Source organism: Phasianus colchicus, chromosome 14, assembly GCF_987193195.1.
Source record: "Phasianus colchicus chromosome 14, bPhaCol1.hap1.1, whole genome shotgun sequence".
In the NCBI taxonomy this organism is placed as follows: Eukaryota; Metazoa; Chordata; class Aves; order Galliformes; family Phasianidae; genus Phasianus; species Phasianus colchicus.
Window position 1 is genome coordinate 16308459 of NC_143449.1, and position 124581 is coordinate 16433039.

The 124581-nt window shown below is 47.0% G+C and overlaps 2 protein-coding genes across 6 annotated transcripts; one reads left to right on the forward strand and one right to left on the reverse strand.

Moving 5' to 3' along the window:
• Nucleotides 1-1105: 1105 nt before the first annotated feature.
• On the forward strand, nt 1106-121180 carry GPC3 (glypican 3). Of its 5 annotated transcripts, XR_016471146.1 has the most exons (9): nt 1107-1334; nt 7857-8018; nt 51604-52298; nt 69164-69297; nt 70766-70891; nt 78180-78300; nt 95478-95634; nt 117836-119124; nt 120542-121180. XR_016471146.1 is itself a non-coding variant. In XM_090150342.1 (8 exons), the coding sequence occupies exons 1-8, from the start codon at nt 1169-1171 to the stop codon at nt 107872-107874; spliced, it is 1581 nt and encodes a 526-aa protein (XP_090006468.1). In that variant the 5' UTR covers nt 1106-1168; the 3' UTR covers nt 107875-108189. The 5 variants fall into 5 exon arrangements, 4 of the variants coding, with proteins under 4 accessions (XP_090006468.1, XP_090006467.1, XP_031450089.2 ...); XM_090150342.1 differs by lacking the exons at nt 117836-119124; nt 120542-121180 and adding an exon at nt 107855-108189 and having other exon boundaries at nt 1106-1334; XM_090150341.1 differs by lacking the exons at nt 117836-119124; nt 120542-121180 and adding an exon at nt 97832-99136 and having other exon boundaries at nt 1106-1334.
• On the reverse strand, nt 23047-24395 carry LOC149916043 (uncharacterized). Its single transcript, XM_090150343.1, has one exon. The coding sequence runs from the start codon at nt 24210-24212 to the stop codon at nt 23136-23138; it is 1077 nt and encodes a 358-aa protein (XP_090006469.1). The 5' UTR covers nt 24213-24395; the 3' UTR covers nt 23047-23135.
• Nucleotides 121181-124581: the final 3401 nt, after the last annotated feature.

A 124581-nucleotide genomic window follows, 5' to 3' on the forward strand; every position in this document is an offset into this window, starting at 1 on the left:
CCAGATCCAGGAAAGAGCAGTAATGCTGTTCTCTAATTTGGCTCAAAATCCTCAAGCACTCCACGGTCTGAACAGATCCCTGAATGCCGCCTGTTTGGCACCGCACATAATTCTCTGTGCTAATGGCATGCCTGACAATATCTGTGTGCTACCTGGAGCAGCAAAAGCTGCCATGCTGCAATGAAATATGCACAGCAGCTTTGGAGATGAATGCAAGATACGCTCGAGTACTTTTTAGACAACTGTTAGTTGGACCATAAACATAATATAGATTGCAACAGTGAGGAGATAGGGGGGGCTTCAAATGCTGGCCTCAGTGTTTTGCATTTCAGTCTCATTGATTCCTAAAGCAACACTATACCAGAAACCCAAATTGTTGCAGAAACATTGCAAATCCATCAGGGAGCTGCAAACTGGTGCAGCAACTCGCAGAGCCACGCAGCTCGTGTGGCCGTGTGTCATTTAAGGAACACAGAGTGATGCGAGCAGCGACAGGATGGGTCACGGCGTGCTCTGCTCTGCTGGGGTGGGGCAGCGGGGAGCACAGAGGCATTTTTGGGTTCCTCCAAGTTCCCGTAGATCGGGATGTTTTGCTAATGGGAACATTGCCAGCCGCGCTGCTGAAGCACATCCAACCCGTACCAAACAGCACAGCGTGCTGGCAGACAGCCCTTAAGCACCGATGCACACCGCGCATCGCAGCTCCTTCGCCTCATCTCCATACGGCGCTCGAACAAGGCTCCTTTCCAACAAGCACACAGCAAATCTCGGCGTTTTTCATCCCTCTTCAAAAACTCCGAGTGAAACAGAGCTGCCAGCGCGTTATCGCTGCTCATCTGAGCCTGCTTTTTACACCTGGAAAAGAACAGAGGAGGTTTTTTTCATCCCCTCCTGGTCGCTCCGCACCTCAGCACAACCGGCTGCACGCCGGGCCGGGTCGCGCAGGTGGGAGCGCTCCGTGCAAAGAGCCAATGGGCTCCGGGGCGGTGCCGCGCGCGGGGGAAGTTTTGCCGGTACGGGGCGGGAGCCAATCAGCGCGGGGCGCGGTTCGGAGGGGACCAATGGGAGCGCGGCGGGGCCGCTCCCGGTGCTCGGGGCCGGGCTCCGGTCCGCGCTGCCCCGCTGCCGGGCGGCGGCGCGTAGGGCAGCGCCTGGGCGCCCCGGGAGGATGTCGGGGAGCGGCGGTGCGTCGCCGCCGTTGGCGCTGTTTCTGTTGCTCCTGGCGGCCCCGGGCTTTGCCCAACCGGCGGGGGAGGCCGCCTGCCGCCCGGTCAGAGCCGCTTTCCAGGTGCTGCAACCCGGAGCCAAGTGGGTGCCCGAGAGCCCCGTGCCAGGTGAGGCAGCCTGGTGTTTCCGCGACAGCCGCGCGGTGGGCGGGTGGGAAACCGGGTAACGCCGTCGGGTTTCGGCTCCCGAGGTGCGCCGTGGGCACCGCGCGCGTGGTTCGGTCGCTCCGCAGCGAGAAGTTCGGGGGCGGCCGTGGGAGCGTTGCGGTCCTGTCGAGGGCAGCGGCTCTGCTCCTGTTTGAAAGCATCGGTGGGAGAACGGAGCTCCCTGCCTTCAACGAGCTTTTCTCAGCTTTTTGGGGACTGGAAAGCGTCGCTTCCCCAGCTGTGCGGAGATGGGCGGGCTGAGGGAGCTCCGCGCGCAGCTGCCCGGTGCCGCGGTGTTGCGGTGCTGCCCTGCCCGGCTTGGGGCGACGTGAAAGCGGGGGGAGAGGAGAGCAGAGGCAGACAGACGGGCGCGGAGCTGCGGGAAGGAGCTGCTCCCAGAGCCCTGAGGGATGCTCCGTGAGCGGTGCCGCACCGCCGGCACACTGAGCGGTTCCGCTGCGGCGCACGGGAACGGGAGAAGCGGAGGGACGGGGTGGCATTGAGCCCGCTGTGTTTGCGAGCGCCCATCCGCAATGCTTGTGGCTGTAGAAATGTTGCCAGTGCTGAGAAATGAGAGCTTCCCTTCGCCCGTTCCTGTTCTTAAAGCCCCTTCTTACGGTTCCGGTCTCTTTCCCCAACGCTCCTAAATCAACATCCCTCGGTCCCTGGTAGCAGGGAGAGAGGAGCGCTGGGAACAGCTCGGGGCGAGGTGTTTGCATGGAGAGCTGCGGGGAGGGAGCTGCCCTTATCACCATTAAAACGCTGCGTTCTGCTGTCTGTAATCAAATATTTTCCCCTGCTGCTGTGGAATGTCTGCTTTGATTCCCGGGTAATCTCAGAGCTCGTTTTTACGGGGAATGTGCGGGGTGGGGTCCGGCTTCTGGAATGCTGCGGTGCTCCCAGGGAGCTTCGCTGCCGGTCAGGTTTTTGGGGAGCAAGGAGTCCACGTCCATCTTCACAGCCCTGGGCAGTGTGGCCGTGCCTGCTTCCAGAGTGCTGCCAGCTTGTTGCAGTGATAAACTTCTCCCATATCAAAGTGAAAGCGGGTTTTACATTTGCTGAAGTACATAAACTTGATCATAATTAAAGCAATGACTGCTCGCTGATACCTTGGGTCTGGCCCATCTTGCACGAGTCTGTGCAGTAATTACACTTCAGAGCGCTCGCTTCTCCTGCAAGCAGCTGCATCAATCTCAGTAATGGGGGAACATCACTCAAGCACTATTTCCAGGCTTCTGTTTATTGCTTTATTCCTTTCGTACATCTGTCAATTAAAAAAGAAGTTTTGGAGTTCCCACTTGCAAATCACTGTGGAATCAGTTCTGAGATCCTTTGCCCGCAGATGACTGAGGGTTTATACAGTGTATTTAAAATGTGGGTTTGGTTTAGTTTTTTGATATGTCAGGAAAATCATGACTTCGAGGAGCCCTGTCTTGCGTTGTGAGCAGCTGAGGTGGGAGCAGAGGAAATGTTGCAGAGTTGCAGTGCAGACAGGAGAAATGCCATTGGGATGTGTTATAGGATCAGTGTGTGTGGGTGAGGGATGTCGGCACAGCACTCCCATTGGGCAGCCCGGTCCTGCCAGCTCGATGCTTCTAATTAAAATAATAAAATATAATAAAAAAAACCCAAACAACGAAAAACCTGAGCACCTCTGATAAATGCAAGGGAAGTGTCGTGCTGTTTCACGACTGGTACCAATGCAGTGGGAATAATTCCAGCTGAAGGCAGCGAGCTCTGCTCCGGCTCTGCAGCTGCTGGCCTGGGTTCTGCAGCTCAGGGCTGTGCTCTCCTCTTGGCCATTTGCATTGCTCTGCATTCCCGGTGATGCTCTGGCTGTGGAGCTGCTGCCCGTGGGCTCCCTCAGCCCGTGGCTGGGTAACTTTCTGTGCGTGCTGTGTGTCCCTGCTCCAAAGCTGATGTTTTTTGGTCTCCCTCCCAGTAGTCCCTTGGCTTTGGGGTCTGGGCTGGTGATTGCCCTGCGTGGAATAGCTGGGGCTGCCACCAGGAATGTGTCTCAGCAGAAATGCCTGTGGGTGGGCTTGTTTCCTCCTCCCAGGGTGCAGTTCAGTTCCCTGCTTTTTGGCTGTTCTCTTTAAAGGAATCAAGTGTAGATCCCCCCTGTGAAAATAGAGGTGATGAACCTTTTGCTTCTGCACTGGGATGTGATGCTGTACCATGGGCTGACCCAAAGTTGGGCTCTCTTCTCTTTTTCCTCTTCCTAACTCTGGAAGCTGCTGTGTGCCAGGGCCCAGCTTAAGGAGCACAGATCCCAATGGTTCCCTTTAGATGCAGGGCTCCCATTGTGCCCCCCCTGCTTTCATTCCACTCCTCCTGATTGGAACTAATGGTCCCCTCCCCATGCAGCCTTCCCATACAGCTTTAACATCTTAGCTTACCAGATAATTGAGTTTTCTGTTCTTAATTATTTCAGGCCTGCAAGTTGCTCTCTTGATAGTTAAGAGCAGGAGCAGAACCCTAAAATTTAGTAAACTCCTCAGGCAGTGCTTTTATAGTGAAATCATTAATTTTTTTTTTTTTTTTCCAAGGGTTAATTTTAACAACATCCTGAATAGAATGTCTTTGGGATGACTGTAGGGCTTGTGCATATGACTGTTACAAATGTGTATGGTACCCATGAATTAATTCCATATTGTTGATGGTGACATGCTTGCTGCATTTTCCTTCCAGAGGGAGGAAGCTCTCGCATGGCATCACCTCTCTGTTCTCTCCATAACCTCTCATTTTAAAAGAAGTGATGCTGTGGAGTGGTTACACTGGTGTGGAGCTCATCTGGCCGTCCACAAGACTTCAGGAAGAACCCATTTCACAGGCCTTGTGGAAGATGGAGCAGAACAATTAAGCACAAATAAACATCTCCCTGTTGTACCCATGCTGTTCCAACTGTGATCACCTATCGAATGGGGTTGGCTTATAATTTGTCTCTCTTTAATTGGGTTCTGAGCAGCCACATCTCTTTTTCTCCCCAATGCTGGGCATTAAAAACAGGTGACAGGTGCTTGATTGGTCGTGTCAGTTAAAAACAGAAGGCATCAACGTTTGTATGAGTGTGTTATGGGGCAGCCCCAATGCTCCCAGCACAGAGTGGGGCATTCACCAGGGACCTGGCGTTCACCAGGGACTGGTTCTTGTTTTGGCAGTACTGGGGGGAATGTTAACCTGATGCAAGCTGTTGGATCTGGCAGGGAAGCACACGGCTTGGCTCTACCTGGTGGCAGGGCTGGAGCTGTCTGAAATGCACTGAAAATCTGCTTGGACTCCTTCAGCATCCCTAAGACATTCACAGCTGCCCGCAGATCATCACTGGGCTTTTTTTTTTTTTTTCTTCTTTCTTTTTTTTTTTTTTTCCCTGACATTTAATCTGCTGAAATGATTTCTACTGCTGCTCTGCTAACCACCTATCTGCGGGAATAATTGTACATCAAAGTCAAATGTAATGCTTTAAATTCACCCCGGTACAAATCTCCTGTGTTTGGAAGGAGGAGGAAGAGTCAAGGTACTCCTGAAATTGATTCTGTCAGCCAAGAGTGCTTCCAGAATCAGTGGAGCATTTACACTGCTGCTCCCCAAGATGGCATAAATGGCCCAGGTCTGGCATGGGGCACAGGGGATAAAACCTGTTGGAGTTATGTGTGGGGTCTTTTCTTTCCAAAAATGAAACTGTAATGATCTATAGCAAATGGAAGAGGTCATTTGCAAGGGCTGACAGCGGTATTAGGAGGTGTAATGGCTTGAAACTTTAAGAAAAAGGGGTGTGTGTAGGTTGGGAGATAAAAGCAATCTTGAGGGCAAGGGCCATTAAGCAGCGGAATGGGCTCCGCTATCCTACAGCACAGCCATCACAGAGGTGTTTGGGTTGGATGCAGCACTGGAGGGGTGGGCTGCAAGGCAGGGGCTGAATTTGGTGGCTCACGGGCCCGTGGGCACTGTGCCATGGGGTTTGTGCAGCCTGCATCCCAGCAGGCTGTCCCTTATAGCTGATAGGGACCCATCCTGCCTGCCCTGACCTGCTGTGGTCACTGAGATGCTTCTGCTCACTGGTGTCAGTTGCCCGTCTCTGTAAAAGCGTTTTAAGCTGTCAGAGTTAATTCCCAGGCTCTCTCCTCCTCCTCCACGATTGCCCTGCTGCTGCGTGTCTGTCTTTTTACTTACTTCACAAAAATAAAAATCCATTTAAGGGGCGAAATTGGCTTAATTGCCAACAAGAAGGATGGGAGGTGAGCGGTGACCTTGGTGCTTCCCATCCCCGGCTCTCGCTTGCACAGATCTCTTAATTGCCAACTCTCTGATTTCCTATATTGGTATTTCCATTAATCATAGAAAGCTTTTTCTTTTAATTTGAAGCATGTCCTAATATAATAAATGTAGGAGGAAATAAGCCTTGTATTAACAAGAAATTCATGGCCTTATTGTAGTATTAAAGGGACCACGCAAAGTCTTTTTGCGGTGTAAATGGACTCAAATACCTCTTTAACTCACTGTTCTATAACCACTTCTTTCATTAAGGCAGAGCCTTGCTGCAAAGTGATTTGATGGGTTCTTATTTGTCCAACGTGGGAAATGCCTGTCACCCCCCAACTGCTGAGTTTCACTCTTTGGCTGCCAGTGGGGCTGGCTCTTTCCTAAAGCTCTACCATGAAATCTGTGCTGTGTGCCCCATTCTGCAGAAGGGGAAACTGAGGCTGTGGTCAGGATGGTGTTGTGCCTCCCAGTGTGGGTCCAGAGCCCCTTCTGCTCCTTTACTACGCACTGCTTTGCTGCAGGATTGGTATAAGCTCCTCTCCACGTTGCAGACAAAGAGTTTTGTGTCTTTTTCTCCTCCTCCCCAAAAGGCTGTGCTATGGGGAAGGATGGGGTTCTGCTGCCAGCCCTGACAGCTGCTGCTTCTCCTGACACTATGCATGACTCTTCTTCAGCAGGTACACGATTGAACTGACATTAATATTAATCCTCTTCTTCTGAAGTACATCGGAAAAGTGACTTTTGACACTTTCTAGTAATTAGTTAGAGAGAATGTGGTAAAAGACTTAAGGAAGGAAAAAGAAGCCTGGAAGGATGCATAATCCTCATGGAGCAAAGATGAAAATTACCCAACTTGCTCAGCTCCTTTTAGTAAGGCAAATCTCTAGTGAAGGGGAGGACAGTGAGAGCTGAGGGGCTCTGGGGGCACTCAGCCCTACCTGGGCTGTCTGTCACATAGGACAGACACCTAATGCTGTTTTTGGGCAGTGTGAGCCTCGTGGGGAGCTCTGGCATGCCTGCAGTGCTGCGATTGGGATGGCAGTGGCTGAGATGTGAAAGCATCCTGCTTCCATCTGGCCCCAGGTAGCTGTGCCTTGGTGGTGTTTGCATGGAGGTGTTGCTTGCTGTTGGAGTTTCTAATAGTTGCATTGAATTGGTTTTGCGTGCCGAGGGCTTTTATTTTTCTCTGATACGAGCTTGTTATCCTATTTGTGTCTGCTACTGAAAATTGATTGAGAATGGGGCTTCTTATTACTGCTGCTTCCAGCTCATTGGCTCTACCTCCTCCTGTTGTCTGAACAACAAATGATTTTCTTTCCTCTGGATTGTATTGATGATGTTTTCTAAAATATAAACAGACGTTGCCTCCCACCTCCAGGCTTTTGAGAATTCCAAACCATGCATGGTGCATCGCTGCCCAGTGCTTTGAGTGCAGCCTGGAGTGCTGGAGCAAGCCATGTTCCCTCTGCTGCTGTGTTTTGTTCAGTGCTGGTGTTCCCATGGCATGTGGTTGCACATCAGCCTTTGGCAGCACTCAGTGTGCCATAGGGGCTGTCCTGTGCAGTGGGATAGGTGCGAGTGAAGCAATGAGCCATGGCTTTGCCTTTTGCCATGGAGAAAGGATTGGGTGGGGAAATGGCTGAGAGGTCTCAGGAGGAGTGTATGGCTCAGAAGTTTGCATTAAAAAAAACAACACAACAAAACAAATGATTATTTTGGTTTCCTATTGTTGCTGCTGTTGCTGTGGATGCAAAAGGATGGAGGTTACAGACAAGTAACTGTTGCCTTAAGCTAGTTGTTTAAATCTATGCAAATGATGAGCACAGCCCATGTGTTGCTCTATTCGTTGTAAACCCACAGCTTCAAGCCCTGGCTCTTTTGTCCACCTACCCCTCCATTTCTGCCCCTTCCTGAAGCTCTCTCAGCACTCGGGAGGCAGCAGGGCACTGCTGTGTGCCGCTCAGCACCACGCTCCTAGGGATGCAGTGCACGGGAGCTGCAGCAATCACTGTGTTGGCATGTGAGGACAGCAAGCTCTCAGGGCTATTGCTCAGCAGTCCTTATCGCTCTTCTCCTTTGGCTAAGCTGCTTGCTCAGGACAAATTCCAGAAACACCATCAAACAATAACTGCAGCAATTCAAATGCATGCAGTTGGTTTCCTTTCTGCTTGCAGCAATCTCACCTCCTAACACGAGTTCCCTGCCCTTGTCTGTCTGCAGGGTTGGACCTGCAGGTATGCATCCCCAAGGGCTCCACGTGCTGCTCGAGGAAGATGGAGGAGAAGTACCAGGTGGTGGCCCGGCAGAACATGGAGCAGCTCCTGCAATCTGCCAGCATGGAGCTGAAGTTCCTCGTCATCCAGAACGCTGCTGTCTTCCAAGGTGAGCACTGGGGTGTTCTGGGTGATGTATTGTATTGTCTTTGAGGCAGAACTGACCTCTGACAGATATGTTCTATTCTAGATGCATTCTAGTTTGCAATACCGAGATCTGCAGTAATTATTTAAGGGCCTTTATGCAAGCAAAACTTACTCTATTTGTGGTTAATGTGCAGTGAAATGTTTGCTTTTTTGTTGAGTGCTTTCCTATGGGGGTTCCATTCTTCTACATTAACAGCATTTTTGCGTGTATTTAAGCCAAAAAAGTCACGAGCAATGAAGCATTTCCTCCTTCCCAATACTTTTGTATAGTAATCAGACTTTTTTGTTCATGCCTCACAAACAGCAAGATCCAAAGCCTTCTGAAGTCTGTGGGGTCATGGCAAAGCAAGGAGGAGTGGCACCCTCTGTTATACAGGTCACACTGCTGCTTCTTGAGAGGGCTGACTCTTCTGATCTGAGTTTTATTATTATTTTTACAGTGATTTCCATCCTGGCCATGGTAGCCCCTTCCCTGTGCAGGGACTGTTCTGAAAAGCCTTGTATGGCTGCATTGCCATTCTTCTCGGTGGAAGTGGGAAAGACAATTTAATTGCAGAATTCCTGCTAAAAGTGGGTGATTTGCTGCTTGTTTGTGTTCTGACAGCTGTGCCAGAGCCTTAGGAATGGTCTGACCTCAAGAGGTGGCAGTTGGATGCTAAGCTTGTTGGCACTGCTCATGGTATGGGGCAGGTCTCTGCTGTGGGCTGCAGGATCTGAGGCTGTGAGAACAGTGGGGCTCAGAGCAGTGCCAGCCCTCAGCAGGGAGAGTTCTCTCAGCTTCCCTGTGGGGATCCTCCTGCTCTGGGGATGAGTAATTGCACCGCTGTCAGGAGCGGGGTGATGTGTTGGTATGGAAACGTATCCCAACCGCTCCTATTAAACACAAACATAAAACCTGTCAGAGTTCATTTAAATATTTTCAGCCCGGCATCCAAGGGGACCGCTGGTCTGACAAGCAAAATCTCACCCAGATGTTATTATTTTGCACTAAATTTAATTTCTTCTTGCTGAAGCCAGAGCTACATCTCCGCTGATAAAGATCAAGGGAAATTGCCTGGCATTTACTGAAGACCTCATCCAGGCCTATCTGTTACAGTGTTCACTTAGCAAAGATTATTAGATTATTAGTTTTAGGCCCTTGGGCTTTCTCGTTATTGCAGTTAGAAGGAAAGATCCCAACAAAGAACCCTTTCCTTCACAAAATGTAAATGGTACGATTAGTGCCTGCCTTCATCTTAGAGGCACTTTGAGTTATGAAGATGATTTAAGTAATGATTTAATCCTTTGGAAACTTGCTGAGTTTGACAGTGTTACAATTGATTGTAGCTGCCTCCACCGCAGTTAAATCTCACTCCAGATGTCTCTGCAGGCAGTTTCCCTTCGCTGCTGTGCAGTGTAACCATGCTGCTATCTGCCCATGCACACCTCACGGCTCAGATTCTCAGCCCTTGGCAGCTCCAGCTGAGCTCCTGCAGTCCCAAACTTGCTCTCTTGTCTTCCTGAAGTGACATTTAATGTTGCTCCGGGCTTCTCATCCCAACTAAGTAGTGAATCAGTGCAACTCGCTTGCAAGCAGCAAGAGCCATTTCTGTCCTGTCGTCACTCCCAATTCTTTCTCTTGACTTTAGATCCTGGCTTTTTACTTGGGTCCACTCCCACTCTGCATTTTTTTCTATTAAAATGACAAAAAAGCCCTCAACAAACACCACTAATTTTCTAACTATTCAGTCTGTATCTGTGACTATTCTGGTTTTGCGTAAGGAAAACACAAAACAAAATGAGTTTTGTTCTTGCTCTCTTCCTCCCCACGCACACTCAGGAGCTCTGCCCACAAGTGGGGAGCAGTGGGCTGTGTGCATGTTCCTCTGTTGTCTGCTTCCCAGGTTCAGGAGGAAGAGCTCACTTGTTGTCAGCATGCAGGGTGAGAATCTGTTATGCTGTGGGTAGCAAAGTGAAAGCTGTAGCAGCTGTGCAGTGCAACTTTCATGATGCGTTCCTCCTGGTTCTTCCTCCATGGAGAAAAGTACTCTTTTAAAGAAGGTAAAGAGTGTGGCACTGTTGAGCACAGAAGGACCTCCCAGGGAATAGGACATCTGCACCCACTGCAGTGTGTAGGACTAATGGTGATGTCCCCATCCAGCAAGTGTGACAGCTCCCTTGGGAACCCAGTGGGAGCTTGCAGGGGGTACAGATATTGCAGGAGCTTTTGGGATGCTTGTCTCAGAGCAGTTCCTAGGAAGTCAATGTGGCCAAACCTTCTGGCATCTCCGTGGTTGTCTCTTATTCATGGATTCTCAGTTGTCCTGACAGAGCAGTGGCGCGAGGAGGACTTCAGCTCCTCTCCCTTCTCGTTCTGCAGGAAGAGAAAGGCAGAGCTGTAATTCTTGGTCCTACCAGACAGCTCTGCAGGCTGTAAATCCTCCGTTAGGCATAAATGCAGCCATTCTGGTTATTTATAGTTATTTACGCTATCCATTCATATCTGTCAGGAACGAAGGCAGTTTTGACGTTGCAAGCTTCTATCAGGTTATCTTTAATCAGTTTAGAGGCACCTAAGCCACAAATATATCAAATAGCCAATCCTAATGTTGGAGTCCTCGAACGCATGACTGAATTATTTATTTTGTTATGATGAAAATGTCTGGGCTTTATTGAGTTTTCTTTGAAGAACTTGATTCTGCTTGAAGTCTGGAAGATAAAAGATCAGCGATTGTCTCTCCAAGTTTCTTATTCTGAATCCTTCAAGGCTTTTCATTTTTCACGAGCTGCTGTTACTACTTTAGAGTCAAGGTGAGGAACTGAGGTTTCTTTTCTTCTCTTAAAGAGGTATAAGTATATAAGAAAACCTTTTTATCTTTACTAATTATGCCTTGTGTGTGTAAATCCAGAATGCGTGCAGCATCGATTAGGTGTGTGGTGGAAGGTATTGCACGCTGATTGTGAAGAAGGGTTCTCTGCTAGCAGTGCCCCTGAGCAGAGCTCTTGTTGTATCACGTACAATAGAACCATAGAATTGTTAAGATTGGAAAAGACTGCTAAGATCACCAGCCCCAACCCATCCCCACATCCCTCAGTGCCGCATCCCGCCAGCTCTGGAGCACCTCCAGGGATGGTGACCCCTAGGCAGCTGTGCCACTGCAGCACCACCCTTTCTGAGAAGTTTTTTTTCCTAATATCCAACCTGAACCTACCCTGAATAGTTTAATATGTGTTTTAAACCTATAAAATCTAACAGTCTTTGAGGTGTTGGCTGTAGGGAGAGCCTTGAATGGGCTTTTAGCATCATGATAAATAGGGAGGGGGAACAAGCTAGGGGAACAAGCCTCTATCCTGATGAATTATCAACTTCTGAATGTATAAGCAGCAGAGGGGTGGTGGGAGCTGGGAAGTCCTGGAGCTGAACCAGCCCTGCACAGGGAGGGTCTGCAATGGGGACAGAATGGTCCAAGCATGCTGCAGTTGTGGTGTGTGCGTGGGATCTGATGTCCTTCTGAGAAGAAGCATGTAGATGTGATACTGGGGGACATGGATTCACTAATTGGTGGTAGGTGAATGGTTGATCCTGTGATTTTTGTGAAGTAGGTTTGTGCCATTGGCCAGGCCTTGTGTGCTGCTTCTCTAGTGCAGGAGAAAAGGGGTGATGGTAAATGGAATCAATGTAAAAAGATTCTCAGTGGTAGACCCGTGTGACACGTGTGGTGGGTCAGCTCGGTGGCTTGAGGTGAGCTGTGTAATGCTGGCTCTTGCTTGTGGGCCTGTAAAATGTTCCTCTGATGTTCTAGAGGGGACTCAGAATGGATTCATTTTTGGGAGAGAATATTAAAATTACTATTGGACTTTACAAGTGAATAAGGGTCACAAACAGATCTCAGTACCATCTGATAATTCCTATTTAGTTCTTTGCTCACTGATACCCCGATGCATCCCTCTTTGCATCTCTGCAGTAACGTTTCTTCTCTTTGGAAACTTCTTGCTTTATTGTGCTTTTAAAAATATATATGTTTTTATTTTCATTACAGTGTATTTAAAATAGCAATTGTCTGGCTGGGTCGTCTCAGGCCAGTTTTCTGCCTTTGGCAGTAGTTCCTGTGATTCCTGCCAGATGCTTTGGAAGCCCAAAGTTTCTCGTGGCAAATGATGATGATATGTTTCCCAGGCTGATACCAGCGTTATAAACTAATGATTACAGGTAGGTAGGAAGAGCTGCATAATGGGAAATCTCCAGTTGTCAGTATTGGTCTATGGAGGTAATGTTTCCTTTCAAATAACCAGAACTTACTGTTCATAAATCACAGTTAATCTGTTTACTATGGTAGTGCATGAGGCTGGGAGTCTGAAGTGTGCCATAATGCTTAGCTTTAGGAGCACAGCGGTAATAGGAACAGCCATTTCAAACGATTTGAAATTGGGGGATCAGCAAAACGCAGAAGTTGTGGAGGCTCTGGGCATTAAAAATGACTGCTGAGGATTGATGAGTTTCTTTAACAAATTGTAAAATCCATCATGCAGGAGTTAGGGCATGAAACTACCCTCCTGAGCCACATAAACCACGGGTTTGGAAGTACTGTGTGACAGTGCACGCTGCTGGGAAGGGAGGTTTGAAAAGCTGCTTGGTCTTGCTTTTGTTTTTCCCTCCAGCTGCCTGGATTTCAGATGCCAGCACGGCACCAGTGCGTGGCTTGCAAAGGTCTGGGTGTGATGGGTAAGGGTTGCTCCCACAAGGAGCTGGTGGTGCTGGGGGGGAGCAGCCCAGGGGGTGGTGATGTGTGGTGTGGCACTTCCCGTGTCCTGTCTCTCTTTAGTTCCCCTGCAATTAAATACTGCTGATGCCCTTCCCCTTGGTGGTGAAATGAGGCCTGGAGCTTAATGGGGGCTTTTCACAGTTGCTTAAATGCTGCTTTAGCAGATTTTAAACACGATATTGGGTGTCTGGGCTGGGGGGTCACCAACTAGGGGGATGTGGGGGCATTCATGCTATCTGTGAGCCTTTCTTCTGCTATGGGACACCGTCCCCTGCCAGCTCTATGCATGCTTTCCACATCTTTTGCCTGCAGAAGAGATGTGGCCCTCTTGCAAAGCATGAAATGACAGAGTTTGAGGTGTCTGCTTCTGCAGGTCTGTCTGCTGCACTTACACTCAGAGCTGGGAGTCTCCATTTCCAGATAGTTCAAGTGTTAGCATTCTCTAAGGGCCTCCTAATGATACGAAGTTGTCAAATTACATCTTCCCTTTGTCATGGGCACACCAGTATCTTCCATCTCTTGGCCTGTAAGGATAAATAGAGGCATTCTTATTGCACAAAGTACTCAGAATGCAAACGAACCGGTTTGTAAGCTCTGGAAAGGGAATGGAGGAAGAAGCCTGCACCCCACAGCGAAGACAGGGGCCTGTCTCTAAAGAAAACCTTTTGCTAGATTGTCATCTGCTTTACTTCTAAAGGAGCAGTAAGACACAATGATAAGGCAGCCAATGGTGCATTTCATCTGGGGGCAATGAGCTCATGCTGAGCCAATTAAACTATTGATATGCTATGGCTTCACATTCCCTCCAGTGACGTTGGCCACCTCAGGTGTGTTACTCACGTTGACTTCACCACTGATGTGAAATCAATTTTAGTGATTTATAATCTTTTGTTTTACTACAGAAGTATGTTAATCTGTGTATTTTTCTTTTTTTTTTTTTCTTTTTTTTTTAAGACAACACATTGCTCAGATAGTGAGGGCAGATGAGAGCTTTCTATGTGAGTGGTCCATAGAAATCTGTAAGTTCTGAACTCACTTAAGGCACTGAGAATCCAGTTTTGAAAGTTTGGGCTTTATCCTTCAGAAGGTCTGAATGTGTGGTCTGGTCTTTCACTGCTCAATAGCTTGGCATTGTTCCTTTGGCACAGAAGAGGCACACGTCTCTACTATTCCCAGTATCAAAGGGCAGCAAAGAAGTGTGTATGTCACTCTAAGGACATTTTGCTCCTTAGAAACAAAGCAGATACCTCTCATATGAGCAGCAGGGAGACACCTGAGGGCTTGCACCGAGTTCAGAACAGTGCATCTGTGGCTGATGCTACCTGGAGAGCCCATAACCCTGGGTTATCAGCTGTAGCTGATGTTGGTCTGAAGGGTCTTGGGAACTTACAGGCTCATACAGCATGGGTGAGTGTTTATGTAGAGCTTGAGATATGAGTCTGAGCAGTGTGATTGCCTGATGTGTGGCCAGCCAAGCTGTGTTCAAAACATCTCTTCCTCTTAAAATTAAATCTCAACTGCAGCTCTGTGGGTAGTGGAGGATGTGTGCTGAGTTGTGTGTGGGCATCTCTGTGTGCAGCAGGGCAGAGGCTGTGTCCTGTTTCCCTCTAACAGTGCTGAGTTTTGGTGCTGATGGAAGAATCTCCAGCCCCATTTTCATAAATTGCCACATGCTCAAAATGTTTTTAGCTCTATTTCATGCTGTAGACCAGATGGATGGCCAGTATGGTGAAATGAGTTTTTCCTCCCTTCCCTTTCTTGTCTTTACTCTTCTCCCAGATGTAGCACGTGGAAGTTGTGTTGGTGCTGGGGACAACTGACAACTGGCACATGGAAGTAAGTGCATGCATTTATACATCAGTGCATCTTCTCTGCTGGATGAAATGTAGGGAGTGCTGCATATTTAATTTAATACTTAGGCAAACAATCTGAATTGGACAACAAATGATCTGAATTTGCACTTGGAAAAAACGAGTCACGTAAGTCTGTTGGTTAGAAAGTGAGGTTTAAGAAACCCAACCCTCTGAGACAAGGCAAAACAAACAGCAGTGTAGATCAATGGTAAAAGAATTCTGTTGCTGATCAGCTCTTCCCAAATTTGTCATCTTCACGTCAGAAAATCTATGACGGAGTGTCATAAAGAAGCAATTTTAAAAGCTGTAGAGATCAGTAAGGCTGCGTTTAGGATTACAGTTCATGGCTTTGGAATTCACTTTTTGAAGAAAACTGATGAGTAACAGATCCTAGTGGTGCAGCCTATTTGTATTGGTCAAATTCCTGTTATGATTGCAGTGAAAAACGATGTTCATTTCTTAGGGAAAGGAAATTAAATAGGCCTAGTAATCCATGTGAGGAGATGAGCTTTCACATTCTTTCCTCTTCCTTTAGTGTAAGCCTATCAGATCGACACGTTCCCTTGAATCTACCTCATAAAAAAATGAAATCAAATTGCTACTGAATTTCCAAGGAATTATATCAAAATGACACATGTATTTTACTGCCTTTTAATTATGAAATTATTTCAGTCTGCTTCAGCCTCCCATGCAAGTGGAGACAGACTAGCAACTGTTCTTAAATATTGGCTCATAAATTCCAAATATTTCTTCAAATGGAAGAAAATAGCATCCCACGGCAGGGTAACAATTACCACTTGTGCCATTAAAATCTTTACTGGCTAATTTTGATGCTCAGCTTCTGTCTGGATGAGAGTTTTAGGAGTGTTATTTATGCCACTGCTTGTCAGGGGAGTGCTTGGTCCCTGATGTCAGACAGCACAGCTGGGCTCAACCTCCTTGTGAAACCTTTGGGAGTTGCTGGGTACTTAGCAAGGACTAGATGGAGGTCTTTGAGATGGCCTGAGATCTTTTGCTCATGTTGTGATGCATTGCATCCCTCTGCTTTGTAGAAGAGGGCTGGGATATACAGCTTGCCTTGTCATTAGGCTGTTTAGATAATGGCCTGGAAATGATATCAGTAGCCCTGTATGTTGTGTTCTGCTGCCAGCAAGGAGCAGGCAGTTTGACATTTCAGAAAGAAGATTCATTTTCTATGGGATGTGGTTCAGAATCTACTTCTAGAACTAATAGGCAGTATGAGATTATTTTGACTAGGTTGCATGGGCTTTTACCCCAAAGGTGTAAAGCATGCTGAATTACTGGTATTAAATGAAAGCAAACACTTCACATCAAATGAGAAGGCAGTCTTTGAACTGGAGAGAGGTTGAAAACCATCCATTTCTCTGCCTTGTGATGCTTAGCTGTGACATAAGCATGAAAAATAATTAGACTCACCGGTAAGTAAATATTGGAAAATGAACCACATCTTGTAGTTCCAGAGCCAATGGAAGGTCACCTCTTCAGATCCCATTGATCCTCTTGGCTTTGGCTCAGCCAACAGCGAGATCACAGAACTGCTCTCAAGGAGATATTTCTAAATGTTATTGAGGTTGAAAAGCCTATGAAGGCTGTGAGCAACCCAGGCAATTTGTGTCCGTTTGATTTCTTCTGTCCTGAGCATTAGAATACAGCCTTTAATTATAAGGCTGTGTGTGTTTTCCCACAAGCTTTCTTCCTTGTGTAAGGGCATGGAACAAACGCTGCCCCTTAATGAGCCACCTCCTTTCTCCTCATTGCTTCAGGTCTTTTTCTTAAAATATTTTGAATTTTTCCCTTTAATTTTGTGGTGTTTCATGATGTACAGCAGTGACTAAGTGTATGTTTGTTCCACAGATGGAAAACTTGAAATTCTCAAAAAAGAGCACATTTTTGACCTTTTTTGACTGCACTCACCACAGTGTAGCATTATGTATTCAAGATGTAGCCTTGACTTGGGGTCTATTGCTGGCTCTGTGCAGTTTGCACCTTGCAACTCCTGGAGCTGTCAAGGCTCTGGAGATGATGTGTCCAACTTCCAAGCACTTGAACTACACTTCTCTGTAAGTTAGCAAAAAGGAGCAGCAATGCACCAAAATCCAGGCACTCTTTTAAAATGCAGGAGATTTCAAGGCTGGAAGCAACAACAACAACATATTTCAACTCTGACTACTCCCTTCTCTCCTCCAAACACAGGTGCATTGGATCTGGGTTCTTCTCCACAGATACAGCAAAAACCCAACCCAATCTCATCCCCTAAACCGTGACAGAAGAGTTCATGTTTGTGGGCTCTCACATGCTGGCAGAACTCAAGTTCCTTTTCTAAGCTTGGGAAATACTTCAGCTAATTAAAGAAAAGGTCAGCAGGATTTTGTACTGCCTTGTTCTCAGAAGCAGCTGAACCATTTAGGCTGAAATGAAAATTTGCCCTAAGGCAGACGAGAAGCATGCAAAGTTGCAATCCAGATGGTCGGAGCTCGGAAAAAAGAAATAGGTAAGCAGGAATAGGTTTTAAAGATCAGAAGTGTTAGGCAGCTGTAATATGCAGGGCTACCAGCTCTGCCTGCAGTCAGTTCTAATGCTTTCTGCAATGGACATGTAGATGAAGCTGTTGCACTGCTCTGTAGTGTGATCATGCATTCAGAGGTTTGGAGGAGACTCAAAAGCTGCATCTCCGAGTGACTTTGCAGAATGTTGGGTGGCTTTTTATCCTCTGTACGTATAGTCTTAGGAACGTGCTGCTTCCTGACAGCTAGATCTGTGTGAGCAGAACTGCTCTGTCCATTCAGACTTTTCAAGTGCCTGTGTAGCTGTAAGACACAAACAGATTACAGGATGAATAATAGATGGCCATAACAGATCTTGCTAATCAACAAATCTTTAATAAGTCTTAATTTAGGACTATTTGTTGCTGTATCTACAATGTCAATTTCTGTTCTGGTCCTGTAACTTGCTGTGCCTTTTTGTTTATGATAGCAAAGTGAGCATATTAAGTGCAAGTGAGTGTGAGCATATTAAAATGTGCAGATTTTCTTGCACGGAAGGCATTTTGATACCAGCATTTGAAGTCTATGGAGACTAATCCAGCAAGCTAACTTAGTTGAGAGATGTCATTCATGCAAGGACTTGAATCAAACTGCTATGAGTGTACCAAAAATATTTTATTTAGTGTGCTTGGGAGAAATGGAGCAAGAAAAGAAGGAAAATGGATGCTTTCTTTTTATTTATTTATTTAACAAGAGCCTATGTCAGGTCTCAGGAGCTGCAGAGGATGCTGCAGTAGCCCAGGTTGAGCCCAGCATCACCATCTTGTCAATGATGTGTTGCTCAAATCTGCAGTAACACAGATGCTCGTGGCTCAGTGGGTGATAGTGGAACAGCCACTGCAGGGATGGGGCAAAGCTTCATAGAAGTTGTACCAAACTGTGCTTTCGAGATACTCATGGTTGGAATGGGGAGACTGAGTATCAGGTTGCTGCATTACTGCCAGACTTTTGCATACAACCAGCTGTTAACTACACCAAGTGATGAAAGCGGGCAGTGACCTGAGCCCCTTGATCTGAAGTGCTGTATAACTCCATTGGAAGTGGCAGCAATGCTTCTTGAGGCCAATGGCTGCTGTTCCTGAGCCTTTCTGCAAGGGCTGTCCTGGCAAGGCAGAGATATATCTCCTCTTCCCTGCACATAAGTGTTTTTGTAGAGGTCTGAAAGTGCACATAACTCACTGTGATGTATTGGAAGGCTCCAAGTGCAGGGCTTGTGCTGGGCTGCAGTAAAGCAGCAGCAACTAAACTGAAGGATAAAGGGACGGCAGCAGGACCCTCTGTGTTATCCCTGAAGGTGCCTTGTGCCTTGTTATGGGCAATGTGCTGTAAGCAGGTCCCAAAGGGTCCCTCAGTTGGACAGGTAGTGGTGAAGGACAGCACCGGACTGCTACTTTGGGCTGTCCCCACTGCATGCATCAGTATGCAAAGAAGGGATTTGAGACTGGGGACTGAGAGTCTAATCTTGCTTCCCTGCTGACCTCCAGGCTGCGTGCCCTTTTTTCCCCATAGAGCTGTTCAGCCAGCTCCCAAAGCAGGAGGACTCGGTTCCCTGCTCTCTGTGTTTTTAAATATCCCCTTTATGACCCACTGGTGCCAGCCCCATGGCTGCCTCCTGCTTTCTGTGCAGCACCCGGCTTCCCCCTCCCAGGGTGAGATGGCTGAAGAGGTCATGCAGCATTAATAGGGAAGCAGATCTCTGATTTTGTTCCTGCTTATGTACTCTGACATCTCTGACGTTTTGTGAAGTGTGAAACGTTCTGGAGAAAACAACTTGGCTTTTACTGAAAAATTAATTACCTTGGCACTTTCCCCCTTAGCAGTGGGCTTTTGTCAGAGGACAAAGGCACTAATGATGGGGGAACAGATGAGATAGTAAAAGGACAACAGTAACATTAAAGAGAGAAAATCTGCATTAAGATAAAAAGAGCTAATTAAGCGTTGATTATCAGGGAGCAATGTAAACTCTTCAGAAAGCATTACCTTCTGTGCACTTGCTCTATAGAGCCAATTTATATACCTGAGTTTATCTGCTTCATAAATTAGTCTTTCCTGTAATTACAGCTAACGGACTATGACTTGCTATCCTCTTCAGTAGTATTCTTCTCCTCTCCTTAATGCTCAGATGAACCCAGTACAGCAACGCACGCAGGAGTTACAAAGAGAAGGAAAGCGGATGGGCTTTGTGCATTTCTTAAAAGCTTTTGGAGCTCTCATTTAGCAAAAAGGAGAAGGGGAGGTAAAATACCACAGCGCTGTACTCCTGGCTCTTTCTGACCTTGTAAACGGTGGTTTTCTTTCTGTCCTCTCAGAGGTTCAATGATAAGGAGATGATGTTGTAGGTTCTTTGTGAAGTTAGGGGCTGTTGTCCACCTGGATGATGGCGGTGGAGCATTGTGTTACAAATACACACGCAGCCAGAGCATCATGATGAGCTTATGGAGAGCTGTGCTTTGGTGTTCTGGTGCAAAAAAGATAGGAAGGAAGAACTGGAAATAAGAAATAAGTAGCTTTGCACGTGTTCCTGGTAGCCCTTCAGACATAATAAAGCATGAGAGACATAGTAGATAGTGGAGCATAAGCACAGATATTAGTACGTGTGTAGTCAGCCACCATATTCAGATTTCTACCTTTTCTTCAGTCTTCAAGAAGAAATGGAACAAGAACATGGGCTGTTATCATGGAGAAAGAGAATGCTTATTGTAACTTGAAGCTTGCTTGGCCATTAGTATTGTATTAATGTTCCCCTGCTTCTAACGATTTGAAGAATACAGGATGCACTTAAAAGAATGCATGTCATTAAAATGGTATCTGACAACAGTTCTCTCTCTGCCTGTGATGCGTTTGATTGTTAATATAGATATAATGTAAACGATCAGAAGATAAAAACTCCCTTTCTGTCTTTCTAATGTCTTCATCTGCCTGTTAAACGGATTATATGGGAAAGTGAGTGATCCGTTTCTTAGTACAGAATCACAGAATCACAGAATCACAGAATCACTAAGGTTGGAAACGACCTATAAGATCATCCAGTCCAACCATCCACCTGTCACCAATGGTTCTCATTAAACCATATCCCTCAACACAACATCCAAACGTTCTTTGAACACCTCCAGGGTCGGTGACTCCACCACCTCCCTGGGCAGCCCATTCCAGTGCCTGACCACCCTTTCAGAGAAGTAGTATTTCCTAATATCCAGCCTGAATCTTCCCTGGCGAAGCTTGAAACCATTCCCTCTAGTCCTATCACCAGTTACACGAGAGAAGAGGCCGACCCCCAGCTCGCTACAACCTCCCTTCAGGTAGTTATAGAGAGCAATAAGGTCTCCCCTGAGCCTCCTCTTCTCCAGACTGAACAATCCCAGCTCCCTCAGCCGCTCCTCATAAGGCCTGTGCTCCAGACCCCTCACCAGCTTTGTTGCCCTTCTTTGAACACGCTCCAGGGCCTCAATGTCTTTCTTGCAGTGAGGGGCCCAGAACTGGACACAATACTCAAGGTGCGGCCTCACCAGAGCTGAGTACAGGGGAACAATTACTTCCCTACTCCTGCTGGTCACACTGCTTCTGATACAAGCCAGAATGCCATTGGCCTTCTTGGCCACCCGGGCACACTGCTGGCTCATGTTTAGCCGAGCGTCAACCAACACCCCCAGGTCCATTTCCTCTACACAGTCTTCAAGCCATTCCACCCCAAGCCTGTAGCGTTGCTTGGGGTTGCTGTGGCCAAAGTGTAGGACCCGGCATTTGGTCTTATTAAACCTCATCCCATTGGCTTCAGCCCAGCTCTCCAGCCTGTCCAGATCTCTCTGTAGGGCCTCGCTACCCCCAGGCAGATCGACACTTCCAGCCAACTTGGTGTCATCTGCAAACTTACTGAGGGTGCACTCAATGCCCTCATCCAGGTCATCAATAAAAATATTGAAAAGGACAGGCCCCAGCACCGACCCCTGGGGAACACCACTCGTGACCGGTCGCCAGCTGGATTTAGCTCCATTGACCACCACTCTCTGGGCTCGACCCTCCAGCCAGTTCCTTACCCAGCCAAGAGTGTACCTGTCCAAGCCACGGGCTGCCAGCTTCTGCAGGAGAATACTGTGGGAGACAGTGTCAAAGGCCTTGCTGAAGTCTAGGTAGACTACATCAACAGCCTTTCCCTCATCCACCAGGCGGGTCACTAGATCATAGAAGGAGATCAGGTTGGTCAAGCAGGACCTACCCTTCGTGAACCCATGCTGGCTAGACCTGATGCTCCAGTTGTCCCGCACTTGCCGCGTGATCTCCCTCAAGACAATCTGCTCCATAACCTTCCCTGGCACCGAGGTCAGGCTAACAGGCCTGTAGTTCCCCGGGTCCTCCTTACAGCCCTTCTTGTAGATGGGAGTCACATTGGCAAGCCTCCAGTCTTCTGGTACCTCACCAGTCAACAAGGAGCACTGATAGATGATGGAAAGCGGCTCGGCTATCACCTCCGCCAGTTCCCTCAGCACTCTCGGGTGAATCTCATCCGGCCCCATGGACTTGTGACAGTCCAGTTGGAGTAGAAGGTCTCTGACCGTTTCCTTCTGAATCATGGGTGGTTTAGTCTGGTCTCCAGCCGAGACCACCTGGTCGAAAAGTGGAATATCCTGAGGATAACTGGTCTGACCTTTAAAGACAGACGTAAAGAAGGCATTCAGGACCTCTGCCTTTTCTTTATCCTCAGTAGTCACATTCCCGGCTTCATCCAGTAAAGAATGGAGATTCTCCTTAGTCCTCCTCTTACTGTTGATATATTTGTAAAAGGATTTCTTGTTTCTTTTTATTCCAGTGGCCAGGTCGAGCTCGAGCTGGGCTTTCGCCTTTCTGATTTTCTCCCTGCATATCTTAACAACTTCTCTGTATTCTTTCTGAGTTGCCCGTCCCTTCTTCCACAGGAGGTAGATTCTCTTTTTCTCCCGGAGCTTCAAGAATAGTTGCTTATTCATCCACGCCGGTCTCCTTCCCCGCCGGCTCATTTTGCAGCTCAGGGGGACAGCCCGCTCCTGCGCCTGTAAGACTACCTTCTTGAAGAGCAACCAGTTGTCTTGGACCCCTTTACCCTCTAAGACTGAATCCCAGGGGACTCCCCCTACTAGTCTTCTAAACAGTTCAAAGTCCGCCCTCCGGAAGTCCAAGGTAACAGTTTTGCTGTTCTTCCTCCTGGCTCCACCAAGAATCGAGAACTCTACCATCTCATGGTCACTCTGTCCAAGACAGCCCCCAACCTCCACATCTTCCACCAGACCTTCTCTGTTTGTGAACAGCAGGTCTAGCGGGGCAGCTCCTCTCGTAGGCTCTCTCACCAGCTGCATCAGAAAGTTATCCTCTATACACTCCAGAAACCTCCTAGACTGCTTCTTCTGCGCTGCGTTGAATTCCCAGCATATGTCAGGGAAGTTGAAGTCCCCCATGAGGACAAGGGCTGGCGACCTCGCAGCTTCTGCCAGCTGCTCATAGAACACCTCATCTGTCTCCTCATCCTGGTTCGGCGGTCTATAGCAGACACCCACCAATACATCTGCCTTGTCAGCCCTTCCCCTGATCTTTACCCATAGGGATTCAACCTTATCATCCCCAGCCACAAGCTCAGTAACATCAAAACACTCCCTAACATACAGAGCCACACCACCACCCCTTCTTTCTTGCCTATCCTTCCTGAAGAGCTTGTAGCCATCCATTGCAGCACTCCAGTCATGGGAGCAGTCCCACCATGTTTCCGTAATGGCAACTAGGTCATAGTTTGCCTGCCGCACCATGGCTTCCAACTCTTCTTGTTTGTTGCCCATGCTGCGTGCATTGGTGTAGATGCACTTCAGCCGAGCCCCTCGCCTCATCCCTAATCCCATTGCCGCTCCCCCAGGCTCATCTCTAGCAGGCCTGGTTTTATCCCCTACCCCCTTCATATCTAGTTTAAAGCCCTCTCTACAAGTCCTGCCAGCTCTTGGGCAAGGATCCGTTTCCCCCTTCGAGACAGGTGAGACCCATCAGCAGACCCCAGGCCAGGAGCCGAGTAGACCGCCCCATGATCAAAGAACCCAAAATTCTTACTTTTGCACCATCCTTTCAGCCATGTGTTTATAAGGTGTGTTCTTCTGGTCGTCTCAGCGTCCTTCCCTGCCACTGTAGGAATACAGGCAAATACTACCTGTACGCCTGTTCCTTCAACTAACCTCCCCAGTCTCCTGAAGTCATTTTTCATAGTTCTCAGGCTTCCGTCAGTGACCTCATCACTGCCAGCCTGGACTATCAATAAGGGATAATAATCGGAGTTGCGAATCAAACTAGGAAGTTTCCTGGAAATATCCCTGACTCGGGCCCCAGGGAGGCAGCACACTTCCCTGCGGGTGGGGGCAGGCCGACATATTGGGCCTTCTGTTCCTTCTAGAAGGGAGTCTCCTATGACTATTACCCTCCTTTCTTTTCTGGAGGAGGCAGTCATTAAGCGTGGAGCTGGATGCCTCTTCTTGGGAACACTTGGAGGCAGTTCTCCCACTTCACCCTCAACCACCGCACCCTCCAGTTTCAGGGCTTCAAACCTATTACATAGAGGCACCTGGGGAACCGAGGTAGGTCGGGATGGGGGTCGCCCGCATCGCCGAGCTGGGACCTGATGCCATTCCTCCTCTGCCCTCAAATTAGCTCTCTCATTTCGATCATGGCAAGGGAGAGGGTCCACTGCTGTTTGGGGGGTGCAATCTCTCTGTCTTTCACGCAGAGAGTCACACCACCAGTCTATCTCCCGCTCGCACTCTCTGATGGCTCTTAATCTCCCTACCTCCTCCCTAAGCTCCACCACCAGGCTGAGAAGCTCGTCCACCTGCTCGCACCTTGCACAAGTGGCATCCTTCCCATTCTCCCCTGGCAGCAGCAGGCTCAGGCACTCCCTACAGCCAGAGACCTGAACTGCTACATTTCTTGGCAGGCCCTCTGTCTGGGTCGCCACAGTCCTCTTGGGGGAAGCCCGCCGCCTGGTAGAGACCATGTTTGAACCTGCGGTCTCGAGGTCTGTCAGTAGGAGAGCTGATCACCTGAACAAAGACAAGGACAAAGCACTGATGTGTCCTGCCACAAGTCACAACTCCCACACCAGCTACTGCAGTAATGTATGAGCAGTGTGGGCTGCGTTCACACTCTGACCACCCTCTCCGGTGTCAAAGGCGGGTAACACCTCGTTCTCACCTGGAGCGATATGGAGCCGGCTCCTGCCCTCCCAAGAGCTGCTTTTAAATTCCCAATGAGCAGTCAAGGTCAGGTACAAGAGATAAGGGCCAGCTGTTTAAATTATACCGCGATTTGGGCCAGCTCCACCCCTGCTGCCTCAGCAGCCCGCCCACAAGCTGCCAGCTCCCGGCGCCGACCACGTGCTTTTTGCTGCCTTCAAAACCAGCCCTAAAAAGAGCTTTTTCGTCGGCTTCTTTGCTATAGATCCCTTCCCCAGCGCAGTCTTACCTGCTCTGAAGCTGGTCTCCTCAGCAATGACCGGTGCTGTGTCACCCACATACTTTGAAAAGCTTAACAGCGTAAAACGAAGTGTTCATGGTTTGTTTATTTTCCTACTAACAATGACATTTTAGGCTGAACCGTAGTTGCTTCTTTACAATGCAGCTGCATTGTCCTTACTGCTTAAATGGACTTCTCATACGTTACTGTTTTGTAGAGCACTATGTTAGGATTTTAATAAAGGTTTTGAACCTCTGTGGCAGAAGGATGATTGCTCTATAGGGCTGAATTCTCCCTTACAGGAAATAGTGGTTGACTTTGCAAAACGATGTAGCTGCAGTACTTGAAGGGAGTTGACAAGAAGGAGGGGGACCGACACATTCTGATAGTGGTAGGACAAGAGGGAATGACTTTAAACTCAAAGAGGGGGCACTTACGTTAGATGTTAAGAGGAAATTTTTCACTTGGAGGCCCTGTACTGCTGCCCAGAGAGCTGTGTGTGCCCCTTCATCCCTGGAAGTGTTCAAGGACGGGTTGGATGGGGCCCTGGGCAGCCTGAGCTGGTGGGGGACAACCCTGCCCATGGATTGGAACTAACGATCTTCAAGGTCCTCCTCTCCCCCCCAACCCCTCCCCATGATTCTGTGTGCCCCATCCTGCTGTGTCTTCCTGTGTGCCATCTAACTTCACAAATTCGTACGTAATTAGCGGGCCTCTATTAATAACGTTATTTAAAACCCGAGGTTAATGAATGATTACGATAAGGCTTATGTGATATGATTGCAAGGGCTGAATAATGAAGATTTCAGAAAGCAGTTAGCATGTGTTTGACACGCTGCCTGGGGAGGAGGCAAGGATCTTGTTTTAATCACTTAATAGAGCTTTAATAAGCGAGGCAGCGCGGTAGATGGGGGGATGTTAGGAAGTGCAGGACGAGTGGTGAGTAGCATGGTGTGGTGCATAGCAAGCAGCTGTTAGGAGGTTTCCTAGCACATAAAATGTCAGATTTTTCAAACTTGAAAATGCTGACTTGAAAGGCAGCCCCCTGTTTCTCCCAGTGCTGGATTTGCCCTTCTTGTTACAGTATTTTTGCATGCAGTTCCCTGAAGCGTAGCCCTTTTCTTTTAGGAAAGAAATGCCATCTATTCTTGCAACACAGAGTCTTGGGCAGATATAATTGGTAGCTGTAAGGCCGGATGCCAACACTTCCTTTTGCTTTCATTTCGGTTGCCACTTTGAGGAAAAACTGCAGAGATGTCCCTGGGTGCATGGGGCAGCTTTTGGGTTTTCTGTTTCCATTTTAATTAGGATCACATCCAAACGGAGCAAAGCGTTTGCCATTCACCCTCTGCAGGCATTAACAATTCCCATTCTCAGGCAGGAATCTTCCTCTGAGAGCTGACACTGAGTGCTGGCCCGGATAAATGGTCATGGAGAGAGCTCTCTCTCCTTTGACACTCATGGAGTATGGGGTCTGTGGGACACAGCACAGTGTTGCCCCAAGTCGGTGTGGATGCTCAGAGGTAAAGGCTGATTGTCAGCTGTAGGGCTGCACTGATGGCTTTCTGCAGTGATAGAAAGTCTTGGTGTCTTTGCAAGTCTTATTTTAAATGTTTTATTCCCCCCCCCTTGCAAAATGAGTTGAGCAATTGTTTCTGTATTGGCAGCTGACTTGTAAGTCAGCCACTTGGTTGCCAGGCCAGGAGGACATGGAAATGCTTTATAAGCACTTTTATGCTTTGTGATCGTTTTAATTCACCAATATTTAGAGCCCCTTTGCATTGGCGCAAAGCAAAATAAAACATGGTCTCTGGCAGGTGTCAAGACAGGCTCAGGAGGAATTGCTTCAGTCAGGGTCTGAGAAAGGTCTGGGGTTTTTTCCTCTTTTTTTTTTCTTTTCAAAAAAGGCTTCTGGGTGTTAATTTCATTGTTTAAGGTCAGATGATGTTGACTGAAATCATGCAACTAATTCTCTCAACAAGCAAAGTTATTTACATACCAGATGGAATTTAATTTGGGCACTGCTTCTCCTGCATCTCTCCCTGGTTTGGTATTTGGGTTGCACCTGAAAAAATACACTGATGTCCATGTTAGGGCTGAGTTTATTATGCTTACCTTGCTGGAGAGGTGTTAAGCCAGGGACGTCCCTTATGGCAACTTACTTTTTATTGGTGTTTTTATGGGCCCTGCTGTAGCTGCCATTCATCTTGCTTGGCTTTGGGATTGGTCTTCCAGTTGCAGCGTTTCTCTGGTTAGTGAAAGGAGGCAGCCCCTCTTCCCCGTGTGTGACAAGGGACAAAACTGCTTTCTGTGTACCTCCCTCTCTTCCAGAGTCCTACCCTGACTTAGTTTTGATGTCTTCGTAAATATTTTCAGCGTGTAACACAGCAGCAGTGGCACTGTGTAAAGAAGCAGGGAAAAAAAATCAATTCCTGGGAGTTCTGTAGAGCTAGACAGAAAAATGCCTTGTAGCTAAAAACAGATGTTTCAGCAAAAACCAAAATGTCACAGCCTCTATTTTTCATAAAAAAAAAAAAAAACCACCAAAAAAAAACCAAAAAAAACCCCACAACCACAGGCTGTCATCTTCCATCCTCCCGATGGTGTCTGCAGAGCTGCCCTTGGCTGGGGCTGGACATACTTGTATGGCTGGGGCATCCAGCAGGGGAGTTGCATGGAGAGCTGAGCTCTGTGTACACTGCCCATGTTCCCTGCTTGCTCTGTTGGATGGATGTAGTGGGAGTGATTTGGGATCTGCTCAGTCCAGGGAACGAGTGGCACAGAAACACATTCCCTTTTGTAGTTTCTTCCTTTGAGGGCCGAAGCACGTGGCACTTGGGTGTTACCCTGAGTGAGTGGAAATGGGGCAAAGGCAGTGGGGATTTACAATGAGAAATCTGTCTTGCTGTCTATGATTATCATTATTTTTCCTACAATGGAAAATGAGATTGTTGCTTTTATGCTGGACAAATTTCTGGACTCTTGGGAAAGCTTGGAGAGTCTGGCTGGCACCCTTGCAGTATTGCTCCAACATGAGCATCCCTCTGTTCTTTAACACTGCTGTCTCCATTCTTTAACACTGCTGGAAAAATCTGTGTCCCTTTTACAAACCAGTGAAGTTTTAAGTGAAGAATCTAATGAGCTCTGATATTTTTCAAAAAGCTGTGTGTTGTGGTAGGACAGGGGTTAGAGAATGACTGCTCTGATTTTTGCAGGGCTGGTGTGGTGGCATTTCCTCACCTGTTTGGATTTCCAGGTAGATAAGATGGCAAATGGAATGAAACCAGCATTCTGCTCCTGAGAGCTGGGCTGGGGTTTTTATCTCGCTGGAGACTGTTGTCTCTGGTATTGTCTTTCTGCTGGAGCCCCCTAAGTATTTAATAGGTGCGTTGACTTCTGAGATTGCAAGTGCTTTGCCGGAAACCCATTCTGTATGCTGATATCCCCTGAGGGAAAGTGATGCTCGGGTTTTAAAAAGACTGGATTCTGTTTCACCCGCCTTACATTATTATTACAAATCATATTATCTTAATTAAACAGGGATCCATGTAATAAAGAATCCGTTGTGTTGGCAAAAATTAAAGATGTGCAGGAATTGTGATCGTGTTACAATAATTGCCTCAGTGGTAGCATTAATGCTTTTTCACTCCAGTTGCTCCTTGTTGATTGAACAACCTTTTCCGTAGGCTATAAATCTCTATGGCTCTGCTAATAAAGAACTAAATAGCCTAATAATGTTTCCAAATGTAGCATTGCTTCACTGTTTTAGGAGAAGGCAATTTCTCATCCAAACCAAAGTCAAAACTATGTAGTATGACCGTATTGTGTCTACACTGCTCAACTACTTCTGCAGGAGACAGGTTCAGAAATCTAAAAAACAATACAACAATGGAAAAATGGTGTTTGTTCATTTAAAGCAGGAGGTCAGGAGTCCCAATTAACTGTGTTTGGAGATGCTGCTCTTTCTGCTGAGCCCCCACTGCAAACAAGGAGGTGCTTCAACATGCATGTGGCAGCTCCTATATGGAATGAGGGTTTCAAACAAGTGAAGCACAGCTTTGCATCCTCTGCTTGCACACATGCTACAGGCAAAGTGCCTGGTGGGGACACTGACCAACTAAGGAAAGTGGGTTTGTAATATCAGATGTTCCAATTGGTGGATAGAAACCTTTTATGTATTATTCATTTTGTAGATAGAATCAAAGATCCTATGACTGTTTTATTTTTCTTGCAATTGTGGCCCAAGTAAAACCCCCCAAGGTGCTCAATGCTGCAGGAAGGGGCTGAGAAGTGTTTAGTCACTTGTAATTGTTTGTCAGGTTATTAAATGACAGCTTCTTGGAATCAGAGAAATGAGGTACTGACACACACAGCTACTGGTACCATTTACTTTTGGATCCCACTGACACAGCCTAGCAGCACTGAATGCAACTGTCAGCTCCTTCTCTTTTAAATGGTGTTGTCTACTGGGGCACGTTTGTCCTATGGCATTGGTTCTTCTGCAGAGTCAGCGAGACATCTCTGGTGATGAAGTCACTTTGCAGGCCGAGAGTTTAGATGACCATAAATTATTGTGAGTTGCTGAATTGAGAATGCAGTGACCCTACAGCATAACCCTCCTGTAGGAAACACCCTGATCTCGTAGCTCTGCGAAAAATGCCTCTTCTCAAACTTCTCTGTTCTGCAGCCTTCTCTGCAGGAAGGGCACTGTGCAAACCTACCAGGATCAGTGTCAAACCCTGCCATGGGGCAGAGATCCTGGCAATGCAAAAACTCCTATTATGCAGGGACTTCAGTAAGCAGAGTTGTTCTCATACTATTTTTCACATGAGGTTAGAGGAAAGGAGGAAAAAAAAAAAAAAAGCCAGGTGTTTGGGAGGGAGGGAAGGTTTGGGGACCTGCAAAAAGGAGAGCTGAAGCAGCAATGCGCTGTGATTTGTGCTGCTGGGCAGCAGTGAGTGGTTTTCCCTCAGCAAGCAGTGCTGCAGCCTGTTAGCGCTGCTCTTCTCTCCTTGGAGATAGGCCCCAGCTGCACTCCTTGAACTCGGGTTAATCTGCTGGGCTCCCAGCTTGTTAATGGACTGTGAAGTCCGGCTCCTGAAATCCTTCAAAAGTCTGCGTGTGACCTTTGGTGGCTTTTTCTTTCTGCCTCTGGGATGTAGCAGCTTTCTGCCGGCTGGAGGAGAGCTGATGTTTTTGCAGGGAGCCTTTCTGAGGGTTTGCAGGCTGCACAACGCAGCGCTGCTGAGATTCTGAATGAGGCCAGCAGGTTTGGAGGGCTTAGAGGGATTTTAAGTACTTTGTGTTGCAAAGGCAAAGTGCTGGAAATGGGCTTCACCCCCCAACACACAGCACTGGGGAAGTGGGTGAGCTGCCCACCATGCCAGCATTCCTTTGGAGGGTCTGGGGAAGTTACTAGGATGCAACAGACAATAAACAAACGGGCCTTAACTAAGTGATAGTGATAAGCTTCCACAAGTTTGCATGTGCTTGAAGATCCTTATTTTGCCTGCAATCCACTTACATTTTGTAGCTTTGCTGTCAATTTATATGCTTTCTGATAAATGCCTCCTTTCGGTGTAAAGCAGCTTGGCAACGTGTGCCATTTTGATTAGCTAAAGTAAAGATTTGCTTTGACACGTCATTCCTTTTGTTCCGAAGCGTCTTGACAATTCGTATCTGTGGCAGCCAAACAAGCAGATTTATGTACCAAGCTATTGTTCATTCCTCAAGTGTCACTGCCAAATGAGCTAGATTCTAAGCGTTTGATTCCTCCCCACTTTGCGTGATGGGAGGTCCACTTTGCAATAATGAAAACAGTTTTCTTGCAAAATTCAATTAAACAAAATATCAACCATAAATCAGAATGGAGCTCTCATGGAGTTCCCATATGTGCCTATTGCTGCAGTGATAACACTGGAAAAAAATGTCGGTTCCTCCAACTATTGTCTTTGTCTCTTGAATTTTCCTTGTCATGTCCATACCTTTCTAGGGTTGTTTTGTTTTTGAGATGTAACTTCAGAGGGGCAACAGTGCCTCTTGTCTGCGTCCAATCCATTTGGGCAATGTGGCCAGGCATTGGCTGGTGCTCTCCCTCAAGTCCTGAAAACCTTCTCTGCTAGAAACAACAGTTTTAAAACAAAAACATCATTAAATTTTTCTTCAGAAATTTAAAAGGCTGCCAGTGAAGCTTTTAGCGTGGAAATACTTTTTCCTATGTTAGAATAAGATGATATGAATGGCTAACGAGGAAAGGTAGGTTAAAATAATCCAGATACGTCTTGGAAAATCTATTTCAATTATGCTCAGTGTGCTTTTAGTGGAGACTATAAATTCTAAAGAATTAAGGGAGCCATAAAGATAAGTGTTACAGGAGAGTATGCCTCACATTTCACCTTCAGAAATTAAAATATTCGCTGTGAATTCAGATGTTATAAGGGTCACTGCATTGCTTGTGGTCATTAATAGCAGGAGGTGACTGTTGGGAGAACTACGGGAAACCATTTCCCATAACATGGAAATTAAATGTGCAATTTACTGAAGATTCCCTTCCTATGAAATGGTGTGTTAACGCCAGATTGTGTGCTGAAGGGAACTTTGCTTTATATTTCAAGTTTGCACACGGATGGGCCATCTACACTTCATCTGCCTTGCATGAAGCAGTGATTACACCAGCATAGCGTGAGGTCATTTCATATTATTTTGGTTTTTTGTCCAGTGTAGCTGGGCAGAGAAGAAGACAAATGAATAACCAAGGTGTTAACGTGGGGATGTGAGAGCACGTGGTAGGTCACTGGGGAGCCCTGTGCCATGCTGCGTGTGTGTGCATTTCTAGGGCTGTGTGTGTGCCTCTTAGATGCTGTCTGCTGCTGTTTAGGTAAAATTGGTGTGATGAGAAGCAATTCATTCAGACAACTACTTGCACTGCGCTCCACGCCACTCCCGGACTTTCATATAACAACACTTCCCACCAGAAAGACAGTAAAACCAATGAGGCAGAGCACGCCTTGCCTCCTCCTCGTGCCCATGAGGAGGTGTTGCTGTAATGTAATGCACTGCATAATATTTCTGATGGTGAGAGCTAGGGCTGAAGCTGGTTTGGCTGAGCTTTAGGATGCTCCCTTTAGCACTCCTGGTATTTGCTTGCTGACAGATATCTGTGGGTTGCCCTCCCACTGAATTTAACTATGGGTGCCTGGCTTCAGGGGTGCTATTTGGAGCTGCTAGCTTGTGGATTTCTCTGCTTCTTGCACCAATAGGCCCCTCACGCAGCATTTGGTTCAAGGAGTGAGACTGGGGAAGTGGTAATGTCACTTATTTCTCCTCCCCAAATGGCTGTTGGAAACCAAACTGTTAAGGGTGAGTTGCTCAGAGAAGGAAAAAAGTGCATGCTGCTGATGTGGGGCAGAGAGCCATCTGTTTGGTTTGGTAGAGCCACATCTCGATGGAAAGCAGTACAGGAGATGAGGTGAACGTTCTCAATAGATACAACAAATGGAGACTGGGCTTCAGTGGAACTGGAGCCCTGTGTGAACCTTCCTTAATGCCTCCGTGTCCAAAGTAGCAGGGTTTATGCTGAGAGATGGGTTGCTGTTGCTTTAATGGATGCCATCTACATGCATGGAGCTTTCTCCTATTTATGAAATTAATGTGTGTTGATAAGCTTATAGGGGATACTGCTCAAACTGACAGAAAACCAGCCTGGAATGATTACCAGATGCCACGTGCAAAACATGTCTGTTAACAAAAATGATTTAGGGCGTAGGGCTCACAGGGTGTTATAACATCCAACAGCACATAACTGTGAAATATTAGCTTCATCCTGACATCATTAAACGTGATGAATCTCTGCTTCTGACACCATCCTCCAGCAAGCAGTGCTGTAAAATGCACAACTAATTCTGAGGTGTTTGATTTTGGGGGTGATGTGAGAACTTCAGACATGTCTGCTCCACGCAGTGCTCTTCTACCCAGGATCTGCCCAGAGTTCCCTCCTGGTGCTGCCCTCAGCCTGGGATGTTTGTCTGCTCAGCTTTTCCTTTGTTAATGATGTACACAAGTGTCAGCAGAGCCTTTCTCTCTGCGTTTGTTATTTCTTCATCATTGACACAGAGGCGTGTGTGATAAAGACTCATCAAAGTTATCATTACAGTACACGTAGCTGCACTGAACTGACTGGTTTGTCTGTAAAGCTCTTTTTGATCTGACTCTGTTTCTGGCTCTGTGACTCATTACTTACTTTCCCATAGCACTCCCTGCTGAAGATCACACTTGTCTTCTCCTCTTGTGTTTAATTCATGATCAAAATAGATTAGTGTTCATATTTGTCTTGCTTTTCAGTGCAGTGTGCATAACAGCAGCTTAAAAATAAAAAATCCCAACAACAAACCAACCCCTCTCCAATACTACTCAAGATCAGAAATAACCTCAGTACACCTCAGACCCTCGTGCCTGACAGCTCCTTTGCACACAGAACCTCTGGGTCAGTGGCTGTTGGTTGTCCCTGAGCAGCTCTTCCACCAGTGGGTTTGAGGAGGGGACTGTCCATAAATATCACTTAAACCTCCTGACGTGAAGCAATTGCTCGGAGCTGGATGGAGGGAGCAGTGACTGCCCAAAGGCTCTGAGCTCCCCAAAAATCTAGCTAGCATCCTCACTGCTGCTCAGTGCACCTCCATGCCCTGCTATTGTGGCTGCAGGCAGCACTCTTGGGTTTTTGTGTGCGTTGTGTTCTGGGGGAAGGGGCAGCTGTAGGGAGCTGTGGGGGGCACGAGGAGGGCACAAGATGAGGATGGGTGTCACCGTGCAGAGACCTGGGTGCTGTGTTTTCATTGCTAGTTGGTACTCCAGAGTGAGTTGGCTATGCAGGACTGTGTGTTTTTGTTATGACTTTCTGCATGGAAAAGAAAGTTGTGAGATTTAGACGAGGCAATACAACTTAGTGTGTAATGCCTGGTTTTGGTGGTCAAAGGGCTTGGGGTTCCCTTCCTTTTATTCTGCAGACAGAAGAATGGTGGTTCTTAACCATTTTCAAGGATTAAAACATAAATATATATATGTACACATCAGTTTGTAGATGTATTTTCTAACTTCAGCAGGCTGTAAATAAACATAGCAACTAGTTGAGTGCTGCTGAATGCTGTGGTAACTACTGAGTATTAAATGACATTGAGATGAAATCCTGTATGAACGTACAACCGCTGCCAAGGTTGGGGTTTAACAAAGCTTGTCGTTCCCGTGGTTTAAAATGCAGATTGCATGCAAGGTCCCCACTTGCCCCCTTGCAGTGCTGAAGCTTTTTCCAGCACTGAAGTTGGAGCATTTCTCCTGGAATTAGCAAACTGTTCATCATCTGTTCGTATGCTTTTGTGAATTCGGCCATTAAAAAGATCCTTTAATTCCATTTAGACACTTTAAAGCTTAATGGTTAAGAGCACTGGTAACTTTCTGGCAACACGTGGTGTGATGTTAAAGGCAAGTCCTTGCTCCTAGTTTAATGCAGTTAATAAAGTTTGTTTCCTCCCTCCCCATTTGAGAGCCTTGTCTGCGTATCTGCAGAGAAAATTCAACCCGACCTTGCTTTACAGCCTAAGATGTCAGGAGACAAATAAAACGAGCCTGCCTTGTTTTTATTAATGGCCTTGATTTTTAGCCTGATGACTTATTTGCTAAACACAGCTGATGCAGGGAGTGCAGGCTTCAGTACCCATAAATCCTCCCATGCAGAACAGTGTGCCTGCCTGTCCTGAGCCCTGCTCTCCTTGGTCTTGGCCACGCTTCCCTTCCAGGCCCCCATCTCACCATGGCTAGGTGAGGTTCCTGCATGCTGTGCTCATTCCAGTCTGCTTTGGGATCAGCCCATGTCTTTGCTGCTGATGGGAGGTTTGGGATGTGGGAACCCCAGTGCTAAATGGTAGGAAGGATAAAGTGGAGAAAGTCATTTTATAGTGGAATAGTTCCTGGGAAACTTCATCAATCTTTGCCTGGATTCATATGCAGTCGTGACTTGTGCTGACATTCACATGGCTGGTGTAGGGGAGCAGTGTGCAGCCTGTGATTTGGGCTGTGTGCTGAACCACTGGCCTGATGTCAGCTCCATCAATATAATAAAATCAATGGAGTTGGAAGGGACACTTAGAGATCATCTAGTTCAACTCCCCTGCAATGAACAGAGATACCCACAGCTTGATAAGGTTCCTCATATCCTCCTCTTCCTCCTGTTATTGTTTTTTGAGACATCACAGAATTGTCTGTAGTGGACATGTTTGAATAATGGCTATTAGAAGGGAGAGCCTGCCCAACTAATGATGGGTGTAAAATAGAATATTTGTCCAAATGTTGTTTCTTGCTCCTTATGTTCAACAGCTTTTGCATTGTGCACTGTGCTGCTCAGTGATTATGGGGCTGTGCTGGCCCAAAATCACAGATTCGCTGTTAAAAAATACGTTGTTCCACTCCTAAGAGCAAGAAGACTTTCCAAATCCAAGCACGTGTTGCCTGCCTTCAAAGCGTTCGCAAAAATCGGTGCAAGAGGGGAAATAATAAAATGATCCTTTTCCTTTTTTTGAGTGAAATTAAAATATGGTCTTGCTGCAGATGGCTGACTGCAGTGCAATGCCCCATATGCGTGCGTGCAATTACACTTTTCATCTTGATGAGTTTGATGCGTTTATGGAGCTGGCTGTTTGTTTGTCAGTCATCAGATTCAACCTCCCCCCCGAAAAAAGCAGGGCTGTTTGTTCTTTGTAACATTTTAGATCTAATTCCTGCTCAGCTGAATGACAGATATTAGCATATTCCTTAGGAAATGTGGCTTGGGTGTATGTGTACAGCAAAGAGCAGTTGATAGGGCACTGGCAATCGCAGCTCGTCTGTTAGTCATTAAGCTCAGCAAGAACAAATGTGTCTGCATCAGATAACGAATGCAGAGGCAGTGCTGGCAGTGGAACCTCTGCTTTAGTCTGAAATCCTTTGTTTCCTAATAAGGCCTCAAATATGAAGTGTGGAAATACCTTGGAGAGGATGTGCCATTGGGAACTTGTTGGTTCCAACGTAACACAGTGCATGAGGATTATTGGACCGAATGAGCTGTGCTCTTTTCAGTGCTTTTTTTTTTTTTTTTTAATGAGAAGACATTTATTTTCTTCCTGAATAACTCTGGGACAGTCGTCCCATCTCACATCTCTTACTTGTTGTTATTGGAGATGGATTCTGGGTGTCTGCTGAAAGAAGCCTTGTGGAGGGTGAGGTGGACCCACCATCCAATGGACCCATCCATCCACTTGGAGTGTAGAGAAACTTGTTGATGGGTCCATTCTAACTCAGGATGTTCTATGATTCTTTAGGGAAAAGCAGCAGAATGCATGATAGCATCTGAGTACACACTGAAAACAGTTCCAGTCCATCAGCTGCAAAAACGATCTTCTTAAGTAAATACCACTTTTCTGCACACAGCATCTATTTCAGTCTTCATGCGTGTGCCTGCATTGAGGGTTGTGCTATTAAAATAACTGCAAGCATTGCATGAAAGCACCGTGGGTGAAGGCAGTTGGTGCCTTATGGTGTGCAGGAGGCAGCTCTGCTCTGCCCGGCGTGGCTGAGTGCTCCCTGCAGAGCCGCTTTTGATGCTTTGCAGACTTTGAGGCATTGCTGTCAGGTGGGGTTACAGGCAGAAATGAATAACCCTCATGTAAAAGCTCCCACTTGCAGCAAAGACAGGAAAAACCAAGCAAAGGCTGTCCTTGCTCTGGTCCTTTGCTGCCCTGTAGGTGTCCCAGGCCTGGGGACCACAGTGGGAAAGACGTGCTCCGGAGCACGTGTTTCTTTGTGACCTTCAGACAGGGAGAACAGCAGGAGCTTTAATTCAGGATTGTTAATTCAGCTTGTTCAGCATCTCCTTGGGTGTCTTCCAAGCAATTGGGCTCAGAAATTATTTAAAAAAATATATACATTTTTTAATATATTGCCCGAGCGAGAACAATAACTGAGTAACGATTGCTGGCTGCTGCTCTTACCCCACTGTGCTCAGCCTCGGGGGTGCTCTCAAGCAGTCCTGGCCTTGCTTTGGTGGCATTGTTCCTCTGCTGTCCTCCTGCCCACTGCAGGACCTGATGCAGCTGCAGGATGGGGCAGCCCCTGCTGGGGTGTGTGCTGTATCCCTGCAGCAGCTCTGTGCTGTATAGGGAGCTGTTAGCTTATCTGCTCTGAGGTCCCTGCTGCAGCTGGAAGGCTGTCTCTCTGCATGATTCTGCTGCCACTTGATCCATTAGGTGTTTTTTTTTTTTTTTTTTTTTTTTTTTTGTGGAGAGAGGAGGAAGCAATTCCTGCTGGGGCAAGTTTCCAGTCATTCTCTTGGCAGCTTATTACCCCTTTCTTGAGCATGTTGGTGATACCGTCACCCTGACATCCCTTTGCAAGGCAAAATGCCTGTTTCTAAATGCAGATCTACAGTTGCTGCCCTGCAGTGCTACGTTCCCCAGCCCAGTCAGAAGGTACCTGATGGTAAAGCCAAGCAAATAGGGTGGGCAATGTCTCAAACCTTTGGTAACACAGAAGAAAGGGAAGAGGAAAGAAAGGAAGAAGCAGTGCAAGGCATGGAGCAGATCTCTGCACAGCAGCAATGATTTCTGGCTGTCTCCCATGCTTGGATCACTGCACCCCACGATCAATGTGTTACTGCAGAGGTCAGGAATTGGAATTTGAGTGTAATGGGCCAATATCCTCTGCTGGAAAACAAGCAGTGATGGATCTGAGCCCTTGTTCTGCACCATGTGGATGTCCCACCTTGCACTTTGTGGCATCGTTTGAAACCCTCCATACTTGATTTTTTAAAATTATTTTGAATCATGATTAGGCAGCTAGGAGTACTGCGAAATGCTAGGTAGTTAGTTTTAATGCTGTTTTATTTGTTAGTAAACCCTTATAGCTGCAACTTTTATCTTTAATACTTGAGCATCAGAAGTGCCTGAGGAGGAAAGCAAGAATCAAGAGATCCAATAAAAACTTTTGATAAACGCTTGCTGTCCTGCACACAGTGGAGGTGTTCTTATCTCCCGTTCTCTGAATGCACTGCACTGGGGCAGCAGTGCCCAAAGCTGGGACGGGGCTGGATGTGCTGACACCAGAGGAATGAGATTGAAATAGCTGCGATGCAGAGCGTGCATCTCCGTCACTGTGCCATTTGCCAGGGACAGCTCTCATTAGAAGTTGACTTTTTATTTTCTCGCAAGTGGGGGGAGAAATTAATGACCACCCTCATTTCTGCTGCTGCCCTGCGGATCTGGAATAACCAGCACCTCCTTCATGTTAGTGCAGCTTTCAAAAACAGTATTTCGAAATGTCAAGTTAATGCGCTCTGGGAACAATGAGATTCAAGGACCCAACGCGAGCATCAAATTGCATCTGCTGCCACAAGGACTTCTGGGATTCTCAGACGCAAACGCATGGGGGAGGTTTTTGGTGTTTTTTTTTTTTTTTTCAGTCTTTCTTCTGAAAGCAAAGTTTCCTTTTTCTCATGCCTGTCCTCGCCACAGAACGCGGACCAAACCTGTCTGAGACGGCAGATTAAAAACGAAACCCTCATGAATGAGCAATGCAGCCTGCATTTTTTATGACAGAGGAAAAGCAAACCCATTTTAAAATGTGCATATTTTCTTTTTAGATAGGGGAAAAAAGCACCTAAATAGGCAGGCTGTGGGTGTCGATAAATATTTATTCCAAAGAAACAATCTCTGAACGGAATGCCTTATGCTTTTAGGCAATTAGAAATCAGCGTTTGTTTTTCAGAGTGGAAGCAGCGTTTTCCAGGAGCTTTTGGAACGTGGCCAGTGCCAACTGAAAAGCTCTGCACGGTGTTTTTTGCCGAGTAATTGCACCAAAAGGACGCTCTGATTTATAGGAGGGGTTGTAATGATCCTGAAATGAAGGGGAGGAGAAAATGGAGCATTAGCCCAAAGGCTGCGTGTGTTATAGAGAAAACATAGAATCACAGAATCATAGAAAGGCCTGGGTTGAAAAGGACTACAGTGATCATCTAGTTTCAACCCCCCTACTGAAAGGCCACAGCCGTGAGCAGAGTGGGGCGGTGAGTTGTACATGAGCAACCAACAAGTCACTTCCTTTCCTTTCCTTCCCACTTCCCGTTCCTGATGTTTTCTTGTTTGCTGTTCATGGGTGCACACACCTTGGTTAAACCTGCTTTGACACCAGCTGTTCTAAATGCATTTGAAAGAGCTATGAGGGATGCATACGCACCAAGGTCATATAAATTAATAATTATCAAAGTGCTCTTACCCTTTTCTGCCTCCAGAAAAGAAGTGAGGAAAACTTTAATCTGCTTTTTCCTCGTTTGAAGTTTCCCATACAGGATTTTGCAGATAATTTCAGGGACCGTTGTTTTGATGGCAGTCAGGAGCTGAGTTGTCTCCCTCATCTCTACATGTGAATGTTCATTTCCAAGTGTGTTTGGGCTTATAATTAGGACGGTGCAAATAGTGTAATCATGAGCTGCTCGGAACCTGTAATTATCAAAACTTGGTGTTTGGAAGATGTATAAATCATGACAGCACTGCTTTCCAGCTGCCAATCAAGAATGGGAATTCAAGCTGCATAAATGCAGAGCGTGTAGGCTGGAAGGTTCTGCTACCATCGTCGCAGAGGTGCTAATGAAGAAAGTGTTCATCCATAACTTCTCGTTAAGTAAGAACTGAACTTACAAAATGTTGGCATCACTGGAATAATTAGGGGTTTTCTATTATTGATGAGCTGGGCTTTATAAGAGAGCTATCTCTAAGAGCCCAGATCGTACAGTAGAATCGAAGAGTCCTTACGGTTGGAAAATACCTCTAAGATCAAGCCCATCTCCAACACACTCCCACCATGGCCATGACATGTCCTTCATTGTCACATCTCTACATGTCTTGACCATCTCCAGGAATGGTGGCCTCACCACCTCCCTGGGCAGCCTGTGCCAGTGCCTCACCACTCTTTTGGGGAAGAAATATTCCCTAATATCCAACCTGAATCTCCCCTGGTACAGCATGAAGTGATCAGCTCTTGTCATGTCACTGCTACCTGTGAGTAGAGGCCAACCCCTCCCTTCGTACCACCTCCTTTCAGGCTGTTGTAGATACTCCCAAGGCTGTGCTGTGTGCCATGGTGACTGGAAAGAGGAGAACCCAATCTGTCCATCACAGTGCCTGAGGCCATGAAGACCTCAGGCAGCCTTGTAAGTCCATTGTAATTTTAAGCCATTTTGATAATGCTCCCCTCAGCTTTAATGTTACACATCCCTGTGTATGTACCTCAATAATTGAAAGGGATATCGGGCAAATTTGATCTGTCTGGCTTTGACTTATGCTGTCCTTATCTTGGCCTTCGTGTCATTAAGAAAAAAATTGGTATTGATCTCAGACTATACCACTACATTGTGCTGCAATTTTTCTTCCTTACTAGTAGAATATAAATCGATAGAAGGCAGCTGCTTGAGACGTGGGCCAGAGATGGTGCTGTCATTTATATATTGTAAATTCAATGATAGCTGATCAAATCAGTGCGTCTACTGTTCCAAACCTGACATGATTGAATTGTCAATAAAAAAGATTTTACAGTAAGGGAAGGAGAGCTGGTGGTGTAAATGCCTGGAAGCCTCACAAAGTTTGATATGAAACGAACCAATAAGGTAGGCTATTACACTATAATTCCAACCACTGAAATATTTGGATACTTGTGTTCTCACTTGGAAATGCAGTTCTCTATGGGGGAAGCCTTTCATTACAGCTTGTTTGAAAAGTAATTACTCGGTGACTGTGAGAAACGGATGGCTTCTTCTGAAATGAAGATAGCTTTTGTATAGGGAAGAGCTAACAGGAGCAGGGTAGGGCTTGTCTGAACAAAACATTCGTAGTTCCAGTGTGTTGGGTGGAAGGTTATTAATGAGTCTACTCAGAAATAAATGGTGCGGCAAGGAGTGTGACTGACAGATTGCTGGGGTGAAGCTCTTCTGTATTGCCTCTGTGAATCAGAATATGGTCCAATTATTTCCTGGACTACCAAAAGAACAGTCTGTGGCAAACTTTCTTCTGAATCTTTTCTTGGGAATTGGGCTGAAAAGTGGCTTTTCTTTTTCCAATTTCTTGGTGTGTGACACTGCTGCCAGGTGGAGTTGGGCATCCCAAGTCTTCTCTCTATGTGCATCGTCCCTCCATCTGAGCTGTGTTCCTCTTTTTCCCTCCTCAGCTGTTATTTGGACCTTGCTGGTGGCTGGCAGCTTCCTGAGGATGCACTAACTCAATGACTTGTGATTGACCACACGCTTAATCTCTTTACTGTGTTGCACCAATTTAACTAAATCCTAAATCCATTAGGTGCTCTCAAATTGCTTTACAAGTGTCCGGAGGAGGTGTTTGCAATAAATCCAGTCTAATTCTCCCTGCAGACAGGGTTTTAAGGCTTCAGTTCTGGGCTATTAGAGGAGCAGTGTGCTGCAGGAGTGGGTTTGCACAGGAATGTGAAGGGTGAGAAGCAGTTCAGCCTTTTTGTTTGCTTTCTGCTGCCTTCCAGTTGATGTTACTGCTTAGTTCAGTTTCTAGATGGAGAGAGCAAGCTGAAGAGTGGAAAAGTGGGCTGAGAAACCCGCTCTGCTTTGGAATGGAAGTGATGTTCTGGTTGTTGAAATGGTTTAAAAAGCACCAAAAAATCTAACAAACTTACCAATACTTTGTTTTACTCCCCCCACTCTCTTTTACCTTCTCAAAGTTAGTGAAATGAGCCTTTCTCCGTCTGACTCCTGCATGGGTGCAGCAGCAGGAGCACCCAGAGCTGGGCTGAGAGGCCTTGGCAAGAGCTGTAAGGCAGCAAATTGCACCCACTTCAAGTACAGTTATCACAAGGCTGGATATTTAAGCCAGACCTTTTAAAAATAAAAAAAATAAATTGTATTTGCAATGGAGGAAGAGTGTGTGCAGTCAAATCCACCTCAAAGTACCTTCTGAAATGCTCACCTTCTGCAGTGTCACTGACACCTGTATTTATTCGATCTATGATTTTGATTTTGCTCTGCTTAGAGCTACAGATACACCTCTCTGCTCGGGGTGTTTGCATGGGGTCAAAGCGGAGCAGAGGCCTGTTGCTGTTGGTGTGCACACGAGGGATCTTCAGCTTTTAGTGACAGTTGTTCACGTTAGCTGAAGCTTGTAAGTCCCAGTGAGATGCTGGTAACGTTCTGCTTTAGCAGGGGTTAAAGATGAGGAGCAAAACATGAGTGTTCTTCATGAGGGTAGGAAAGATGAATTTGCAGAATGTTTTGCTGTCTCATTTCAGCACAAGCATGTGGTTTTCGGTTCCCATAACCTCAGGGCATTATGAAATCGTGATTAAAGTCCTGAGAACAATGTGATCAGCATTAAAATTGGCAATTTTGAAAAACGATACGTTGTGAGGTTTCGCTTAATTTGCCTTTCTTGTCTCCCAGCACTGCGGGTCACATTTTCAAGCTTTTTCCCACAGCGGAGAGAACCCAGTTTGTTTTGGTTTTAAATTCTCAACAGAAATCCTACGTTATCCCCTCTGCAAATCTGTTACAACAGATTCTGCAAGCAGTGAGAGCAGTTCCAGCACCTGGCAATAGGCTCAGCTTCTATTGAAGGCGAAGTTTTCCTGCAGGTCTCAGTTGCTGGAGTGAGGATTGCTCTGGTTTTAATCCTGCCCATATTTCCATACTCATAAGACGACACAGTATGGAAACGTGTGCCATGAAAAGAGTAGATTTGCTTGGTAAGGGCCTGTTTAGTATGTATCTCCATTTGAACTTTTTAGGGAGAAAATAGCAGGGGGGTTGAAACTGGATGATTATTATGGTCCTTTTCAACCCAGGCAACCCATATACAAACTGGGCAGTAAGGAAACAATGCTCTTTGATGGGAAATCAGGAACATAGCAGCTAACTCTGGGCAGCAGATGTCAGTGGCATTAGTAGCTTTGAATGTTGCTACCTGTGTTATTTCATTACTTTTGTACTCTCTTTACCTGGACAGTTGTTTTTTCATATCCAACTAAAGAATAAATCACTGTGCAGACTTCATGGAGGCTGCACGCAGAACAGAGCAGCTCAGCAGGGCACGGGAGATGCATCTGGGTGCCTGGAATACAGAGGTTCTTTGGTTTGGTTTGTGTCTAAGTGCTCTTTGTTTAACTGATAGCTGCTCACTTTGTTTAACCGATAACACATGTTGTGCTGTTACTGGTCTTGACCTTTTCCAGTTAAACTGGCTTAAAGTGGAAGTGTTTATGGGGAGGCTCTGCAGTCCTGGCGTCCGTGGGCTCTTTGTCTGACCCAAGGGGGGACTCAGTGTCTGCCAGGAGTTTGCACAGAGCTGCATGTTTGCAAACTTCAATGGCTTTTGCTCCAGAAGACTTTTAACATCCCCCCCCACTGCCGCCCCGAGCAGGAGCTTTTTCCATTGCTAGTTTTATTTTTGTCACTGGGGTTTTATTGCAGTTTCAGATATCTCGTGTATATAAAATGACATCCAGTTGGCAGCAGGAGAAAGGGAGAGAGGCTTTTCAGCACAAACTCTGACTTAGCGAGCACAGAAGGATGATATTTCCTTCTATCAGGATACACTTTCCTGTTTTAAGAATGGGATGCAGTTTGCACTGAGGATGCTTGCTCCTCTTCATGGCAAGAGCCAGACTGGTTCCTACGCTGGTCCCAAGCATGCAGATCTTTCAGTCGAGAGCTTTTACCTCGAGGTAATGAAGCTGTATGGATGTGGGCATGGCTCAAGGCTGCCAGGCTTTAATTTCTCCTTCCTTCCCCCCACCTCTTCCATATTGCTGCTGCGGGAGGCTCTGCAGCAGTGGATGCTGATGGGAAGATGCGAGCTTCCCTCTCTCAGTGCCAGCAGAGGAGCAGCAGCAAACAATCAGCTCTGATAGCAGAAAATGGGCCGGCTGCGCTCCTTCTCCAGGGGCTGCAACAACTCCCATTACTCTGTTATCAAGAAGGATCTGTCTCTGACATGCCTGAGCCGGTCGGTTAAGTGCAGACCTCACAGGAAATGAATCTTTTTGATTCTTGACAAGAAGACAAGAAGAAGAACTTTTTGAGGGAAAATGTTTTTCCTGGCAAGCACAGGTGGGCTTGGGGCAGGGATTGGGTCAGGAATCTCTGAATTTGACCCTAAGCTTCATTCCCTTGAATGTTCTCCTCTCCATGAATATAAAATATAAATACAATCAGGTCCTGAATTGTACATCTGCTGTTGTTCCTCCTAGAGATGCCAATTCTTTCATCTGGAAGTGAGGAGAAGCTTAGAAAAAGAAATCTGCCCTTTTATTTGGTGGTGAATGTACAGGGAAGTGTGCAAGCACCTACCACTGACACGTTAAACACCCTAACCCTATTCCTATTTGGCCAGGTCGTGGTGCAGTGTGTCTTTGAAATGACCCTCATGGGCTCATGCCCTCCCTGTCCAGCAATAAACTCATTCCCAGGACTAATGGTAAAATTCTGCAAGGTGTGAAATTCCTGGCTTGAATAGATTTACAGTAAGTTAATAGGTTTTGCAGCATATCTCTTGCAACCTATTTGTGGAAGCATCGTTTTAACATGCAGAGTAATTGAAAACATTGTCAGGTGATGGGATTTATTATCCTCTCCAGCCTCTTTTTCATGCCTAGGAAAGGCTCCATAATAAACACAGCGCTGGCAGTAAGGAAATATCTTGTGTGGAGGTGTTCAGAGGGGAAGTGACTGGTAATTTTTCTTCAGAAGAACAGATTCCATAGTTAGAAGTGTATGCTTAGCAAACACTACCAAGGGGTCGTTTCCTAGGGTTGGGAACCTCTTTTCTCACCTCACCTGCTGCCCACAGTCACAACTCGTGCTGGTAGGTGCCACTGTGCTCTTAGCACAGCGCTGGTGTCCGTCTGTGCAGGATGTGTGCCTTCAGGAGGCACTGAGCTGCAGAACACACGTGTCTGAACATAGCAGTGCTGGGGATGAATATTTAATGGGGTCAGACAATGTGTTCTGTGTTGTTTCCATGCGCAGCCCTTGAAATATGCAGTCTTTACTCTGAGAGGTTTATGCTGGAAGCATCCTTTGGAGAAAGTGTTTACTTTTTACAAGCGTTATTTGTCCTTGCTACTTTTGTTATCATTATTTATAAATCAAAACTTATATTGATCTGGGGATTATGCGCTAAACCACGTCTGAGAGCGGTTGCTCTATTACTGAGCAAACCAGCTGCCATCTAACTTTTGGTAAATTTATCGATCCATGTTCTTTGTGTTTCTCTTTAGAAAAAGAACAAGCTGAATTTTAATTTACTAGGAAGGCAGCTGAGCACGTGGCCCCTTCTTCAGCGAGGGATTTACACCCGCGAGGAACTTTGGAGAGATGAATAGTGCTGTTACCTTGCAGGGGATTATTCATGTTCTTGGAGGAAAGTCTGTCCGGAGCGGGCGGTGCGGCCTCGGATCGATTTCTGGCATCAGTGTTTGAGTTGCCTTCTTGAAAGCCAAATTCTAATCCTGCACTCCAGTTACCATGAGAAGGAGTAAGGAGATGATAAAACATTTCCTTTTGGGAAAGGAGCGTTAATCAAATTGGGTCTCAATCGTGGGTCCTGCCCATGCATCACTTAAAAATGAGTGAATAAAAAATTTCGTGTGGGAGATTGACTCAAGTTAATTCAGAGGTAGAGTCCAGTTTTTGGAAAGGGCCAAGTCTGGGAGCTGGGGCCTTGAGCTGGGGATGGTGCCTGGGGTTGGTGTGTCTGGGACACGTTGGGAGCAATAGCTCTTGGGCTCTTGAAACGGTCCACAACTCTCATCTCCATGCGGGAAATCCCCATCCTCCTAAGATGTCTTTAGACAAAATCAACCTGACATCACGAAATTGCTTTTGAGAGCTTTATCAGTGCTCTGTCTTGGGAAGAGCTGCTCTTTAGGGGAAGAAAATTACACCGATATTCGTTGCGTTTAACTCTGTTGCTGAGCAAATGTCTTTCCTGAGTTCTGAGAGCACAGGTAGGAAGCAAAACCAGAAATAAAGGGTTTGAGGCTGAAGTGCTTTAAAAACAGCCAACAGGTACCCTTAAAGACGTGCGAGCCCTTCATGTTACTATAGGGATCAAGAACTGATTTTCTACCATTTGCTTTTCATCAGACAGTTGAGATAACTTTAAAGAGAATTTGACCAGGAGAGATTAGAAAGGAAGGAATTTGCTTCTTAAATAAATAGTCTGCTCTCCATTGTTGGAGACTTAACGGGCCGATAAAAGCCTTCTGAAATGAAAGGGAGCCTGGAAAACCCGCCTCAGATCTGCCTTGCTCTGAAGTGAAGGAGACCAATGCACTTCCACAAGTCTTTTCTTCAGATTTTTCCAAGTCAACTTAACCCAGTGACTTGACTTATCTTCATTTATTCTGATGAATAAAAGAATTTGTTAGTTGGGCAATGTTGGAAATAGCTTATACATCTTAGTTTAAGATAAATGGAGGGAGTGCACATATTGGTGTCCTGTGTTTTAGGAAGAGCTGGCTGCCAAATACTTGCCTTGTAAATTTGACAGGGAATTTATAGAATCACTTGTCCTCTGTTTCAAACACATTTCATCCATTTAAGAGGCAAGCTTCATATTTGCTGTCATTATAACACCATTATTTTGGATGTTGGGGCCTCCAATTAGTAGAAGTGTGGCTGGGGGCTGACCAAGAGCTGGTTTCTGGGGCACTTTACTTTTATTTTTTCCCACTGGTGGGTGGAGATTGTCATTTTTGCAACAAAATGGAGAGAGAACAGTGATGTGAATTGGAGTGTAAATATTTGTGGTAGTAACAGTGAAGGTGAGAGTTCCCCAGTGATGTGACATTAGTTCTGAGCACATTATTGATATAATTACAACCTAACAAAAGCTTGGTGCTTTCAGTGATTTGTTTTGTCCTCTTGGATTGGTTTAATTAACTTCTTCCCTTCAGAGGGAAAGAGGAAGATATGAAATATTGGTAGTGTGCATATTTCTGTGAAAGAGAAATGTTCCTCCCTGACCTTGAGCCCTGCCAGCTCTGTGCTCCCACTGCCCTCTGCACAGGTGGATGGTGCAGATTAACATCATCTCAAAACAAGAGTCTCCAAATAGAATCATAGAGTCCTTAAGGTTGGAAAAGTCATCTAAGATCATCCAGTCCAACCCCAACTCACCAGGCCTATCCTGCCATCCATCCACTGCCCCTAAACAAAAGAACCACTTTCTTGCAGCAGAAGCCCCACACATCCCTCTCTGCCTTTCCTTCTTGTGCTTCCTCAGCTTCAGCTGAGCCTGCCCTTATTCCCCCCGCTCCCTTTCGCTTTGATAAAGAATCATGTTCATCCTCCCCTCGTGCCAGCCTTGACTGTTTGCATTTTTAACTTTGTCTTTATTAAATTTTCACGAATCTTTTTAAGCATTCGCACATCTGTCAAGGCACAAAGCAGAATATTACTTGATGCTCCGAAAAACAAATTATACAATAGATGTGCAACCCATATTTAATCAACAGCACCGCAGACGCGTGGTAAGCACAAAGCTCCTGGAAAGACTTCTCCTTTGAGCAGTTATTTGTTGAGTGGTCTTTCCTGGGAGTTCTTCTTGGGAAGCCCACGTGGAGAGTGGCACCTCGGAGCCCTGACGTTAAGGGGTTTGTGTGCAGGGTATAAATAATAAACGGGTGAGCCGCGGTGTGACTAATTGCTCTGCAGTCGGACAGCTACCTAGAGTGTAATGGGAGCGTGTTCTCGAGGCATTTGGTGTGGGTCTAATGAGGAGTTAGCATAGAGTATTTTTATGAAAAACTTCAGGGAGTGCGTTTCCAAATGCCAGGGCACTAAATAAGCTGAACGATTAAAATAAATGGGTTTTGAGCCTGGCATTTTGATGGGCGCAGATAATTAGGAGAAGATGCTCTCTGATGAGCAGAATGGTACGGCTTTGGCTGGTGAGCAGCTCTGCCTTTGGAAACCTCTACCTCGGATCCCGTGGAAGGGCATGGGAGAGAGGAGCCCCCTCTGATCTGGAGAATGGACACAGACCTCTCTTCTTTGCTCTAATGGTGATGGAGCAAAGGGAGAAAATGTGAGCCCTGATGGCTTAAAAGTGGGAAGACAGAATAATTGAACTGTTTTAATTTCTATTACAAATGCTTTGAAGCTAATCTCATAATCCCTGGGAGCTCGAGTCCGTAAATTTTATCATGACACTATTGCAAAAGTAATCCAAAAGGCTGTCTCATATTCGAGGGGTGAAAAACCCATTTCCTAAGCTCCAAATGTGTTCAGAGAAACAAACCTTGTAAGAGCAGCAGTGGCACCATCTGATGGGCTATGCAGTGCTACAGACAAAAGTAATTATGCTGCCTAGAAGAGCTTTTGTCTCCAGATAATGTTGTTAAAAACTTGCACAGTAGTGTATATCATAAAGGAACAAATCTGGAGTCTGCTCTTATTGCTGCCAGGGGAAAAACTCTTGGGTTTTGTTTCCTTTCTGCTCAATATACTGCGAACCTTTTCCAAGTTTGTAAATAAATATTACCTGCTGTTTGAAAAATGACTCACAGTTCGTCTCACCAGCAGTGCCTGTGGCAGCCAGGCCATTATTGCAAACAGTTGTTTCTCTCTTGGTGAGCTCCTTTGTGTGTCTTTCAGGAATACAGGCTGCTGCCACGAGGTATTAAAGAAGTATTTCCCTCTCCAGACCTCACTCACACATGGATGCCTATGGCTGCTTTCTCAGTTTCCCAGCAGTACCACAGCAATTGCCATGTCAGAAAACGTCTTGGCAAACTTGCAAAAAAGCAAAACTTGGGGGATTTTCTTGATGAATATTGGAATTTCCATCTGTAAATGCTAAAGTGTGTGGTATGGCTTCTTGTGGCTGAGCATTTATTTTAAACATATGGGACTCTTGACTATTTGAAACCCTGGACCTGAAGGTAGGAACTTCACCTGATTGAGGAATTCATTAGGAACTTATGAATTCACATGCCACAAGATCCTGGTGGAGATGGCACCTGCCCATATGTGCCAATGTAATGGTGACACAGCATCATTCTTCCTTCTTGACCATTGCAATTCACCCCCAGATGCTTGAGGGGAGTCCTGCTGAAACAATAATAAGAGCCTACACTTTTCAGTTGTTGCCTGATAAATGTGCTCTGGAGTGAAGGTTTCACTGTTTCATGCATCCTTTGTGAGCCCTAATAAACCACCCTTTCCAGAGCTCGTCACCAGATCTACAGCACAGCTATGGAGCTTTGCAGCTGGTGGTGCTCTGCCTCACGTCCTGCACCACTTCCCTTGGTTTCACCTGGCAATGAGCAGCTAGAATAATTAGGTTTGAAAAGACCTCCAAGGTCACCTAATCCAACCATCCATCTACCACCAACATTGCCTGCTGACCACATCCCTCAGTGCCACATCCCCACTGTTCTGGAAAACCTCCAGGGACGGTGATTCCTTGGGCAGCCTGTGCCAGTGCCCCATCACTCTTTCAGCGAAGAAATTGTTCCCACCATCCAACCTGCACCTCTCTTGATGCAGCTTGAGGCCATTCCCTCCCACCCTGGGGCAGAGCAGTGTGGTTGAGCTCTGTCGTGTATGCACAGCTACAGTGATGGAGGCAGTAGCACGTGAACCCTGTGCTGTCACGCGTGCTGGAAATGGGTGCAAGTCTGCCAATGCGCCCCATCACTGCTGTCAGGATATTTGCTCTGCTTCAGCAAGAGCTGAGGACCAGCTTCTTTAAATGGCAGGGTTTGAAAATATCCTTGAAATGAAAAAAGAAAGAAAAAGAAATAAAAGCCTGAATTGTCCCCCAGCAGTCAGGACTGCAGGAGTGCCGTGCTATGAGTTTTTCCCAGTAGCAAAGCCCTGAGCACAGGGGCTGACCCACACACTTCCCGTGCTTTGAAGCGCTCACAGCACGGCCCTGGGTTGTCCCTGGGTTTTAGTGCTCTTGTAGCAACCGCCAGGGGATTTGGGCGTGAGATATTTTGGATCTGGGAGACTTTTTGTTTGGTTTTTTTTTTTTTTTGGACCAAGTTTTATTATTTCTCACATCTATTAGCAGGGCAGCAGGAGGCTCCGTGTGCCTTTGTTGTGCCTGTTGCGCTCTCTAATGGGTATATGCAAAGGCTCCGAGGCGCACGAAATAGGCACTCTCAGGCAGCTTGATGAGGAAAACGATGTGCGTGTCACGACCCTTGAAGCAGTGGGACTGTGTGTGCGTGCTGCTCTGATGCACACTGCTCTCAGTTCCTTTCTGCAGCATTTCTCGCCGTAGGAGCCTTGCATTGGAGCCTGGAATATTTTTTCTAATCAGCGAAGGGTCTCTCGGCTCTGATGGTAACTTGCAAAGCACAGAGGAGCGAGGAGAGGGAAGAGGGGGTGACTTTTTATAAGGGAACTCACAGAGAGAAGGTTAAAGTCGAGCCGTGAGCACAGCATGAGAATCCTGGCACTGTTAAAAACGCTGCCCCAAAAAGTGCTTTGTGTTCTTTGTTCAGGCAAAAGCTATTCTGGTGCTCTTGAGGATAAAGGAGAAAAAAAGTTTCATAATCCCTGTGTCCTATTTAAAGGACCTTTTTTTTTTTTTTTTTTTTTTTTTCCCTTTAAAACTTTCTATAGCGAAGCAGCCAGAATCTGCTTTCCTACTGCTGCTTTTGGTGGGGTTGCTGGCACCAGGCGGGTGGAAATGTGGTTTGAATGGTTGTGTTTGGTCATTTCTGTTCCAATCGGTGCTCACAGCATAGCTTTCTGCATGCTGGTATGGGAGACAGCAGGGAGCATCAGGTCCCTGTGTGCATGGTTTGTGCTTGGGGGAAGCATGGAGTCCTGGGGGTGGTCTGGGAGCTGCTGGGGACCCAGCACTGCCTGTGGCTGCGCTGATCCTGGATCCCTGTGTGGAGGAGTCAGACCGTGCATGGCTGTATCTCTGACTTAACAAAGAGAAAAAAAATGGAACTTATGGCTTTAAAAATTAAACACGCCCTTTAATTATTGAACATGGATAATTTCCATGCAAATCGAGCCTGGGTGCACTGGGTGCAGGTTTCCACAGTGACACAGCTGAGAGCAGCTACATCATGGGGTGTCAGCGACCCATAGACTTGGAGGCTCAGCATCGCTATGGGCCACGATGCTGCTGTGTCCAGGGTGGATAAAATGTGGATTCAGGAGAGCTAAGGAGCTGCAGAGGCCTTTCAGGTGGCATAAGGGTGTGTGGTGCTACCAGTTGGGTCTGAATCTCCTCTGTGATTAAACTCCTACATGTTTTACTTCTCATAATGGAATGTCAGCGTTTACTGTTCCCCGATTTTGAACACTGTGTAGATTGTCAAACATTTATCTCTGTCTTAAATTGTCTGAAGATAGAATTCCTGTTAATTTCAAATCAATATGGAAGAGGGAGAGAGTGAAATTGCAGTCTAGCCCTTTTCTTGGATCAATATTTTCTTTAAAAACTGAAATGTTAACTAGATCCTTGTTTTTGCAATTTTGAAAAGCAGTTCATGCTTAAAGGATGTGGGTGTTCACCTGGAAATTGTAGGATCACAGAATCGTTAAGGCTGGAAAAGACCTCCAAGATCCCCAAGTCCAACCCAACCCCCACCATGCCCATCACCACATCCCTCAGTGCCACATCCCCATGATTCTGGAGCACCTCCAGGGCACCACTCCCTGTGCAGCTGTGTCTGTACAGCACCACTCTTTCTGAGAATAAATGTTTCCTAATGTCCGAATGGCTGAAGATGATCAGTATTGCAGCAGGCATGGCTGACCCACACTGGTCAGAATGGGAGCAGCCCCTGCAGCTGTGATAGGACCTGAAGTTATCCTCCCTGTTTCTGAGCTCATCTCCTAATCACCCGTTTTGTTTTGTTTTCTTTTGCAGAAGCCTTTGAGATCGTAGTGAGGCACGCAAGGAACTTCACCAACAGCATGTTTAGGAACCACTACAAGAGCATGGGGCCCAGAGCTCTTAAGTTTGTTGGAGAACTTTTCACGGATGTCTCGCTGTACATACTGGGCTCTGACATCAGGGTTAATGACATGATAAATGAATTTTTTGATAGTTTATTTCCTTTGGTCTACTCCCACTTGATCAATCCTGGCTTCCCGGATCCCTCGGTGGAAATGACTGAATGCCTGCGTGCAGCCAGGAGAGACCTCAAGGCCTTTGGTAACTACCCGAAGACGATGATGACGCAGGTGTCCAAGTCACTGCAGGCCACGCGGGTCTTTCTGCAAGCACTCAACCTGGGAATCGAGGTGATAAACACCACCGACCACCTGAAGCTCAGCAAGGAGTGCGGGCGGGCGCTGCTCAAGATGTGGTACTGCTCACACTGCCAGGGGCTGCTCCTGGCCAAGCCCTGTGCTGGGTACTGCGGTGCAGTGATGTACGGGTGCCTGGCGGGGGTTGGTGAGATCGACCGTCACTGGAGAGATTACATCAGCTCCTTGGAGGGGTTGACCAAGGGCATGCGTGGTGTCTATGACATGGAGCATGTCCTCTTGAACCTCTTCTCCCTGGTGCGGGATGCGATCATCTACGTGCAGAAGAATGGAGGAAAGCTCTCAGCAGCTGTGAGTTGGTTTTCTGTGCTCCTGGCTGCAGCAGGGCTTGGTTGCGTACTGAAAACAAGCTACCCCTTTCCTACAGCCAACAGTTCCTAAGGGCTCAGATTTCCAGCTCCTTTCTCCTTTCATCTCAATTCTCTGTTTTAAAACTTTTTCAGAGCACTTGAAACTGGTGTCTGGGGGAACTGGGCATCAGAATCACAGAATGAGTAAGATTGGAAAGGTCAGCTGTGGGGAAGCTATTAGGTCAGGGCTTGAACTGGTGATTGAGCACCTGGTGAAGAAGAGTGATTGGCTCAGGGAGCACAGGCAAAGTGTTTGCACCTGTGCTCCTTATCTGAGTGGAAGGGGTGGACCCAGGCTTTAGAGCCCTGGACTCAGATAAGGGCTGGTTACTGAAGGGAGCATGTCTTTTGGACCTGGATTGCTTCTTGAGGAGGAGTGCTGCATGATTAGAAAGCCCATTCACCGGTTTGGGTGAGTTTAGCTCTTTCTGTATGTGACGTTGCTCAGAACTGAAAGTCTGGATTTGTCCTGGCATCACCTTGTAGGTGGGATGGGAGATCAGGACCTGAGATGTTTTGGTGTCTTTTTTTCTTATTGGGTGCTTTGCCTACTTTGAGTAGTTTTTAGAGGGCATGCTTTTCAGCTGTCCCTTGGCTCCCTGGTGCTCCAGGGACTGTGCTGAAAACTAATAGGGGAAAAAAAACCACCCTCGCTCATTCAAGTAAGAACTTGTGTCTCTTTTCTTGAGCGTATAATGCAGCAGGATTCAGAGTTGCATTGCCTGGTGTGGCTTTGTCTCAGCATGTTGAGCATCCTGGGAGATAGATGGAGACCATCTATAGTTCAAGGTTTGTGGGCTGGGGTAGGAAAGAAAACTGTTTCTTCCTCTTTTATCACTACTAAAATGTACCTCCAAGTAGATGCCAAGCATAGGCATATACTTAAAATCAGAATGAATAAGGTTGGAGAACTCCTCTCAGCTCATCTAATCCAACCATCAACCCATCGCTACTGTGCCCACCAACCATGTTTCTCATCTGTGCTTTCTGATGTACTCAAGGAGCTCTAGTTTTCCTCATTTGGGTGACTCATTCTAGTTACGGATTGTGTTTAATCCCAGGGTTGAGACATTTTAGGAGAGATCTGATGTTTTAAAAACATGCTGTGTGAATTTCTGAACCACCTGAGAAACTGAGGCTTGCTTGTTCAGGAAAGCGGCTGCTCTGATTGAACACCAAGGACAAATGGAACGTGGTAACGTCATGTTTGTTTTGCAGAGGAGGCTTTCTTGAGACACAGTTGATTGATCTGTGCAGGTAGTGTGGAGCTGGGGATGGGGGCAAAGGTGTTATGCTTTGCTTAAAGCCAGCGATGATTAAAATCTATCATGTTTTCCTGTTAGCTGCTTGTTCCTGTCATTCTTGGCTGCTGTTTACAAAAGATCTGTGTTTATGTAGGTCATTGTAGTACTTGCACTGTAAGTAACTCTTATCTTTTTGGGGCTTTGGAAATGTATCAGATTATGGATTTTGAGCTCTGTGGCATTCAGCCAGCAGCTCTCTTCTCTGCTGTTTTCTGTGCCACTTCTGCTTGGTGGTTACCTGGGATGTATCACCACGTTATTTCACAGCCCATAGATGTGTGGTGGCACCCGGGTGGTTTCACAAGGACCAGATCTCCGGGAGGTTGCGTTGCACTCATGTATGTTTGCACCAGTAGTTTGTGTTGCTATGTGATCCTAGAGTGATTCCAGTGTTTCCTCTATTGTACTTCTATTGGCACAATGTTAAAGCATGCATTTTTTGGCAGGGCCGTCACTTATGTTGCCAAACATTGAGACCTTGATCTGTCTGCTGAGAATGTGTTTGTGGGAGGATAAGTACACAGTGCACTGCTAAAGTCACTGCAAGCCATGGCAGTAGAGCCATTATTTGCCCATCCTTTGCCAAACGAGTACATAAACTGACTGACTTTAAGATTTATAAAAAAAAACCCCAAACCACAAAGTCACTGAGCATTGGCAAACCATTCATTACTTTCATATATGATATAGCAGTTTGAATTCATTAGTCCCATCTATAGTTAAGTACTTAAACATAGCTCCTCTTGATTATTTAATACTTGTGTGATTCTTTTATCTGCTCTAGAGATGTTTCTGAGTTATAGCAGGGCAGAGGAAAATTTTCAAGGCAAGCAAGCCAAGTGCTTAGCAATTGTCACTTAAAGAGAATGGTCACTGGGGTTTTTAAATCCTCGAGTACTGCCGTTGCTCAGCTAAAACTCTTGTGTCAACCAGAGCCCAGAGTGACTTCTTACAATTGAGCTATGAGCTGCTCAGAGAGGAACGGGGCAGTGATGGAGGAGCTGGCAGTTATAACACAGCTCAGTTGGGATTTGGGGCATACATCTCTGCCCTTAAGTGATAGAATGCAATCTCTTGTAGCTGTGCTGGAATGAAAGTTTCTCTATGAAACTTATTGGCACATATTGAGTTTCAAACAATATACCTGGAAGCAAACAGTTGTATTTACTGTTATCCTGTAAATATGATTGGCTTTAGACACCACTGTCATATCAAAGCCTAAAATGCCACAGGAGTTTTCTCTGGAAACATGTGGCTTTGCTATTGTGCTGGCTTTTTGTCTCAGCCCACTTTACTTCTGACCTTGGCATGAAAGTTTCTGTAGGCAAAGTTCAATCGCCGTATGTTATGAAGCATAAGGACAGGTTATTTGTCATGAAAATCCTCTGGAATTATGGGAAACTTATATTCCATCCCTTTATTGGGATGATAGCCTGAACGTAAACACTGCCACCCTTGTCTGTCTTTTGGGCTTTTGCTATGGTTCTTATTGCACTACTTCTTCCCACCGTTTTGGGTCCGTATTGGAAATGTGCCTGGGTGCTTCCCTCTCTTGTTATTTTAACCATGAATGTAGTTATCACTGTCAGCCTGTGCTTCCTACCACAAGCAAGGATAATCCAACGCAGCATGAATAAACTTCATGAAATATCCAGCCGCCATGCCTCTTGGATTTGGGGCTTTCTCTCTTGTAGGAACTACATCAGAGACAGTAGGTCTGGGAGTCACACAGCTGGCATCCTCCGAGCTCCCCTCCCAGAAGTCAGCACTGCAATTTTATTTTGTAAGGTTGCAGAGTTGAGGTGAAGATTATTGACTCAGCACAGACGGAGAGTCGTCTATGTCAATATTTTTCCCCAGTGTTTTTTTTCCTTCCTGTAACTCACTGGGGTTTTGAACCCATCATAGCAGACTGAGCAAGAAGCAGTTTGTAGCCTGGAGAGACTCATGTGGAAATAGGTGGGTGGCTGGGGGTGAGGCTCCAGCCATCTCCTCCACCCAGAGTGGGGGATGCTCTGCAGGTGTAAGTCATCAGAGAAAAGGATTTGGATTTCAGCTTTGCTATCTGTATTGCACTGTACATCTGGGAGCTTTGCCTGCTGGTGTAATTGAGGTTGGACATGAACATAATGTGGAGCTGGTGTTTGTAGCACAACCAAATCTAGGAATGGGAACAGGCTGCAAAGGCACATGAGATCTTTCTGGTTAGTTCTACAAGCTCATAGCAAGTGATGTAAAACACTAACAAACCCACCACTCAAAAACATATCAGATCTGCATCTCTGGGTGTAAAAGTACTCAGTACAGCTGATACTGCTGAGTTTCTTCTGCTCCCCTCACAGCCAACAGCTCTGTCTGCAGCACCTGTCCATGCACAGGAGTGAAGTTCAAGGATATGTAAGTAAAGGAGCTTTTGGCAGGGATGGAAACGCCTGGTCTCCATACCCAGTTACTCAATTCCCAGTGGGGTGGGTGCAGTGTGTGCTGCTCTTAAGGCAGTTGACTGGGGGCTGCACTGCCCGGATGACAGCAGGGAGCCTTGCCATGTTTTCCTATCTGCTAATGGATTTCTTTCTGTGCTGGGGCTGGGGAGAGGCTTCAGAGGGAAGCTTTGAAATGACAGCGTGGTTTGCAGAATCGTTCCCTTTGAGATGCTCAGATGGGTTTCTTTGTACTTTTAATGTGGCACAGCTATGGGATAGGCAGCTGGGTGCACTGCCTCTGCGTTTTCAGTTTCATTATTGGAAAAGTTTAATCCTCTGGCTGCTCTCCTAATGCTGGTGGCCAGCTCCCTTTTTTTGCTTAAAGCTAAATACAGTGAGGCTTGGATTTCAGTAAGCTCAGAGCTGCTCAGCTATCCCAAGGTGCATTCATTGCTTACTTTTGTTACCCAACTTGTGATACGCAGTGTGATGTGCCTGATAAGGGGTAAGCAGGTGTCTGTTCTGCTGCAGGGTGGAAATGAATCCAACCACCAAGGATGGTATCAGCAAGAGGATCCTCTGAAAATTCCTTGGGTGTATTACGCTGAGGAGATTCAGATAGTGGAGATTTCCTGATAGCTGGGGCAGAGTACAGCAAAGCCTTGAACAGATTTGGATCTGTACATCCCCATGTTGCTGGTGGCTTGGCTGGTGCTAAATGAGTAATGGCAAGAATTGAGTTATGAGTCTGTATCCTGCTCATGGGAGTGACTTTGGCATGGGTGCCCTTGATGGTGAAGCTCAGAGGTTATTCTCAGCCCACTGAAAGCTGCATGCCTTGCCTGCCCTAGGGAAGAAGCTCATTATTGCTGTGCTGTTAATTAACTTGCTGCTAACAAAGCTTTGCCTCTAGAGGATGCAGTGTGCTTCATGCATTGGTCAGCCTTGCCTATGTTCTCATGGACACAGCAGTGTGCTGCTGTACCTCCTGCACATGCTGAGGGCAAAGTGAGGCTCTGGGGGAATTGATCACCGAATTGGGTCTGACACTGGTGGGTGGAGTGCAGGGCTGCACAGAGCCGCCAGGTGGATGCAGCAGACACAGGCAGAGCGAAGCAGGGGGAGATGCCATTAGATGTCAACATGGCTTTAATTTAAAGTAACATTCAATTTTGTTTCTATTTGTAAGCTTTTCTATTTTTTTCCTTTTTTTTTTTTATTGCTTTTCCTCTGCTCTTTTAACTGGATGTGTTCTAGCCTCTGGCACGTTGTGGCATTTCGGTGGAATTTGCAGTGATGCTTTTTTTTAATTAAAAGTAGAAGGCTGCTGCTGGCAGTGCCCCCCCCCCTCCCTGCAGCACGGGGAGCATTCTTTGACAACATGTTTGATGCCAAACCCAACTTCACAGCGAAGCTCACACGAATCTTTTCATTGACTTCAGTCAGAGGCAGATCACACAGCTGGTGGCAACTTTATGGTCTGTGCTGTAAAAAGAGCTTTCTAAGGCTGCTGCATTTTACGGGAGGGGATAGCATTGGGAGCCCACTGAGCCTGGCTTGACTTCATTTCAGATGCTGTGTTGGGCACGGTGCGAGCACAATGCACGTGGTGGGATACCCTGCATCTTTTTTCAGCTGAAGTCAGAAGGAGTGCACAGATTTGTGCAGGTTAATTAACAGCTCTGTGTACCTGTTTGTGCATACTGGGACTTGGCCTGCTTCTTGTTTGAGTGGAGGGGATGCTTTGTTGCTGTGCAACTGGTTTTTCCCCAGATGTTTAGATGTCTACTTGGTCCTGACATCAGTGCTAAGAGGAAAGAGGCAGAGGAAAACTGTCTTAACTGCTGGAAATGCTAGTGTATAGCTGTGCAGTGTTACATTGCTTTCTTCAATGCACAGAGTCCGCTTTCTCTCTCCTCTTTCCTGGATGGAGGGTGCTTGGGATGTTGAAAAGAAGAGAGTTGGTGCTCGTGTCACCCAAGCCTGAGTGTATAAGGGGGGGGGGAGGGGTGTATGAGTATCTCTGCTGTTTGAGTTCTGGGCTTTAGGCTTTGAAGTTTCAAGCTCTTATTTTACAATAAATGGTAATGGTCAAGGACATAATGCAAGGACTTGACATAATTGGATTTGAGGTGGGGAAAAAATGAGTTTCAGGCTGAACTGAAGATCACAGTGTCAGAAAAACCCCTGCGGGTGTCTTGAGGCTTCTGCCACCTGTGAGAAGCACTGGTTGTGGGAACTGCTCCTCCCAATGGTCTGGAGCACTGGAGATGTGTTCATAACTTGAACATTAACTGAAGCTTCTCGCTGCCCCTTCTCAGTCAAGCCAGCTTCTGCTTGGGATTGTTTCTGAGATCCAGATCTAGTTTACCAGAAGGGTGTTTGTGTTGGAGCAAGGCAAAATGGACTGACCCTGAGGGATTTGCTTCTACAGCATGAGTTTCATTGCTTTGTATTTAACTCTGTCTGAAACGTCCCTATGGACAAGACAGTGCCCTCTATGCTAAATGGGGAATCAGGGAGCTGTCTGAGTCTTTGTCAAAGCTGGTTGGATGTCTTTGTTTCAACAGAGAGAGAATAACCAAGGATCACACTCATGGACACAACCCCCTTGCTTCTCATCCAGAACTTCTGCAAAATGTGTTCTGCTCCGTTTCCTTTACAGATACTGCATCCTTACTCAGCTTTGCAGTGTCAGGCTCGTGCTCACAAATACCCGTCTAGTTACGCTTTTTGTGCTAAACTCTCTTCTGGCCTCATTATCCACGACTGCAGCTTCTACCAGGAACTCCATCTGAGGTCATTCCTGGGGCATCCTTCATGCTAACTACTCTGAGTTTACTTCCAGTGACGTGAACCCCTGTGAGTGCCGCTGCCTTACGACTGTAACCAACTCCCCCATTAGCAGTGCTGATGGATGCGCCAAGAACAAAACAGAAACTTAAAAGTGGTCCTCTGCAAAGCAGAAATAGTGCCCAGAGCCACCCATGCAGAGCAGCAGCATTTTGTTTTGCAGTGCAGAAAATGAGATTGTGGGTTGCAATAAGTACTCTGCTTCAATTTGAATTCTCTGCCAGCGTGCAGCATGCGCTCAGAGCTGTGCGTTGTATCATTTTTACATCTTATTATAAAGTAGCTTTGAGGTACTGGGCATGAAAGATACCATCTACCAATATATTTAACTGGAAGAAAATTACAAAGAGATGAGGCCAGTATTTTAGCTGTCCACTGCTGTCCGAGCTGTCCTGTTGGCCTCTTTGCATTGCTGCAGAGCAAGCCAGAGCCCTTCTCTATCTCTACCTGTTGGGTTTCCCCACTAATAAGTCCCTGAGGGTGCAGGTCCTGCTCTCAGATGTATGCATGAGGGTGAAGTTTGCTGCTAACTTCATTATTCTGTGAAAGGCTCATTTGAGTGAGAGGCTGCAGAAAGCTGCCTTGATAGCCTGCAGTCACCGTGGCAGAGTTATTTCTGTTTGAAGAGGTGGAAAAAAAAGAAAAATCCAACCAGCAGCTGGTGAATGTAGAGATTCTTTATGCAGGTATATCTTTCTAACCTAATCAATTTTCACACCTAATTCTCTTTTGCTGTGGTGGAGATGTGCTCTTAGGCACTGACCTGCAGAGGGATGAAGTGGGTGAGCCTAGTGGTTTCTGATGATAATTTGGGGACGACTGAGTTACTTCTCTCTAAAGCTTATTAAGTCTTGGATAGCACATATTGATCCGTGTCATGGTACAAATCAACCTCGTGCACCTGCCCTCCAGAGCATCAGAAAACAGCTATTTCTTCTGCTATTCCAGTGGTCTGTGCTGGTGTTTCCATCATCCTTCCTCTGTGTGGACAGCCCAGGGAGCTGCTTGAAGGCAGTGGGGACTGAGGGCTGTGGCACTGGGGTGGCTCTGACTATCAGCAGTTGCAAAATGGCACCAGGAGCTCAGAACAGATGGGACCAAAAGGTGCATGGCAAAAATTGCTCTGAATTAATGAATCGTGCATGTTGGAAAAGACTTCTAGGATCACCAAGTCCATCCCCACCCCATCATGCCACATCTCCATGGTTCTGGAGCTCCTGTGGGGATGGTGATCCCACTGTTCCCTGGACAGCTGTGCCAGTGCAGCACCACTTTCTCATAAGAAATTTTTCTTACTATCCAACGTGAGGCCATTGCTCATTGTATGTCACTGCTTAGGAACCAGAAAGCACTTCAGGAGCACTCTGTACCAGGAGTTTATTGCAGAATCTGTATCTCTCTGAGTTGCGAAAGCTTGCAAAGTAGTAAAAAGTGAAGATGACATATAGAAATGCAGTGAAATTATTTGATCTGTTCCGATCCAATGCTTTTGCCCCTTGTTTTGGAATCATTGGATATGAATTGATTGGAATTTGCTTCTGATGATCAAATTCCAGCCATTGGTTTGTCAACATCAGCAAAGGTGTTGTGACAAAAATCAGATTCATTCCACTCGTCTGAAAGGAGCCTATCGTGGAATGAGCCACTTTAATATATTAATCAGACATATAAGGCAGCATTGTAACAAGGTTAAAAGTGCACACCGATTTCCATTATAAAGATATTCTCAATCAAGCAGAACCTAATCTACTGCTGTAAGTCACTCTGTAATTCAATTGTACTAACCACAGCGCATGTAAGAGCAAGATGTGTTACAACAAAGTCTAAGAAAAAGCCCTGAAGATATTTTCTATAAAGATGTTTATAATGATTTACATTTTCAATAAGCCTGATTTGTCTTTGGGAAGAGTGTAATTCCTTTATCACGGGCAAAAATCTAATAGGAGTCTTTTTACCTTGTCTGCTGTGTTTTGAGTAAATTATCTTGGTCTGACCTTTAATTGGATTAGACAGAATTTGCTGTCAGGAAGGGGAAAAAAAAAAAGAATTAATATGGATCCAGTAGCTTCAAAATTAAGGAATCAAAAGATGAATAACAAGATCTTTGTGAGGGATGAAAGAACACAGGGCCTTCTTGAGCACTTTGTTGGCCTTGGGTGGATGAATATTACCGCAACGAATCCCTGCTGTGCTGAGTGATTTTTACCACTTTCTGCCATTAACAATTACTGCATTTCTGTTGCAGGCTTTGCCCCAGGAGGCTGTGGTGTGGCTGTGGGCACAGCCTTGTGCATCCCTGGGCTTGGAGGTTCCTGGGGAGGCTCCCATGTCCCCATAGCGCGTCCTGGTGGTGCTCTGGGCTTAGCTGGAAATCCAGTGCTTGTTATTACTTTGCAGGAGATGTTGAGCAGCTTAAAAACCACTGATGATCTGGTGAGCTTCCGTGCCTCCAGCCTGGTTGCTTTGGCAGAAAGTGGTATTGAGAATGAGAGAGGTGGCTGCTGGGGTCCTTCCTATGGGAGAGCTACAGGCAGTGGGGTTCTGGCCCTGTGTTAAGGATGGCTGGGGGGCACTGGGGTGCTTTGGGGTTGGAAGGTTTTCTGCTCAGCTCAACTGCCCCTTCACAGAGTGGTGTTTCGTAGCAAAAAGTGCTCCCCAAACCTTTTGGGATTTGGTGCAAGAGTTCCTTGAAGTACAGATCTAAAAAGCTGCGTATACCTGTGAGCGCAGACCCTCATGGATTACAGGATGGCTGTTCTTTGTTACCTGCTTTGATATCACCAGTTAAAGCAGAGTTAGCAGTAAGCCTGGCGTGCTGTTTTATAAAACTGTTATACTTGCTATTGGATTCCTGATAGAAAGAGAACTAATTAAGGAGATGGGATATCATCAGTAGATTTTTCTTCCCTGAGATTTTATGAGCAGTAATTTGAAAAGAGCCATATTAAAGTCATTGAGAAACAAGTTAATGCTGCGTTTCCGAGAATATTACCCTTCTACCCAAAGATTATATTCAAGAACAAACAGTGTACAGTAGCTAATTGCTAGCTGACACATTATAATGGCTTTATACTTCCCAAATTGAATCAGTCTGGTTAAAGAAAAAATGTCATGCAGTAACTTTTTAATTATTCAACAACGTATTTCTCAAAGAATAATTGAATCGCTGCTCGAGGCTGTAGGGAGAAAGTTGGACCAGTGGATATTGACCACATTTGCTACCCAGCTGACACTACTGCTCTTAAATAACCTCTGCCAGGCTGTCTCCAGGTTGCTGCCTTATGTTCCAGACTGATGGCAGATATCTGTTTTTCCTCTCTAAATTAAGCTGCTAGGAATTCATTTCTCTGATTGTTCCTTTTTGTAGTGCTGCAGGCAAAAAAAAAAAAAAAAAAAAAAAAGCAGTGCAATATAAAAATCCACAGAAATCTGCAAAGGAAACCTATTAATGGAGTGAAGGAAAATAGCAAATGCACCTTGCATGCCTTGAGCCCTCATCATTCTGGAAATGTGGAGATGTGGCACTGAGGGATGTGGTTATGGACATGGTGGGATGGGTTAGGTTGGACTTGGTGATCTTAGAGGCCTTTTCCACCTTTAATGATTCTGTCTGTGCCCTGTGCTGTTTTTCACCAGTGTTGGTGGCCATGCAACAGGCAGAGATGCAGAAAGGAACTTGGGATGCTCTTGGTGGAAACTGGCCATCCCACTTCCTTGCTTTGCCTCTCCGCCTGTTGAGCTGGAGAAGGTAACCTGCTCTGCAATAGGAGGGCCTTGCTGGGACATGCAAGAGAGGTGATATGAGCATAATAGTGTGCGCAGTGAGTTTTGCTCCTCAGCATGACTTTGGTTGGCCTGGCTCACTCCTCCCTGTTTTTCTTTTATGTTGCGTTGTCCCTTTGCTGTGTGTTCATCATTCAGGCAATTCTGCTCCTCTTTTCAGGAATAAAGCCAAGGTTTGGTTGTCTAAGAAACATCATACTGCGTGGATCTAACTTAGAAGCATAATGGGTATGTGAGTGTGCTATGGGGCCCTGTTCCAGGAAATGTCTCCACTTGGGAAAACTGCATCAGCGTGTGCTGAAAATGAAGCCAATGTGGGTTTTTTTTGTTTGTTTGTTTTGTTGTTTTGCTTGTCTGGTCCCTACTGTTAGCTATGCTGGGACACCAGTGCGTGCCCTGTGGTCTGCTGCCCAGGTCTGCCCATAAGAAACAAATACTCTGTTTTGTGTTAAACATGGAACGAACAAAACACTGGAGGGAAACGCTGACTTCAAAAGTTGTGCTTTAATTGCATGTCATAGATTATAAATGCAGAAGGAACAACTGTGATCATTTAGTCCAACTTCCTCTCTACCTATAAATAACAATAAACAGCCTTTTGCTTAAACACAAAGCAGCTTTCTCTGGTGGATTAAATGCTGCATGCTGGCGGTGCTAGAAAGGAGGAACATCTTGTTTGTGTTATTTTATGCACGTTTGAAAGGCTCTGCTCCAACGGAGGTCATGGCTCCTTTGAGCAAAAGGGCATCAGCACAGCAGAGGAGCTGGGTCAGCGAGGGTGGGAGCTGGGCAGGGTGTGCTGGTTTATGTACATATGTAATGTTGGGTGCTGCTGGGAGTGGGGTGCTACGCTGCAATGGGAACGTCTTGGCAGCCCTCTGTTTGAGCCTGGGTGCAGAGGGCTCCTCCACACTCCTGCTGCGACACTGAGCCTCTGCAAAGCATCTCATGGCACTCTGCTCTGACTGGAGGATGCGGTGCAAAATTGCATGGTTATGTTTCCTCCTCAACTGGGAGGTCCACTGGGCTTTGGAGGTGACAGCCCCCTGGTAATGCACTGCAGGGGTCCCCCAGCACTGCCTGCCCTGGTGTGACAGGCGCTGTTATTCTAAGCATTAGTGTTTGTGTGCATCTTACACATTATAGTGCTGCATTATTTAAAGGGAATGCATTATTGAACAGTGCTCTGCTCAGCGTGGAGGGCAGGTTGCTCCCTGCCATCCCTGCTGTTCTGGCTGCTTGGTCAGGAGGCCGTCTTATGTAATCCCTGCAAGGTGATGTCTGAATCATGGGGCGTAATGCAACAGGGTTGATTAACAGCAGCTCTCTATTAATGAGGAATGTTAGAGAAATGTGTGCAGAAGACATCTATGTTGTCACACTGCGTTCCTGCTCAAGCGTGTGAAACCACAGTGATCATTACTTACTGAATAATGACGTGCTTCCAAAAAATAAAGGGCTGTAGATTCATTGTTATGTCCATAATCATATCTTCTGCTGTGAGAAGAGTGAGGGAATGGGGAGTCCTCTTTCACGTCCTCCTGACAAAATGTGTATAATGATTACAAGCATAGAATAAGAACGTTTGTCCTAGCTAAATGTTTATTCACTTCTGTTAATCAGAATGGGTTTGAGAGTGGGCCACAGTCCGTGGAAGCAATGCAATCACTCCAGCACTGTGGCAGATTTAAATCAGTAATAAAAGCCCTGGGGAAATTAACAAGACAAAACATTAACCACAGACTAAACATTAACATATATTAGCATTTTTATTACACCTGTAGAAATGGCAAACGGGCTTGGTTACTACTATTAAAAAGTTTATGTTCTATCCCCGATCATTGCAATGTATATTTTGTTTTAAGCCCTTTAGAATTTAATTAAGCTGATTTCTGTCTCAGCGTTTGAGTAATAGACTTCAGGTTCACTTTTATGGTGACTTTGAAGATAAAGAACGCCTTCATCCCCTGTTTATAATGCTAATGATACGTGTGACATTTAGCAGAGCGGGCTGTGAAAAAGCCACAAGGAGAGGGGAGGCAGCGCCAGTGCGCAGAGCTGCTCTGCTGTTCTCAGGGTGAGTGGCCAAAGCGGGATCCTGCATGGGATGATGCTCAGGGCTTTGTGGGTTCTCCGAAGGCAGCGTGTTTTTTCCAGGTCTTTGGTCTGTTCTGAGCGAAGCTGCGTACTGTGGCAAATCGTCCTTTGTGAGGCTGTGTTCAAATCACTTACAGTAGTTAATCGCTTCTCAGTTTAATGCGCGGCTTCTCCCGAAGGGAACTCGGAAATAGGTATAAAATGACATATGTGAACTGCAGAGAGTGGAGAAGATTGCAGGAGGAAATCTTTAAAAATGAGGCCATCCCCTTGAGGGGGGGAAAAAAGGGGGAAAAAAAAGAAGTACTGTCTCTTCCTGGAGAATGAATCTATAAGCAGAAGAAGAGAAGACAAATGGAAACTCTACTTAAACTTTAAGTGAAGGTCAAATACAGGAAGCTGTCCTTTGGAGCAGAGCTTGTGGTCTGGATGGGAAGCTGCTGCAGCAGGTACCCAGCTTGTCTGGTGCACCCTTATCTTCTAGGGGAGAGCTGATAAGCTTTTTTTTTTTTTTTCCCAGAAAGCTTCTAGGAAATTGCCTTCAGAATGCTCACACCTCTTAGAGGTGGTGCTCAGATTGCCGTGGGGCATCACATGTGTGCTGCTTCCCAGCTATGGGTGCCCCATCCTAGAGGTGCCCAAGGTTGGGTTGCATGGAGCCCTGGACAGCCTGAGCTGGTGGGGGGCACGCAGCCCACAGCAGGGGTTGTAATGAGAGGGACTTTAAGTTCCCTTCCAATCCAAGCTGGTGTGTAATTCCCATGTGTCTATTGCAAGCCAAGTCCTTTGGCATCTCTAAATTAATGGAGGAGCACTGAGATGGGCGGATGGTGCTCCATTAGGGTTTTCCCTGTGCTCCTCTCAGATCAATCCTCTCTCCCAGGCAGAGCCATTACCCAGCCCCTAGGGTGTGGGAGACAGCTGCCTGCTGCCTTTGGGGACGTACCTATGCTGGGCTGCCCCGAGGCTGTGGGGCAGACGTGGGGGTGTGTGGTGGTCAGTGGGAGGCAGTGCCACGCTGCGTTGTGCTTCCTTGGAGAATGCTAATGAAATCAAGGAATTAGCAAGCTTATTAATGAGGAGCAGGGAAACCTGGCTTTGGCTGTTGAAGTAGTGGTGGTATTGGGCACTTTTGAAAGTTTGGGGATTTGGGAGAGGTGTTGTGTTGTGTGCCCTGGCAGCAATTTTAAATTCTTGTATAAACTAACCAAAAAGCCCAACCCATTTTGTATAAAAATCATTCTGCCATTTTATTATTCATTTTCTGTAGCGTAATGCTTCAAGCTGCAGCCTGTTCTGGGACATGAAATAAGACCTCAACATTCTCATACTGAATATACTTCTGATAAGGTTTTGTGTGTGTTTATGATGCCTCTGACAGCACTCAAAGCCACAGATCCATTGGCTTCGTTCTGTGGGTGTGCTTTGCATTCCACGTTTGTTCCTTTGTCGCATCTCAGATTGTCATTTTCTGGACTCTAAAATTTGGAGCTTGCTTTAGAATAGTAATGATGGTCGGGAAAAGCTTGGAGAACAGAGTCTGTGTGTTTTAGTTGCAGCAGGGATGCAAAGAAGAGGAAAGATGGAAACAGACTTGCTGAGATGTTGTCCCAGGACCACTGGTGGCCCAGCAGGCTGCAGCAGATGGCTTGTGAACGCCTTTCCCCCCTCCGATGCACACCCAGTCCTGCCCCTGCAAATGAGCAGGCAATCTGTTACTTCTACATTCTCTCACTTTGCTTAATGTTCAAATCCCAGCTGGATTTTTGACTGAAAAGTGACGATCATTTGGCTGTGACTTCACAAGATGAGATGCACATTGGTGTGATTTTTTTTTTTCCCGAGAAGGTCAATTGGTCCTTGAATAAATAACTAAGTAAGAACTTGCAGCACATGCTGCCCAAACTTTCCAACTTCATGCTTGCCAAGACTACATCTGCTGCCTGTTTTGGGGCTGTGTTTGTTGAGAGGGCTGCCATTTGGGGTTCTATCTGTTGCACTCTCCTGCAAAGCCCTAGTGCTGCCTGGGCCCAGCTCTGGGGCTCAGCCCAAACAGCAGAGGAGTTGCATGGCCCCATCCAGCCGGGTGCTTTGCTTTTTGAAGTGGTGCCTCAGATGGTGCCATTGTTCCTGCTGTCACTTGGGCCCTCCTCTCCCATTCAGCACACTTCAGCATCCTTGGAAAAAAAAAAAAAAGCCTTGATCCTGGCCTTGCTCTTCTCTCAGAGTTCAATAGGCTTTGCCAGCTGAAAGGCTGCTTTCAAAGGGGGAAGGGAGGCTTTTCAGAGTTGGGGGGGAAATCAAAGGGGATCATCACAAATGGCTGCTTAAAATAACCGACCTTTTCCTGGGTCTCTCCTCTGCTTTGCATTCCTGTGCAGAATGTGGGTGCGACGGTGGAGCCTTTGTTGCTGCTCATTTTGTGCCCTCTGTCTCTCAATGTCTGCATGCCCTGTCTTTCCCTTTTAGGGTTTGGAGCAGAACCTCTCTCTGACCCCTCCACTGTCTCAGAGGGCACCTTTTGGGATGAGATGTGCAGCACCTCATATGTCCTCAGAATTGTTTGAGTTGGAAGGGGCCCTTAAAGGCTATCTGGTCCAACTCTCCTGCACTGAGCAGGGACACCCACAGCTCCATTACTGTGCTCAGAGCCTCCAGGCTGACCTCGGGTGTCTGCAGGGGCACCTGTCACATCTTTGGCAACCTGTGCTAATGCCTCACTACTCTTATTGGGAAAAACTTCTTTCTTTTCCAGTCTGTCTCTCATCTTTTAATTTGAAACCACTTCTCCATGTCCTATTGCAACAAACAGAAGCTGCAGTGCCTGGCTTCCCGTGTGGCTTCACTTTTACTTTGTACTATATGGCATCCTGAGCAAAAAAGCTATGACTCTTGATAACGAAACAGATGACGTTTGTAAATTATTTGCCTGTGCAATAGAATGGAATAAATCTCTTCTTGCACATCAGATGCTCTTAGCTTAGGGCAGTGGGTGTGCTTTTAATCGGTGTGCTGCTCAGGGCTGTTCAGCAGCTGTTGTGATGTGGAGCTCAATGTGGTGCTGCTGGGATCATATTGTAAGTACATGGTTGGTTCCAAGCCTGGATGTGGGTAATGGGATGGGGCATGAGGAAAGTGGAATCAATGTTGGCTGTGATGCTTTTGTGGTCCCTGAGCATTCTCCAAGGGTGCCCTACAGAAGTCCTGTAGAAACGTTGATAGGTTTGGTGCATTGATAGCTGTACTAAACGATCTTAGTAGTCTTTTCCAACCTCAGTGATTTTATGATTCTAAGCGGTTCAGAAGGCATTTCCTAGCATTGGGTTGGCGTGATGGTGCCGTGGTGGGGTAGCTATCCATTGTCAGTGTCCTGCAGAAGGAGATGGGCACAGTCCCACCTGCAGTGGGATTGCAGCAGCAGTGCCATGAAGCTGGCATGGAGTCATGGGGCAGCGGCCATGTGGGAGAAGTTTAATGAGATCTTTTGGATTCTTGCCACTGCAGCCACTTACCGAATCATCATCTGTATGCTAATGACCTAATTTGTGTCATTAACAGAGACCTGTTAATCAAGACCTCCCATGGCATGACTCAGCTGGAGCCGCAATGCTTGCTGTATTTTAGGTTATGATTTTCTTTCAATTAGCAATGATACGTATGATGCTCAGCCCTGGGTACCAGCAGCATGAGCTCTGCAGATGCTGAGCTGCTTTGAGCTGCAGAATGTAGGGCTCAGGATCTGCCTTTTGAAGGGAGGTGTTTCCTAACAATCTGGCTGGAAAGGTGGAGAGTGGTACCCTGGGTTGCTGCGAATTTGGGGAAGGAAGGAATGGGGAGCATGAGCATCTTTCTGCCAGTGTGGGTTTAACTCAACAGAAGGGTGCTTGTTCAGGAGTTGAGCTGCATCCTTATGGCAACAGTTTTGTTTTTGGGCTCTGGGATGTGTGTGGGTGGGAGTCCCTCAGGCATCACCTTGGTATGTGCATCCTTGTTGGGATGGTGTCTTCACCTTCCAGGGCAAGGTGTGGGACAACTTTAAAAAGCCTCAAAATCAGACTCAAGTGGGTCTATGCTCATAGGGAGATCGAGTGCATCAATGTGTTCTCTGCTAATTATTTCACTACTTTTTTTTTTTTTCCTTGGAATGGGGCATTGTAAGTGAAGTGAGAAGTAACATAGAGTCCTCAATCCATTCTGAGAGTGATTTGGGAACTCTGGGGTTGCTGGAGGTAGGCAGTGGTGTACAAAGTTCCTAACCCTCTAGACAGCAGCATGCATCTTTCTTGTCTTCCTTCAGTACTTACGGCCCTGAAATTCCCTCATTCTGTGGTGTTTGTGTGTTCCAGGTCAGCCGGCTCTGCGGTCACGCTCAGCAGAGGCAGTATCGATCCACTAATTACCCTGAAGACCTCTTCATTGACAAAAAAGTCCTGAAGGTGACTCGCATAGAGCAGGAAGAAACGCTGTCAAGCAGGAGGAGGTAAGTGCACAAAATGCCATTGCTGGGTTTCCTGAGCATTGCTGCTGTGCCAGATGTACCCCCAGCTAGAAATGGTGGCTGTCAGCTGAAATGTTGCGTGAAGCAACGTGCAGCCAGTGGGCTTATTTCACTTTATTTCTCTGCAGTCTTTCACAGTAGTTCAGAAATATGTACAGCCTTCCACTGCATATTTCAGAGTGAAGCAGGTGCTGTGCCTTCACTGCTGTTGTAAATACAATAAAAATCTGTGCAGAAAAGGGCAAATTCAGCCCTTCTTTACCTGGGGATGGACTGGCTTGGAGCAACAGAGCCGCATTCCTGATATGGGTTCCCATGAGATAGCAGCAGGACTCACATTCCTCCCTTGTCTCGACATGTTGGAGATGCTGTTTGAGGACTACACAGCCTAATGAGATCTGCTGCAACAAATCACACAAGCTCATACCTGCAGATATGGAGGAGTTTCTCCTGTCTTCTCCCTGCCCTGCTTGAAGCTCTGGGCAGCAGGAAGGCTTTCTTTTTCCTATTCTCCCTGATGCTGCTTGGGTGTGCAGGATGTGAATAGCTGGGCATGACATGAATTAGCTTAGGGTTCCCCAGTCAAACTCTTGTTTACTGGTGTGGATAAGGGAAGATGGGTTGCGGTAGGCTGACAGGCTGTGCTGTGCTGGGCCGGGGGGTGGGGGGGGAGGTGTTCGATTTCCCATTGCTTCTCCTTCGATCTCCGCCTGCAAAACCCAGCACAGGGCTTTCCCTTGCTTCGTCTGCCCCCAGCTGGCAGCCGGGAGCTTGGGCTGGAGAGGAGATCCCGAGCCCACAGGAACCTCAGCAAATCCCCGCTCCGGGAGAGGGATGCGGGGAGCCTGGTACGCCCTGAGAAATAACTGATTGCCAGAGAGATAAATGTACTGAGCTGCAGCCAGGAGGTTGTGAGGCCAAGTCTGATCTCCTCCAGTTCCCTACTGTTCATATTCCTATACTCTGTGCAGTGTTTACCTAATCAAATCTGCTGTCATTTCCTAGTGACAGCTGTTGAGCGTCCCCAGGTCACCTCTTCCATTGCAAGCTGCACACCTAAGCTGCAAGGACTGCTGCATCCCGTGCCCCATTTCTGGCTGCTTAGAGCCCTGGGGTTGACCCATGCCCTGGTCCCCGTGGACCACTGCTGGGAGGGACCTGCCTGGGCCAGGTGACCCTGGTGATGCTGTGGGCTGAGGTCCTGCTGCATCTCCTCCATCGGGACAGTTCTGCCCTGAAAACCACGGATTCATCCCTTGACCAGATATCATTGGAGAATGATGCACCATGCTGCTTGAGGTCACAGACAAGACTGATGCTTTGTGGCCTGTTTGTATTCTGCTGTCCTCCTGTTGTGTTTGGCCATGTTGACTGCCTTCACTGGTTAAATGCCATCAACCCTATATTTTCTTTTTGTGACTGAGAACCAATTTTTTTCCCTTTCTTCCAGGGAACTGATTATGAAACTGAAGTCTCACAGTGATTTTTACAGCAGCTTGCCAGAGTACATCTGCAACCACAGCTCTGCTGTTCAGAACGACACCATTTGCTGGAATGGGCAAGAAGTCGTGGAGAGGTGAATCATTTCTGCCTTCTCTTTCCCCAGTACTGCTCATCATTTCTTATCCAGACCAGGACACTGCTTATTGCCTTAAGAAACCTTTGGCATAACTGGCATCTGCTCGTGTTGCAGCTCAGGTTGATGTGCAAAGCGTGGAGGGGAGAAATAGTTGTGTGCACCCTCCACTGAGCTCTCTGTGTTCTGCTGTGAAATCCCTGTGGCCACAGGCAGGTTTTGTTGCAGTGAGCCAGAGAGGGGGGAGAGGCAGCAGCTCAGCACAGCCACGCACAGAGGTTATGGGTTGGGTACATGGAGGGGCACATGCAGGCTGCACTTGCTGTGATGGTGATAACAGAGAATACAAGAGTGTGATTAATAGCATAAAATGGAGGGGGGAGGAGGGGAATGTTAATAAAACTGGAGCATTTCCTTGCAAAAATTGTCTCTTAAGAATGTAAATGTGGAAATAGAACTTGGAAATGTTTTTTTTAATAATTATATTTAATTCTTTTTTAATAACTCTACTTTGCAAAGCATCTTTTGCTATTAAGTCATTTGCGTAAGGGAGGAAATAGAAATAAAATCAGGAAGCTGTTGAGATATTAATTAGAACTTCTTGATTCGGTAACCATCCAGCATGATTAGCCTGCGCTTGCAATACTGGCCTGAAACACTGAAAGGACCAAAATAGCATCAAAATGTATTTTTAAAAGAATTATTTGAACATCTAAGATTGCAACCTTAGCCAATAGTGTTGTTTCAGTGGAGCTGAGACTGCCAAAATAGTGCTCTGGGTGCTGGGGCTTCCTGGCTGGGGATCCCTTTCAGGGAATCTGAGATCATTCCTGAAAATCAGGTGCATTCCAGGTAACCCCAACCACTGCTGTGTTTATTCAGCCTTTTCCCCCAGAGGGAGCCAAGCAGCTGTTCACTGCATGGAAGTGATTTTGCAAGCTACTCTGAGAACGCTGTGATGTGCCTGAATTTCTGGTGCAGCTACAGCCATCCTCCTGCTGGACTGACGTGCAACTGCTGGGCCTCATTCAGAGTCCAGTTTGCTGCTTTTCATGAGAAATGTGGTGCTTTTTGAATCCCTGGTTTCAATTTCAGTCTGTTGAGATGGTAGTTTGTCCTGTGTGTGTTACTGCTGTCAGAGGGGGGCCTGAGTTCCTGGGGAGACACGAGCCCTCCAGATGCCTGGAACAGCACAGGGATGGATGTGTGTGTGCTGTGTTATTGTATCTGGTGCTGTGCTGATTGGGCACTGCTGTGTCACTGAGCTCAGTGAGGTCTACATGGACCCATCTGGGCTTTGCTGGTGTTCTCCTAGGGCTTGTGGCCATTTACCTCTCCCATCCTTGATGTAGTTCCTAAGTGTTAATGAAATTAGAGAGAAACCCTAAGCCAGAGATGCTCAGTGCCTTCCTGCTGTGTCCCATTTCCCATGCTAAGCCCTGAACCACCCTGTTTCCTCCTTGCCCTTACCTCCCTCTGCCCTGATGGAGCACAGCATGTGCCTTTGGGTACTCCAGGTGCAATGTGCTCCACTGATGGCTTAGCACCACTCACCCTGCTTTCTGTATTTTAGCTTTTTTTCAAGAGATCCCTCCCACATTTTCTTTTATGTTGTTTTATTTTGTAGTCTTTTGTCCATCCTATTTACTTCTCCTGGTTGGCTAACTTAATAGCAAGAATTTGTCCTCCTTCCTGATTGATCTATGGGTTACTAGCTTGCTAACTTTCTCTTTTGGGGTTTTAAGATGTGATGCCTTGGCCTGTCAGAAGGAATGCTTTGCCAGCTGTATGAGGACAACAGATTTCTCTGCTCATGCCCTGAGCAGTGCCTGTGATTTCGCTGTGCTGAACACATGCCAAAGTGGGAAGAAAAGAGAAAAGGCAACGAGCTGCAGTTTTTCAAACTTTTCAGTGTACAAAAAACATCCCGTGCTGTGATTCCCACAGCTGATGCCCTAGCTGGATAATTAGCTCATGTAAAGCCTTCAACTTAAGCCAAGTGAGTGCTGAGATACTGAACTCATCTCAGTTTCTATGGGAGTTAGAATCTCGGAGGTGATTTGAGCTTTATATATAGCACCAAGTTTTTACAGCATTTAATACTAAAAGCCTATTAAAATCTAGATTCTCAGAGTTTAATAATCTGCTTACGCTGGTATATTCCTTCCAAGCTGTTCTGAATAGAATGACAGCAACATGTGCCTGCTGCAGAACTGGTAAGTGCTTTAAGTCTTACTGTTAGATATTACCATTTCCAAATTGCTTCAGACAAACTCGTCTGTTAATCTAAATCACCCGCGTAACTCTTGTTCTCCTTATACCAATTCCAAATTAATATATTTTTAGCACCTTGCCAGATCCTCTTCTTCAAGCTAGGAGTCTCAGATTTCCCTGTTTTTGCCAGCGTGCTGTGGTTTGTTTTAATCATACGAATCATAAACAATGAAAGCACAATTGGAAGCAAGGGAGAAAAATGAGATTCTGTAATTGGAACAAAGGAAATTCCATGCCAGCAATAACCCTTTAGCTCATGAAGGGTTTGGTTATTTCTGGCAGCGCTGCAAAATATCTGATACAATGGAGTCCCCAAAGAGGGAGGCTGTATAACTTTTCAAGCACATAAAACACAGCTTTGTAGCAAATGTAAGCTATAATGAAAGGATAGTAGGCAAATTCAGTGGGTTATTGAGTGGCCATAATTGTTTCCAGAGTATTTCAGAAATGAAGAACCATGAATCTTCCTATATTAAGCCTGCTGCTTGGTCTTAAGTTTAACCAATCCTTCCAGAATCTATTTGTCTTGAACTTTACTGAATTGATGTAAGAATGGAGGGAGGCTTCAGGCTGTCCTTTTACACTTCAAACTCCCGTTGTTTGGCAATGAATAATGCAGTGTTTGCTGTTCTTACCTGAGACTTCAAGTTTTAATAAAAGCTAATATCTGCAGCACGCTTACCGCCTGCAGTGCAGCGTATAGAGCAGGTTGGAAGAGGCAGCGTTGCTCTTTGGCAGGGAAATATTGCAGCAAAACCTCAGAGGGTTCACATGGCAGTGAGACTGGGCTGGGAGGAAGGTAGAATTTGGAAATCCACCAGAAGATGTCTCTGTGATTTAGGTCTGAGCGCTCCCTGCTGAGAGCGCTGTGTCCTTTTGGTTGCTTTTGAAGAAACTTGCTCAGAGCTACTGGTGGTGTAAATCGGCTGTGACTTCTGGTATTTGTCCCCTTAAGGACTCCTGCCCTCCAAAGAGGCAAGATTTGGTCACTGAACTGTTTTGTAGCAGTCTGTGTTGCACAGGTCTGGTAAAGGAAGAGCCTGCAAAGGATACTTGCTTGTAAATTGTTCAGTTGCATTTGATTAAGTACTGTGCAAGTGGAAGGCAAGCAGAAAGTGTTACTTTATTAAAAAAAAAAAAAGCTTGCTTTTCTTTTTCTAGAAGGTGTAATTCTTTGTTTAGCTTAGAAGATTACTTTCTCTAAATCATATGTCAGGCTTTGCAGTAACTCATCTCTAATCCTAGCATGGCCAAGAAGGATGAACGCACATATTACTTTTATTGCCATATATTTAAATTGCATTTGTCATCTTGTCTACCTTGCTCTGAAATGAAAGCCAAGAAAGAGCTGCGTTTAGACTGGAATGACCAAATGTTCACAGGAGACGTTTGTGGATGGTGGGGAGGAAAGGAGGAAATCCCTTAATGTGACTTTAGCCTTTGGCACTTATCTGGTGGATGAGAAGGAGAACAAAGGATCTGTAGCTGTGCTATCCCTACAGAAAACTTGAGCTCATCAATGTTTTCATCAGGTGGTTGTCTTTTAAATTGTTTTTAGCAAGGGCTACATGACATTTGTCTTTGGAGAGTACTGTGACCCCAGCAAGAGCCTGTCCCCAGGGAGCCTGGGCAATGAGCTGCTGCTGACCAACATGGAGGCACATCAAAGAACAGAGCACTTTGAGCTTTGCTTATGAAGTGGAAGCCAAACCATGCTCATATTGCAACACTGATATCCCTTCAGTGCAGGGCTCCCATAACCATTGGGTGGACTTTACCCACTGTGTGTTTGCTTCCAGTGCTGTTGTCCCCACGGTAGATGTGTACCCCATTGATGGAGCTGCATAAGCAGAAGGGGCTGTGCTTTTGGCGCATGTTTAGAGTGGCTCAGGATATCTCAAATCTCTCTTTTTTTTTTCCTTAACTGTGGCTGGGGAAACCTGCAGGAAGTGGGCACACAGAGGAGCTATGTGCTAGGAGCCCCTCATCCTCCATCTCTGCGGGGTCTCCAAAGGCATCTCCCTGTTATATTAAGGTCCTTGGGGACCTAACTGCTTGGCCCAGGCTGCAGAGAGAGATGCCAGGTGCCCTTTGTAGCATTTCAAGAATGCTTGTCCCTCACTGAAACTGCATCTCAGAATCCTTAACCCTTGGTCTGGCAGCATCCTGCATACCTGAATGCATGGCAGCCTGCGCCTCTCCTGCAAGCTTGGCACCTTGTTATAGCTGCCTTCCTCCCTTATATGTGACCTCGTGTAGGTATAGAAATCCTTTCTGGCAATGCTGCCTGAATTTCAGAAGGGCTTTCACCCACTCAAAACCAAGCTATTGAGTTTCTTCGTGTAAAGCTGCTTAGGAGAGAGATTGTAATAATTCAGGTATGCACCAAACAGCAGCTCAGTTCTGCTCTTACTAAAACCTGTGGGAGATTTATCCAGCTAGTTAAATCGCTTAAACCACAGGAGATTTTTCCACTTTAAAGTGTTTCTAAATTGAGTTCACAGCGATGTGAAAAACAATAATTCCTTTGGCACTGTGACAGCCCTGTGTAGCATGGACGATTGTGTTCAGCTGCCAGACGCGTTCCTCAGGTTGGCACAGTGGCACGAAGTGACTCTGAGACAAATAAAGAGCAGGTTGAGTGGTTCGCTGCTTCCAGTGTTTTGTTCACCTGCAGGGGGTTAAATGCACTTCTGCAGAGCGGGGCTGCTCTGTGCTTGCGGCAGCGCTGGCTTCCCACGAGATGGAGCTCAGAGCACGCGGTCCCAGCTGGCTTTTGGGGCTGTGAACTCTCTCAGCCTGGAAGAAACGTCGGACTGAGTGGGGAAATGCCTTCCTGAGCTGGCAGCTATTGTGCCTTGGGTGTATCTGTACCCGGTGCTTGCTCCGGTGTGAGGGGAGTGCTTGGTGCAGTGGGATGCTGAGTGCTTGTGTATGGGTAACTCCTGATTGGGAAAAGCCTTGGTTGGTGTGGAAATCAACTTCAGCAGCGTGTTTTTAAATGATGTGAATATTTCAGCCTGGAGAAGAGAAGTTGTTGGGGAGACCCAGTAGCAGCCTGTCAGTATCTAAAGGGGCTGTAAGAAGGGAGGGGAAGGCTCTGTAGCAGGGTCTGTTGTGATAGGACAAGAGGAAATGATTTCGAACTGAAAGAGCGGAGATTTAGATTGGGCATTAGAAGTTTTTTTCCAATAAAGGCAGCGAGGCACTGGCACGGGTTGCCCAGGGTGGTGCTCCATCCCTGGAGACACCCAAGGTCAGCGATGGGGTTCTGAGCACCTGATTGAGCTGTGGGTGTCTCTGTTCATTGCAAGGGAGTTGGAAGGAACCCTTAAAGGCACCTAGTCCAACTCAAACAACTCAATGACTCCATGATTCTTTTCCATGCTGGGGACAGATTCCTGCTCCACCAGTGTAAATCCAGAGTTGACTTCATAGCCCTAGATGTCGAAGTCTTACTCTCTTATTGCTAATTTGGAGTTTAAGTGTAGACAACCTCTTGTGCATCTCCAAAACCCTCTGTGTATCCCAACAGCTGTTATGGATGATGATCCATCTCCCTTCTGCTTTCTCCCCCAAGCAGAGCACCCTCCCACAGATGGTCCCACCATCCCCTGCATCTCCATCCCCTCATTCAAATCACTGCCCATTATTTCACTGGCAGCATGGGGAAAAGTACCAATGTGTGCACGTGGGATAGGAGCTGGCAGATAGAAACAATCACCACAGTGGTTGGGAGCTGGGTACGGATGCAACACACAGGAGATGAGGCATAGAAATGCTCCTCAGATTTACCCACAGCACCAGGAAAACAGACATACTGTGCTTGCTGTTATCTTGGCAATCTTGCTTTCGTAGGCTGTGCTGGGTTCTGGCAGTGTGTGCTCAGGCTGTCAGCTCTAGGAGATGAGGGCTTGTTTTGTGTTTGTACAGTGCTGGGGCCTGTAACTGGGGCTGCAGTGAATGCAAACAACCCACAGCTCAGTAAAGCACCAGTGTGCTGCAGTGAGTGGTCCCAGCCTCTTGCTGAGCTCCAGGAGCCCAGGCTGAGGTCAGTGCAGGTATGCTTGCCTCACGTCCCAAGTGTCACAAGCTGTTACTCCAGTACCTGGAGTGCTTTTCTCCAAAGAAAGGCATGCTCTGATTCCTGTGATTTCAATTTATTTGCTAATTGCTGATGAAAAAGCTGAGAGCTGGCTTGGCCATGCTGCTCTGCAGAACTTCCCTGCAACCTGCCAGGGGAGGCTGCACCTGAGGGTCTCCCAGCTGCTCTCAATCTGCTTCATGTGTGCTTTACTGGCATGCATCATGCCTGTGTAAATCCAGGATATTGTGAGGTGCAGAGCCCAGCATTGCACCAAGTCAGGTTACGTTCTGCCTAAGCAGTTACTTTGATCCCCAAGGCTGGATCTCATCAAAGACTGAAATCAGTTTTGTTTGACAACACCTATTTTCCATTAGCGATGTTGACAGCATTAATTATATTCTGATGCTTTAATTCTTTATTATTGAAATCACACATCAGCGATAGTCATTATTTTGCAAGGGGTTGATGTTATGCTAATCAGCTTGCAGCTAACTGGGTCATCCCACTCACTTTTTTTGGCTGTGGGCACGCTACCACTCTTGTACTGGAGTCTCTGTGGTCTGCCAAGACTTACTTTAAACAAACATGAGCAAGCCAGAATTTCTCAGCCAGCTCTCTTAGGACTCTTGGGTGCAAGCTATGTGATAATATTTATCCCTGTTATATATTGTTTAATGTCTTCCTTGGTTACTAATGGACTGGAAAGGAGTTCATTGTCCTCAAGTGATGCAAGTACATCATCTTGCTACTTTGCAAAGGCAGACCAGATATTTATGGGAAACTTCTGCCTTTTCTGTGTCATTATTAACTGTTTTATTCTCTCCATTTTTGAAGGGACTGGTACTTAGTTTCATTTGTATTGGTCTCTGAGAATCTCTTCTATGTTAGCCCATTGGATCACAGTCGTCTTTGTTCTCGCTTCTGCAGGTACAGTCCCCAAATCCCAAGGAATGGAGCAAAAGCTCAGCCTGGTAACCACGAGGGGAAGATGAAAGGACCTGAGCCAGTGATCAGCCAGATTATTGACAAGCTGAAACACATCAACCAGGTTTGTTGCAGGCTTGCCAGCAGGGATGGCTCCAGAGTGGGTGGTTTCCAAATCAGTCTGACTTCCCCTATGCTGTCTTTGGGCTCAGCCAAACAACTGCGGGCAGCTTTGGGTGCAGAGCTGGTGCCACCTTGGCCCCGCTTGTTGCCAGCACGTGTGGCGGATCCTCCTTCAAGCCCTTGGGCTAAATAGGAGCATTTGGGATCAGCCTGTGCCTAGGTGCTGGATGCATCCCTGTGCTGCACCTCTGCTGGGTGTTCATCCCTGGCACAGTGTGAGATGGTGCTGCTGTGTCCCTGAGCATATGATGCGGGTCGTGTGGCATGTGCCCAAAGTCAATTCTGTTTGAAGTCCCTTTTTGGTTTGCAGACAGAGAGGGTCACTTGCTTCTTTGCTGTATGTCCTTGGAAGTCCTTTCCTCGTCACTGCAGGGACAAGTGGCCATTAAATGGGAGTGTGGCAGAGCTGGGTGAGATCCTTTCTGCCATGCTGGGAGCTTCCTTCCCACGGTCTCAGACCTGGTGTCGTTGCAGAGAGGCAAGCAGTATCTTGTCTCTACCCATTGTGCCAGCCCAGTTGAAGTCTGTGAACAAGCCCCACTGCTGCCAAGGGGCTAGGGGGCAGCTCTGCACTGTGTTCAAGTGGTGAAGGGCGAGAGCTCTGCAGAGGAAACTGCCTTCCACATAGTGCAGCTGCTGCAGGGAGAGAGTTTAGCTTCCCAAAGCTCTCCCACAGCATTGCCTGGAGCCAGTCCTGCCTTCACCATGCCCCCTAGACTGGCTCTGCAGCCTGTGTCACTGTGTCACTCTCAGAGGGGACCCTACAAGCTGACAGCTTGGACCTCTGTGCTCTCTGGGAACAGCCAGGCAAACACTTGGGTAGTAATGCTGTCTTCCAACACGACTGAGCTTCCCACTCTCCCCCAGAAGAGCTTTTCCTGGTGAGGACGTTGCCCACGATGGCCGTAGTGTGATTCTTTTGGCAGCAGCAGCTTCCTGGGGTTCAGCCCAGCTGCACTGGGGCCGGTGGGCTGGGAGGGCTGAGCTGCCTGAAGTTGCTGGCGTAGCGACTTTTCTGCTAACCTCTGCTTTCCTGCTCCCACGGCTGCTGAGGACTGTTGTGACAGCAGCTCATGCTCAGAGCCCTGTGATGCCAGCACGCCTCGTTAGCCACTGTATGGGAGTGGGATGCTTAGGGTCCCCGACACATGGTGATGGCAATGCAGCCATGCTGCCTTCATGTGTGGAGCTGTGCCATCTGCCAACAGCATGTAATTATTAAGGGAAGGGGGGGAGGTGAAAATAGCATAATCAGCTCCCTATTAAATGGGGTAGAGGGCAGGCTTCAACCTGCAGGTGATAATGATATTTTGCCGTTCGCAGTGAGAAAGTCGCACCGAACAAAACATGGTTATTAGTGTACTTGAAACTGCTGACATAAAGTAGTTGTGAAATGCTGGCTGCCAGATTAGGTCAAGTTAGGTCTTTGCTGAGCAGTTCAGGCTGCCAAGGAGCTGAGACTCGTGGAACGAGAGACCCTGGGTAAACACAGCTCGGCTGGGTACAGCTGTGTGCAGCCCTGTCCTAAGAAAAATAGGGGTAAGTGGATGAACATGGGCAGCTCCTGGGCTCTTATGGGACTTTCTCTTGTTTGCTTGTAGTATCAGGTTGGCAAGATGTAGTGTTGTGGGGAGCGGGTGAATTGTTTTGCTTTGAGGAGGCAGGAATTTTAAGAGTTTGAAGAAATCAATCCCTTTGGAAAGTTGTGTTTGAGAAAGAGCAAGAATAAAACAGGGAGAAAATGGAAAGTGACTTGTGAAAATTGTTTATGAACTTAGCTGTTGGTACTGAGGATTGATGGTAAGTGACTTATTTCCTGGTAAAGTATCATAGAATCATGGAATCATAGAATTGGAGTTGGAAGGGATCCATAAGGATCGTGCTGTGGATGTTACTTAAGTTTGGGATTTTGGGTGTCAGAGCTCACCATCGCACTTATTTTCTTGGCCTACTGAAGTTTTGTGATCTCCTTCACATCTGGAACACATCTTGAAAACCAAAGAAGTAGGAAATGTGGAAGGAGCAGCTCTGGATGAATTACAGTTGTTTTTCAGGTGTTGGCTCCGGATCTGTGAAGCAGTGTGGGCTCTCAGGGTGGGGAGGGCTGAGAAATGGTGCATTGACCAACACGATGGGCCGTGGTTTCTGAGGTCTTTCAAATATCCAGAGCCCTCAAGAGAAAAGAATATTCGTAGCGCTCAGAGCTCTAACCTGGATTCCTGTGTGACTGCAGGTATATTACGGAATCCTCCTCGTTTGTTGTGCTGGAGGTTCAGGTCCTGAGTCCATACAGGTGGACGTGGGAGCTGTGCCAGTTGGTGTAGCTCTTGTTAACTTCAGGCTGCTCACATCATCGAAGTAACGCGTGTTTTTTCAGCGGGGCACCAACTGAAGTTGGCTGAACTTGTTTGGTCAACGTGTTGCATGAGGAAATCATTAGTTCACGTCTCCTCAAACGGAATCTGGTTAAGTGCAGGCAGGCTTCTCCAGTTTGAAATGAGTGGTGTTTGTGCACCAGAACCAAATGCACAGAGACTGGAAAGGGTGCAGAAAAGCGAGCCTGGAGAGAAAAGGAAGTCAACAAGTTTGCCAGCTTGCATTAGTGTGGTCTGAGCACCTTTTATCATGCTAAAATGAATGAGCGAATGAAGCCCGGCTGTCTGAGCAGCGTGTTGCCTCAGGTCGGTTCCTTCTGGATGAGTCACACTAGATGCCCACTCATCGCACTGTAACTCCAGACCATTTCTGTTTGGTTGGAATGTGAGGTTGTGGGTGGTGCTATTTTCTTCACACATTGGTGGATGAGATGGTTTATTACGGCTGTGTTGGATGCGAGGATTTCTTTTCAGTTCTGTTAGAGGTCTACCAAGCTGTGATTTGAGTTATTTTTGCTCTTTGCCCAGAGGCATGAATGGCCCATCCATAAATATTAGCATTGTTATCTCAGCTGGGAGGCCAAGGGTCACCTTCAGGAAAATGAGTTGGAAGCAGTTCCTAACTTTTATTTCCCAGAGTCAATGGGGTCTGTTTCTGTCTAGAAGGGTTTTCGCTCATCCCACACGTGAGAATATATTGAAGTGGAAAGGTTATTCATTGTCAGCACGAGGTTTTGTTCTATTTTTTGTGACTTAGTAGCGTTCCTAGGCAAAAAGCAGTGTGCAAATGAGTTATTTCCTCTGTTTGCTCAATTTTCTCCCTGCCATGGGGATGGGCTGGCAGATGGGAGCAAGGTTTAAGCTTTCAGTAACCTGCAAAACATCATGATGAGCTGGGGCAGTGGCTGTTCCTGTTCTGCAGGTGGGCAGATGGAGCAGTGACATCCCATACGAAGTCTGGGGCACAGCAGCATCTCCCAAAGTTTAAGCTTCTGCCCATTTCTGATCTCTTCCTATGCTTAGATAAATCCTATTGTTTATCATAGGACCATCTCTAGGAGGAAGAACTCAGTTTTAGAAGAGAAGGGGGGAAAGAAATTCACTAAAAATGAAGAATAAAATCCATAAAAGGAAAATTAAGTGAGAGAGATGTGCCTTTTCAAGACTGAAGGGCCTGGAAACGTATTGTACATTTCCAGACACTGGAGTTAAGGGCTCATTTAGAATATTTCAAATATACTAGAGTCTGACAGTTCTTTGGTTTCCACATCAAACAATCTGTAATTTATTGCCCCATATAGGGACTGTGTTTTTATCATATTGCAAATTCTCTAGCCAGAGATCTAACTACCACATAAGCCCTTGGAAAAAAAAACCCTTTGGGGATCGGAATCCAGGCAGCATGTTTGCACAGACCCTGAGAAACCAACTTTGATTTATTTCCTTGGAAATAAGGGGAGCACGGGGTTTCGTGGAGCGTTACGGCTGGGCAGGATCCTGCTGCCTCTTCACATTCATGGCTCAGCCCTGCAGTGGGAGCCGTGTGAACAGACCCTGCCTGCTCTTCGTGGGCTTTACGGGAGGATGAGAGCAACGTGCCCGAGTTTTACGAGGCTGTAAAGCACGGAGCTCTAGATGGAAGGGAAGGAGAAAGAAAAGTAAGCGAAGATGGGTGAATGGCTGAAGACAAAATAGACTTAGTTTGCAAAAGCATGTGCCAGAGGTTAAAGAGCTGTGTTTGAAGCTGGTTTGATCAACCAGTATATCTGATATTTGTTTGTGGGTTTAATGGCCTGTTTCTCGGAGGCCTGGCTGCTGGGAGAGGGCACGGCAGAGGTCACCTAGAAGTTAATTTGGAAGGAGGCCAAAAGGCCACAACTTGATTGAATCAAATGTAAACAAAATGGGCCTGGGAACAGCATGGTGTGTCCAAGGGATGGGGATGGGGGTGGCAGAGGGTCAGATCTGGTCCCCGCGTGGGGAGACCCACACATGGGCTGTGTGTGGGGCATGGAGACGGCTGTCCTTCTAGGGAGGTGATGGGGGCTTGGGAACGGCCTTGTGGACGCTGTCTCTGGTGGCTCAAAGTGGGAAAGTCCTTTGGGTGTATGGTGGTAGAGCGACGGGCTTTCAAGGCTGTATTTCTTCACATTCAGCGGAATCATGGCTTTCTGTGTCCTGCCAGGCTCAGTGAGCTTCATTGCTCCCACCCTCTTTCAATTCCCTGGCTAGATGAAACAGTGTAATGATTAGAAGAACGCACGGACTCCCAGCTTGCTGGATGAAGTGATGCACAATGCTCGACTCTTGAAAATACACTACTTAACTTGCACCAAAACTAGTCACTTTTGGCTAATTTTCCACTTTTAAACACAATAAAGTAACGCTACAATATCTGAAGCACTGTATATGTGTAATATAATTTATCAAGTTCTCAAAAGAAAAGTTAATAAACACAATAATTGCTTGGACACGCCTTTTGTTCAACATTATTAAACAGTTTGTAACAATTAAAATATTAAAACCACATGTTGTTGAAAGCAACCAGACGTTGCAATTATTTTTTTTTACTAAGGCCATTAAACAAGACGACAGAAGATTTTTATTTTAATGATAAATGCATTTTTGGAGTGGATCAGCTAATTCCTGCTTTACTGCATAAAATACTGCATAGCTCCACCAAGTCTAGGCCTGGTATTTAAGGAGCAACAGTGCTGTCCTCGTGAGCTCTGTGCCTCCATTCTTGTTAACACACCACTGTAATGCTCTCTACGGAAGCATCAAGTAGAAGATTTTGTAAATCAGGGTAAGAGTGACCCTCTGGAGGCAGAACATAATTACATTGGATCGTGTCCTATTGTTTGGTGATGTTTTAAACCCAAAACCATTCTTCCCCTCCTTGTTTTCAGCATGCCAGCTATCACGTGTCAGGGCTGTATCTGCAAACATCCCCGCGTTATCGGCACGGCTGTGGGAACGCCGTACCCGCAGGTCACCCTCAGTGGGTTTTCCTGAACAGCCTGAGATTAATTGAGCTCGGTGTGTTTGTGCGGGTGGTTTTAAACAGATGGGGACTGGCTAACGTGTAATCTGGGCTGCGTCTGCTGAAGTTCCTTGCCGGTTTTGCATGTGGTCTTGCATGACACGGAGAAGTGTAACGAGTACTCTGTTGAGCCCCGCGCTTTTGCTTCTTGCGGCAGTTAAATATGCTGAGGAATGTCAGCTATTTCCCATTTCAAGTAAGGAAAGGGAGGTAAATAGCCGTGTTTCTGGCGGTGTTTGGTGACACTGGGACTTGGCGGTGCTGAGCATCTCCTGGCTGCTGTCTGTCACTGACCCGTTGCTTTTATTAGAGGTGGTGGCAGAAATCCTGTCACTATGCAGGATGCTAATTTTTATAGGAGGTGTCTGAAAAAAGAAAGCCTCAGCTATACCTTCTTCTTGCTAGTGCCATTTCCCTATCCACTGGTCATCAGTAGTGTCCCACCTCTCACAACTGTGCAGCTTGGCAGTGATCTGGAGCAGCCAGTGACTTGCTCCTGGCTTTTCTCAGCAGGACCAAGAAGCTGAGACGGCTGAGTTTGGGTCAGGGCTTTCGGTGCTTCCACACCACTTTGTTGTTCAGAGCGTTTACGTAACGTAAATAGCATTTTATTGCTCTACTTCCCCGAAATTCCCTGGTTGCTGCAGTCTTATGCAAGAAGAGGGATTCAACTTTGCCCTTGTGGCTTCAGCCCCGGGGGGACCGTGCGAGGAGGCAGGTGCCTGGTGTGTGTCCTCCAAACAATGTGGTGGAAATCAGTTGGGAAAAAAATACCTTTGAGAAGGGATTCATTTTCTTTTGTGTCCAAAACAAGCAGCTGATGCACAGCAGTGCTGTAAGACAAACACCAGATATCCTGTACCAGTGCTGAGGTTTATCCTGTTGTGGAGGAAACAAACCTGGAGGAATTGTTGTGCAGCAAGATGCAGTGGATCTGTTGATAAGGAATTAATGCTCAGCTAATGTTATCATGTGCCATGTTAATTGTATGGAGTAGCACCATGTGCTGTGGTTCAGGCTGGGAAGTGGGATCAGTAGGTGGGTCCAAGGTGGGTGTCTTCCCTGTGCCCCATGCATAGGGCAGCAGCATTCCTGATTCTGCCAAAGAGCTTCTCTGGTATGGTTCTCATTTAGGGCATTTCTCCCCAAAATTTGGCTTAACAGCAGGAGTTTAAAATGTGGTCCAGGCTGAGGTCATGGGAGCTAATCTTCCTCTTCCTGAGCAGGCGTGGAAGGTCACCCCTGGTCTCCTTGGCCACAGAGCAAATCTGATTGCTTTTGTTCTTTAGCAAAAGATTTGCTAACAAGAACTGTGCTTTTAATTCCAACTTGATGGAGCACAGCTTTGTAGCAACGGGAAGGGAGGAAAGAGCAGCAATGTTAGATGTGCTGTGGGGCAGCACAAACCTGCTGTTCCTGCCCCAGGCTTTGGGAGGCTTTGCTGGGAGCTGCCCTGGACTGTGCATGAGGGGTTTGTTGTGCAGCACACCTTGCACTCCCCATGCTCTGCCCCATGTCCATGAAACAACTGGCCACTGCACAGCCCTGAGAGCCAACCATGCTGCTGTCAGAAAGTGAATGATGTTTTATATGCTTTAAGTGATGAATAATTTGTCATCTTGCTCCTTTTGTTGCACCTGCTGATGAAGCAGCTGTTGGTAATTAGGCAGGCACTGCACTCCCCTCCTCAATGGGGCTGCTGTAACCTGTGCGTGTCAGTACACCTGTAACTAACCCTCACTCTCAGGAGGGCTCTGTCAGTTAATGCTGATGCTCGTTAAACTTCTTAGCTTGCTTTTGACGCGTAACTAACTGCAAAGGCCAGGTGATATTTTAGTGCTCTTGCTGTTGTACCGTGCACTACAAAGGATGGCCTTTGCAGCACATAAAACTTAAGAGCAAACACAGGAGGTTGGATTGCAGCAATATTTATTGCTTATGGCCTTGGCTGGCTGTATTGTGAGGAAACTATATTTAAAGAAAGAAAATGTGCCTGGCTGTTCTTCCTGGGGACACGTGTAAGGAGATGCTGCCTGGTGGAGCACTGTCAGTGGGAGGAACTGGGGACAGCTGGCTGCAGGTGGGTGTCCTGTAACCAAGGGCTGTCACGATGGGCAGGAAATGACTTTGTATTCTTGGCAGGACCCAAAGAGTGCCTCCTGCCTGTGAGCATGGAAGGAGCGAGTTGACCTTTTTGGGCAGCACATCGCTCCTAAATGTGGAGGGTGAGATTTGGGGAGGTGAGTATCAGGGCTTCCTCTGCCAGTGTTGGGTCTCTCCGGGGGAGGATATAAAGTGGCCAGAGTTGGACCTAATTTAACTGGTGAGCTGTGACAGCTGGTGGCTGTGTCTCTGCGGGGGGAGAACCACCCAAGGCATCTCCCTAGGTGCTGAGCCTTGCGGGCGATGTTTGTGGTAGATAATAATGGTGATGATTTGCACCCTGGTGTTTCAGCAGTGTTCATGTTGGACCTCATCTTATTTGTAGGCCTATCCTAGAAGGCAGTCTTGACACTTGAAAAACTGTGTGCTCAATATCAGGTTTTCTCCTCTTTGGCTTTCAGCAAGCAGCAGTTGTGCTCTGGGTGCGGAGGAGAGCAATGACCTTGCCCAGAAGCCAGCCCAGCCATCAGCCATTAATTAGGGACTGTGGAGGCTGGAAAGACCCCATTCCCGGGATTACTTTTGGTCTGGTTTGTCTCAGTTGAGTGCCTGTTTAATGTGAAGTGCATAAATACTTGCGGCAGTAGTGCTGGGGGCCCTGGGCTCTCCGCTCCAGCTGGGCGCCTTCACTATCAGTGCCAGCACTGTGTCCCCATTCTGCCTCCACGTGGGGCTGGGAAATAGAATGGTGCTGCTGGAGGGAGCCCTCAGCTCCCAGGTGCTCAGCCAGGCACCACCTGCCCCCGTGCATCCTCGGATGGGCAGGCCGGCTGCTCTCTCTTCCATTGCTGATGAGTTTGGGGATGTTTGCTATGAAACCTTCCTCCTCTTGCAGGGATTAAATCTCTGCTGAGATCAACAGCTCTGTAATTAACCTTGCGTTGGGGTTGTCTCATCAGATAGCAGGTAACTGCCTCATGGGGTGGTTGTACAGCTTCGTGGGACTCACAGGGGACTATCTGAAGTCATTTTCTGAGCTTGGGACAAAACAAATGCAGAAGTGAGGCTAAAAAAGAGCAACGCCTTGTGGGCAGTGGCACCCTCAGGGTGGCACTGTGGGGTTAGGGGTGAATGTTCAGGCAGAAGTCAGCATTGTGTACAGAAATATGAGATCTGGGGAGTCCCTCTCTGCTGGGAGTTTCTAGGGAGAAGGGGATGCTGCCGGGACAGAGATTTGTTTGCAGAGTGGCAGAAGGAAAACGGGGATGAGGGGGGTAAATCCTTCCGGCACAGCTCCAGGCTTGCTGCTTCCTACCTGGTGCCAAGGATGAGCTGTTTGCTCACAGGCAGCCCTGACAGACATTGCTGACAGCTGGTGAGTGGCCACGTGTGCTGGAGCCCAAGCCAAAAGGAGATCTCCCAGCCGTGCCATTGTGGGTTGGGCTGGTGGGTGGGAGTGGGCAGTGGAGACCCCTCCAAAAACATTCCTAAGAGGGCTCCAGGTATGTTGGTGGCACAGAACCTGCCTGTCCTTCCAGGTTCTGTAGTGTGGGATTATGTTGCACTGAAGCTGTGATGTGTGCATGGTTGAGAGGCAAAAGCACCATGCTCCTAAGCTAGGCAGATGCCTTTTGCTTTTAGTACTCATCCCTTAGACTGAGCATAGCATCCTGACACAAACACCCACAGGCCGAGGGCACTTTCCCTCTGTCCATCTCTGCTTTGGTGCCAGAATGAGAGGATGGGGATGAGGTGGTTTCTAGCTCCACCTCTACTTGTTCTCTTATTCCCCTGCCTTTAGAATCATAGTCTCTATATGCTACCATACTGCTGGTATCATAGAATATCCTGAGTTGGAAAGGACTCATGAGGATTGTCAAGTGCAAGTCCTTGTTGCTGCTTGTTGTCTGATGTTTTATCTTCTGGTGATGTGTGCTTTATGCTTTCCTGAATGCCTTTTGGATGGCACAGCAGGGCTGTGCTCAAACACAACCAAACAAAATATGGAAAATATGGATAATAGTGATAGGCCCTGGCCCACGTAGGTTCTCACACCTCTCCTTTGCTCAGCTGCCAACCCCCTGAGGGGTGGCTGCTTGGCATGGAGAGAAATGGGTCCATGTCCTCCTGTCTAGTGATGCTGAGCAGAGGGGAAGGAGATGAAAGACAAATGGCTCTTGGGTTGAGCACCAAAAGCCCTCACCAAATCCACAATAGGGCATGAGGTGCTTTGGCCTAAGTGACACCAAATCTTGAGCAGCTATGTGCCCTGGGGCACAGACTGAGGAAATGATGCAGGTCAGCTAGAAAAAGTTAAGAAGAACTGCAATGGAGTTTTTGCACAAAAAGTTATGTTTCTAGTTTCGTTTTAGAGACTTGGTAGCTTGTAAGAGCCCAATTCTGGCAGGAAAAGATCCAGACAGACTTCTGGAAGGTGCTGAAACATTACCTCCCTGATGCAACAGTGTGTTGGAGTTAATGATTGATTTTGGAGTCTGAAGGAGACCTGTGTTTAATGGAGGTGGGCAGAGGTGCGTAGGAAAGGATGGTAAAGTACCAGTGGTAATTTGCAAAGAGATGCAAAGGAGATGGAGCTGCTGCTTCTCATCTGCAAAGAGATGAGCAGCATTTCTGCAGCAGTGGCACTGATGTGGCCGCACGACTGGGCAGGGTTGGACCGTGCTCAGCACCTCGCTGTTCTGCTCCTTCCTATTGCTGCACAAAAACAAGCCATAAATAGCTGTGGGATGGAAGGGGAAGGAACTGCCTGCAAGGTGAATGAGCTGATCGTAAAGCCCAAGTAATCTTTTTCCCATGTGCCCTGTGATGAATGAACGTTTGTTTGGGTCAGGGAAGTGACACTTTCTGTACTAGGGAAAGCAGACAGGAGCCGGTCCCTCTGCCCATCCTGGTGCCAGTAGGGTTTAACCTCCATGTCTGTGGGTGCATCCTGTCCCAGTCATCAGCCAGCAGTCACCAAACTGCAGCGATTCATAGTGGCTTGGCAGCCCTTTCTGTTGCCAACAGAGATTTACTGTCCAGTGTGGACTCATTTAAATTACTGCCAACATTTAGGGGTCTTTATCTGTCTCGCTTTACCCTTAGGGACGTTGTCAGATTTGATAGCTAATCTGGAGTTAAGCTGATGATCCATAACATAGGGCCACCCTTTGGCCAGTAACTCAGTAACTGCTGTCACTGGCTTTTTCAGGCTATCAAGAGTGACCAGAAAAACTGCTTTATGGCAGCTGAGAGCATCTCCTTGGAGTCTGTGCAGGCAGTACAGGGGACTCTGCTATGCCAGTGGCACAAAGTGGGCACAGTAGGGGTTTCTCCTATTCCAGGAAACAGCATTTTGAAGGAAATAGAATAAAACACTTCTGGTTTTTGGACAAAGAGCACAATATAGAATGAGCCCTCCTTGCCCTGTTGTGCTGCCTTGGGCTTGGTCTGCTGAGTATGGCTTCAGCAGTGTACAAATATGAAATGGTTTGAAGCAGGCAGTGCGGGGACGTGCAGAATTTGCTTTCTGAGCAGCAGGTAAAACAACTGATGTGCCCAACTCATTGTTTTTCTAAGCACTGAAAACGACTTTTCCAGGTCCAAAGCCTACTTCCCCTTTATTAATGTTTGATTAGCAATTGCTCCTTGTTGTGCTGAGCTTGAAACAGGAGTACAATTAGGAACAGGTTTCTCCTCTGCCACATCTGCATGGCCAAGATGTATCCAACTGGAAGGGTCACCGTGTGGGCCACAACGGGCCCTTCTGTCTGGGGTTGATGCAGTCAGCAGGGCAGTGATATCTGTGCATGCATGCACACCCTCACTCTTACAAGACAGATCCTGCTGTTCACACGTGTTCTAAAGATTTTAAATTCCCTTATTTGTAATGGTAATTGGTACTCAGTGCCAGGGAAGTTGGGTATCTCTGTAGTGCGCATTGCATTTTGTTGCTGCCCAAGATGGAAAAAGCTCTCAAGAGCTCAGAAAGAAGCAAGTAAAATTGGTGCTGTTGATGTTGCATTGAGTTCTGGCTTGTGCTTGCTTCTGTGTCGCCAAGGCCTTCTGCCCACAGAAGAGATGAAAAGGAACAGAGCTGGGAAATGGGAAGGTGGAGAGGAGGACATCACTGAATCCCATGATGAGGGCTGGTTAAATAATGAAGGAAGTATTTGCTAATAAAAGATAATTTTTTCCATGCTATTTCTAGGGCTAATAAGCAAAGGAAGTGGAGAGAATTGATTCTCCTCATAGCATGCTTGTGTATGATCAGGCCACAAAATTCAAAACACATGAGTTTTCAAATAGTCCACAACTTCAGGCTTTTAAAATGGGTTCCTTGCCTTGGTTCTCGCTGGTGATCAGATAATGACCTTCGTAAGCAAAACAACTCCAGCTGTATTTCATAATGGGAATATACTTCTGTACATTGTAATGAGCTGTTAACAGGGAACAGTATCGTGTGAAAATCTGCACGTTTCCCATGATGCTGCCCCGATTTAAAAGCCACCCATAAATTAGTCAGTGTTGCGAATTTAAAGGTCAGGATTGGCTACGAGATCTATTTTTCTCCCCTTAGACAATGTTTTCAGCAGGCTGGAATTTAAAATAGAAAAACCTGACCTGCTGGGACTTGTAAGAGTTGGGTGGAATGTGTGGTGGCCTTTGTGTTGGGTGTCTGAAAACGAGGGGAAAGAACAGCTTTGCTCCTCTGAGCTCCTTACCAAACCTCTGGAAGGATGGCATCCAATGTTCTGTGCGCAGCCCTTGAGCAGAGTGGCTGGAAGGTTCCCAGCACAGCCAGTGTTTGGTTGGCCATGCTGGGTTTGGTTCATGATGTGAAGCGTTGTGTGGCTGAGCACCCAGAGAGTTCCTGTAGAAGAGCTCTTTGGATGTGAATGCTTGATTTCTAAATGTATATTGCAATTCTGAATATTATTTTAGCTGCGAGATCAGTCCCCGTCCTCTCCAGCTTTTTAGGTTTGATCGTATTCCAGAGGCTTACTAAAAACATGCAAAGAATTTCAGCAAAACTCAGTGGAACACTTTTATTAAATTCTTTCAGTCATGCAAGCTAAATTAAATGACAGCTCTGTCCACCAAAAGATTACAAATATCAATCAGACTTCTCCCCTAAACTCATGAAGGAATTAAATGTTTTTTTTTTAAGTCTTCTATTCTCCTTAATAATCTGTTTGGCTGTTCTCTTTGCTTTACATATTTTTGAAGTCTGTTGAAAGGGATGATTTCTGCCCTAAAGGAGCACAGTGCTTGTATCACACGGCCGATATTTCATCTGAATTTGTGGACACAATTTTGGTATTGCTCAAATTGATATTTGCAATACTGCGAGCATAGTTTCCAAAATGAGAAAACGACTGTTGAACTGCAGTCCAAGGAATACAACGCTGATTTCTTTTCAGAGACGGGAGATTAATGATAAAAAAGTATGTTGTAGCCTTCCTTGTTTAGGTTAAAATTGGAAAAACAAGACCAGGTGGCTCAGGGGGCTGGTGGGATGGGGAGCTCTGAGTGAAGTGGTTGTTAAGAACAAGGAGTTATAAAGATTTCAACATACGGTCACCCGTCCAACTTCAGCTGAGTCATTACCCCACATTGCTGCATCTGTTTGTGTCTGGTCACTGCGTGGTTATGAATAATGGTATAAATCACACTGGGACGCCCTGGGGAGCTTTCCTTGCAGAAATGCTCAGCACGCTCTTCCGATCTCACTTGGTTTGTTGTTTTGTTTTGTTTTGTTTTTTTGGGAGATCACAGGACAAACTGAGGAACAAATATTTGTGTGGAAACCAGCTGGGGCATTCCAACATCCCTCGTGCCAATGCCCGTGTGTCTGGAGTGAGGGTAGGATGTGAAAGCAGTGAGATTGGACACAAATCCGACGCATGATTGAGCTGGTGGATCTTGTAGTTGGGAGTGTAGGATGTGGCCCACGTGCTTCTTCCCGTGGTTATGGTGCAGATGGGAGATGGGTGCCCCACAGACACCTCTGAGACGTGTGCATGTGCACGGGCTCCCACAATTAGCACTCTGGTTTACGTTGGGTACATTACAGTGTATTTTTGCCATTATGGTTTAGCAGAGAAGAGCAGATATGATTGTAAACTCTTGCAGCTGAGTGAATTGTGATTAAGTTGAAGCTATCTCGCTTCACGTACTACTTTAGTGATCACCAGACTATGTATTTTCTTTCTCTTACCATAGTCTGTACACCACAGGACATGAATTAACTATAATGTTAGGGTAACAGTCAGCTCTGTTTGCTATTTAAGGATGGAGAAGCTATGTTCAGTGCTCTGAATATAACTTCATAAAGCACACAGACCGTGCTGGTGGCTGTGCAATGGTTCAGTGAGGCCACAATGTTGTGCCAGCTGAAGCCATGGCGCCCAGCAGCGCTCTCTATCTGAATGCCCCAAGATTGTACTTTAGGATTCCCACCCATCACTAGGTTTCCTGTCTGTGCTAGCAGGGAAGGACATGGTGGGAGATGTTGCTGGCCCTGCTCTCCTGGTAGGACTTTCTTGTGCTTCATACTATGTCAGTGACCCTTGAATCACGGTATCGCCAAGGTTGGAAAAGACCTCCAACATCATCCAGTCCACCTGTCCACCCATCATCAACATTTCCTACTCAACCACGTCCCTCAGTACAACATCTTGCCACATGGGTGAGCTGATGCCCAGGCAGGTTTGCAGGGCTGAGGCTATCCTGATGCCCACAAGCATCACTGTGCCTATCAGACACTGTGGTCAGCTTGTGCTTGGCTACGCTGAGACCCATGTGTTGTTTCTCGGGAAGTTCCCATTTCATTGTGGCTACAAAGGTTGAGAAATTAAGCTGCTAATTTATAGCATGCCAAGAAAAAAAATAGTAATATGAGAGAGAGAGATTTTAATGTATGAAAACAACTGAAAAATTCTGATATTTTCCTGCCCCTGCTGAGCTTATTAAATCTGAAAATATCCCCAAACTTAATTCTCTCTGCCAGAAAGCTCCTTATGCCTCTTCCTGGGTAATGGAATTTATGCTGCTGAGGTGCATGGTGAGGTTCCTGCTGGTGTGCTTCATGCTTCAGGCACAAAGGGAGCATCCTGCAGTGCTGGTGCACTGAGGCAGCGAGTCCTAAATTGTGTGGGGCACGCTCACTGTATTGATATGCTCTGATCTGAGCTATGCTATTAGCTGTGTCGTTGACAAAGTCTATATTTGTGGTGTGCTTACTTATTGCTGAAGTCTCCACTCACAGTGTTGCAGGACTCGATGGATGTTGCCTGTTCTTGGCATGCATCTGGATGAGCCATGGTGCTCCTTGGTCCCACAACGTGAGAACCACCAGGTCTGCATGCAGCAAGAACAAGTGCGTGCTGTGCCTCTGAGCACGACTTGTACAAACATTTCCTAAGCACCGTGAGCTGACTTTGGAGGGGGGAAATGCACGGAGTGATAAGGGCAGAGCAGCCGCCGTGTTTGGTTTGTGTGAGGTCTGCCCCATGCTACGCCCAGCTCTGTACTGGTATATATATGTAGATCATTTTTTTTTCTTCTTGTGGTCACGCAGTGTTCTGGGAAAGGCCTGCAAACATCTAAATAAAATAAGACTCTGGATTTGGGAGCTTGGGCGGTCTGAGCCAAAGCATGCTGATGGCCATGAAAACATCTCTCTGTATTTTGGGGAGATGAGCTGCACTTCACCTGCTAGCACTGCTGTGGGGCCATGCTCTCTGATTCAGGTATGCAAGGCTAACATTGAGGACACATAAGGGAAAGCCCTCATCCTTGCCGTGTCCCTTTGTCACCCATGGGTGATGCTCCATGTGGACCCGTGAAGCAGAGCTGTGCCATGGTGCTGCTCCCCACAGGGTGCAGCAGGGAGCTGGAGTGGTCTCACTTTGAGCCATTTGTTTTTCATTACACTATGCTGCTCTAATATAAACAATAAGGTATGTGGACACTGCTGTGGACAGAGAGCCAGATGCTGAAAGCATTCCTCTAAGGCTGTATAAACTTCAGCAGCTAAATATTTTAGGAACTGTTTTCTAAGACTTGCTTAATAGTTTAAAAATATAACCTAGATTCCAGATATTAAAAAATGCCTTGAAAGACACGCATATTGCTGCAATAGCTGGAACCAACTAAAGCCCTGAAGTAAGCAGAAGGCTCCCATTTTGCAAAATCTTCTCTGTTACTTATCCTTTTTCTTTATTATTTTTTTTTTAAATGCAGAGATTAAATTTGAGAGGCTTTTAATGGCATAGTAATAGCGATAGAAATTTTCTAGCCTATATTAATGGGTTGACTCACACTTTTTCAAAGAGAAGCTGGGTTGGTGATGAAATAACTGGGTTCTTTCAGCGAGAGCGAAATAAGGAAAGTCAGTGGGAAGAGGAAGGCAATGTCTTAAATATGTGTCTCATCCTGCACACGCTGCACAGATGGTGCTGAGAGCTCCCACCTGTGGCTGAGAGCAGCCCTGACCATCAGTGCAGGTATCCAACCCCTGTTCAGTGAAGTGCAACCTGTCAGAAGCAGTTAGGACTTTAAAGCTCTGGAGCTGTCTTTTGTTGATTTTGTTTTTGCTTGGAAATGTCGGAATTGCTTGGTGTGGATTATGGGTTCTTTCACTGCATTGCTTTACCTGGTGAAGTCAAATCCTGCCTTAATCCAGCACTTTAGAAGCTCATCTCTGTGAGCATCTTCTGGGTGCTCCCATCACTGCCTGCCCCAGGCAGGGTGATGCTGGGACGAGGGCACTCTGCTGTGGGATTTGCAGCATACAGAGCTGTCCTGGTTTCCCAAAGCAGTGCCAGAGGGATCTGTCATTTCTTGTCCCACATGTTACTCCTCAGAAGGGCCGTAATCCCTGAGAGCAGCTTCATGGTGCCTTCCAACAGATCACTTTGTGTTGAACTGGCAGCACAAAGACTTGCAGTGGTGCAGCAGTAACCGAGCCTGGGGCTGAGCTCAGCTTGCCCTTGACCACTGGCCGGGGCTCAGCTGTGCCACTGCTTCTATGTGTGACTTCCTGGGGGACTTTGCCCCCACATAGGACTCATCTGGCTCAGCTCTGAAAGTGCATTCTGCTGCTGACCTGTGGGCTTTGTTGGCTGGTAGATGCCCTTCTCCCAGGGAGAAGCCAAGGCATGGAGTTTCTCAGGATGGTTTTATTTCCTCCTCCTGTATGTTTGGTTGAGGTTTTGTGTGCATGTTTGCCTATGAATGAACCAGAGCCCTTCAGTGCTTTGGCATGAGGCATGCACCAGGGTCATATAGAATCATTCAGGTTGGAAAAGACCTCTAAGATCACCAAGTCCAACTCACCCCACCACCACCATGCCCACTAACCACGTCCTCAGTGCTACATCTGCATGTTTATTGAACAGTGACTCTACCACCTCCCTGCTGGAGCCTGTGACAATGCATTGCCACTCTTTTGAGAAGAAATGTTTCAAATATCCAACCTAGCCCACTGTTGTGTTTCCATGGAGCCCTGTCACTCACTCCTGCAAGCAGGAGATGAAGAAGTAAGGGAGGGTAGTGGGAGCTGTTCAGTAATCACAATATCTCGTCTTCCAGCTGCTCAAAGGGATGGCTTTGCCCCACCGAAAAGCTACAGGCAAAACCCCAGAGGAGGAGGAAGAGGAGAGTGGAGACTGTGATGATGAAGATGACTGTGGCAGAGGCTCTGGGGATGGAGAGCTGCGAGTGAGGAACCAGCTCCGGTTCTTAGCAGGTAATGGGGGCAGTGGTTCTGGGGGTGGCTGTTCCTCTGGGGTCAGTAGGTCTGGGTGATAACTCTTGGGTCAGCTCAGCTTCCTGCTCCAGGTGGGCTTACAGGGGTGTGTTCAGCCTAGCTGAGCTGTAGGTACTGCTCATCCCCTGCTGCCCACACTCAGGAATTTAAAGGTGAGCTTTTCTGCTTTCTGTAGGAATTCATAAAGTAAAGATGGTTTGAGTACAGCAAACCGTCTTGGTTGTTTCTGATGTGGAGTTTAGAGAGACAGGGTTAATTTAAAACCAAAACAAACTCAAGAAAAAAAACACTTAAGTTTCATTTTTGAGAAGTGAGTTGAGCACTCAAGACCCTTAGGGTCAACAACATTGGTCATCAATACGATCTGTGTCTTTGGATCTCCTCAAGATGTCAGTAAGGTGTCCTGATGCTTCATGGCTATGTAATTAGTAAGGTCACCTCTTCCTGGTCACCTATTGAAGGTGGAAGTGAAGATCCAGCTGTGACTTGGGCAGTTACAGAAAGGTGGGTGGGTGGGTGCCTTTCCCTGAGCCCCTAACCACTGCCATCCTCCCTCCTGCTCACACCAGTGAGACCACCACGTCCATGGTGGGTGTGTGGTGTCTGCTGGCTGGGGGGCAGTGGCTGGAAGCTCAATCCAATTAATGCTGGTCCCAGCTCTGTGCTCTTGGAGGGACCAGACAACTGAACCTGGATAAAATCAGCTTTACAGCTTTGAAGTTTAAGAGGGAAATTTGGGCTCTTAAACGAAGCACAGATGTTTATAAACTTCCTTCCATTGGCCTGGGATAATTAAAATATCCTTAATGAAGTGAGAGCTGAAATATCAAATGCCCGTTTCATATCAAAGATTATTGACACATTATGTAAAATATATAAAATACATATATTCAAATATTGGTTTGGAGAAGGAAAAGGCTCTTTAAGTTCTCCAACCCAGGTCTGAAAGAGAAACGCAACATTCGGAGAAGGATAAAACGCCCTTTCTTTCATCCAAGAACTCAATATCAAAGTGTATGTTAAGGAAATGCAGGTGATCCATGTTGTCCTGAGCTGAGTGCAGAGATACGTGTTTCATTTTCCACCATCTTTGCATCACACTTCCATGCTATTTTAATGTGTTTCTAATTTCCTCTTCCAGCCTTCCCCATAATATCATCAGCTGTGTGTATAATCCTCTCTGCCTTCTTCTATCTCCGTAGGCTGGTTTAATCACTGTATTGATCCCCAGATAACCTGCCTGTCTGGCAATTTAGACCTCTCTTGTCATGTGGTATGTGAACATGTTACATGAAAAGTGGGCTTACCCTCCCTGTGCTGCTCTGCTGGAGGGTGTTTGCTGCTGACTTTGCTAAGAATGGGTAAATATTAACACGGTGGAAAAGCAGCCATGGCTTGGGGCATTGTGTCCCAGCAGGTTAAGTCTATCAGTCTGCTGGGAGAGCTGTGTTTGGGCAGCACAGCTTCTGGCCTGGAGGACAACGCTGTGCCATGGTGCTGGCCAGAGACTTTCTGCTTCTTCCTCAGCTGTGTGTGCAGTGATACTCGTTTTTATGTGTGTTCTTCCTTAGAGTAGAAAAGTAAAGTTGATTTGACAGTGACAGAATCGTGTTTGGTTGGTATTGGATAGACAGCAATGACACTGTTCAAGTTTTACGTTGGAAACAAGCCTGGGAAAAGTTGCTGACGGTGTGGAAATACTTTCAACATTCTGAGAATGTTTCTTTTTTACTTTGAAAGGGATATTTTTCAATTATTTTTTTTTTCCATCATATCATATGTACGTAACACAAAATAAAAGGGACCAGAAACCATTCCACATCTCCCCCCAGTTCCACAAATTCTAAATTCTAGGTTAGCATGCCGATTTGAAATGATGCCAGGCTTTGAAATCTGGAAATACTTTTTGCAATGAACTTCTGCTTTTGGCGTGGCTTTGTCTCCCTCCTTCCCAAGGTGGTTGCCCTGTAATAGAGACACAGAGACTGGGAGTGGCTGGGGTTGAGTTCCTGAGGTTCCCTGCGGCAGCATGAAGGCAGCGAGGCTGGATGGCCAGCAGTGCAGGTGTCCTAGCAGAGTGATCAAGCATGCAAATCCTCTTCAAATGCATTTCCCTGCTCACCCTCAGGTTTGCAGTAAGGGAATGCATTTGGATGCTTGGTTTTCTTTTTCTTAGCAATCTGGTTCAGCTCGAGAGGAAATATCCCTGGCCCCGTGATAGCAGCAGAGAACTCCTCCCTTGCTGAGTGTTGGCTCTGCCTTACACATAGACTTGGCATGCAGCTCTGCTGCACATGTCCTCCTGTTATCCAAGGGCAGCACAGCAAAAAGCATGTGGTCCTGCACAGCGAGGCTGTGGGCCACGTCTGGACAGCGTGCCACCAACTTCTTGGCCCTGCCTTAAAATCTCATTTGCAGTGGGATCACTGTGTAAGATAAAGGCTTTTACGAGACACGTGAGTGTGGTGTTGCTGCTGAGTATTTGCAGTGTATTTAGTGTGCAAGTGGGTACTGAGTTTGGATGGAGGTTGGGTGAAAACGTTGGCGGAATTGGCCATGCCCAAGGTCTTTGCATGAGATGTGCACCACCCAAAAAGCAGGTCCTTGGGGATGCTGTGTCAGTGGTGGTGGTTGAGGTGACCCACGGAGGTGGTGGAGTCAACATCCCCAGGAGTGTTCTAGAACTGGGGAGATGTGACACTGAGGGATGTGGTTATGGGCTTGGTGAGGTGGGCTGGACTTTGGTATCTTAGAGGTCTTTTCCAGCCTTTATGATTCTATCATTCTCTGGTTCTCCTGCTCTGCAGTTTGGGTCTCCAAAGGTTTGGGAAATGTGGAGATCTAAAAAAAAAAAAAAAAAGAGAACAAAAAATCCCCAAACAAAGTCACTCTTGAATACAGCCTAGTTTTGATTTATCGCCTGTTGTATAAAATGCTACCTTTGTTTCCTATTTATAATGACCCTGTAATAACTGGACACTCAACTTAAGCTAATGATTTAAACATACTTGTAAACTGTCAAGTCAAAAGTTTGTGAGTGACTATAAACATATGTTGGTGAGTGCTATATGCTAATAAATTCATTATTATGGTGCCCCAGTGGGAAACACGGAGATGGCAAGCTTTTTTTTTTTTATGATAGGTCTTTTATTGTTTGTCACATCTGCAACACATTAAGGATTTTGAAGGCAGATAATGTTTACAATAAGAGGAGGATTGAAAGCCTTCCAGCTCAGTGAAGAACGCTTCCTGTTTGTCAATGGAGTAACTGTGGACCCGGCACCCTGTGCATGGAGCTCCAAAAATAGAGATGTGTCCAGACGTGTGCGTGTATTTACGCCACGCCAATGGCAAAGCATGCCAGTGAATAAATCAGAGTATTTCCCCCCAAATCGTTGGTGTGAATGTATTCCAGAAATCTGTGCTTACAAACGTCCTCGCACTGCTGAGATCAGTCATCCTACACTGTGTACCCAAAGCAGAGCCTGGGGAAGCTGCTTCTCCAGACAGCCACCCACTAATTAGCTCACCTCTGGCATTCTCACTCATGATGCCACTTATAACTTCTGAACTGGCTGCCAGTAAGCCTGAAAATGAAACATAGGTGCTGGAGATGCTCCCGTGCTGAGCAGCTGGAGTAGGAACTGGTGTTGCCCTGAGCTGCCTGTAGGCTATCATGGAGATTTTTGGGTGGAAATGTGCCTTTTAGTGGCTGGAAGAACACCCGGGAATATCTTAAGTGATCCAGCAAGCAGGGTCAGGGGACAGGAGGAAGATTTACCCTTCCAAAGTATCTGTGTTAGACAGTAACAAAAGTTGTCTTGGGAACAGATGGATTTGGCAGCAATGAGTAGAAATAGTTTATCCTGAGAAGGGAAGTTGGCCTCATCCCATGAGAGGTATAAGGATGGATGTGTGCAATAAAGATATGTAAGGATGGCTCGGTGGTTTGTGTGTATAAAACAGCTCTCCTGACTGCTCCGGCTGCACAGCACTTGGTGTTGCCTTTCTCATCTCCATTCGTTGCTTATAAGGGCAAAGGGAGTTTGCAGCTGGAGCCCCATTTGCTGACTTGGTGCTCGGGTGCATCTTTTCTGCCCCCCGCTTGTTTTCTGCTTTGTCTCCTCTGTGAGGTTTGTCTGCAGCCCACGCTGAAACCCAGACGTAGCATGGCCCTCTCTTTTCCAAGATCCATAACTTTTTAATGGCTTCTGACTTGACCACTGGTGCATCTGCTTTGCAGAATTGTTTCAGAAAGCCTTGTCCAATTTCTTTGGTCGCATTCCTCTCATTACCCTGCTTTCTTCTGCTCTGTGTCTGCTGGTGCTCGCTCTCTGCTTGGAGGCAGACCAGCAAAATGTAAAATATTTACAAGATCACCTCTTCAGATTCTTTATTGCAGTGCTTGTTTCTCTGTAAATGCCTTCAGGGTGCCCGTATCCAAGCTGCAGGTATCTGCTGATGCTGCTCTGCCTGATGCCTGGGCAGCCAGTTCCTTTAGTTGTTTATCTATCTGCTGAAAAAGACATTTTCAAATCTCAGATTTACTTCAGAATACCCCTTCAGCAGAGATGCTGCGTTACAAGGCATCCGTCCTGTCTCAAGGCCAAATGTCAGCTGGATTATCCCGATGGAAGTGCTGGAATGCTACCAACTAAAACAGTGCAATAGCTTGATTATTGCTTTGCTGTTTCAAGTGTTTGTGTTTGTTGAAATGTCTCCTTTTAGCGAATATTTGGTTGGGAGTCAAGTGTTCTTTGTCATTGTCCAAATACAAGTGAGAAGAGAGGGGGGTAGCAGTTGGCTGATGCTGTAATTGAGTGTCAAGTTCATTAACTCACTATGAAAATCAGCAACAATGTTTTTTTATTGGTAGGCTGGGAAAATTATTGGTGGCTTTCAGAGCAGGGATGTTTCTAGCACTCTCCAGTTGGCTGTTGGTGGTGATGTGATTCTGCTGGGCCTCGCTGTACACATAATGTGTACATTTTAATGCTTTCTTGCAAATTCTATGCTGAGAATTCCTCCAAAGGTATGGGAGGTCTGAAGAAGGTTCATCTCTTAAAATAAGAATGCACTTTGAGGTAAGCTATGTGTATGCAGAGGACGTTTATGAAATCGGGAAGTAAATCCACAGGGTATATTCATCCTATGCTCTTATTTTTCTGGTTTTTAATTGTATTTTATTTTGATTTATTCTTTCAAACATTTTCAGTGTTGTGGTTGCAGGAATGAATCAGACCAAGGAGTTTTTATCTTGCATTTGTAGGAGTCAGCTTCCAGTTTGACCCAAATCAAAGAATAGCGCAGCAGGTTTTTTAAAGCAGGATCAGTGGAGGGCATTTAAATCCCTGATAGTCGTATGACCATAAACACGTGTGTCACAATCACAGTGTGGCCAGAAGTTGTTCTAAATACTTCTGGAATCTCAAATCAGGGGGGACGAGGCTGGTTCTTGGCCTCAGTATATGGTGACTTTGGGAATGGAGCTGTGTGAGGTGTACTGAAGGTTGGATGAAATGATTTGCTGTTCTCACACTGTACAAACACACAAGTCTTTGTAGCTGTGGGATTGCTTTCTCATAATGCCACACTTCTGACAAGAGGTTTTCCTTCTATTTGGGCTTGAACGCTGCTGCAGTTCTGCGTAACAGTTCGTGTTATGACTGAGTGTCTGAGGAGCCACTTTTCAACAGTGTAATTTGGGAGCTGATGTATCTTTAAAGCATTACTGAGTGCAGCATTTTACATGACTGAACGCATCTGAACAATTTCAAGTATGCAAAGATCTGCCCAGTTGCAATGGTGATAGTCATATTTATCTGTAAGGAATGATGAATTGGTGTTTCTGTGGCTTGAAAATGCATGAATTCTTCTGAAGCTGGGAAACACACTTCCTGACTCAATGCTAACTTCTTTTTTTGTGCCATTTTTCTTCCAGGAGAGTTGAAATAGTTTAAATGGATTTCTTTTCAAGGAATGTCAGTAAGGGGATATTTCAGACAGAAGCAGAGCAGGTGGTTCTTGCTAATGGACTGACAAGATAACCTTACACCGATAGCCAGGGCATCGTATCTGTGCTGGTTGCTATACAAAGAGAGGTTTGTCTGTGAGCTTGATAACAATACAACATGTTGATTGACTTTTCACGTAGGAGAGAGTGCCCCATTCATGAGTGGCTTAGCTTTTACTAATGCCTTACTGCAGGTAAGCTGATAAGAGTGATTACAGGGATGTAATAAATGAGGCTGTGGTGCGCGGCCCTTCTTGGTGTGGCATGAGATCCCAAATTGGGATCTGGTGCTGGGGACTGGGCTGCAGGCGACAGCAAGGTTTGAATGGGAGCCACACCTTGAGTACTGTGTTCCGTTTTGGGCTTTCAGTCTTATGAGGTGTGGATGAGGGAACTGGGGTGGTTTAATATGGAGAAGAGGAGGCTTAGGAGAGGCCTCATCACTCTTTACAATGGCCTGAAAAGAGGTTGTGGCAAGGTGGGAGTTGGCCTCTTCTCCCAGGTGGGAGCAATAAGATGAGAGGTGATGGCCTCAAGTTGCACCAGGGGAGGTTCGGGTTGGATGTTAGGAACAAGTTGTTCTCAGACAGAGGGGTGAGTCTGTTCCTCCTGGAACAGGAAGGTGATGGAGTCACCATCCATGGAGGCTTTCGTAGAGGTGGCACTGAGGGACATGGGTCAGTGGTATAGTGGGGATGGGCTGGGAGTTGGACTAGGTGACCTTAGAGGTCTTTTTCAACCTGAATGATTCTATGATATCGTGTAGCAGGGATGCCTGGAGCTTGTATGGAGTCAAGAACACAAGAGAAAAACTCATGGTAGTATGATCCATCAAGGACTATTAATCACAGCTTTACTCAGGATGTCCTTGATATGCATCTGCCCATAAAGCACAGTGGAGGAGTTGTGTGAAAAACTGCAAACAACAATTAATGTTGGGTCAGTGGCTCTGTATCACCACAAGGGTTTAGGATGGAGCCCTGGGATCTCAGCTGTGGTTGTCGCCTTGCTGGCATTCAGCTTGACCTTAAGAGAGATGTCTGAGAAGACAGATGCTGTTTCAGGTGAACCATGGAAGTCACTTCTCCTTGGAAAACCTTTGGTTACAGCCTTCAGAGCACTCTTGAGTCCTAAAGGGAAAAAGGTGAGAAATGCTGAAACTCTCCAGACTGTCTTAAATAAAATCCTGATGTCTTAGTTTCAATCTTTGAACAAACATGTTTGTTTTACACAGAATGTCTTGGCAATGACATAGCAGCCCAACCTGCAGCATTGCACTATGGCAGCATCCAAAGGCTCTGGTGCTTGCTTAGATGTGATCTCACCTGAGATCCAGCAGGTCTTTACTTGCTGCAAATGGAGCATTACGCTCTTAAAAATTGTTTTTCAGGTTTTTCTGTAAACACGTGCTCACATACATGGCCCTGATCCTGGGGTCTGGTTGATGCTCTCCAACCTGTGCGGGGTTTTTTTAGCCCTTCTTGAAAAGATAATGACAAGAGAGACAGGGATGTTCCTCTAGAGAAACCTCTCAGGACTCTGTGTTTTTAATTCCTTTAATTCTCACTTGTTTCTCTCTTCTCCCCATCCCTTGCTTTGCTGTAATTGGGAGTAAAAACAGCTTGCATTTGGGTCTGGCCTGCAAATCACTCGTCAGTTCGTGTATTACCAGGGCACGATCGGTTACTGAGTCAACACCGCTCTGTTGGCTTTCAGTGCATGTCAGAAACAGGGGAATTCATCATTCGTCAGGAAGAAGGTTCTCTTCAACTGTTCTGCATTAGCTGCGACCTGTGTGCACGCATCTGCCAGCCTTGCTGGGGCCAACACCAGTAGTAACACGAACTGAGCCAGGTGTATCTGAGCACTGGCTCCATCCATTTCCTCCCAGACCCCCACCAGCTCCATGACCCCTTGTGCAGGAGATAAATGAGCTGTGAGCCACAGGGGAGATGTCCTCCTTCCCATGTGCTGGATGTTAGTGGCCCATGCTCTGCAGTCACCATCCAGCCCCAGCTCTTGTGGTCTTTTGTGGCTCGATGGGTTTATTCTGTAGCAAAAGATTTCATGCAACCAAGTGCTTTTGGATTTGCAAAAACCAAATTCATCTGCCTTGCCAGCTTGGAAGTGTATGGCATATCTTACTTGGGGCTAAAGCAGTCCCCAACATTTGACCTGCCACCATGATGCTCTTAGAGCAGGTTGGAAGCTTTCTGATGGAAAGCTGTGATTTGAAAATGCCTCTGTGCTGGAACTGAGCTGCAGTGAAGTGTGCTGGGGTTTTGGACAGGTTTTTTGTTTTGGAAATAAATTGAAGCATCTCTCTCTGCTCCTGCAGCAGGGAAATGCAGAAACAGCCTGTTTGCCTGTATCAGGATGTCACATTGTCAGCTCGTGCTCCAGAGAGTCTTTTTGTCTAAAAGTATGCTTCAGATTATGTATTTAATTATACCACAGGAAAGATGAAATCCAAATGAGTTGATGGAACTTTTGTTGGAGTTGTATGTTTTGGTCTCTCCATGTCAGCTTGCCTTTTCTTCTTTTTTTATTTTTGTACATATTTTGCCTTTGTTCTGCTTTGGAGCAGTAGCACATTCCACGTTTTCTGCAGGAATGGAAATCTGGCATTTTGACTGGCTTCTGTTGTTTCAGAAAATGACTTCAGTGGTATTTAAGCCCCTTGACAATATCTTACTGTCCTGGATGCTCCCTGCGTGGGTCCCCCTATGTGGGGCAGCTGCAGCAGGAGCCTGGGTCTGCGCCCAGCACACGTCATACATGCAAGCCCAGCTGAGGACATCGCTTGCCAGCAGTGCCTTTATTTTTCCTTTATCCAAAGGCTCTGTCTGGTTGTCCTTCCCTGGCTGCTGAAAGTCCCTGCTTGCCCAGAGTGTTGCTGCACCCCTTGACCAGCTGTTCCCTTGCATGATGATGTGCCATTGTTTGCTGCTGGCCAGATGTGCTGGGATGGATGCATGGTGGTGGTAGGTACTGCTGGTTGCTGTGGGACATCACTTGCTTGGAGCTCCAGCTGCTTTGGCAGCTGGACAGACTGCCAGCACGTATGCCACCATCTCAGGTCCAGCACAGGAGGCCCAGCAGGATTCCTAAAATATAAATCACAACTGTGATGTAGTGCTCATCCTTTTTCATGTGTTTTTTTCCCTTCCTTCTTTTTTTAATTCAAACACCCTCGGTATGTTGAGTCGCTGTAAAATCACTGGACTTGGAGCTCTTTTGGAGTTCTTGTGTGCCATGGATGCTGAAGATGCTTCCTGCACGGGGAGTCAGACATCTGCTGCAGCATGCTGTTGGACTTTCGTGTGATGCAGACTGCAGCTGGCAGGTGGGAGCCAGTGGTTTCCATCAGAGGCTGAGTAACATCCTCTGCCTCTCTGATAACCCTCCTCTGAGTGCTCTGTGGTTTCGGTACATTTGTTTGTCCTCTCCTGGTTTCCATGTAAAATAGTTCTGGTAAAAAGTAAAGAAAAAAGTTTTGTTGGGTGCTCCCCGAAGTCAGAGCAGAACACAGCCTGCAATGTTTCTTCCTCTTCCCCTGTCCCCATAAATCATCTGCTAAAGCAAGCGCAGAGGATGTGAAAGAACGTATTTGTAGCAGAAATGCTGTCCCTTCCCCTCTGCTCTCGGGGCAAATCTTTCACTTGTGGTTCAGTGTCTGTTGTCAGGGAACAGCTGATGTCACATTCAGCTGCCACTCCTGGCACTTGTGGCTTTATTTCTGCTGTTGCAAAGACACACAGAGGCTCGAGGTGCACACGGTGCCACGCAGCAAACAAACATGGGCTGTGTGTGGGGCTCTGCTCTCCCTACAGCCGGGAGTGCTGTGCCTGTGGCTGCTCTCACCAACACAGTTTGGGTGTGTGTAGAATCATCACAGAATGGTCTGGGTTGCAAAGGACCACGATGCTCATCCAGTTCCAACCCCCTGCTATGTGCAGGTCGCCAACCAGCAGCCCAGGCTGCCCAGAGCCACATCCAGCCTGGCCTTGGATGCCTCCAGGGATGGGGCATCCACAGCCTCCTCAGGCAACCTGTAGAGCTGGAGCATGTTGCCGCACTGGGCTTCATGCTATCAGCAGATGCTAAATAGGCCTCTCTTGTTTAGCAGCCTTAATTTATTGAATCAGCCAGCAGCTCTCTATGGGAAGTAGTGCCGGAAAAGGGAGCGGAGCGAGCTGTAAGTTTCCAATTTCTGCTGGATCAGGCCCCTGGAGATCCGTGTGATCTGGTGCATTGGAGGCAGTGCTATTGCAGTGACTCATAAACAGATGTGCCCAATTTACATTGCAGCTTAATACCTTTGTTTAAAAAAATGTTTTTTCAAGACAAATGTGTTAAAGCAGATGTTTCCAGTAAAACAAATACTTGCGTGATTTACAAACAGCTCCATCCCTGCCAGAATTCATTAGAAAATGTGGAAAGAAGAAAAATGGTTCTGTGTATTGACAAACAGATACAATCAGAAAAGAAGAAGATAGCAAGGAGGTATGTGGAATGAAAACTGCTGTGCTTGGGGTGGGAAGCAGGAGGGGGGAGGGTGGTTTCAGTTGCTAGTGGCAGTAAGATTAGCCCTGGCACACATTAAAGTGCAGAAACTTATCTGTAAAAATGCTTATCCGTGTCCTGTGGTGTAGGATATGGGGTATTGGGGTCGCAGTGTGGGATTGCCTGTGGGTTCCTCAATCACTTCCATCCACTGGAATTTCCCTGGCCACCCCTAGTGCTGTACTTCTCCACTTCAACAACTGGGAGCAGTTTGCTGACATGGGACCATGTCCTCTCCTGTGTTACTATTGGTGGGGCTACTGGAGCAGAGGAGGATGAGCTGGAGGACAATGATATCAATGGCCATGCTGCGTGGCACCTTAGCACCTAACAGCAATGCTTCCCTCCTACTTGCCTTTGGAAGCTCAGTGCTTTGGGTGCAGGGTGGGAGCACAGCTATGCTGGTAGGTTGTTCACTCTGTGCAACCCAGTGCTTGCTCTGCAGTGCCTTGCAGTGGGCAGAGGGGCTTTTTCATATTGGGCCACCCCATCATTTTGTGGCATTTTGAGCATCCTCTGCATCCTGCTGCCTTCCCCTGCAGCTCAGCTCTTTTGGGGCAAACCTGCAGTATAGGGGGCTGTGCTGGTTCACCTGCTCCTCCGTATTTCAGGAGGCGAAGGCTCTGCCTCCTCAGGCATGTGCTGAGAAACTCGGTCACCTCCGGTCCCTTTGGTCCCTTTTCCGCCCTGCTCCATTGTGGGGCTGCCGTCACGCGGTGCCTGCGAGCCCAGCACTCATGTTACATACAATCTGACACCCCATGTGGTCTTAATGGGTTTCCCAGGCTACAGCTGCAGCACAGCTAGCACTTCTTGTGAGCTGCAGGGGCTGCCAATCCCCTTTTGCCATCCGGCTCCCCAGTGCACAGATATCATATTTTTTTTATGCACTTGTCACCTACTTCATCTGGGCATTTATTACTAAAGAAACAGCGATTTCCTGGAGGAGCTGAGGAGATGCTTGTGTCCGTGGGTCTGCAGGCTGCTCGTCTTGGTGCAGGGGGACTGAGAGGTGGCTGTGGGACTTTGCTTCTGGCATGTTTGGTTTTCCATGTCTTGCCATAGGGAGCATTGCAGAACACAGCCTCAAACAGTCCCTATGCAGGGGGCCATGCTGGGACCTGTCTGGAGGAATTAAAAGCATCCCGGAGAGGAGGGGGATGCTGCTGCAAAGCAATTAGGGCACTCGGATGCTGTTCCCTGCTCTCCCATTGATGCTCATGGATCCACATCGCAATCTACGCTCAGCTTTAGTCATCAGCGAATGGAAGCTTTGCTCGGCTCTCAGGGACTGTGGGGCTGCAGTGCTTAATTAATCTCTGCAAAGCAGAGAGCGTAATTAGCGCCTGCAGTGAGCTGTGAGGCCTTGGGGTGGGAGGCAGATGCAGTCCCTGTGCTTTGTCTGTGGGAGCTCCCAGGCACCGTGCAGAGGTGTCCTGGAAGGGCCACTTGTCACAGCTTTGGGGTCTCTGGGCAAAATTACTTCTTGTAGTTAAGTGCTGATTTTATGTTAAACCATTAAAAAAGAGAAAAAGTGTATTTTGATAGCTGAAAGACAGCCAGGCAGATCTCTTTCCTGATATCCGTAAAGCTTTTTTTTTTTCTCCCTCTCATTGTCAGCTTTGTTTTTGTGGGTGTAAAACATAAAGAAGAGGAGAACAGCTTGCAGGTACAGCGCGTTCCAGCACCGCCGACTGTCATTATTTAAAGATGATGCTTTTAAGCAAGCCTTGAGAATCACCTCCTGGGCTGTGAGCTGTCAGATGGAGGTGTGTGCCGGGCAACATCGCTGTGCCACACGTCGGCACGCATACGCTGGGTGATCCACAGCCATTCAGCACAGCGCTGCTGAGTGCTACCAGGAATAAACCAGCTCTTCAAACGTGCAAATGTTTCGTTTCATATCAGTCGGGCAGGATACTTCGGAGGCAACAAAATGTAAATAGAATGAAATTCTTAAGCAAGATTATTGATATGACAGGACTAAAGAGCTTGGGGTTCTGTGAAAAGTGCCTCTTTTCATCCCTCTAATAAGTCCATTACTTGCACTCGGGAATATTTTAAGGCCCTTTTCATGCTGAATCTAGAGTTGAGCATGCTTTGCATTTCAAGCTTTGTCTATGAATCAGTAGAAGCCAAAGTTATTTCTGCTTTAAAATAACAGGAGCAGGGAACAGCTAATCTCCTTTCATTCCGAGTCCTTACATTATTTTACTGGACAGAGTTTGTGTTGGCTACAAAACAGGGCATTCACAAAATCTATGAGAAGGAATTTGGTCTAAGAATGAAGCCTAGATTGCAGTATGCATAAAGGCTCCTTCTCCTAAGGCCATTAAGAAATTCCAAATCTGAGCTATTTTGAACAGCGACATTAAATTAGCCTTGCTAATTCCAGTAATTCAGACCGATAGCTGAGTTTACAAATCTACTCGATGAGGCCTTCCCATAATTACAATCTCAATGTGCTTTTCAGCTAAGGTGAGTTGGCACTAAAAAGATAAATAAATAAAAGGGGGTAAACCATTTTTTTCTGCTCTGGCTTTTGAGATGAACATCTCTAAAGTAGAGTTAAATGGCTGTATTGCACCAATAAGGCATTCCCTGTCCTGGGCTGGAAAGTTCATTTTCCCTCTAATGTGTGAGTGTAAGAGCAGAAAAGAGGCTGAATTTTTCACCACTTTGTTCTTTCTGTTGTCTGCATTCAAAGGAGCATTGACACCACTGGTGCTTGGCTCAGTTTTTAATTGTTTATTTACAGACAGTGATTTTTGCTGGGGAAAGAAAAGGTCTGGCTGCTTTAGCCTCTGTCGCAGGGAGCAAAACAAACCACGCCACAGAACAACAAGAAATAAGAAAAACCTTTGGTGGAAAAATCCAAGTGAAGCAGGTGAAGCAGCAGTACGAGCACCCAGCCCACTTCTTCCTCTGCAGAAAGTGATTTTCTGACCCTCACACTGCTCGCCATTCAATAAGTGATGGAAAGGTTCAGAGGATATGTTTTCAAAGCCGTAAGGCACACAAACATGAAGCAAATAAAAATTGAACGTGTTATTTAAAAGGGTGTTAATTTTATTAGCACCGAGCGGAGCAAATATGAAGGCGAATGGAAGTATTCACATCAGCACTCAACTCTGGCTGCAGTGTTCATAAAATGTCCTTTTGATCAAGCCGTGTTTTGATCCTTATTCTGTGAGCATCATTCAGAGTGACCGGGCTGCAGCTCCCAACAGGCATCTGCAGCTGCACCAATCCTTGAGCAACACCAGGCTGGGAACTTGAGTCCGTGCTCTGCTGGGAATGCTAATATTGCCATCTTTCTCGTTGTTCCAAACAAGAATGGCAGTACAGAAATTCTCACAAAGTGGAAATTCCCAACAGGAAATTGATCTGCTACCACCGTCTGTGTGTCAAGATATTAATCTATCAGAGTAATATCAGCACATGTGTGTCTGGGCTTTCTCCAGCTGATAACGTCGTCACGCTTGGCACAGCCAAGGGGAACATCTGGGTTGTGAGAAGAGTGCCTTGATTCAAGGGGATGATTTCCAGCTGGGTGCCTGCAGGGATGAAAGTCCCTTTGTGGCTGTTGTTGGACTCCTGCAGCTTGCAGAGCCCAGAGACGTTGTGGGTGCCCCAACCTTGAGGGTGCCCAAGTCCAGGTTGGATGGGGCCCTGGGCAGCCTGATCTGATTGGGAGCACCCAGCTCATGGCAGGGGTTGGGGCTGGGGGGGCGTTGAGGTTCCCTCCAGCCTATGATTGCACTGTTCCCCAGAGCCTGCTGGGATCTGCCTGGAAAGATATGAAGAAAAAAGCATGCGGGAGGCTTGTGGGCATCTCCCCCTCTCCCTGATGCAGGGAGATTTTCACCTGCATTCCCATTTCCACCAATGCACATTGGGTCAAAGCATCATCAAGAACAAAATCAAGAAGAAACACCCATTAGCCACCTGCAGACAAGGGGCACATTGCTGCTGGGAAAGAGTGTGGTTGTGCATCGTGTGCGGGAGGAGCACCGTGAGCCTCTGTTCCCTTTCTTGGGAGGGTGAGGAGAAGAGGGAGGCTGAAACACACTTCTTGATTTCCAGGAAACTTCTATCTTTAATCTCCGTAATCCGTTTTATAGAGGATTTTGTATTTTTCAAGGGATTTACAAACTGGATTACGTAGCCTTTTTATTTTGATTTTCCACTGCGATTGTGACATTCCTGAGGCTGAGCTGGGAGTGCTGAAGATAGGGCTGAGGGGGAGGAGGAGCTCCTGGAGCTGGAGCTTGGAGCCCGTTGTGTTGTCCACTCCCTACCTCACTGCTGGGCTGAGAGCTGCAGCATTCCTCAGCAGTTTGGGTGCTCCTGTGTGACCATGCCTGGGGAGCCCCTTGGCTCCAAGGAAAGAGCAAGTGGGATGGGTCCAGCTCTGCACTGTAGCCATGGTGTCCTGATGTTCAGTTGGGGTGACGTTGGTTTTCCCCTGGGCACCACCTCTAGGACCAGGGTTTGTGCTCTGCCCAGGGAACCGGAACGAGCCCTGGGTTTGTGTCAGACGTTACGTGCACCTAGTAAGCAGATGGGTTTAATTTGGGCTCTCTCGCTGCAGAAGTGCAAAGCCAGATCCTGGTTTCAGACTTCAGCAGCTGTTCCTGGGGCTCCTTCCAGCACACAGTGCAGTGAACATGACCTGGAGCCATTAAAAAGTTCCAGTCTGTGAACCCAAGCCTTCTTTTTCTATATAAAGTGGGAAAGCTGCTCACAGTGACGTTTCCCAGGGCCTCCTGCATTACTCCATTTTTATGGGTTGGAGTTACTTTAGCACAGTTTTAATGCCAAGCCAGGTTCGTATGCATTTATTTATTTATTTTAGCAGCTTAATGCAATTAAAAACGCTGGGCAGTGCTGGAGCCCCTCAGCTCCCTTTCCTTGGCAGTGCTCTCACCTCAACCCATGGTCTGTGTGCATTGCCTTTCACTCCACATTGGCTGTTCCAGGAGGATGAGGAGCACAAAACCTTGGGTGCTGCTTCAGGAGTAGGAAAGATGTGTGCCAAGCACCGTGTGTGACCATACCTGCTACTGGTGGACTGAGCCCATAGGGCAGTTCTCAGCCCAAAATTTTGGATTGTCACCTGAAGCTTCATCCCAATTGTTCACCTTGGCATCATGAGTGATGGCCTGGAGGAATCTGGTTTTTAGTGAATGAGCACATTGTGCAAAGCCCCAGTCCCTTCTGATTGAAGAAGCACTTTTCTGGTTGGTTGCCTCCTTCATAGAATCAGTAAGGTTGGAAAAGACCACTAAGATCATCACGTCCAACCACCAACCCATCCCCACCATATCAACTAAACCATGTCCTCAGTGCCACATCTCCAGGGATGATGACTCCTCTTCTTGATGTCAAGAACCCCAATCTCTGTGGCCTGGACATGGTTCAAGGCTGGTTCCTACATGCAGTGAGTCACAAAGGAACATGTCAGATATTTCTGGGTGTCCTAACACCACTGTGAGTTTTCTGATTGAGCATTGAGAAACATCCTCCTTCCCTGAGGGCTGCTTTTAGCTGAAACCAGGACCATTGGCATTCCTGTCTCAGGTGGCAGCAGAGTGATCAGAAGGGAACACTTTGTGGGTTTAGGCCTTGGGGGTCTCCAGAGATCAGTGCTGGGAGCAGACTGGGGGATCTGGAGGGACACTGACCCAGTCATGTACTCCTGCCTCACTTTGCATCTGTTCATAATCTATTGTTTCCAGCTTTTCCTTTCTTTCTCCTTGACTCCTGCCTTTGTGGATGCTTTGGGCTGTTCCTGGTTAGCTCCTTGTTCCTAATTCTTTTCTCCTAGCTCCTTTAGGTAGCAGGTCATTTCCCAGGCAGTACATCTAGATATCAGACAGGGGAATGGGACCCAAGAACTCTGACGCTTTCAATTAATAATGCTAATGGGATTTGTTAATTTTTAATAGATTACATGAATGTGTTTTGCTAAGCATGCTTTTGTGGCTCTGTTCTGCGAGTACAGTTCAGAAACCCTTTCACTTGCTGCCAAAGGAAAAATGATTAATGCAATTGCAAATGCCAGATTCTCTTCAGGGTATATCTAGAGTGTATCAAGGAGCAAAGAGGAATTTAATGAGTGTATTTTTGAGGTAAACACAGCCCCACATCAGAAATGGTAGTTCTTCCTCTCCTCCAGCCTCTGACCTAAGTGGGGTGGAAGGGCAGAATTGGGGTCACAGAGCAGCCCCTCTCCCCCATTCCGTGTGGCACGTTGGGCTTTTTATCCCAAAGAGAGCCTGAAGGCATCCTTGGATGAGACTTCTGTGGCAGTATTGGGAGCTGGAGGGTTGGAGTGTGCATAATGGCTGTCCTGCAGGGCTCATGGCTGGTTGTCCACGTACCCTTTCTCACACCCTGAGCTGGAGCTTCTCGCCCTTCCATGCTAAACCCTGCACCCTTCCCAACCCATCTCCAATGCCTGCCTCTTCCACGTGCTGGTGTCCCCATAGTCTCTGATTCCTCCCTCCATGGCTCCTTCCTCCACTGGTGCTGCTTTGCTCTCTGGGTCTCCGTGAAAGCATGTGCTGCAGCCATGGAGTGCTGTGCAGGCGAGCAGGCAAAACCGTGGTTTGCAAATCAGCAGTCCCAAACCCCATTCCCTTGGATTACTGCCTGGGAAGTTGGTTTTACCACACCATCTGAGCAGCACCATCTCCCATAGCCACATTGCCGGTGGCAGCAGGATGATGCTGAGCTGGATTTTTTTTTTTCCTTCCATTTAAATCCACACTGCCAAGAGCCGCACCTCCTAAATTGCTGCGGAGGAGGCAGCAAAACAGAGGCGCAAGACCATGCACATGCTGTGCATCCATCTCGCTGATCTGGCTGCCATGCCAACACAAGCATCACGGCTCCACTCAGCGCCGTAATTACGCACCGCGCGGCCACACCTACAGCCAGGCTGCTCCTTGCGCAATGGCCGATGGCAAACCTGTTGGTGCTCCAGGATTTTTGGTAATAAACCGGAGGGCAAAACCTCCCTGGGGAGATGAAGCCAGGCTTGGCTGGGCCTTATGAGGAATTGAAGGCATTTTGGAGAAGCGGAGGGTTGGAGATCCTGACTCTCCATGTAGTTGTGGCCATGTGTGCTTTGTAACTCCAACACTTGTCTGGATGTTGTGGAGGTAGAGGTGTGCTTGTAGTATGAGCTGACTGCATGGAGAAGCCAGGTAGCTGCAGGCTGGTGTGAGCAGAGCTTTTGTGTTCTAGCAGGACCAGGATGTGATGCAGTTGGACTGTTTTTCTGGATTTCAGGTGCAAACACTGTCATGTTGGATTGGTTGGTGCTATAGAAAGGGAGAGAGCTGTGACCAAGGCTAGGTGGTCTGAGCTGTGGTACTGCAGGCTCTTACACTTCATCTTGTTATGAGCTCAACAATTTGGGCTTACAGAGCCCAGAAATCTCTTTTGTAAATCCAGTCTTGCTTTGGAGACAGCCAGTCTCCTGCATTCATGGCTGTTTGTTTCCCAAACTGGTGAGGCTTGCTGCTTAAAAAATTGAAGGAAGCAGCAGTGCATTCCAGAGATTGCAACTATCATAGAATCACAGAAACATTAAGGTTGGAAAAGACCACCGAGATCATCATCCTGATGGTAGCATATGCTTTCTTAGACCAGTCCTGAAGGACGATGCAGGCAGATGTTCACAGCTGATCACAAGAGTGGCAGGAGCCTGACACGCTGCCCTGCTGTCAGATGTTCCTACTGGATGCGTTCTGTGCTGACTGAAAGTACACACTCGTGATCCATTCCTCGCTCCCTTCACACTGCAGTTTCCATCATGTGCAAACAAGAGCCATCACCACGTCCCCCCAGGTCCCTTGGATGGCTCAGCAGCCCCGTTTTGCGATCACGCTGCTTTATGCATGATGCTTCCACATCCCCTTTGCAACCCCAGCAGCAGCAGGGCTATCAAGTGGCTGTGCAAAGCGGTTTCCGTGCACGGCCATCCATGATGAATATGTTACTATATTAGGTCCATTGCTGAGCCATCTGCCTTGGCAGACGAGATGACATTCCCTGGCTGCAGGCTCTGGGCTCTCCTTTCCTGGCTTGGCCACAGAGCTGCCCGCTGGAGCCAGGCACTGCCTGCTTTGATGTCATTTGTCAGAGCTGGGTTTGCTATCAGTTATTTGCTTGAGGCTGTCTTGCCCTTTTAGGGGCAGAAGGGGCTGTTTCAGGAGGCATCGGTGTGTTTTGTGCAGGAATGTGCCTGCCTGCTGTAACGCTCCTGGCATGCCGGTGCTTATCCTCCTGGCTTTTTTTGGTGCCAGCTGTGGTGGAATTTCTTATGCCAACTGCAAAACAATCCCTGCCCGGTTTAGCTGCTTTTTGTAACTATGCAGATCAGGAAAAAAGGGCTTCTTAATGAATTGCACCCAATAAGCTTGTGCAGAAGCAGTGCACCTAGTCCTAATCCATGGAAGAATGTCTCAGCTGCATTCTGAGGATGTGCAAATTGTGCATGTCAGTGGTGGCAGCAGCTGGGGCAGGGAGCAGAGCTGCAGCTTTTGCTGTCCCAGGAGCAGCAACATGTCAGAGGGGCTTTGGTTATAAAGGGGGGAGTGGTCCGTGTTGGGCTGGGGGTCTTGCATGGGCTGCAGAAGGATGCCAGGAAACAGCACAGCGCTCTGCTTGCAGGCAAAAAATTCTCCGGGCTAATGATTGACTATTATTTTAAGGGGATTATCTAATCCACAGCCCAGAGGACAAGAGGGGCCAGAATGAGTGAAGATTGAATACGTAATTAACACAGATTGTTGGTCATACCCTCTGGGCTCCAACTGATTATAAACAGAAACAGATTTTTTGAGTTCTCTCCTCTCTTTTAATCTTTCCCCCCTTCCCTCCCCCCCCCCCCCCCCAAAGTCTTTGCAGTCAAAGGGCCACTCGGTGGCAGAAACTGTTGCAAATTAGAGAGGGTGTAGCTGGACTTGGACTTGGTCATCAGCTGGCCTCTGATCAGTCAGAGGAGAGGATTTTTTATTTCTTCCTTCTATGTATCAAAGACCAGAGGGAATGGCCTTATATTGCTCCAGGGGAGGTTCAGGTTGGATATTAGGAAAATCTTCACTGAAAGAGCAGTGATGCAGTGGCACAGCTGCACAGGGAGTGGTGGGATCACTGTCCCTGGAGGTGCTCTGTATCCATGGGGATGTGGCACTGAGGGACGTGGTTATGGGCATGGTGGGGTGGGGTTGGACTGGTTGATCTTAGTGGTGTTTTCCAGCCTTAACGATTCTGTGATACCGAAGTTCATTAGAATCTGAATGGAATGTATTTCCACCAGTTACAGACCCATTATTAATACAAAATAAAAGACATATGGCTAAATCCATTAGCTTAAAGATACAGCTGAACATAAGCCCAGAGAAGGAAGCAATGCAAGGAGCATTTGAAAACAATGCCACACCCCAGCACAAAGCTTTGAAGCGGTTTAACAAAGCTAGGAAAGCATCTCTCAAATCTCTAATGATAAGAGGGTTTCTGTTACCTTTTTTTCTTCTTTTGAAATCTCGTGATTTGAAAAGTGGTCATTGCTCACAGTCAGGTGAAATCTCAGAATTTGAAAACTTCCCCTGTAAAAAACCAAAAAAAAACAAGAAAACCCCAAAAAACCAACAAAAAACAAACCCAAAAACCAATTACAGTTTGAAATCATCATTTTGATGGGTTGGACCTTTCCCAGAGGGTTCAACTGCTGCACCCTGTGCCTGCCCTGCTGCATGGGGGAGGTGTGCGCTGTGCCAGGGGACAGCAGCTTGAGGATAAAAGCAGGAGAGCTGCAGAGAGGAGGAACTGCATGGTCTGGGAATCTGCTGGAGGCATTATAGATCATTTACCAGGCAGGTTTGGCTTGCACCTGGCCTCCTGTTCTCCCTTCCAGCCATTTCTGACCCTTCTTGATGGTCTGAGCCACCTCACTTGTCATACTGCTGTTGTTATGCTTTTGTTTTGCAGTGTTTGTTTGGGGATTTTGATTAAGAAATATTGCTGCAGTGTTTGCTTTGGCAGTGGTCCTCATTGGGCTGATGTGGCGTTTTTTTAGCTGGAGTGTTTGTTCAGCCTCTTGGATTCTTTCTCAGGGGTGGGGTGGGGTGATCCAAGCCCATGAGTATGCTGGTGATCCACGAGGGCTTGTGAATGGCTTGAGCCAGGTTGTCTTCTGATTGAAGCCACCAGCTTCCTCTGCATCCAAAGGCCAAGCTCTGGGGATGAAGCCAGCAGGCTTAACCGAGAGCATCCAGGTGATAAACTGGCATGGCTGAACAGAGCAGAGCCAGCTTTAGCAGGGGGTTAAACTAGATGATCTCCAGAGGTCCCTTCTAACCCTTTCCAATCCCTTCTGTAAGTTCTGCCAGGACTATCAGAACTTTTTACACTATCAGAACTTTTACACAGTTTTCTTGGGTGGGAGCTTCCATGTGCTCCTTCTCAAAGTCCCCATGTTGCAACAGCGGCAGGCTGGTGGCGTGACATCCTTTCACATTCCTCAGACTCTGGTGCTTTGATGAGGTGGACAGTTGATGGGATGGGTGTGCTGAAAGTGCTGTAAGCAACATATTTTATGCATGCTTATGAAAGACTCCAAAATGCAGAGGTCCTCACAGCAGGAGGTACATGGTTTGGTACATGGTTTGGGAGGATATTTGTGCTGGCCAGGATTTCTTCACTCATGCACCCATCCTTGCAATGCATGGGGAGCAGACACTCTTTGCTTTGCTGAACACCCACTCTTGGCTGATTTTTGGGAGCATCACTTCAACAAGCCAAATCCTCTTATCTAAAGCTGTTGGAGTTGGTCCAGAGGAGGCCACAAAGATGCTCAGAGGGGCTGAGCACCTCTCCTGTGAGGAAAGTTTGAGGTTGCTGGGGGAGTCCAGCCTTAAAGGCTCTGGAGACAAGCAGGAGAGAAACCAACTTTTTACATTATCTGATTGTGACAGAACAAGGGCAAATGATTTTAAAATAAAAGAGGGGAGATTTAGGTTACACGTTAGGAGGAAATCATTCAGAGGGAGGCAAGGCATATGCTGCCCAGGAAGCTGTGGATACCCCATTGCCCCAGTGCCCAAGGTCAAGCTGGATGGAGCCCTGGGCAACCCGATCTGTTGGAGGGCACCCAGCCCATTGCAGGGGATTGGAACTGAATCATAGAATTGCTCAGGTTGGAAAAGACCTTAAAGATCATCAAGTCCAACCGCAACATAACCATACTACCCTAACTCTAACAACCCCCTGCTAAATCATGTCCCTGAGCACCACATCCAAATCGTTTTTAAACACATTCAGGGATGGTGACATAACCACCTCCCTTTCCAACCCAACCATTCTATGATTCAGTGATCTCTTCTTTCTGGAGCACCTTAGAGTTGTGAATTTTTAGTCTTTCAGATTTCAGGTTTGCTGTGGGGAACCGAGGGCTGGCTGGAGGGCTCAGGGATGTTACTGAGCTCTTCTGCCCTGTTCACCCATGCCAGGCTGCCCCATTGCAGGTAGGGCTGGGTGCTCCCAACACCAAACTGCCACTAACCAGCTCTCTCCTTCTGCTTTCAGAGCTGTCATATGACCTGGACATGGATGACACGTTGACCAACAAGCAGCTGCTGAACCAGCACAACAAGAATGGGGCTGCTGTGCCCAACACTGACCCCAGCAGCATGGCCCCACGCCTTGGCCCTGCTGCTGCCATCACCTTAGCCCTGCTGCTGGGCTGCTGGCCCTGAGCAGTGCCTTCCCATCCCTTTTTTTAAATGAGGAAAATGTTCAGAATCTCCCTGGAATATATGCACATTGCCAAAGACAGGGCAAAGGACTTGAGTGGATTTTATAAAATAATACGGTATCTTCACCAAAAAAAAAAAAAAAAAGAAAGAAGAAAAAAAGAAAAAAAAGGGTTTGTTCATGGTAAACTAGTAAATACGTCGCAGTGGTTTTTAAAGATAATCCTGTTTAATATAAGAAGGTCGATATTAAATTGTCCCTAGCAGTTTTGGAAGACTGAGCTCTGCCTTGCCTTTAAATGGAAGGGCGCGTTTCATCTTGAGTTGTTTGAATGTGCATGGGGTAAAGAACACCTACGACTTATGAAGTACTCTCAGCAAATATCAGCCCTCTGTTCCCAGTTGACTTAATACAGACTTTTTCTGTGGTTGATGCAATTTTTGTACTCTCTCCAAATTGGGGAGTCACCCTGAGGCACCCGGCCAGGAACAGAACCCGGCAGGACTGGGAAGATCGGATATAAGGTCAAGGAAGAAAGATGCTGTTGGTACACGTGCTGGGACTGCCAGGTATTCGCTAGCCTTGGCATAGCTCTGGTGCCACCAGCCCCAGTGCTGCCAGGCAGGTGGCAGTGAGGGAACCTCACAGCAGTTGGGAGTGAGGATGGAGAATAGGAGCACTGCCTTTCTCTGGTCTCCAGCTGTGGCTCCCCACCAAGGATGCCCATGTGTGCAACGCCCTGGTGGAGTTCTTTGGAGCAAAGCACCACCTTTCCCATGGGAAATCTGCAAACGCAGCTCCAGACAAAGGACAGACAGCGTGGTTGTGCACACCGCCGTGCTTTATGGGGATGAATAACGCATCCAACACACTGTGCTACAAAGGAGGAAAAGAAAAGGATTTGCAGGATCCCAGAGGCAGATGAGACTCTTGCTCAAGTGTTTCTTTGCATGCTACTTTGCTTAAGCTGTCTCTAAAATAAAGGTCGTTTGCTCTAGACATGGTGCACAGCAAGTAAGCTCCTGGTGTGCGAGGCGATGCTCGGCATTGTGATGCTCGGCTCTGGTCTTGGATGGGCAGCCTGGAATGCCCAACTCAGGGGCACCACAGAAGGGCTGCAGGTAGGCTGATGAAATGGGCAGGGGCCAGGGAATGTTTGGTTTGGTTCCCAGCCAGAATGGTTACATATTTCAGATTAAGATGCTGCTTTTACTGGAGTGATCCTATCTGCAGTATCTTAAGCTGCAGTGTGCCTGTGTGCACACATGCACGCACACAACCACACTTATGTGCATGCTTTAAATATTTGTGTGCTTCTAACCTTATTTAAAAAAAAAAAAAAAAAAAAAGAAAAGAACTGTATCTTTGGGAGAAAGCATGGAAATCCAAACCACACAATCAAATGGTTTGGGGAAGGGAAATTTCACCTCTTGTTGCTTTGAAGTGGTGGAGCTGATTTGCACTGATTCAAAGCCTTGTGACTGCTTTCCATGCCATGATGCTCACAACGTGGTGGAGAGGGGAACTGGGAGCTCACTTCCAGCTCTGCATGAGGATGGGGACCCAAAAGGTGGGGGCCAAGGGATTTCTTCTGCACTTCAAGCCTCCCACTGCCCTGCTCTCAACACTGTGCCTGGCTGTGCCCATGAGCCTCTGCTCCCACCAAAGGGAATATGTGATGAGAGCCACTTGTCGCTTCTGATCATTTTCTTTCATCCCCCTGGAGTGCTGGGGGTGGGAACAGGAGGGCCGTGGGTTCTGCTCAGAGGGATGCAGTACTGCTGCCCAGCATGCGTCTCTGTGATCAGCATGGAGGATGTTCTTGTCTCTAATCCCGTGCTGAAGGTATTGTGTGTGCTGCTTCCTCCTTGGATAAACAGCAGACAGTGCAGGCTGTGTCTCGCTGGGTATCTTACAAAAGCTGCCTGGTTTCCCTGCTCTGCGCTGCTGCGGTGTGATGTTGATGCTTGTCAACAGAAAGCCTTTCTGTAGCATGCTGAGCCCATTTTCTCGGTGCATGGACATGCTGTTTAGCAAAGCTATGTTGTTTGAGACTTTGTTATGAAAAGAGATCACAAAAAACAGCTTTGGAGCCTTATATCTGCCAAGTCTCTAAAATAATGCGTGATAACTTGGAGAAAGCTGTTGATTTACACCCTGCAGTGGGTTTGTGTTTTAACCAAGGTTTTGCAATGGTTTATAATCTTCATCCAATTATTTTTTTTTTAGCTGTAACTGAGAGTGAACTTAGAATCATAGAATCATTACGGTTGAAAAATGACCACTAAGATCCCCAAGTCCAACCCCAGCCCACCCCATCACCATGCCCATCACCACATCACTAAGTGCCACATCCCCATGGTTCTGAAACACCTCCAGGGATGGTCACCCCCTCCCAGCCCCATTCCTTGGGCAGCTGTGCCAGTGCAGCACTGCTCTTTTGGAGGAGTTTTCCCTAATATTCAACCTGAACCTCCCCTGGAGCAATCTGAAGCCAATCCTTCTCATCCTCTCAACTCAGCCATGATCTCCCCACAGTGCCCTGTTTGATGGTGGGCTCCCAACACTGACCTCTGTGTGAGTTCTGTCACCACACCTGTGCTCAGCCCATGGCAATACAAGCACTGCCTGCTGAGGATGGAGCAGCAGTGGCACAGCACCAGGTGAGTTTGCAAGCAGCCTGCAGAGGGTGGAGAAGCACCTTGTGCCAGTGTCTGAGGGTAGGATGAGATTCCAGCACGTGCTTTACATGCGTAATGTACTTCTGTACTAACCATGCTTCAAATTATACTGCAAAACCAAAATATTTTTGTTGGATGAGAACGCCTCATTCATTAATCAATTGACTAATAGTGTCAAGCATGGGATGCTGTAATCTAACACACTTAACAGCTGCTTGAAACAGCTGCTGCTCACAGCTCTCGCTGGTTTGAGAACTGAGATCTAGATTGCTTCAGTGCTGTCTTTCAGGGGAGATTTTCAGGATTGTTCCTTCATCTGTACCAGCTTGGGAGCGGGGATGTAGGTGCTCCTGTTGCATTACAAACCCTGCCTGTGCCTGATTTGTTGCTTTAGCAAGGACCCAGGTCTGGAGGTGTTGAAATCTGCAGCTGGAGGGGGAGCACGTGGGATGATCCTGCTGGAGGACGATGGTCCTCAGAGTGGGACTTCGTTTTTTTTGCCTTTTGTTGGGTCATGGTAAAGAATTGTGATGTAAGAGATGCTGCAAAGATGGTGAAAATGTCCGTGTGAAGAGGTTTTGTCCATGTGAATCAGGTAGTGGGTGCCAGCCTGCTGCTGGGGAGGGCTAAGAACTTGGGGGGGGGAAGAAGGAAAACCCCACAAAAAAAAGCAGCCACCAACCCCCTAAAGAAGATTGTCAGAGCCTTACTGAAGGACATTCCCCAGAGATGAGGTAACTGAAGTTTTGATATAGACAGATGAAGCAGCCCTGGCATGTTTATACAGTCAGAGGGTTTACTGCATTCAAAAACAAAACAAAACAAAACAACAGAAAAGCAGTCAGCATTAATCAAATATCGTTTATTCTGTCAAACATTGTATCCCTTTGAAAACAAACATCTTGGTGCTCTTTTGCCCAAAGCGTGCTCGGAGCTGAAGCTCACATCCAGCCCTGGGCTGCAAGGGGCTGGATCTCCTCCTGCAAAACCCACTTGGGACAGCAAAGGCACCATTAGGGTTATGCAGCATTATTCCTGATGCTCCTAGGCAGCCAAAGGCACACAGAGGCTTTTCCTGACTGCCCTGCCACGTTCCCAACAAGCAGAACCAGTCTGGGTCTGCAGCAGCCTGTATCCCATCAGTGTCATATTCTATTACCATCCACCGCGTCAGCAAATGGGAAAATAAACACGGGGCAGATAGCAAGGCAAGAGGCTGTTTATTACCAGTGTGAAGGAGAGTCACGTTTGTGTACATTCTGCTGGGGAGTGCACTGAAGTGGCGGCCTTTCCCATGGTGTGAAATGGGGCCGCTGTGGGGTGCAGGTGTCCCGTGGCACTTCAGGATGCGCCAGGAGATGCGCTGTCCCTGTTGGTTATAGTTAAGGCTGGAGGACGGCTCTTGAAGCTGGATGTCAGCAGCTGACAGTGTTTTCTGAGAACTTGTCATCTGGACTTCTTCTAGCAAGATTCCTGGTATTGGGTGGGATCGTTCCCGTTTGACGGAAAAAAACAATGTTTTCTGGAAAAAAAAATAGAGAAGTAGTAAAAGGAAGATGGTGGCAAAATGACTCATGACATCCATCTGAGACCTGCAGCACCACCCAGGACGTGTCCTGGGGTGCCCCGTCAGAGCAGAGGATGCTGTTCCCAGTGCAGCAAGGTGCAGTGCTGGCTGCATTTTGTGGGCAGCTCTGGTGTAGCGCTGGGCTCATCCCTGTGTGTGCTGCCAGCTGGTGCTGCAGGCATGGGGAATGCTGGCCAATACTGGGATGCTGCTGAGCCAAGCAGCAAGGGTGCTGATTGGCATGGATAATTGCAGGGGGGTCAGGGCACGTGGGAGGATGATGATCTGTGCTTGTGCCCGGTTGCACCTGCTTTAATTGCTGCCTCTTAGCATAGGACCATCACAGGTGCTGCTGCTGGATGCTGCCCTGTGCTCTCCCCCAGCCCCACCGGAGCTGCAGGGGCAGGAAAACACAGTCTTTGTGCTGCATCTTGCCCTTCTGGGGGTGGCTTCTTTGGCTTTTGTGTCATGCTGGCGTGATCATTCCACCCTCAGAACAGCCCTAGGAGTCATTCTTGGGCACACAGCTTCCTATTTCCACCATCCCTCATGTATCACATTTAGCCCATCCTGGTCTGGTTTCAGGGAGCAGTGATTTGGGCTTGCAGATGCATAGAAGAATAAATCTCTCTTCTTTTTCCTTTAGCAAACATGGCTTAGGACCGTTCCTACCAGCACCAGCGCCCTGTCAGGACTCATTGCTGTGGACCATTGTTCTAGGTCCCAAGGGAGCCATTAGAAAGAAGATAAAGCATATTTGCCCATTGCAATAGAAACAAGATGAGAATTAGTCCGCTAATCACTCACTAAAGTCAAACATATGGAAGAAAGAGTGGATTTATTTATGTCTTTCTCACCCTCTGTGCACATGGGATGGTCACAAAGCGCTGAGCAATGGGGATGTGCCACAATGGCATTGGGTCACAGCTCCATCCCAGCACTGGGGAAAAGCTTTGTTTGCAGCATTGGGATTTTCTTTAGAGCTGTGGTGCTGGGGCAGAATGTCCCAGGGAAATGAGCCATAGCTGTGTGCAACAGCTTGGATGCAAATGTTGAGCAGTCGTCTATCTGCTGGGGAAGGAATAAATAGAGACGTGGGTCTTGCACCTTTTAAACACTGCATGTCTGCGGACTGCGAATGTGGCTATGGGATTTGCATGCTGCTTTATTTAGTATTACATACGCTGCCTTGTGTTTACAGAAACCGCCCTGCACACACCAAATGTGCAACCACAATGAAAAAAAAAAAAAGTTTTTTTAAAAAAGGGCACAGAAATAGAGGCAAGATCTTGTCGCCAATTCCCCCACTCCATGTCTGCGGTGGTGTTCAGGGGAAGCCAGCATCTGACCTTCTGCTTCCCCTCGTGCTGTTAATGCATTGTGAAGCTGAAGGTTTTCTCCCCCACTATTATTTGTCTTTCCAGGGGACCAAAGGGAGAAGGCTGCAGAAGTGGGGGATGGCCCCGTTCTGCCATGGGGCACTCAGAGGTGTGGGTGCCGTGTGTGTGGGGGGGTGGCAGCTGCATGGGGTGTCCTGTGCCGGGTGTCACCTCCAGAGAGACTTCACAGAGTCATCTCTAGGGAGGAGGAGTGCTGCTCGTATATGCTGGCATGACAGTGATAACTGTAATGATAATAACTGTAATTACAATAACTGCTCTGCAGCTCAGCCTCCACGCATCCTTGGACCTCCGTGCTGCTTGCCTGAAGCATTTCACAGCGTTTGGTGACCGATCACTTGAGGCTGGATGCACATCATTGGTTGAGTTTGAAGAGACCAAGCAGTCCCTGATGGGTGCCAGACTTGGGCAGCTCCGTGGTGGAGCACCTCAATAATCCCATCTCCCAATCCAAGCCCCTCTCGTCCCTCTGTCTGCTGTGTGAGATAAGTGGATTCCCCAGCGCTGCTCAGACAGCTCTTACCACCTCTTTTACAACACATCACGTGGCGCCTGGCTGCAAGCTCTGCTGTTTGCTCTTGATCTTATTGCTGTCAGTGTAAGATGGGTGTGCGGATGTTTGCCAGGGCTGCTGTCAGGCCAGGACCTGGGCTGTGCTGGCAGAGGGGCTGCTGCTCCCCTTTAGCCATTCTTATTGCTGCCAAACCCAAGTGGGACCCGGCTGTGCAGGCAATGAAATCAGTGCAGGAGGAACTGAGTGCATCGTTCTGGCACATTTCAGGGATGTATCCCCAGGTGTTGCCACCCAAATCAGTGCCACAGCTGCTGCTTGTCCACCTGGCCAAGGGATTTGTGTGGCCAGTTAACCAAAGTGTTGAACAAAAATTAATGTTCTGAGAGTACCCTGGTGTGATTAGCACTGAGAGCTCA

What these genes read in the sequence shown, in the direction of transcription:
- LOC149916043 (XM_090150343.1), bottom strand. Translation starts at nt 24,212, where the DNA reads ATGGTCTCTACCAGGCGGCGGGCTTCCCCCAAGAGGACTGTGGCGACC.
- GPC3 (XM_090150341.1), top strand. Translation starts at nt 1,169, where the DNA reads ATGTCGGGGAGCGGCGGTGCGTCGCCGCCGTTGGCGCTGTTTCTGTTG. An exon ending in GCCCGAGAGCCCCGTGCCAG is followed by an intron (nt 1,335 to 7,856) that starts GTGAGGCAGCCT and finishes GTCTGTCTGCAG; the next exon opens with GGTTGGACCTGCAGGTATGC. An exon ending in CCAGCTCCGGTTCTTAGCAG is followed by an intron (nt 95,635 to 97,831) that starts GTAATGGGGGCA and finishes TCTTTTTCTTAG; the next exon opens with CAATCTGGTTCAGCTCGAGA.